Below are 104916 nucleotides of genomic sequence, written 5' to 3'. Positions count from 1 at the left end.
CATGGTAGGAGCACTGCCCCCAGGGAAGGGACAGAAGTGCTGCTCCCAGTGGCAAATCACATTTTGCTGCATTTAACACCAGCACCTTCACACTTGTTTTGGTTGCTTTTAGTTTTGTGGCTGTCCTGAGCATCCTGGCTGCAGCGTTATGACTGAATGCAAATGTCCGGTGATGTGACCCTGCACTGAGGAACTGAGGAACAGAGAGCCTGCAGTTTGCTAGGCACAGGAAAATAGAGAAGTTTTATTAAAAATGAAAATGCACTGTTGGCAATAAAATGGAGTGAAAAGATCCAAGTGGGAACAGCCTGTGCTTCAACAAAACAAAAAAAAGGAAAAATATGGGGGCGATCACAGGCTGCAGGAAATCATAGTGTTAGAAGCATCAAAACTCAGAGATGGGGCTGCAAGTTTTGCATGGGTTTCACATGTGGCTAAGAATGCTGAGGTAACCTTATCAGAAGCATCAGAGAAAGCTAAGACAGCCTACGTAGTGGTGTTGTAAATATTAAATTTAGGTGTGGATGTACTCCAGATGCTAAATTTGGGTAGTGAGGCACTGCAGCAGGTTGCCCAGAGAAGTTTTATAGAAGTGGTCAAAGTCAGGTTGGACAGGTTTTGAGCAACCTGATGTAGCGAGATGTCCCTGCCCATGGCAAGAGTTGGACCAGAGGATCATCCAACACAAACCACTTGGTGCTTCTATGATGCTGCATAGCAAAATGAGGAACAATGTGGGGAAAGTAATTATGGGAGTATTTATTTAGAAAGAGACAAAGAAAGGGCCAAGAAGTGGGAAAGAGGACAGTAAAATATGAAAGCCAAACATGGGTCAGAAAAGGGCTGCTGTCAGGTGTTTCAAATGAGTTTCCATGGCTCAGATGGAACATGGACAGGGGTGACGGAGCTGTCAGACATCAACATGTTGGTGGTGCTTCCTTTGGGCTTGATGACATCCACCCATCACTTCCTAAGGCTTTGCAGCCTGGTCCCAGCATCCATCTCACTCTGGTTTCGATGACCCAGAGGGGCCAGATGGAGCCAGCCACGCTCAGCAGGCCAAGAAGCCTTTCTCTGGAGCTCTGGCTCCAAGCTCCAACCTTACCAAGGCTCTCATCTCTCTGGCCATTAAACGTGGTCCGTAGGTGCTCCTTCAGATCACACTCCCTTTAAAATGAAATTCCTCTTGCAGAAAGCTTGTGGCACATGGGTAATCCTATTCTACATCTGCCTTGGTGGAGTAACAGGTTAGGGGGTGAGAAACCACCTCAGGGAACAAGGATGCTCTCCAGGGGAAGATGAATGAGCTGTAAAAAAGAGATGGAAATGGATCTGCTGACCTTATCTGGAATTTATATTGCTTTCAGAACGGAAATAGGAACCCCTCCTGGAGTGGAGTGGGTTCTTCCTCTTGGGTTGTCCTGGCCACCAATTGCTGCATTTCTTGCAGAGGCACAGCCTGGCTCCTTAGCACAAGGTGCCCTGCTCCCTGCGGGAACGGGATCGGGATGGACATCGCAACGCCGGGGCGGGAGCGGCTGCTGCCGGCAGAAACCTCCCAGGAAGGAGGAGAAGATGCAGCAAAGGCAGAGAGGAGCGGCCAGCGGGGAGACCTGAGCCTGGAGCCCAGCCTCAGCGCTGCCCTACAGAGCAGAGCCACCCAGCTCCTCGCAAGCAGTAACCTAACTTGGAATTAGTATTTTTTAAATACAGCGATTTTGAATCTTTTCTTCTCGACAGATGCTGCTGCACCACCCCGTGGAGCTGCTGGGGATGCTCCTGGCAGGTAAATGGGGGTTTGATGCCACCCAGTGGGCTCCAGTTTGAATCCTTACCTGGGCACACCAGCACAGGTGTAAGCAGTTAGGCAGTTATGCATGGGGATCGCTGGCCTATAAAGGGTCAGGTTTTTTGTTTTTCTTTTTTAAAGTGGGTCTAAATGTTCATCCTGTAAGGGAAGAGTATGTTTGTTCTGTTAGTCAAAGGCAGAGAAGATAGAAGCAGCTCAGGAGAATGGCACTGGGGCTAAAAGTTTTCTGCAGGTAGGTTGATACAGAGACCAATATATGTGACAACACAACATTTATTGCAGTCATAGGAATAATCTTACTGTAGTTTTAGTGTATGTGCTGGCTGGCTTGAAGAGCAAATGGACAAAGGCTTCAGGCTGAGCATTTAAAATGGGAAAAAATACGCAGTTGTCCAGACGTTGTAGTGTTTGTGGATGCTGAGCACCTACTTAATGAGCTTGGGCAGTTGTGAAAAGATGTTTGTGATGGAGTATTTTCTCTTATTTCATGTTGATGATGCTGTGTGAAGAGTGTTCTTCTATAACAAGGGGATTTTCTGTTATAAATTCATTTATCCTCCTTGCACACATGTCTTAGGTGATGGAGGCACAAGAATAAAGCCCCATGGCTGTTTGTAAAGGTTACCAGTATGAGAATTGGATAAACCGTCAGCTGGGCTCGTTTTGTTTGCCTTGTTATGGCTGACTTCTATCCTGTGTTGCAAAACTGTGAAGGGAAATAAAAAGTTTTCTCAGGAAGGATGGTTTTCAGGAGGGTTTGCAGTATAAATGTGTAGCAACAGCTTTCACTGGGGCAGGAACTGAGACATGGTGGAGAGAGAGGAGGAAACACAGCCTTCACTGCCTGCTGGGTCTCTGCTGCTGCTCCTCACCTCAGGCCACCACCAGCAGGATGCTCAGGGTTAGCCTGGCTGTCCTGCTAGGGGAAGAGGGCCTCAAACAGAAATTCTGGAGTTTCCATCAGCAGAGGCGTGGGTGTATTTGTTATGCTGCTAGTGCCAGCAGCGATTCATTAGGTTTGTGCCTGGCTAAAAAATAACCTTTCTTTTACGACTGTTATCATTTCTAGCTAAACAAATACCACTCCTCTCATTTCCTCTTCCTCTAAACTAATTAAACTCATCTTCTTTATTTGTTTGCTTGTAAGGACTCCATTTTACAAGCCAAGATTTTAGCAGTTATTTCTGTCTGGCTTTCCCTGAAAACTCTATTGCATTTGGTCTGGGAGCTGTGACCCCTTGAATTCCTCAGAGCCTCATGAAAAACCCATAAACTGACATGCATTTTGGGGAAGCAGCTCTATCCCTCTCATGATGATTCCTCAGATGGGAGCAAATAGATGCTCTCAGCTCCAAACTAGGAACTGGGAGTGAGATGCTTGGAAAGTGCCTTCTGGGCACAGACTGGTAGGGAAAGCAACCCTTATGCACAGAATTCGAGTAGAAAAGGCCTCAGCCCTGCAGGCAGATTCTCAGACCACCCAATATGAGCTCCAGATAGGATATCACACTGTCTGAAGGAGATGGGTTGTAAGACTTGAAGACCAAGCTGTCTAGATTCTACCTGTGTGTCCTTGGCACAGTGAGTACCATTGCCAAGACTTGCTCCATCTCCCTGGCTTGTCTTCTCTTCATGTTCTTCTATCATCCAGGGATGCTGGTGCCTTTGAAACAGGCTGCAGAAGTGGAGAGAGCCCTGCAGAGAAGAGTGGCCATGGTGGGTTCCTCAGTGCTGCTTGCGGGGCCGCTTAACATCACGCTCATCCACTCCATACGGTGGGAGCACCTCAATGGCACTGCTTCCCACACCATCCTGCAGTATGAGAGGCACAACCTGACCATCCACATGCCATACATTGCACGAGCCCATCTGCATGCGTCCAATGGATCTCTCCTCCTGGAGGACCTCCAGGAAAGCGACAGTGGCATCTACAGAGTGACTGTCAACCAAGCAGAAAGGGAGAGCTTGTCAGTCTTGCTGGATGTTCTGAGTAAGTGGTGGCTATGAGAGAGAGGAGTGGGGTGATGGATGCAGGCAGAATTTTGAACATATATGGATTATCAGCCTAGCAAAAGGGGTATGGGGAAGAGATTTTTGAGCCAAGCCTTACATGCAAGTGATGGGGAGCTTGGACCAGCTGTGGATAGAGACCTTCCCAGAGTTTCTGGGCTCTGGAGGTCTCTGGGAGACCACCACATCTGGTGATGCTTCTTCAGCATCAGGATATGACAAAGGGCTTGACCCCATACTGGAAGGGTCTCTTCCATCCCTTCTTTTCTGCTCTCAGAAAGAGATGGAGAGGCTGGCAGTGTTGTGGCCGGTGTCACCCATGCTGCATCATTTCCAAGGAAAGCTGGCATCACTAATGGAGTGAAGCCCAGCAGGGTGGTCTTCATGGAGAAGTCACCAAAATTGTCCTTCACACACCATGCTGTCTGTGGCTGTTGGCTACTTCCAGGGACAAAATGCTGTTGCTGAGATAAAAGCATGCTTTAAATAGCACACGAGTCTCTTCTTGATGTTGCTCTTGCCAATTCCCTTAATTTGCTCTGGTTATTTTCTTTCTAGTAATGCTGCTGCCATGATGTTACTGCAACATCTCTGCTGCAGAGAAATTTGCTTTCCTTTTCCTCTTTTTTTTCCCTCATGTACTAAATGTGCTCTGTTAACCCAAGTATGATTAAAAAAAAAAAAAATAAATGACTTAACTAAGAGTACCGAATAAATGCCAGAAAGCCCAGCACCCTTGTGCAGTGCAAGACTTTCTAGCAAAAGTCACCTGCAATCACATCCTTGCAGATTAAAGGATGCCTTAATGAACACTACCAGCCTGATCCCCTCTGTGGACGGTCCTGCTCAGGTCTGAGAGAAGTGCTGGTGTTTCTGTTTCCTTTCCAGAGCCTGTGTCTCACCCTCAGCTCTGGAGCAGTGGCCTGGTGGCCAAGGCAAGTGGTGAGGTACTATGTGAGGTAGCAGAGGGCAGGGCAGACGTCTTCACCTGGAAGAAGGATGGGCAGATGCTTCCCCCGGACAGAAGTTACCACCTCTCTGGAAGCCTCAGTGTTTTGCCACTGAGGATGGTAAAGAAATCGGACTGTGGCTCCTATTCCTGCAATGCCAGCAATGGGATAAGTTGGCAGGAGACCTCCCTGAACGTCACTGTTGCAGGTGATCACTAAAATAGTGGCTAAAAATGAGCTTCCCATGGGCTGCCCTGAGGGGCATGGAGAGATGCTGCTCTCCAGAACTCAACACTCTTCCTTTGCTCCACCTGTTGCCAATATCCCTTGGTTACTTCACTTCTTCTTCCTCCATCTCCCAAGGTCTTGCCACCCAGGATGTCCACGTGCTGTCAACCAGAGCTCGCTATTGTAGGATGATAGGAAGCAATTTGCAGTCTTCCGTCCCACCTCTAGCCGGCGCCAAGCCACAGATCTTGGTGCAATGAGCAGAAGAATTTGGCCATTCCTTCTTGGAGAATGTCCCTAAGCCTAGGTCAACATCACAACCCTTGGCTAAAGCAGTGGTGGGCAGGATATGGTCAGAGTGTTGGGCAGAATGCCTGTGGGCAACATTTAATCCCAAATGGGTGTTTCATGGACCAGAGCCTCCAGAAGAAATAAATCCATCAGCTAGTAAAGTGAGAAATCCAACCTACCCATGGTGGAACTCCATGGCCCACTAGAGCCCTCCATGCTGATCCTACTGTGACACTGCTCCCAGCTTCAGGGATTGTTTTCCTTTTTTTTTCCCAGGTCTCTCCCCTCCCTTGCAGGATGTGCTGAGGATTTCAGTGGTTGCTCTGGTCTTTGCTGCTGTCTCAGGATGGGGCATAATTTTTCCTGTCTGCCAGTCTGAAAAGCTAAGAATAAGTGAGTCTGCACTGGGCTGAACACCCAGTTTTGTCTTCCAGTGGTGCTGAGTGAGGAGCGATGCTGTGGGAAGAGATGGTAACCAACTCATGCCCCCTTCCTGATGACTAAACATCTCCCCTTCTCATCTGGAGGCTTATCTTAAGAGTAAACTCTCCTTGGCGGTTGTTTTTTTTTTGTTTTAATGGAGAAAACTGATTTTGTTAAGTTCTCAGGTCAGGTTGAACCCTAGCATATCCTTACATAATTTTTGCTCAGAGCGTTGAGGTGACTGAGAGACACATTAATAGCAAATTGTAGCATCTCCACATATTTTCATTCCAAGACTCCATTTTAATAAAGTATTTTATGTACTCTGTGCCATGGTTGCAGAGCCCTTTATAGCTATCCCTTCTTTTAAGTGGGTCAACCCTACCATACCCTGGACAGGGACACCCCACTGCTACATCCCACCCAAAAGGAGGGCTGGGGACTGGTGTGGGGCAGCCTGGGGGGGCATAGATGTCACCCCACTCTGCTCTGATGTCTAGGGGGAGAGCTGTGGAGGTGGCTCAGTGCCTACACCTGTGGGCTGGTGTGCATCTCCTCCATCCTGACTGGCACTGCTGGGCTCCTCTGGATGAGAGAAGAAGGTAAGAGGCGTTTTAGGGAGTGTTGCAGTGCAGATACCAATTCTTTCCCTCACAAAGGATACAGCATGCAAGAGTGATCATTGGAGTGGGGACCTTATGGGAGATGAACATCCATCTGAGTGTTGGCTGGAGAGGAGAAGGGCCCTTTATAGAGGAAATGGACCCCTCGGGCTCAACGTGTTGTCCTTGGCAAGTGGAGAAACCACCATACGGATTAGACACTCACTTATACTACTAATATGGTTGTTCTTCTTTTTCACAAAGCCTTTTCCCAGTGGATAACTGCAGAAGGGCACTTAGAATGACCAAGGAATAGAGCTGCAAGTTGGGGGGGAGAAGGGGGGTACTGAGAATGGGGGAGGGGAGGTGACTGGAAAGTCCAGTCATGAGAAAGGGACATGATGGAGACTTACAAAATCCTGAAAATGGAAAAAGTGGTGCTCAGCTCTGTGCTGTTCTCTTCCAGGCCCATCCATTGCTGTCATACTGCCACAGATTTTCCTTTTGTATGTGATTGTGATCACCTTCTTAGTGGCCTCCACAGTGACATTCCAGCCTACGAAGCTCATCCGGCTCCAAAGCACAGCAGGTGAGCCGTTCAAGAAAGGCAAGAATGGAGATAAACGCAAATGATAAGGGGGTTTATTTTGCCACGCATCACTCATGTACAAAGTAATGCTGGCAGCCCCTGTCCACCTGTGGGTAGGCCACATTGACATGTCTTTCTTGTCCTTCCCATGGCCAGCACAGCGCACGATGGGCTATGCTGCTCCAGGAGGGGTGCTCCTGGTGGTGCTGACAAGCAGCTTCCACATGAAGAACATCCACCGGCGCCATGGTGAGGAAGTTGTCTGCCTTAGCCCTTCTGCTCTACCATTCAGAGCTGGGACTGCTCCAAAAATCCATCTAATTGCTGTTGTTTTCTTTTTTCTTTTTTTTTTTTTCCCAGAGGTTTGCTTTTCTTTTTTTTTTTTTTCCTAGGTCTATTTAAGCAAGTTTTCATAGTGGCCAACTGCTTTTTTCTTGTCTTTTCCTTCTGACTGTGTTTTCTGCTGCTTTTTCCTTATCTGACCACAGAAGAAGGCTGCGCGGCGTTCATGGACGTCACCACCCTTGTGGTCAGCACAGCAGCAGTGTTGGCCCTGCCGATCCTTGCCATCTTCCTCTGCTGTAAGTGCCCCCTCTTATTTCCCCAAGCCCAGTGTGAATTATTCAAAAGTTGTTTTTCCTCATTCCGAGAAGTCCTCCTAACCTCTCTGGTGACAATATCCCTTCCCTATCCCAGCCCTAGATGCCATCTGCTGAATTCAGTGCCCCATGCTGTGTCTCTCAGGTTGCTTTCAGTGATAAATGTGTTTTTTCACAGATCACACAACACAGGGGTGGCTGCAGGAACGTGACTCCAATTGTGCAGACATGGAGAGGTACAGCCTTCTTTCCCTTTTCCCATGTAAATTCATAAATATAATCTTGCAGTGAAACGAGTGGGATATGGAAACCAACACATGCTTTGTTCCAAAGTTTAGACCCCAAGAAAGGTGCAGACCAGCTCTCACCTCCCTGTCCCTGATTTCACCTTGGGTTTGTGATGGAATGCTCTGGTGGGGTCCACATTCTGTGCAAATCCAACGCACAGCCTTAGTCAGCTTCTTTGTGCCCCAGCTGTAATGACCCTGAGTTGGAGGAAGGAGCGTCACAGCTGTCTGTAGGGTCTTGCTGGGTTTGGAGATGTGCAAGGTTTGGGGCCTCAGGCGTGGGGCAGGGCTGCTCTTGTGGCTCCTCTGATGGTCAGCACATGGAATCACAGAATGGTTTGCATTGGGAGGGACCCTGAGGATCATTTGGTCCAACGCATCTATTAACAGATCAGGTTGCTCAAAGCCACATCCAACCTAACTTTAAGCACCTTCAATGATGGAGCACTTACAACTTCTATTACACAGCACCCTCACTGTGAGACATTTCTTCCCTCCAGGTCCTTTGAGATGTCCCTGCCCATCAGCAAGGATCCTGATTTAACCTGCTAGACACTGGGGATGTTTCCTGTGTGGCTGGCTCAACATGTTAATGGATCTCAGTTTCATAGGTCTGAGCCTATGATATTGGCGATATAAAGCAATGAAATTAATCATTTTTGTCTTTTTCTTTAACACAGCACTAGGGATTTCTAATGCACGTTTTTCCATTTATTTTCCACTTTAGTACCAGGCTCCGAGTTAGAGAAATGCCTTTAAAACTAGTTACAAGCGTGACCCTTGCTACTTTATGACATTAATGAGGCTGTGTATGTTTCTGAGTGTGTGTAGGTAACCAGCCATGTCCACCCCAGCCTTTTCCTGCTGCCACACAAGGCCGTGCTTGATGCTTCCTCTCCACATGCAGATGACATCAGGGTGATTTGCACGTTTGCTCCCTGTGCACTTCCTGAAGACCCGTGCAAATGGCAGCATCCATGCCTGTGGAGACCTGCATGTGCTTTAAAACTATTTGTTCAAATGCAAATCCCTCTGTAGGAGCGCTGTGCCTGTCACTGGCTGTTGACAATGGCTCCTCTGCTCTCTGCTGGGTTTTTCTGCACAGGAAGGAAAAGATGAAGCGTTTTGGAGTGTGGTGTGTAGGCCAAGATATGAGTGTTGCTTGCACAGAGGATTTCCTGCCTCCACAGCAGTGTGGGGAGGACATGCTCTGCTGGACAAGACTGGATCTGTTTCAGGGGTGAGGGTTAAGAATTCACTCCTTTCTGCAGCTTTTAAAATCCTCTCCTTCAGCTCACCCCAAGCAGCAGTAGTTGAGTGCTCGCAGTTCTGCATGTGGGATCCTCGGGGCTGGCCCAAGGGGAAGCAAACACAAATCAAACCCATGACGGGATTTTGCTGCCCTTTGTAAGGGAAGTAATCTCCCTGCAACAGCAAACTCTGACTGGTTACAGATGGCAGTACCTCCTCTGAGGGGCATAGGCCATGTTTGTCTATCTGCCCACCTTCTGTCACGCTTTCCTGTTGCCCTGATACTGTGGGTACGTGAAATTATCTATTGACTTTTTGTCTTTGCTTAGCAGACTGGTTTCTCTGCAATGCCATTAAGCTTAAAAAAAAAAAGTTATTTATTCTAGCAGGCTGAGGTAGGCTGTGGGATGCAATGATCAGACCATGGAGGGAGATGCTTGTCCCAGCACAGAGTGCCTCACTGTGGGACTGTTCCTCCCTAGAGGCAGCTCTTTGTATTTCCCTTTGCTGAGCCCCACGAGGTCCCTCAGCCCACTTAGTTCCACCCTGGATGCCAGTATCATCATTGGTGCCACCCATCCCAGTGTGGTGGCACTGCTGAAGATGCTGAGCCCTGGGACATACTGCCAGCAGGATGCAGTGCTGCTACCCATGACTAAGCTGCTCTGCTGGTTGCCTGCCCAATGCAACACTGACAAGAAGAAGGACAGAGAAGGTAGCAGGCATAGCAGCTTTCAGGATCTCTAGCAGGGACCTCGAAGAGACCTTTTGCCAGCATTGATTTGAAGAAGTAATAGCACAAAATATTCTGTTAATATATCCTTACAAGCATAGCTGCTGAATTGTTGTATAACACAAGTAGTGCTTGCCTGCAACACCACGGTAACCTTTACATGCTATGGGTGATAATTGTGATGTAGCACTGAGAATGGGGAGGCACCTCCTAAGAGTGTTCTGTTTTAACATGATACAAGTTATAACAACATAGTCAAGCTTGCTAATGTTTGTTGATGGATACCCCTGCCCTGCAATCTGTTTAGGTAACAGAAAGAGCTGTGTCTCTGAATCAAGGAGATAAGGAAGTTCTGCTGAGGCTGGGTACCAAGAAAATAGGGGGTCCTGCTTGGAATGGATCACTGAATATGTAACGTGCTCCTGGGAAAACTTCTGCTTAGACAACAGAAGTTACGTATATAAACAGAAGATCTTTTGTGTAAGGTATGCGTGATAGGAGGATTGCCCCATATTTCCCCAGAGCTGCCCGTGAGAATAAATACCTGCTTAAAGGTAATAAAACTTTTGCTGCTAAGTGTCTTTGCATCAATTCCTTCCACTGAGAGTGTCTTATCCTCCGGAGAGGCTGTCATCCGAAATCCAGGAAGAAAGCTCTTTAACTCCAACTACATGGTGTTAGAAAGTGGCATTCCTTTATTCCTCGCGATACGTACCAGATGACTTGAGGAGCACAACCGTGCTCTGTCAGCGCTCAGGTTCTACACTTACACAGTTAAGATAAACATATGAAATACGTTGGCATATATCTTCATTCTTTCTCAAGGACTCCTTAATATATGGTAATATCCCTCTGGGCATGCTCAGTGATACATAGGGTGGTCGAGTGCCCACCTACTTCCCCATTTTTCACCATCAGCCTCAGCACTGAGACTTTCTTGTTAAGCCATAGCGAGCCGCTATGCGGAACCCTAGGCAAGTCTTTGTGCCTGCTGAGGATGAAAACGCTCTGCTACGATTGGAGGCAAGCTATCAGAGAGCTGGCCTGTGGGAACAAGCACCGCCCTAGAACACTGAACAATAACGGCACAGTGAAAGCAGGGAAGTTTCAAGGGGAGCTGCAAGAAGAGGTGAGTGCGTGTATGGCCTGAGCTGGCTGGTGCCGGCAGGGAGGGGCGGAGGGATGGGAAATGGGGAGACAGGGCAGAGCAAAAGGGGTAGGGGCGGAATGAAGGGGATGGAGCCGTGGGGCTGAAGCTATGGGGACGGGGGACCCTGTAATGCTTCCCAAATGGTGTTCCCATTCTCCCCTGTAGGGTATCTGGTTCTGCACCTCTAGCTCAGCTCTTCCCTCTTGTCCAGCCCTATAAACAGCAAATCTACAGCGCTTCTGAAACAGCACTTCTGAAGCGTTTTAGAGCTGACAACCAACCTCTCACTGCCCGCCTGGCACTCCCCCAGCTGCCTGCCCCAACCCCTGATCATTGCTTGGCATCTCCCACACCTCCAGCACTGTGAGGCTCCCTACAACACAGGCGCTCATCGCTGGGCTTTGGGCTGCAATTTTGCACAAAACTCCTTTTTAGGTGGTTCATTTCCCTCCCCCTTCACCCCTTTTGTAGTTACTCTGGCTTCTGTTAGAGCAGAAAATGAAACACTCAAAAATCGGTTTTTGCGGTCTGCAGCAGCTGTGCTGAGCTCCCAGCTGTCCTGCTGCGTGCAGACAGTGAAACTTGTTTTCTTGCTACTATGTAACTGCCAGGAAGTGGTTTTTGATTTTTTTTCACTGTCTTTGACAGTCCTTTTGCTCAGTAAGGCAGAAGTGACTGAGGGAGAAGTTGCTCACAGCTGAGCTTTCTGATTGTTAATGTATTTAACCTTCTGAAGCTGAATAGTTCGTGTTTTTTCTGTTAGGGAAGTCTGCAGATAATAGCTTCTGCAGCACACTGCTACAAAACAGGAAGGAGATGAAATATTTGCCTGCTGTATATCAGCTCCGTCCATATCTGTTCCCAAAGTGCTTCTGCGTGCATTTATTCCCACTGAAGATCAGTGAGTAGTCAGTAAGCTCAGGGGCAGAGTGTGCACAGTGCTTCAGTGTGATGTGCATCACAACCTGATTCTGAGCTACCCTGGGAAAGGTACAAAGGTGTGGGCATGGCAAGGTGTGAGATCTCCTGGGGCAAATCCAGGTGTAACAGCAATAGACAGTCTGTTAGATGTTTACTTATATCCCACTACTGTAGTTAGATTGATCTCTCTATTCCTTACTGGTGATCACAATGATATGGTATGACTTGAAAAGAGAAAGATAAAGACAGAGAGATGTCACTACCCTTGGATCCAGCGATGCCACTTAATTAGGGCATAATTAGTTGCTCTGGTGGTGGGCACACACGTGAACGCCACTCTTCTGCCTCCTGTGTGCTTCCCCCACCCACTGCCCCCACTTCTGTCAGCTGCTGCAAATGTGACAGAGGCCTCTTGTGGTCGGCAGGCCTTCTCTAAAATGTGATCAAGGCTTTACTGCTGCGTAAGTGCAGCTTGAGATTTGGAATAATCTGTTAATGGGTCGGAGGGAATTCTGTGGGTCTCACTCTCTTCCTGCCCTCCTTTGGCACAGGCATCATTTGTGAGATGTCTCCTCCTTAATTAAGTTTGCCTGTTACAAAGCCTGTGCTTTTCCTGTTTATTGGTGTGGCTGCTGTTGCTGCCCCATATAAGGATCATAAAATTGGGAAGTAACCTCTGGAGGTCACCAAGCAGGTTCCCTATAGATTACACAGGAAAGTATCCAGGGTGGTAGTGAAGATCTGCAGAGGAGACTCCACCACCTCCCTTGAGCAGCCTGTCCCAATGTTCTGTCACTTTCATTTAAAAAATTTTTTCCTCATATTCAAGTTCCATTTTGTGCCATTTGTTCCTTGCCCCCTTGTTACACACCACTGAAAAGAGCTTGTTCCCCCCACGCACTTGACAGGAAAGTGCCAGCCAGGGACAGAGTTGATTTGGTTCATAGTGTCTGCTATGCTGCTGTTTTAGTTTTAGGATAAAAACAGCGTTGAAAGCAGGCTGTTGTTTCTATTGCCGTGGAGCAGTGCTGCACACAGCCAAAGACCTTTTCAGTCTTCAGTTTCTGGCTGCCAGTGAAGGGCTGGGGAGGCAGGGAGCTGGGAGGGGAGGGGACCAGGGCAGCTGACCTCAACTTACTGCAGGGGTGTTCCGTAATACATGACATTGTGAAGAAAATATGTGAAAAATAATGAGGAGTTGACTGAGCAGCTGCTGCTCAGTCGTTGTTTTTTTTTTACTTTTTCTTTCTATTCTGGGCTAAACTACAGCACCGCCCTTTAGATACTTCTAAGCTTCGATAAGATCCCCTCTCAGTCTTCTCTTCTTCATGCTGAACAGCCCCAGATCCTTTACTCATATAGGAGATGCTCCAGGCCTCCCATCATCTTTGTGGTCCTCCAGTGGATATAAAAGTTCCCTGTCTTTCTTGAACTGAGGAGCCGAGAACTGAACACAGTGCTCCAGATGTGGCCTTACCAGGGCAGAGCAGAGAGGGAGGATCACTGCCCTTGTCCTACTGGCCACACTCACGTTAATGCACTGCAGGTTATCATTGGCCTCGTCGGCCACAAGAGCACACTGCTGGCTCATGGCTATGCTGTTGGCTACCAGGACACCCAGGTCTTTCTATGCAGAGTTTCTTTCCAGCAGGTCAGCCCAGAACTGGTACTGATCTATTCAGTTATTCCTCCTCAGGTGTAGGACTCAGTTCTTGATCTCATTGGACCTCATCAGGTTCCTCTTCACCCAGCTCTTAGCCTGTCTGGCTTTCACTGAATGGCAGCACAGCCTTCTGCTGTGCCAGCCACTCCTCCTGGCTTTGTATCTTCAGCAAACCAGCTAGGGATACACACCTTCATCCAGTTCATTGATGAAGATGTCAAGCAAGACTAGACCCAGTACCGACCCCTGGGGAACTCCAGTAGTTAAAGGCTAGACTCTGCACTGCTGATCACAACACAGAGTTCTGCCAGTCAGCCAGTTCTCAGTCCACCTTGTCTGCCCATCTATCCCATGCTTCCTCAGCTTACTACAAGGATGTTGTGGGGGACAATAGCTTTGCTGAAGTCAAGGCAGACAACATCCACTGATCTCCCCTCACCTCTCCAGCCAGTCATAACATCACAGAAGGCTATCGTGTTCGTCAAGCAGGATTTCCCCTTGCTGAATCCATGCTAATGCTCCAACTGGCAAAATGGAGATAATTAGCACACCAGTGTTTTCCGCTTGTGCTCCCAGGGCTTTATATTCTTTGATCCTGCCCCTGTTCCAGCTCCCAGTACAACCCATGCCCACATGGAAGAGCAGCAGCAGACAGCTGCTGTCTGGGAAGCCTCCCTGCCTTGTAACAAAATGCTCTTTGTGCGCCTGTCCTCCCTCTCTATGTTCAGCTAAAACTTCTTCCAACCTCTGCCCCCGTGGAAAGTTTTATTTGCTATCAATCCCACGCTGTAGCAAACATTCATGGGAGGAGGTGATTTTCAGTTCCTGGCACCGACTTTCTCACAGACAACAGAACTCCTCAGAGACTGAGATAACAAACTGATATTGACATGAATTCCTTTCCCCGGGGGACCTTATTTATTTCTCCCTATCGCAACCGGAGGAGGTGGAGGACGGATCTGTTTTATAAATTGCAGCAGCAGTTTGCAGAGGAACTTCATCACATGCCTGCTTGCAAACTTACTTCTCAGTGAAGCGATACTGTCTGGGTGCCTGAACAATGCTGACTGTGGCCTGGAACATTTCATTTCTTTTCTGAGTGCTGCAGCTTTGTGCAATTCGTCTGAGCTGGAGGAAGGTCCTCCAACCACCACCCTTCCTCCAGGGGAGCCTTTCTTGCAAACTTGCCTTGTTCTTTACTGGGGGAACCTCAGCACTTCCCTGCGTGCACAGGGAGAGCTGGGACGGACTCTAGGACCCAGATGCCCACTTTGGGAAATAGGGTGTGCCAGCTGGAAATCCTTCATCTCTAAATGGTGCCTCCTCCACAGCCCTTGCTCCCACATCCTTCAAATAGCAGTTTATACCAGTAAAGAATATTTTTCTTGTTTCCCTCTTAAAAGCCTCAAACGTTTCTTGCCTAAACCTCAGACATCATGAGGATGCCGAAGAAAAGACTGGAAAGTGGCTGAATTTTGCATTAGCATTCCCACAGCCCTTTGTCCCATGATGTCCTCCAAGGTCACACGCATTTTGCAGAGGGAAAGCAGACCTCATTTCCTACTTTTGCTCCACTTCAAAGATATTCTTTGAGCCCATGAAGCTCCACCAGCAGCCCTGAGTGTGTGCATTCACATACAAGCCTTGCCACCAGGGCTCTGCAGCCTGCAGCAACCGCTCCGCCTCAGATAATGCAGTGCACAGAAGTTCACATTTTTTCTTCTAAAAGCTCATTTCCTGAAGTCCTTTGATCAGGGCAGAAGCCAGAGAGAAGCCATCAGTCCTTCGGTGGTGAGGAAAGCCAGGACTGGAAGTCTCCATCGCAGGCTTGAACATGATGTACCCTGCCTATATCCTCTTCTCCTTGGCTTTTGGCTACTTTTGGGGTTAGGATGCTGGGTTGGGAATGGGCTCAGAGTGGTCCAGGGCAGCTCCATAATTGAAATAGTTTTTTTTCTTCCTTTCCTTCAGATGCTTCTCTGAACTATTCTGGGGCCCATGGAAGACAAATGGATGTTGCCAGGAGGTAATGACTATCTGAAGTGGGCTCAGCTTTCAGCACAGGGCCTCATCTGTGCATCAGAGCTTCTTTTCCCACTGTCTCAATTCCATTGTTGGAGGGGATGGTTCAACATATATATTCCTGGAGGGAGATTAAGGCAATGAAAGAGCATGTCCATGGTACATGCCCTTCCCGTTGGGTAATTGGCAGTTGATCATCCGACTGTGGCATGGTGGGCAGCTAGGCATGGGCAGTGACTGCATGGTGCTTCTCTCCTCTGAGATGACCCCCATAAGACAGCTTGAATGCCCAAGAGAAGCAACAGCCCAAAAGGTTTTTCCAGGTTGCTCAGTCATGTATGATTCTCTTACTGCTGTGCTCATGGTAACATTGGCCTGAAAAGCTTGTTAAGCAGGTTATATTTTAGATGGGTGCCGCTGAACAAGCTTTGAGCCAAAAATTGTGTCCAGCTTCTTTCACCCAGCCAGACTGTGTCCCTAAACATGTCCCTAAAGCAGACCACCTCTTATGCTCCCATCTGAGACTTTAATTTCAGGGCAGTGAAATCCCTTTGTTGGAAATCTGAGCTCCTCCATCATCATCCTTCTTCCAAAGCTTTGCAAATCCCAGCAGTAAATGCAGTCCCTGTTATCCAGATGCCAGTGCTTGTGTCTGGGCTCTGAAGGCAGCTATGAGCATGGTTGCACCTCATTGCAAAGTGCATTGTGCACAGGCAGATTGTGCTTGAGATCTCCCGTGAAAACAGATCAGCATTGCACATACTGGAGTTTATAGAGTAAAGAAAGTCACCTAAAAATACAGAAAGTCCAGAGAGCAAAAGCTAAAAGAATTACCAGACAGAGCTCAAATAGGCCAGGAGCATTCAATTTGGAAAGAAGTGGCTGGGATGGAAGTGGGATTGAAGTTTTCCAAGTCATTAAGAAGGTGGATAAGGCAGATGCAGTGCCTGCAACCACTCGAGAGCTAAATCATCTTGAGGAGATAAGGGAATGTGTTCAGGCTGAGGAAAAGTGCTTTCGGTATATGCAGGGAACAAGACCATAATGGCCAGCAGCTCTTTAAATGAATACTGAAGGGACAAAGTAGAGCTGCAGCATTGCAAATATGCAGTGCATGGGAAGGGGTGCAAGCAAGACAGCAACAGTATTACTGCTCTTGTGCTGGTGTCAGTGCCATCTGCCAGCAGCGAGAGGTGCTGATGGTGCTTTGCATGGTGTCATTTGCAGGTGGGGACACTATTCCTAGAGAGCCCCACCAAGAGCACATCGCTGCAGCAGGAGCTCAGACCCAATGAAGGCCTGAAGGCACCCGCAGGTCTTGGCCATGTCAAACACACACTGTGAGTATGAGAGAGGAACTCAGCTGTGCATATCCTTGGGCTGGGTGCTGCTGGGCAGCTGTGGAGGTGGAGGGCAAGTCCTGAAGCATTTTCATGCTCCCTTGCACCTCTGTCTTGGTCAAGAAATGAGCATCTCAGCAAGTGCTGCAGTATCATTGTGCCTGGGTACCACTAGGTCCTGTTGCTGGGACAGCATGAGGCCTGGGGGTGAAGCTGTGCTGAGTGTGGTCTCACTGAGCAGTAACCTCCAGTATAGCAAAAATGCTAAGTCACAGGCCTGAACCAGTGATTGAGCACCTGGTGGGAAGGCAGGGCCAACCCAGGGGAGCTCAGGTGCATGCAGTGTACCTGAGTGACTGGAAGGGGTGGAGCCAGGATCCACACCTTCCAAGACCTCATGTAAGGGTTGGCAGTGGATGTGATGGTATTTTGTTGGAGATCCCTGCCTACCTGAACTCCTCTAGGGGTAAGCAGCTTACTTCCTTTATTTCTGTGCTCATGGCTGCTACATTTGATCAAATTCTCGCTCATTGCAGCCTAGGATATTGCTGCTCTGCTGTCATTGTGGTGCTTTCATCATGTTACTCTCAAGGAGTACAGAGTCCTGTTATTCTCCTTCCAAAGGCAAAGACCTGCTTGAGCTTGCTAGGAGCCATTTATATAACAGGTCTACAAAAGTGATGTGTTCTTATCTTAAAAAGGGGGAAGTAAATCAGATGTGGCATCATGGGGGCCAAGAAATCAAAGAGTCTATGAGCCAATTAAGTTGTTCTGTGGCTTTTCTTTTAAATTAACCCACCATGCTCTGGCATCTCTCTTGTTTCCAGACGTGTTGCTGCTTTTCCTGGGATCCTGCCTTGGGGTGGAAATCACAGAAATAAAACTTGCAGCAGAAGGATCCTCTGTCATGATGCATGCACCAGCAATCAGCAATACAAACATCACAGAGTGGGAATACATAGAGGGCAACACACCCAAATTCATCTTGCAGTACTATGCCAACTCACAGTCTGCAGTCGTTTACACAGCATACAGAGACAGAGTGGTTTTCTACCAAACAAATGGCTCGCTTTTCCTGCAGCAGCTGCGGGAGGCAGACAGTGGCCTCTATAAAGCAACAGTTGACCTGATGCAGGACTGGGCTAGGACAACTATCCTGGAAGTAATCAGTAAGTCAAAATAGGTTGAAAGGATGTTTTGCTCTGACAAAGATTTGCCATGAGTATGGCAGATGAGATGCATTTTTCTGGCTTTATCACTGCTTAGAAAGACATGGACAAGAGCCAGGCACCCTCTTCCTTAACATGGACCTCCTTGTTTCATCATTAGCAGCTGAATTAGCAGGAGGTGAATGTCCTAAAATGCCCTCTGACCTTAGAATTACAGATGAGATGATGGGGAAGGGAAGGTGGGTGATAGGAAAAGAGCGAGACTTTTATGTAAAGCAGGGGCTGATTCTCCTGGCTACCTGATGAATGAAAAAAGTGTATGGGCAAAGGAAGGGTGGGGGAGAGAATAAAATGTTCTGTACAATCACTAGAAAAGATTTCCTGGGCTTGGTGACAAATGTTGCCTTGATCTGTTGGACTTCCCCATCACTTGAAGAGGTTACAAAATACATAGAAGATAAAATGTGTTGAATATGGCTCATACAAGGAATGGACTTCAGAGCTACAACAGCACAAAGTAGATAAAATGGAATACGTTTTACCTATGGGCCCTCTGGAAGCAAAGAAAAGAGATCAAAATGTATGTTTTTCTGTTTGCTGTACACCTTTAGCAATTTGCTTGACAACGTTACCATTGTTGTCAGTCTTTAGACAAGAATTAGAGTCACTCAAGTTTGCCATAGACACTCCCTTCTTTGGCTGGTAAGTTGTCGAGAGCTGTGCAGTGCTGGAATATTGCTGCTCGCATCTGTGTGGCTTGATCTGCCAGGAGATCCAGGGCATGAGCCGTTTCAGTAGTAATAATTTCAAGGATGGTTTTTAATCTGAGAATGCAGTTCAGGTTATAAATGGGTTCTTGAGCACCACTGACCATTCATTGGAGTTCTGGGAAGCTGGGCTGTGGTGTTTGATTATACGCTGTGAGGCAGCTGGTTGTCCTTAGTCCAAGTTTGGCTGCTACCACTTGTGGAGATGTCAATGGACTGTCATCATCTGAGAACACTGTATGCTTTGACACCTAATTCACCACCATCTCCCCCAGGACCAAAAAGAATACTGGGGGAATTGTTCCCACATAACATACCCAGGCCAATTTGCAGGTAGTTGCCTGTCAGCATAATGGGCACAAATCCACTAGTGTCCCTTCAGTGCTGCTGAGTATTTTCACATACCCATTCCACAGCAGGATTATTTACATGTTCTTTAGCTTGGAAGTATGTGGTGTTCAGAGGTCCTGCCACATTAGAGTTCCTGACTTTACCAGCATCACTTTCATCCCTGCACCACTCACAACTCCAAGCTCCAGCATGGGGCTTGCAGGTGAATTCACACCTCCAGTTTTGGAAAACAGTGTGCTGTTTATGGAGGACCAAGAATAAGGAAATCCATCCTCGGTTCCCAAATGATTATACCACCCCCATTCATAGTTAGTGTGCTTTCCTATCTCATAACCCATTTTATGATAAACCCAAGTGCAACTGTTAGTCCCAACCTAGATGCCACCTGGCTGAGTTTGATTCAGACAGTAAATAACCCTGGTGGGATACTGGATTGGCCATGAAGATGTGTTCTTCCCAGTGGATGCTGCAATCAATTCTGCTGTAGTTACTTGCCAACCACTTGAGGGCAATAGGGGTGAAACCCAGGACTAGGTTTCACGTTGTGTGGGTCCTCCACAGACCCAGCAGTTGGTGAGGTTAAAAATGCTTGCTGCTTGCTCAGCCAGTTGGCTAAAAGAGTTCTGTATGCCATTCTCTTAATCCCCAGAGTCTTGAAGGGGACAACGGATTGTTCTGGGGGTTGTGACAGTACACCAAAAGAACAAAATTGACATTTTGCTCTACAAACCCAGCCTAAACTTCTGAATATTACAAAGATAGTCATTAAAATATAAATGATTAAAATAACTGCCTTACTGCATTCAGTCACAGTCCGTATTTTGACCTGTAGTTCATTAAGTATTGGGCAACCCCCACCCACAATGTCCACAATTTGTATTCCAGCAGTTGACAGTTAGGGATTACAGTTCCTTCTGATGCTGCCTGGATTGTTTCTCCTTGAGACATAGCCTGCATTTATCCTTGCAGTTGTACATACCTGCAGGTTTCAATGGTTCTGGAAGCCCCCTAATTATAAGGGGGTCATCTTGGGATCAATGGGCATCATAGCGGGTAGTTTGTGGTGCGGCTGAAGCTTTCCATCATAGATCACGTGAAGACAAGCAGCCTTTTTGAACACTTTCTGCTAATTGGTCAACCTTCCCAGTAGTGGCAAGAGGGTCTCCTTTTTCTACTGGGTTAGGACTGCCTGCCCACTAGGCAGCCCTCTGGTAAAGGACCAGGGGGCCTGATTGTTACCAGTAGTCAAAAATGCCTCTTACAGAGGCAATTAAAGGAGTTCTGCCATGTCACTGTTTTCCAGAGCCTGTACCCCAGCCCAAACTCCTGAAGAGCTCAAACCTGAACAGGTCTCTCATCAAGCTGATCTGCCTGCTGCCCAATGGAACCATGGCTGCTGTCTCTTGGAAGAAGGATGGACATTCCCTTACCCCACAAAATTATTATCAGCTCACTCAGAACTCCACTGAGTTGTGGATAAGGAAGGGAGACAAGTCAAACTGCGGCTCCTACTCCTGCAACGTCAGCAATGCCGTAAGCTGGGAAGAGGCAACCTTCAACCTCATGATAGCAGGTAAGCATCAGCCTGTGGTGGGGCCACTGCTTTGCTGCATGTCTCGGAGTTGTCCTCAGTGTTAGTTCCCCTCACTTCACTTTGCAGGTCTCTCGCCTCCTCTCCAAGTTGCACTGAGGATGACAGTGGCTGCACTGGCTCTCACTGTCATCACTGCCATCGGCTTTGTCATCTGGCTCCTGCAGCCGGGGAAGCACAGACTTGGTGAGTGCCCATACTCAAATACCCAAACTGAGCCCTCTCTCCATGCCATGAAGAGGACAGAGGGTGCAGTAAAGCCTTTCTCTACTAACTCACTTTGTTAGTTGGAGGAATCTTGCTCAGTGGTCATGGAGTTCATATACTTCTTCTTATGCATCTGTATACTGCACAGAAATATAGAGTCCTAGCAGCAGTTAATCCCACGTGGCTTTGGGAGAAATCATTCTACCTACGCTATGTATGCAATGCATGCCATGGTATCATGGTAGGAAGCATGCTAGTCTTTCCTCTGCTGTTTCTTGGGCATCCCTGGGCTGAAACAGAACAGGCAGGACACAAAGAGCTTTCCTGCATGAAGGTGCTGAGAGCTGACCCAATACCGTGTGGCACTGGTTTTGGTGACCAAGCTCAATGGCATTTGGGTCAGCACTCTGCATAATGCTGTGCATCCATACCTAAGCCTACAGGTTAATGCAGGCGCTTCAATGGCAATCAATATTTTGGTTATCAGAAAGCAAACCATAAGACCTAGCCAAAAGAAAGACCACCCACAGTCTTTGTAGCCTTCTTCTATCTTCTACCCATCAAGAACAATCCCCAATATAAGCGAGACCGACTGAGGAACAGAGGTGAAGCCCAACCATACATGGGAATATTGTCCTAGACTGACCTGTCTCCCTGTATTAACAATGGAGTTGTGAATTAGGCCCTGTTTTGGGGGTAATCTTTCCTGAGGAGCTCTATGTGCCCAATGCTTGTGGTGAGAGCTTGTGCCACCTGAGTTCTTTGTAAGCTGGATCTCCAGAAGAAATCCAGTACTTGCCACTGTAAGAGGCAAAAACCTGGGCAGAAGTGTATTAAGGTGCCAAACCAGATGAAATTGCTGTTTTGTTCAGCTTGGAGCAACCCCAGACCTGGCTGGAATCTCCCTGTCTCTCCAGAGGTCAAGCAAAGCTTTTGTAAGCCCATCAAAACCCTTTGAAGCCCACCAGGTTTTGTCATCAGGGGTTCAAAACCTTGGGGATTTGATTCTTTCCAAAGAAAATCTGTGCTTGCATTCATTTTCCTTCACAGGCTGCACCTCAGTGGTGAGGTCCTGAGCTCCAATTCAAGTCTGATTGCCTTTTTTAACAGGAAAAGAAGCATGGACATGGCTAGCTCTACCCATCAAGGGGCTGCTGGGCATCTCATGTCTTCTCCTGTTTGTCACCTCTGTCATCTGGATGCAGGAAGAAGGTAAGATTCGCTGAAGCTGTGCATCCTTGTCTGATGTCCTGGTAGCTGACTGGTAGAAATCGGTGTTGAGGTTCACTGCTCAGCCTCAACCAGGAGAAGCTTTCCCATCCCAATTCTTTGTTTAATTCTTTTTCCCACAGGTCCTTCTGCTGCCTTCATCCTACATGGGCTTTGCTTCCTTGCTGCAGTCATGACTGTGGTGCTGATCACCATGATCTCTCAGTGCAGACCAGAAGCACTCCCCCAGCGCCCAGCCCAGACCTGTGAGTTGCGGGTGGAGACACAAACCCCTGGTGCTAAAAGCCCCATAAGAGCCCAGGAGCAGCCTCTGAGGTTATCACTACAGGAGGGATGAATGCTGCTGTGGGGCCCATGCCCTGCTTCCCACTGATGCCCATCTCCTCCCTGTACCAACTCCTCTTCACCATTGCCCTCCCACTCATCAGAAATTCTCCTCTCTCCAGGCCATCATGTCATCCTGTGCAGTACAGCCATGACACTGGCAGTCAACTTGTCATTCTCCTGCCTCTTGCTCCACAACTTCCAGCAGGTCCATGGTAAGGGCTAATTCGGTTTTCACTGCATGTGCCCTTGCTTGCCTTCTTCATGGGGGAGGGCTGGGGTGTCTGTGGGGCTGGGCAGTGGGACTCCATGGGTGGCTTTGCAGGCTGGTGCTTCAGGAAGGGCATCTGCACTCATTGTTGCCAAGGCAAGCCATGTGCTGAGCAGGGAAGGAACAGCAGGGCAAGGTTTGCCCCTGGAGCTCAAATGTGTGAAATGTAAGGATGCTCTTCTCCACCCGCATCTGGACATTCCAGCTCTGGAGCTGGTTAAGTGGGATGGAAGAGAGAACACTGACACTTCTCGCTATCTCCCTGGCAGAGCGTGGCTGCTCAGAACCTGTCAGTGTGATTGCCAGCTGCGTCCTTGCTGTCCTGGCAGCTCTCCTGTTGTTCTCCCTCTGTTGTAAGTACCCAATGGTTCTCTTCCTAAATAGCTGCTTGGTCACAAAGATCCTGGGCTCAGCTCTCACACTCTGGCATCAGCTTCTGTAGAAAAGGGAATCCCACACTTTCCAAGGGTATGCAGAGCATTTCAGAGTCCAGAACAGAGGAAATATTGCACAGCATAAAGCCAATGGGTGGCATGTTAAAGGTGCAGGGCTTGCAGGCAAGGTGAGTGTCCATTTCTGTGCTGCCTTCTTGCTCTCCATCTGAAGCAGAAATCTTGTGTTTCTGAAAATTGAGGGGTTCTGCCAAGTGAAAGCCTCTCATACCCACTACACCCTGCAGCCCCATTTCCTTCCCGTGCCCCATGAAGCACACACAGTGTTGGAAACCGAGCAGCTGATGCCCTCTCCTTCATTTCCAGATTACAAGAAGAAGATGGATGCCAGCAAACAGACCACAAGCACCCAAGTAATTGACTGCCCACCTCGGTGTCTCTTTCCCCTGCTGTTGCTTTCAGAAATCCTCATTATTTAATGAGGAACATGCAGTGCTAAGCAGAAAGCACCCACCTGCCTTCCTGCAGGGTGACATAGACTTGGTCACTACCCTGGGGGAGACACCATGAGCCTGTTCTGCCCATAGTGTAATTGTTCCCATGGGCATGTTGCGAGGAGCTCTCATGCAAACGTGCATGTTAGTTTGGGTACAACATGCTCTTCTCCTCCAGAACACGGAGTTGTGAGTGAGGGAAACCACAGATCCACAGCATCGCCATTACATCTGCATGCCCTCATGCTGCACCCTTCAACACCTAACACCAGGCCTCAGATCCTGCCTCTATGTTTTGGAGATAGCAGGGGACTCTGGGATCTGGGAACCCTTCCCTGTCCTGCAGTTGTCATGGGGCAGCCCTGTCCCACCTTGGGAAGGGATCTCAGTGCCATGGGGGATTAGGGCACACCAAAAGGGATTATGGCCCCCAAAGGGGATTACCACCTATTTTAAGGGGATTATGGTCCACCAAAAGGGATTACAGCACACCAAATGGGATTATGGCCCACAGAAGGGGATTATGGACACCAAAGGCTCACCCCCATGTTTTTGCAGGGGAAAGAAGATCGTGAACGGAACCAAGACAAGGAGAGCAAACATTCCCTTCACCATCCTGGAGATGACATCACACAGGAGCCAGGCTAAAAAAGCCTGCTGTCCAGCAGAGTTTGGAGCAAAAATTCAGCCAAAATGTTAAAAAAAAAAAAAAAAAAAAAAAGTAAAAAAAAAAAGTTACACATTCCAGATTTAGCTGTGGACAGATCTGAGAAGTTCTGTTCAACTGTCCCAGCTGTGATGTATTGCTACTATTTGTCAGATAAGAGCAGTACTGGCCCAGCCAATACCTTCTGGCTTCAAAAGATTCCTGTCTGTTTTGCTTTTAGCTCAGCTTCTGAGAATTTCCACTTCCTGAACTGCTTTCTTGCTGTCTCCTTATATGGTGCCTTATAGCTGTAGCTGCTGCGCTCTCAGGCCTCAAGTCTTTATACGGCTTTTAAAGCATTCCAGACCTCAAGTGCCCTGAGTTGATTTCCATTCCACTGAGCCAGCCTTGTCCCACCTTGTCCTACTGTGTGTTATCAGTGTGCAGTGGGTACTGTGGGCTGACGCCAGGACAAGGCGAGGGCGCAGTGCAGTGCTGACACAAGTTATGCCAAATAACTGTGTGCCTTCTGTTACACTGGCTAAGGATAGTTCTGTGAACAGTGAAAAATACGCAGCTTTGCCTTCAGTTCTGAAAAAGAAATTTGAGAATAGGCTTCAAGATTGCAAAAAAATTTATCAACTTATGTTTGAAACTCCAGTTTCAGTCGACATGAATTCATTAGCTGTTAATTTTCAAATGCAGTGCGTTGAGTTGTGATCAGACATTCGACTCCAAAATCTGATCATGTCTCTTAACCAGATTTTCAGAAGCCTTTTCTTACCAGAGAGAAATACTCCTCAGTTCACAGTCATGTCTTTTTTATGTTACTGCTTGTTGATACTACACACATTTGTGAAAAAATATTGTCAAGAAGAGTCAAGAACTTCCTTGCATGGGAAGAGTAAGATTTAATCTTTGATGAACACTTTGAGAACTCACTAAGAATTGCAACCACTGCCACTGAAGCAACCTGATGCATCAGTTTCACAAAAACAAGGTCATATATCCCACTAATTTTGTGGTTTTATTGATCACTTTTTTAAAAGATGTTTTAATTTTTAATTTTTAAAAAGTAAATTTTGTTACTTATATACAGTAGCTGTAATATTTACTTACTCTGAAAACAATGCCACCTATTTTATGATGTTGGCCTGTGATGTTAGAGGCAGATGTTTGTAGGATAGCAGTAGAAGCTGAACCTTCCCACCAGTATTCTGTTACATGTTGCTGTGTGACAGATGGCAGGAGAGGGCAGTGTGACCAAATGGTGTCTGACACGGAAGGGCATAGGACCAAAGATGTGGAAAAAATGGTAACTATTGACATTCAGCACCTGGTAAACGTTTGTGGAGACCAATCAGTGTATGTGAGCACAGTAAGGAGGTGGGTGGTGCATTGTGACAGTGCAGTGAGTCACCTCCACTGGTGCACATTTTGACGAGCATGGCATGCAGGCTTTTGTTCATTACCAGTAAAAAAGCATAGCTAATGGTGGTAACTATGATGAAAAAGAATGCTTTCTAGCTAGTAATTTTATCTATCAAATATTGCTTTTGTGCTCAGTTTATCAGTTGCAGTTTCCATGAAAATACATGAGAAGTACCTTTGGATACTTTTGGAGTGACCTATGTATACGCAGCTCAAAACAATTCCTCTTCACTCAATGTGGTCAAAGGGTTGGACACCAGCTCGCTGACATGTTCGTTCATGAGTAAAAAGAAGGAAAACCCATTTAGATCACCATTTCCATCGCTTTGCTACAGCTGCCCCGATAACCACATCCCATGTGCATCCTTCTGTCTGCGTTCCCATTGTGCAGAGAGAGGCCCCATGCTTTTGGGACCCAGCTCTGGGGCTGGATCCTAACCCAGCAAGCTCTGCACAAGCTCTGGACTTTTGGAGTCCAGGGGGTGGGAGGGAGCCTTAAACATCCAAGCTACAGCTCAGCGGTGCTCCAGGTCGCCACAAATCCCATCCCCAGGGCAGGGAAAGCCCCGTCAAACGGCCAAGGCAGAAGTTCTTGGAGCCGGGACGCAGACAATGCAATGGCACAACCCTGTGGCAGCGAGGGGAAGAGCATGACAGCATCTTCCCTCTGAGCAAAGAACAGAGAGGCCTCCAAACTCTCTGTATGCAGCACATGGCAGTTACTCACTTGGTGCACTAACAAGTTGATTCGTGTTTGAGAAGATTTTTTTTTATTTATGTCCGACAGGAAAAAGACCTTCTGCTCTATAATGGACCATTTTGGGTAGAGCTGCTGCCTGCCACGCGTCTGAACAACATCCCCACACTGGAAGGTTTATGAACCCACACAAACCTTGCACCCTAATGGCCACCTTCCAGTGCAAAGTTGACATTTCCTATGTCCATATTTGTAAGAAATTGTCCCCCTCCCCCCCAACAGCAATAACAATGATTTTGTTATTTTTCAGCTTTTTCCAAACCCGGAGCAAGCACAAAAGCAGGTTTTATTTTTCTTAGGACTCAGTGAGAGCAGTGATGTGTTGGTGCTTCAGGAACATTCCCACCCAAGAGTGTCTTGACAGAGAACAGTCCTGATCACCTCCACTGTGGTTTTGTTTATGATTTCTGGATTAACTTCCAGAATTTCAGGAAAATGTAATAATCTGCAGTAATCCCAATGTATATAGCTTGATATTTCCTGCAGAATTTGAAGTGGTTGTCACAACTCGAGGAGTCCAACACCAATTTATTTCAACTTGAAACTATGGTGATATTCACTTTCATAGAGAATCAGAACAGTTACGTACCATATTGCTAATCAGTCACTGAAATGTGGGAGTGTTTGTTTGACAAACTCCACGCTAGCATGCTTCTGAACAGGACTCATTTTGCCTTCTTAAGCTCTTTTTTTCCCTAAGAGGTGAAATATTTTCTTTGTCTTGCTAGATCACTTACAGCATTTCTATTTAACACGCCCTTGAGGCAGCCAAGTTGACGGCATTACACACACGCTGTGTGCATGCTGGACTGGATGGAGAGCCTCCAAATCACTCAGAGGTAAGCAAAGATTTCTTTCTTCCCTTCACAAACTATGTGTTCAGCTTCAAAGTTCAAGAGACAAAGATTGTCTAGATCAATTGCGTGCAGGCATGCCTTTTGAGCACAGACCTTATTTTCTTGCTTGCACACCCCTGTCCTGCCGCAGCCTTTTTGCACAGGGGTTATCTCCCAGACACGAAGACCACGGCCAAATAAACACCAAACACAAGCAAACAAACAGCAGCTTCATCGCAATTTTGTTCTTATGCTCCAGCCCTCGCACACCGGAGCCCCGCGAGGAGTGAAGCTGACCCGTCCTGCCGCCGTCCCTCAAGGCGCAAGGCGGCGCGGCAGCACCTTGGACAGAGGCGCAGCGCACGGCCCGGCCGTCCCGCTCGTCTCACAGACAAAAGCGCCTGTGCTACCCGCTGTGCTGCCCGCGGGAAACAACCGCCGTGAGGAACCAAACCTCTCCCCAAGGTCCCGCCGGGCTGGCTCTCGCCTGCCCAGTGCCGCGGCGGGGACGGCCCGCAGACGGCGGCGGAAAGCGGTGGTGCCACGCGATCACCATCGCCGCGCTCCTGAGGGAAAGCACGGCCGCTTCCGGTACGAGGCGGATATGGGCGGAAGTGGCGGCGGCTGCGCCACCCCTTTGCAGAGCGCCGCCTTGCGGAACGGAGGTTAACAGGGTAGGCTGGACCAAGCGCCCCTCGTCCGGGCTGCAGCCCTGCCATTGCCCCTGATCGCTGAGCAGACAAATTGACCGAGTTCTTGTAGAGTGCTGCTTCTCATTCCCAACACCTGCTCCTCTCCTTGTCAGCTCTATGGAGTTAAGATGGCAATTTTGGGCTTATATATTGACAGGTGACTTCGGAGACCAGTGCACACAAGGTTAAAAACTATTATCTGAAAGCGCAAGTGAAGGGCAAAGAAAAATCTACCCTTCAAATCTCTTACAGAAAGAACTCTGCATCACCTGCTTTGAACTACCTCTGAGAATCTTTTATGCCCACCATGTAAATATGGATGGGAAACCCATAATGGCCGTGAGTAAGCAGTAGTGGATTTCTGCTTCCTTACAAAGATGCTAAGTCCTTTCATAAAGAGTATGCATGAAATAACAGATCCTTAGGATTTGGAGTCTAACATCCACTATGTACAGATAAAGTGGCATTGAAGTGAAAATCACATTATGACTTTGTACTTTGCAGAGACATGAACTCTGACTTTAAGAAATAAGCAAATTAAAATATGTTTAGACAAAATGTGGTTATTTATCTTTTTAATTCTGATACCACATTTCCCTATCAAAGAGAAGTTTATCTGGAAATGAATTCATGTGCCTGTGATCTACTGAAAGTGACTTTGATGGACCTTAACTTTATTAGAATCATGGAATCATTATGGTTGGAAAAGCCTTCTGAGATCATCTAGTCCAACTGTGCAGCTACCACCAACACTGCCCACTAAAACGCATCCCTAAGTGCCACATCTACATCTTTCTTTTACACCTCCAGGGGCAGTGACTCCCTGGGCAGTTGCACAGGAATTGGCACAGGTTGCACAGAGAGGTGGTGGGTGCCCCATCCCTGAAGGCACTCATGGTCAGGATGGATGGAGCTCCAAGCACCTGATTAAGCCCAGTTCACTGCGAGGGATTTGGACCAGATGACCTTTTAGGATCTCTTCCAACTCAAATGATTCTATGATTCTGGTGGAACCTGCTCAGCCCCAAGGGGCTTGGTTGTCTTACTTTGCCTCTTGGCAAAGTTTTGGTTGCTCAAGGTGCAGCTGACATGCTGAGGGCTGTTGTTTTCCACAACAGCCTTCATTAAAATTCGTTTTTTCCCTTGATGTTGTCTCCTGCATCAGTGTCCTGCAGTGTGAATTTGGAGCCTGAGGAAAAGTGTGCCGATGTTTTACTGATGCTCGCAGCTCTCCAGCCCCATGGTCAGTCCTGGACGGCAGCTGACCATCTTCCCACGGCCAGAGTCAGAGAATTCTGTCTACGAATGGAGCAGGGCGAGCAATGCGGGCTTCCCCCACACGGTGGCACCCCCAGCCCACCCCTGCCCGGGCGACACCAGAGGGGCTGCCGCACTGTGTCCAACACTGTCCCTTTTCCCTGCTCACCGGTTGCCCAAGATGTGCTGAGGCTGCTGGGTGGGTGTCAGAGAAAGGATGAGGTGTTTGATAATAGTTCTGCTCATCACTAGCTGACTCAGAAGTGTATTTCTCAAAGCTGCCTCCTGCTGCTCCTGTTCCTCACACCTCAGCTCTCACTTGGGCCCCATGCATCTCTGCCATACTGAACTGCTTTTTCCAGACGAGCTCCCCAGAGCACTTCCAAGAAGTTCCACCAGTATCTTTGCAATCCATCTGTGTTCATCTCTTCCAATACACCTATTACACCCACTTCTGCTTCTTCCTGTTCTCCTCCTTGGGTCCCTATACCTTGTGCTGTCACCACAGAATTGTAAAGGCTGGAAAAGACCTCCAAGGTCATTTAGTCCAACCATCCACCTACCACCACTGATTGTAAGGTAAGAGAGGGAGCGTGAGGAATAGCATGGTACAAAAGACTGCTACCATGAGTTTTCATCAGTGGCAACACATTGTGCTGGGCAGCAAACACTTGACCAGGAGGAGGACTGATCCCCACAGTCAAGAGCTTGTTAGTTTGCTACAGCTGCAGCTACTGAGATACAAGGTCAGCTGTGTTGTGAATGGGAGGTGCTCATGCTTGCTTTCACCCTCTTCTTCCTCCTTTTTTTTCTGCCAGTGAGCCCAAGTTGACCATAAAAGCAGCAGTACTGGAGAGGGACAAGAACATAGTGGTGGTTTCACTCTCAGAGTCCTATTCAGCATGACCTTAAGTGTCAGGAAGACATAATGGGGCAGGAGGATAGGAGAAGTGGAGATGAAAAATATTTCTGCAGAGTTGGAATTTGCAAGGTAACAAATACGTGTCTTTGCATCCCTACTAGTTGGGAGGGATTCAGAAAGCGTGGGTCAAAGTGGAATGAGGAGGAGAGATGACATCTCTATAAAGACTGTAGTGGGCTTCTTCCTTGATCTGTGTGACTTTTCACTGCTCCTTCAGGCCTGGAACAACTCATTTGATCTTTCTGATTTATATATTGTTCCTGTGCATGCATGCTCCTTGCATGTCAGCTGGAGGAAATCCTTAAAGGCTAGGGAGAGGGCTGGAGTAACCATGGGCTGCCATCTCCATAGGACACCGTGTCCCTTGCATCCATCACTCTGCTGTGTAGGTGGTGGGATTATAACTGAAGGCTCTGCTGTTGTGAAGGAGTGGAAGCAGCAATTGGATCCAAGTTGCTTGATCAGGCTTCAAAGATGCTCTACAGAAAAGTGCTTTGTCTATACTGTGTCAGGCCTGCACTGTGGGACATTCTTTGCAAAGTGTTGGGTCTGTATTGGGGATAAGAATGGAATACAGCAAGAAACTCAGTGCACATGGTACTCCTGGCAGGGAGAGTGGCAGCTGTGTATGGGATGGGGGGATCAAGTCCAGACTCTCGCCTTTGACTCCTCTCTTTACCTTTCTTCCTTACCACAATGCTAGGGAGAAACATAAAAACCTGTGCATGAATGTGAGCTGGCTTCTCTCATTCACTGCCTCCAACTCAGAGCTCCAACATATTGACTCTGAGTTGGGTCATGTGGATGACATCTTGTAATGGAGAAAATACATATGTCGTTACAGCCATCCCTCTCCTGCAGCTGTGCCTTTTGTACAGTATTATTAACAAATCACTGGTGTCTTCAGTTGTGCTCTGGGCCATCATTTTGGTGAGGCAGCATGGCGAGGTCCTCCTTGCCTTCCCTTTCTCTAACAGGACCAACATGGCTGGCAGGAAAAGCTTGATGAAGGCTGTAGGAAGTATCCCAGGAGAGCACACTGGAACACTGCTGGGGCAGCATGGTGTGAGGTTCAGGATTTGGGACTTTTCAGCCTGGGAAGCAGCCTTGAGGCCACAGCCCAATCAACCCACGCAGCAGCTAAACTGGGTGCCTGCCTTCATTTTCCTCTTGAGCATGTCTGTTTGTTAAATAATGTAGCAACACAAGGTTCCTTGAACTAAATTTATCTTCCCACGTAGCTATGGGAACAGTTGATGGCACAGTGACGTTGGGGCTTGCAGTCAGATCTGCTGCAGGGCTCTGGGCTAGTGTGGCTAAGCTCAGTGTCTTTCCACAGATGCTATCCTGCGTGGGAGCTTCTCCTTTCTTCCAGGCCTGCTTTCTTAGGTGGCATAACCACCCTTTTGACCCAGTGAATTTAGAAAAACACGAGATTTTGCGAGCAGCCAGAGGCCACACATGCCACATGGCTGTAGGGATGCTGTAGCTCCCTGCCCTGCCTCATGGTGCATGGGAAGAAACTAACGAGGGCAATTGCACGTGGTGGATTGCCAATGCTCTTCAAGGCTGCATTTATCTCCTGCTCAGAAGCTTCCTGAATCGAATGTGGTTTCCTACAAGTATAAAACTAAAAGAGTTGAGAACACCCTCTCAAATTCTTGAATTCACCCTCCTTCCTGAAGAACTTTCCCTGGGTGTGGGAGGACAAGGGTGTGTGTGGCCAGCACAGCATTGCTCTTTTGACTTGACTTCAACACTTCATTTATCCTGCAAAGTCACAAGACCGCGTGACAGAAACTGCTGGCTTAGATGGCGTCACCAGTCGTGTCGTCTGTGTTGTCCGAAAGTCAGGGTTGAGCAATGTGGATAGAGCTATGTGGATAGAGAGTGGCTCATCCTGCATGGTAAGGACTTTGCTGTGTCCTTTTCCCCTGTGGCTGGACTTGTGCGCATTACTGCACTGCTCACTTTCACTGTTGCTGGTGCAGATAGAAAGGACGTGTGTATGCAAGTGTGCTTTTTTTCCTGCAGTCTGTAGGTACAGCGCCTGCGTCTACAATTTTTGATCTCCTGTCTTTCTGGCTGAATCCTGGTTTGTTTCCAGTTCATATTTCCAGATCTCAGATCTACTTCTGTGAGCTCTCTTGACATTTTCAGATTGTGCTGCCTACTGTGTTTTCAGGTCAATCCTGTGGGTGGTAACACTGGAGTTTGAAGGTAGCTCTCTTATCTCCCTCCATTCATAGTTTGAAGGTAGCATTTCTTATCTCCACTTATATTTATTTGTTTTTCCCTTTTTTTTTATTTTTTTTTTCCCCCCTTGTTCTATTAAAATCTTGTCAGCTGATCCCCAAACCATAGGGCAGTACCCTCATGGCATTTAATTTTCAACAGAGCTGTCCAGGGCATTGAATCTATACCAGGATATCTCAACGAATCGAACTTTCCTTTCACAGCATTAGAGACATCTGCATGAATTTTGCAGTTCGTGAAATATGATTTCCCATAGCCAGAGCCTTGGGGAGCAACTATGTTTCTGGCCACGCTAACAAGTTCTATCCCATAAGCCAGTCATCCTTTGAATCTTCTGCCCTGGGTATGGCATGAGACAGAGCTTTATTTTCTCCAAAGCTGCTGCTGAAGCAGGCAGTGTCCACATATTCTTTAGGCTTGGTCTCCACGTGCACTAGCCAGTAATCTCAGTGGCTGCTGCTCTTCTTTGCACGTTTTTTATTCCATCCCATTATATCTAGCTCTGGGATCTGAACTTTCTCCCCAATCCTACTTGACCTTATTACTTTGTAAGATTATTTTCAGGCATCTGTGAAGTTTCTTATGTGACGTGCAGCTGCACCTCGTCCCCAGGAAATTGGCTGCGAGAGCCGAGGCAGAGCCCACACAACTCAAAGCTGCTCCTGTTTCATTCCTACCACTCAAGGAATGGGTGTCGTGCATACATGACGTGCAAAAAGCAGATACTGGGTGTTAGCAACAGGAATGAGCTTTTCTGAATGAGGAGGTGGCGAGTAAAGGGCAGCTTTGATGCAAGCATCGATCGGCAGGGATCCGTGAGCCTACAGAAATGTTTAACAGCTTGCGAACAGTTAGCAGGTGTCATACTCTCTTCTCTCTGTGTCTCACATTGCCAGCAAGGCAAAATATGTACTCCCTACAGCAGTATGTGGGTCTTTGGCATTTCTTGATCTAATTTGTTTTTGTCTTTTTTTTTCCCCTCTCAATTTAAAGAAATAACACAGAAAATAGTTTTGTAACGGAGCATTTCCTAAATGAATACAACTTGGCAAACAGTAGAGCTATTTATTTTCTTTAGTAGATAAGCTGCTATCAAAGTACCTGGTTCTGAAACTTGGCACTTCTCTCAGGCATCTTTCAAAGCACAGCGAGTACTGCCTGTGCCAAAAACTTGATGCCACAGTCATCTGGGGGAATTAAGTTGTGTAGTGAAGGTAAATACTTTTTGCAGGCGAGGAGGTCAGTAAAGTATCTTAAAAGATAAGGCCATTTGGCAGAGCTTCCAGCTCCTAGAGCTCTGCAGGTCCTCCCTGTCAGTACCATGCTGTGAAGCTGTAGGGCTGCAGGCAGCCCAGAAAGGTTGGTGGGAAAACCCAGCCTAGCTTGCCTTAGTTTCCAGCCCTGAATGAGGCCCATGCAGGCAGAAGGAGCCAGGGAAGAGCAATGCTCAGTTTCCCCTCAGCCCATACTGCTGTGTGGGGTTCAGCTGCCTTCATTTCACCAGTCAGCTGGGAGTTCCACACCATGCTCTGTAGGCAGCTTCCACCTCTTCTACAGAGACTTCCTATGGGAAATGGTTTCAAACTAAAAGAGGGGAAATTTAGATTGGAAATATGGGAAAACTTTTTTATAGTAAGGGTGGTGAGGCACTGGCATGTGTTGCCCAGAGGGGTGGTGATGCCCCATCCCTGGAGACACTCGAGGTCAGACTGGACAGGGCTCTGAGTACCTGACTGAGCTGTAGGTGCCCCTGCTCAGTGCAAGGGAGTTGACCTACAAGAGGCCCTTCCAATGCAAATGATTTTGTGATTCTATGACTCTGGTGATCTGTGCAGTAACACTAACCTATTTTCACCAGTGGACTTAGAAGCCAGAATCAGCACATGGAGCATGTGTGCGATGCTAATCCCTGCAGCACACTTGGGAGAGGGGCTAATTCAGTTTTTGGGAGCAAGCTGTAACTCACAGCTAGACCCTTGTATGCAAGCATCCTGTGTTGAGGAACTACCAGGTCCCACAGTGTCTGTGCTCCTCACCTTGAAAGCAAGGAGTTAATTGCTTCTGCCACCTGCTGTGTCTTATCAGTGGCTTCCCCTCCAGGGTGGGATACAGTCCTGCTGCCTCTGCTGGCAGATGGAGAGAAGGGCTTTGCAATCTGGCAATACCATTACAATAAGGTGAGTTCAAAATGTTAGATGGCCAATGAGGAAGTCTTTGAAGGCAGGGAAATAGGGCTAATCTGTTATTAATTGCTTTGTTTTCCCCCTGCTATGTCAGATTTGATCCAAATCCAAAGGTGAAGGGCAGTGCTGTTTCCAGTAAAACCATACAGGAATAGCTCAAAGGGTATGGGAGCATCAAGGTTGTGGAGCCTTAGCTCTGTAATGCCAACACACTCCTTAGGTATTTCTATGGCTTATTTCCCCCTAAAAGGAAATGACTAAAAAATTGGGTAATGAAAATACATCTGTTGGAGCAATCTTGGGAGTGTCAGCCAGGTGTAGCTGGTGTTGTGCGACTTTGTTCTGATGACCTGAGGACCATAGAGAGAGGTTTTCTTGAGAAGAAAGTTCCTTGCAGCTGTGCTGTTCTGTGATGTGGGTCTTGTCCTGGTTTTAGCCTTTTTTTTAGCAAGCTGGACATCCCAAAATAGAGGCTATTGCAAGTTCTCTGAAAAAAGGCACCTGCTTCAAGGAAAGATTAGTGCCCTGGGGTGGGAAAAGCTTCATGAAATCACACTCTTTGAAATCCTGAGCAGAGACAAGAGGCAACTCCAGGGCCATTGAAGCCTCCCTGGGCTGTGTGCACCGCTGAGAGTCAGGAGGGGTCAGCTGTGTCTCAGGCTCAGCATCTTCTAAGTACAAACCCAGGTTGCAGCTGCCAAAATGTTGGTGTCCCTGGACTGCAGCTTTCAAGTTTCCCATGTATCCTGAGCTTGGAGACAACAGGCTTGCTAGGGATGACTCTGTGAACTGCTTTACACGACCGCAACTCATTTTATTCATGTAAAGGTGTTTAGGACTATTAAGTCTTGATCCCCTCCTTCCAGCAAACTGCCAGTTAGCCAGAGCTCAGCACTGGGGCTGCCCAGAGTGCAGTACAACTCCTGCTCAACTCACTAGGTATTTCCCAGCTCTCCAAGAGAGGTTTTGTCTGGAGATGTCTGCTTTCACCAAAAATTCTGCAAAGTTCCCTGGCATAGCTTCTGTTTACGTTTCTGTACAAATGTTTCTTGCTGATAAAGCTTGCTTTGCTGGCTCAGTAGATGTAGGCTCTAGTGATACTGTTCTTGCTACTGCAGATTGTAAATGTGCTGGGTTTGCTGAGATTCTTAACTTGGAGCTCCTGTAGTGTAGATTAGACTTAAATTACGGAGAAATGTAATCGTGGCATTAATGAAATGCCTTGAAGATCAGATATCTATGTCATCTTAACGGATTTAATATGTAATTTTCCAAGGTAAATAAGTTTTATAGCTCACCTGATAAATTTCTGAATTGCTGTTCAACCTCAGCCAAGAAGGTTGGGAAGGTGCTTTCTAGCAATCTCCCTAGGTGCACCCAAAGGTCTATTTCCTCTCTGTGTTGCTGCGTCAGGGAATTTGCTCCGCAATATTTCTCGCATGCTTTTCTTTAAAGATCAAAAGATCCTTTAAAGCTCCCTCAAACAGCCTGTTTCCAAAAGAAGTATGCAAAGCCTTGAGGTTGTGGACAAACTTTTCTTTCAAATTAAGGTGTTTTCTGAGGAAGAGCTGGTTGTTTTGATAACCCTCACCTGCACTGTGAAGTGTTCCATTAAAACCAGAAGAGCTGGGCACCAACAGGGTGATCCCCATGGCTTGGGGAAGGCGGGAAGCCTTTGGAAGTGAGGAATGGGTGCCACTGATGCCAGAGGAAGAATTGCGTCCATGCTGTTCTGAGGCTGCAGTATGGCATGGGAAACAGCTGAGGAAGGAGGAAAGCAGAGGAATGCAGAGGCTGCTTCCAAGTGCTTTGGCCCATCAGGATCTTGGCCTGAATTTTCTTTGCCTCCCTCCTCTCCTCTCTGAGCACTTCCCCGGGTTGCACAGGGATGGTCTCTGTTATCATCTGGTCCAATGCTGCTTGAAGAGTCTGCGTGAATTATTTGCTGCTTCAGATCCTCAGTGGGAACGAGATGTGGGATGACAGAGAGCTAACTAACCTCCACGTGCCTGGAGGCATCGTGGGGCTGAGGGCTGCCCCTCTGTCTGTGGGATGCCCAGAGAAGATGGAGGGATTTCCACGCTGACTGGGGCAGGTAGCAGCCGGGCTTGGTGCTGGGCACTCGTCCTTCCTCTTCTGACAGCCTGTTCCAGTGTTTCACCACTCTTTTGGGGAATCTTTTTTTCCAACCTCCCCTAGTGTGACTTGAGGCCATTCCATCTCATCCTATCACTAGTTATGCGGGAGCAGAGACAGACCCCCATCTTGTCACAGCTTCTGTTCAGGGAGTTGTAGAGAGCAGTAAGATCTCCTCTGATCCTCCTCTTCTCCAGAACAAATAATCCCAGTTCCTTCAGCCACTCCACGTAAGACCTGTGCTCCAGATCCTTCACAGTTCCACTGCCCTTCTCTGGACTCACTATAAAGCCTCAGTGTCTTTCTTGTAGTGAGGGTCTGAATCCTGAACACAGCTGAGGTGCAGCCTCACAGAGCTGAGTGCAAGGAGACGATCACCTCCTGCTGACTGCACTATTTCTGGTACAAGCCAGGATGCCCTTGGCCTTTTCGGCTCCTTGGGCACATTGCTAGCTCACATTCAACCCCCCTGATCCAGGGAGGTGGGAAGGGAGTGATGTGACTGAAAGACGTGTTTTATAACTCTCCCTCCAGGTCTCAGCCCACGGCCCAGGTGCAGCTGCAGGTCTGTGTGCTAGGCATTTACGGCACCTCTACCTCCTCTGAAGATAAGGGCATGTTAATCCTTTATTGCCCCCTTTCTTCATTTGAGGCACTGTCTGGAGTAAGAGGGGAAGTTCTCTCCTTACGACAGAGGATTAGTCACCAGCACCCGGGCTCCTTCCATCCTACAAGGTCACCCTGCTCTCTGCGCACCATCCCACCCCTCCTGTTCATGTCCCCTTATATCATCTCACTCTGTGCCCTTCCTGCTCCTGCTGTGCAGGCAAGGAGCTGTGGAGCTGACCCTGCACCCTTGCCTGCCTGGCTCTGCTGCCCAAAGGCATGGCCTCATCCCCACTGCCGTCCTCTTTGGCCCTGGGCTGGGCTGCATCCAGCCTGACCCCAAGGACCCACCTTATCTGACTAATGGGGAACATGGCTATTGCATGAGGCAGAGATAACCACTGCTGCATTCATGCTCCTGCTGTCCTTCATATTCCCTGTTTTCACGCCTGTTCTTAGAAGAGGAAAATCTTTTCCAGCCTGCCTTTCCCTGAAGCCAAGTTTCTCTGGGTGCATTCAGCTTGGATAGAGCCCACAGAAATTGGACAGGGGAAAACTTCCTGGCTCAAGGGATAGCAATCAATTGCATGGGCCAGAGAGAAACCCTTGTTTCTGCTGCAGGGCACTTGGGGCCTGCAGTGGGGCTGCGCCCCAGAAACCTTCCCCAGGGTCAGCACACTCCCAAGCAGTGCCACGGCCCAGTGCTCACATGCCCAAGCTGAAGGCATTCCCATTATTGGTTTTGGCTGCACCATGCTGCTCCGTAGGGAAGGTGTGCAGGAGCCAGAAATCCTCCTTTCTGATTCTCAAATGACAATGTTAATAAGGCCAGCAGTGGTAAAACTCGAGTAGAGTGTTTCCATCGCACACGTGTTTAATTAAGCCAGCATCTGCCCACAGACACAGGCCATGCTGTCAGCCCTGAGTAGGAGTGAGGAGCGAGGGCAGAGCATTCTTCCTCTCCTCCAGCAGGAAGTCTCTTGCCAAATATTTTCTTGCCTCCTCTCTGGAATAGCTGCCAAGGAGCAAAACATTCACAGTGAAAGCCTTGAATGAAAGGCAGTGCCTTTCACTGAGCACGGCAACTCGTGTGGCTGTGGGCTGCAGCACCTGCTTGCTCTGCACAGCAGCCCCCATCACCTCAGCCCTCTCCCAAAGCAGCAGTGAGTAACTCAGCTTTGTCATCTGGCTTTGGAAAAGCAGGTGCAAGGCCTTTGCCTTGAAATCTACTGTGGTCCCTGATAATGAGCATCTTTCTTGGTGAGGAAGGAAGAAAGTGTGACTCACACTGTTATCAGGAGTGTTAGCCCTACAGGTAAATGCAGTTTCACTGACGCAAGGTTAACGGTGACGTCTCGGTGGGGAGCCTGCCTCAGCAGGGAACCTGGTGCCCTCTTTTCTGGGACCTAATCTAAATCCTTTTACAAGGGGCTGGCAGGTGGACCAAACTTCCCTGGGCAAAGGGGTTATCTTGCATCCGGCAGTGGAATGTGGTACCAAGGGACAAAGGAGGTGGCCTGAGGGTTAAAAAGTGCTCGCTCCTTCATGGACACCTTGTACCCTCCCTCTGTCCCCCTTGCCTTGGCACAAGTGGCTTTGCACAGCATCACCTTGCTGGCTGCTGGGGCTGCAGCTGCACAGCACATCCTGCCAGTGCTAAAGGGTTGCAGGGAGCAGGTTTGACCCTGCCCTCCCATCCCAAACCTGCCCCTGCAGGAACCCGCAGGCTTAGACCCACCTGCAAGACCCCTCTGTGTTTCATTTCATCTCCTTTATGGCCAAGAGCAAGGGATGGGGCTCCCTTTGCATCCATCTTTGCAGGATGGATGAAGCAGACAGGTAAGCATGGCCCTGCCAGAGCCTGCCCTGACACTGGTGAGGTGCTGGGGTACTCCTTAGTACCACAGAAAAGCTCAATCACAGCCCATCTAGAAACACAGATTTATTGTGATATCAGCTTGCAATCAATACTCCATCCCCCCACTGTCCCCCCAAAATTCTGGGCTCCTGTGGGTGCCCTAATCCCCTCCTGGTGTCTCCAGAGCCACAGATGAGCAGGTGAGCCCCAGCGGCACAATTTCACTGTCCTTGCTGGGCTGTGGGCTGCAGGATGGAGTTTGGCCATGAGAAGACTGCCGTGCAGGGGCTATGGGTGTGCTTCCAGCTGGCTTGCAGGGGCAGCTCCAGCAGGCTGATGGCAGCAAAGTGGTAACAGAAGCTGGACTCAGGGTCCTTCACAGCTGAGATTTCTGAGCAGTCATATGTCAAGATCCCCGAGCAAAAGATACGAACGTGGGAGACACCGCTGCATCTTCTCCTCTTACTGTGTGCCCTCGGTGCCAGCCCAGGTGTTTTGGGAGTTAGGAAAAGTGCTGACCAGGTGCCCTGCAGCTGCTACACATATCCCGTCAGGTTGTAGGAGCTGAACTCACTCTTGGGCTTCTGCATCTGTTTGATGGAGGGCTGGGGACTCCTGCTTGCCAGCAGCCGGGGCGAGTAGAGGCCAGATGGGTCACGGGGAGGGCAGGAGGCACAGAGGATGAAGCCACCAATGAGGGAGAGCAGAGAGGAGATGATGCCCAGGTATAGAGCTACCCCCAACTCAAATTTGGTGCTGTCGGGGAGCAGGGGGTTGTGGAAATCTCGCAGCACCACATGGATGTTCCACACCAGTGGGATGAAGCAAAGCAGCCCCCCGAGGATGAAGACCACACCACCCGCCACTGCCACTCGGTCCTTGGCTGGGGAGCCCTGACTGAAGACGGTGCACCTCATGCCCACCACAGCCATAAGGCAAGCAAGGGAGGAGACGGCACAGGAGCTCACCATCAGGGCCTGGGCTGCCTGGATGTCAGGAGGCAGGTTGAGCAGGGAGCTGTAGATGTCGCACTGAGTGATGCCCGTGCTATATGTAGCACACTCCATCCATAGCCCCTTGGTGAAGCTCACAGCTGTCACGATGCTCGAGCCAATGTAGGAGCTGATCTTCCAGCTGGGCAGCAGCGTGGTTGTCAGCGTGCCGATGTAGCCCAGGAAGGCCACGATGTAGCCCACCAGCTGGAGTCCCATAGAGACCATGGTTGGGCCGGGTGTCACCTCTCCCGCACGTTTACCTTCCCATGGCCCTGCTAGCGGCTCCTCTCGCTGTGCCGAAGCTTCACCCCGCTCCTGTGGGTGTTGGTTTTGTGAGGGCACGGGCGCGTGGGGGGAGCCGGGGGGAGGAGAGGTTACCTGCAAGAGTGGAAAGCAATCCCTCCCCGATTAACGATTGACTCGAGCCTGCAGAGAATCGCCAAGCACCCTTTCACCTCTGTTATCTTCCCAGGCAGGCTTCAATAGGCAGCACAGCAGAGCCCAGGCAGGCCGCCAAAGCCCCTCCTTGTGCTGTGGGCAGGATGGGGAGCTGGCTGGTCCCCATCAGGTCTCTGCTGGGGCATCTCTTAATGCATGGTGTCTCCTGGTGCAAGCCTCCCCAGCCACCTCTTCCTTCACCCTGTGTCCTGCTTAATGGAAATATTCTTTTGCTGCTGTGCACTCCTCCAGCTGCCTTTGCAAACTCAGCTAATCTTTATCTTTCCCTGTTTCAAGGCAAAAAAGAAGCCAAAACACTGTGGCTGCGTGTTGTTTGTTTGGAACTGTTGGAGGTGCTTTAGAGTGGTGGCCCTGAGGTTTTCTCAGCAGAGGAATGGGGTTCCTAAAGCATCTGCTGCTATCCCCCCACCCCACAGAGAATCCAGCAGGAATGGGGCCAAGGGATGTGTTCTCCTGAGGGTGAATCACAGCTATCAGCCTTCCCATGTGATGATGAAAGGGAGGAATGGCAGGTGACAGCAACACCTACATCCCTAGGAGAGCCCGGAGGTTCACGAAGGACAGCAATGCACTGGGCACAGTGTGTTAATGGTGAGTCCATGCCAGCTCCTGGGAGCATTCTGTCCTGCAGCAGGCAGTGTGTGCTCCCCATGTGGGTGCTAGTGCCATGGGGTTTTTTTCTGCCTCAGCTGGGGGTGGGCAACAGGGATCCGGCAGACACGGGGCGGTTTGTTTTTCCTTCATCTTGTTTCAAAATTCCCCCTGCTGTGGTTCTTGCGAAACAGCAAACCACACAGATACTGCCTGGCCAGTGGCCTCCTGCCCTGGGAAATTTGCCGGCTGAGGGTGCACCCCTCCCAGAGCCTCCATTCCCTTTCCCCGGCCTTGGAACATCAAATGTTTACTATCAAAATTTCCCGACTTTCATCTCCTTTCCCACGTGCAACCCAATATACAGCCACTCAATCTTATGGGTGCTGTTACAGAACTAACACTCAGGTTTTGGGGGCTGGCAAACTGGGGCATGCGAGGGACTGTGTACTTACAGAGATGGCTGGAGATGTGGTGCGGGACCGAGGGCAGCTGCAGTCCTACAGGAAGAGGCTCGTCAGGGCTGGGGATCAGGGACTGCGAATGGTTCACCTCGGCTTTGCAAAATCCATCCACAAATCTCAGCCTGGAGGCTTATTGCAGATCAGAATTAAACCCTTTCGGTGTCAGGAAGGATTGAGGAGCTGGGATGCCTTGTTTTGCTTGTTTTCTATTAATTATCAGGGTAGGTGGTTGCCTAAGTGGCTTGGGATACCAGGCTAGGGCGGGGGCAGTGGTGTGTGGAGGAAAGGCGGTGAGAAGAGATGGGGTGGAGTGAAGGGAGCAGAGCCAAGGATGGAAACTGGCTGCAGAGATGAAGCCAAATTCCTCCCTTGCCTTCCATCTGCACTGGCTCCAGGGGCCCTTTGCTGTCAGTGGTGATGCCCGACTGGCAGGGGTGCAGAGGGGACTTTTCTCCTGTGGGGTTCAACAGCCCCTGAGACCTGTTTTGGCCAGTGCTAGAAGAGAGTGGCTGGAGATCGAGCTGGGCATAGGGCAATGCAGTCTGCAAGTTACCAAGGTGTCCCACAGCACACCAGTACCGCAAGAGACGGACAACCACAGCATTTCCATCTTCTACGCTGAATCCCGTCCCTGCCAAGCTGTGTGCTGGGATCACAGGGCAGCAAAAGACCAGCAGGTTGAACTCTCCAGCCTTGCTTGTCCTCTGCAGGGTTTGTTATTGTAAGACTCCTGGCCCAAATGAGGAGCAAATGGGGACGGTAATGAGGGCTGTTGCTCGTGCCGTGCCCCCTCCCGTTCCCCGGCTGCTGCAGATGGACTGGGGCAGGGAGGGCCCCTGGTGACAAATTGTGCTCAGAGCCAAGCCAATCCTGGCCAATGTTTGGACACTGCTGGCAGAGCTACAGCAGGGACCATTTGCTATTTTCTTTCCTTGTCTCAAACTGAAACTCTCCCAGGATCGGGGGGTGACCTGCCTGCAAGTGGCACCTCGCATCAAGTGCCCAGTCAGGAGCAGCACGAGGGGTGGGATGCATAGAGGTATGACCTTTGCATCCTCCTACTGAGAATCCTTCCTGCACCTCCTGATACTGTCTGCATCCCAGAGAGCCTAGGGAGATCACTGGCAAACACTGCAGCAGTAAATTATGGAATCATAGAATTATTTGGGCTGGAAAAGACCTTCAAAGACCATCTAATCCAATTGCTCTGCTGCGGGCATGGACATCGCTTTAGCAGATCATACTGAACCATTCTGCTGGGAGGGGACAGCCAGCTCTGAGTTATGCTACTGCTTTTGGTTGCCAGCTTCGTGCTGCAGCTGTGCCCAGCCCTGCAAGGCTAAAGCTTGGGGAGAAGCTGCCTTGTGTCTGTGTCCCACTCACCTTGGGACTGGTGACATCACACTGTCACCATCATGCCATCCTCATCCCCTGCCCGTCGTGATGCCCCAGCACTCCTGATCAATTCCCCAAATCCCTTCTCCCTTATGCAAATGGCTACTAAGAACACTTAATCATCCTTGTTAATTGTCTTTGCCCTACCCTGTTTCCCCCCACACCCCCCTGAGCCCTCCTGGGGACTTTCTCACAAATGGTGTCTAACTTTTCCCTTCTGTGTTTTGCTTTTCCACAACACCCTGCTTCCAGTCCCCCCCAGCCCTCTGTTTACACAACTGGGACAAATTTCACACCCTGGGGACTGCTACCCCTGAGCCCCCAGTCCAACACTCTCCTGCCACAAAGAATTTGTGAGTCACTGGTGAGGGCACAGCTATATATAAAGCTATCCTCACAAAGGACCTCCAGCCTTGGAGGGGACACCGTTGCCACCATGGAAGCTGCTGCTTGTTGCCTGCCTCTCCACCAGCTCCCGTTGCCCACAGCTGGTGCTTGCCCAGCCCCGGGGCTGCAGCAGAGGGGAAGGTACTTTGGGTGCAGAATGGGTGGGGGGGCTGGAGTGGGCAGCAATGGCTATGTGGGAAGGCTCCAGGTGAGTTTGGGTGAAGGCCGTGTGCTCCTGGTTTAGGTGCGGACTCCCACGATCCCAGCACTGAAGGTGCAGAGCCTAGGATCTGGGAGCTCCTGCAGGGAAGGGACCACAAGTGGGGTGGTGGATATGCCTGGCACCAGGGCAGGGGTCGTGGATGTACTGGCAAAACTGGGGTGTGTGGCTGGGGTGTGGGTGAGCAAGGCAAGCGGGGAGGAAAATGCAGGGTGCGCACTGTGCTCATCTTTCTGTCCTCCCCGAGACCCAAGCCACTCTGGAGACCATGGCTGCCCCAGGAGGAATTCATGACCAGGCAGCAGAGGGAACAGATGGACACTGTGAGTTTTATTCTTCCTGCTGCGACCCACTTTTTTTTTCCATTGGCAGCGTTGGGGTCACCAGCCTCTGGCCCCAGACTCCTTTATCGCTTGCAAGGGCTGAGCAGAGGGCACAGAGCAGGCACCTGCACCCTGACATCCTCCCCAAAGCCCACGGGAGGGTAGCTGCAATAAGGGGGTGAGCAGGGAGTACTTTGGGTACCCACATTCCCCAGCATCTCCTCTCCACTCCCCAAGCCTACAGCCTGCTGGGGCAGTGCCAACTGCAGCAAACACAGCTGCTCTGTGGGGTCTGAAAGGGATGCCTGTTCCCGGCCTGGCGGGCATTCCTCAGGGGGTTAGCAGGACGCGTGGGCACAATGGGGGAGATTACTCTGGCAAAAAGCCCTCGTGTGGGGTTTAGATGCCAGCTTCCTTTGCGGGAGCGCAGGGAACTGAGTCCATTCAGCAGAGGAGCGGGGAAAATTGGGATGCAATCTGGCCCCACAGACACACTGCTCAGGGGCTGTGAGGTGATGTGTAAACCTCTGATGTTAGGAAGGAGGTCTGTGTCACTGCAACCACGGCAGGAGCAGGGGCACAGGGATATGGGGCAGGTCCCAGCCCGGCTCTGTTCCCACAGGCTCATCCCCTCGATGCTGCAGGAGACCACAGCACTGACAAAGCGCTAGCACTGTTCCGCCATCCGGTCAGGTACGTCCCCGTGCTGGTGCCATGCCCACAGCTAGGACAGGCAGGTTCTCACGGTGATTCTCGCCAACAGGCTCCTGTGGCCCAAATCCAGGTGCTTTGACTATCTGTACAGCGTGGGGGAGAAGCTGCTGGAGAACTTCCCGGTGCAGGCCACGCTGTGCCTCTACGATGACTCAGACAGCGAGGGGGATGAGACCGAAGATGACGATGAAGATGGCGATGAAGGGAACGAAGGCGAGGCCGGAGGCGCTGTGCCCGCGCTAGGGGCAGGCTCCCCGCGGCCGGCCTGAACGCAGCACACGTGGCACGGGGATGGAGGATGACCGAGGCGTAGGGCAGCGCGGGGCCTTGGTGCCGCGGGGCAGCGTGAGCCGGTCCGGCCACTCGAGCAGCCGTGACGCTGTGCGCGGTGCAGAGCCCAGCCCCATGAAGCGGCACAGGGCCCAGCGGCGCCGGCAGTCAGTTTGTGGAGAAATAAAGCGCGTGAAACTCCGACGGCCTCCGCGGTGTGCGGCGCGGGGCGGGGCGGGGCCGCCCGCAGGCGGTGACTGATCCCCGATCGTGGTTCCGCAGCGCCGCCCGCAGCACGAAGCGCTGCGCCGCAGCGGGCGTGGGACTACTACTCCCAGCAGCCTTGGCGGCCGCATCGCACTCTACCATTGGCTGCACGTTCACAGAGTCCGCGTTTGATTGGGGAAGGTTCGTAGGCCCGCCCACTTTTCCGCTCCGCGCTTCTAATTGTAGAGGCGGAGGAGGAGGCGGGGCGTGCTGGCTGAGGGGGGGATGTGATTGGCTGAGAGGTGGGAGGGGGGCGGAGCTTTCCTCTTCCTGCCCGTCGGCGGGAGGGAGCGGCTGCGGCGGGGCGCGAGGCCGCCATGAGGTACGGGCGGGGCGGCGTGAGGCGGGCTGTGGGGCGGCGGGGGAACTCGGGGTGATGTGGGGTACTGGGGCTGAGGGTATGGGGTGGGCTTCGGGCTGGGGCGTTGAGGCTCTGTGTGTGTGGAGAGGGGGGATGCCAGGGCTGGAGGTCGGTGTATGGGCTGGGGGAGCTGCGGGCAGGGCGGGCCTGGCTGGGTGCGGGAGGTGCTGTGGGGTCCGGCTTCCCCGTGGCGCGTTCTGTGGGGCCGCCCGGAGCCGAGGGCGACAAATGGGGCCGGGGTCTGGGCGTGGAGGGAGGGGGCCGGGCGGCGCGGGGCCGGGCCGCGGCATCGCATCGAAGGCTGCCGCGAGGTGAAGCTTCGGGCCCCCGCGGTGTCTGGCGTGCGGAGCGGGCGCAGCCTGGCACCGCGTGGTGGATCCTGGCACAGAGCATCGCTGGGGAGCGGGAGGAATCCCCGCTGGCTGGATCACGGCTGTGGCGCCGGTCGGTCCCTCGTCACACCTGTGCCCTTACCCTGGACTCTGCGGGCTGGGATCGCGCGCCGGGCTTTGCCAGCACGATTTCCTCCTTTGGCATCAGGGAGGGGGGTGGGGGGAGCCCGGGGGAGACACGAATGTGCGACTGCAGCATCCTCGCACTCACGGACGCATCCCTCGCGCCTCCTCGCCGTTGCTGTAGCAACCTCCCGTCGGTGGGGTATTTATAGAGGAGAGCTGAGAAGCGTGGGGCGGACGGGGCTGGGTGGGTGTCTGCCGGGTCAGCCTCCAGCTTCTCTCATACGGTGGGTGGGTGCTCAGGCAGTGCCGTTCGCCGGCTGCCGGCCCTCCCGCTTATCTCACCTGGGGGCGGCCATGGATCTGCGTGTGGAAATTAAAAATAAATACCCGTGTTGCTCACCCTTGTTGCGTGCGCCCGAGCAGGCAGCTCTTGTGCTTGCAGGCTTGTGCAGAGCAGGCTTATTGTTGTGCTGGAATAAACAGTCTCTTGTTTCTGACGCTGGGTGGTGCATTGGCACAGATGTTTGGGGAAAAAAAGTTAAAAGTGATGAAATTGATCATTACTGTACTTTTATGCCTGCGGTGTCAGGCTCCATGAATGTAAAGCGTGCTTCATGGAGCCTGGGATCTTGGCAAGTCTAGTCTTGAATGTGTTTATTTACGCGACTCGAATTCTCGTGTGTATCAGGTAGAGAAGGTGTGATGCTCATTGCCTGTAATAATGAGTGGTACGAAGTTTGTGTACTGTGTGGATGCTGGGGCAAATTTTCTTTGCAGCCTGTTCTTTGATACAGAGGATTTGAGTTTCTTCATTAAAACAGACAGCAACAAAATCAGGTCAGTATCTGCTCGCAGCTGACAGAACCTATAAGGGAATGTGTGGCTCCTGCAGCCTGTGTGCTCCCATCAGACTTGGGAATGTGGTTTGGAGGAGCAAGATCAAGTGTTCCGTTCCTTGTGAAGAGAAACGTGGATGAATGCCCAGCCTGGGGAGTGCGAGATGGCAAATCTGTCACATGTAATTGTTCTGTTGCTTTCCCTCTGTCCTGTTTAAATCCCAGGCTAGGTGTTGCAGAATTTCTCAGTCTGTTTAAAATAAACTGTTCTTTGCTGATGGAAAGCAGCTCCAAGCATCGCCGGTCTCTTACTGCTTTTGGTACAAAAAACACGCGAAGCCTGATTATGGCAGTGAGAGACATTAGCTTTACTGAGGAGGTGTTTGTTGGTTAGATCTGATACCTCCTGATGTAGCAATACACCAGCACTGTTGTGTGCCTGGATTCCAGCCTTTTGAGTGAAATGGGAAGTGTGTTACCTGTGCTGCTGACCCAGCGGATGGCTTTGTGCAGCCACTGACCTCACCCCAGCAGAGAGCTAATTGAAGCGCTTTGGGGATTACTCTGAATATCTGCAGTCCTGGACCTCAGATCAGCTCATTTTAGTTCCTGCTGTTTCTAAACTGCCTTTGCAGCTACATCCACAATACATCCCTGTGGGAGCTGGCTCAGTCTTTTGATGGAGTTGTGGTTTTGTCACAGCAAGGAGTCATGGAAGGTGAGAGATGAGTTTGGCCAGGATGGTCTGATCTGTGGGATCTTAAGCGCAGTGAAAAGACAAAACGTGGAAAATAAATGAGTGGAATTCCTCCTGCAAGCAGATAATAGTTTACTCCTTTACTGAACTTCACTGTTGTGGAGTTTTTTTTGTTTTGTTTTTGAAGTGTGAAAGGTGCTTTTCTAGCAGGAGAGTTGGCATCCTGAATATGCAGGGAGTGCTGCTGCTGCTCTGAGCTTTGCCAAACAACCTTTAGGACATGCATATCCTTTTCTCTCCTGCTAAATACTCAGCTTGATGGTAATGGAGAAAACAATCCAGCCATCCTTACTGCATACTGTGGGTAAGCGTTACAGAAGTGAGAATTTACATGACTGTGCAATGGATGCAAAATGAGTTTATCTGTATCTATCAATCCTGTCTGGGAGGGAAGAGCACCAGTCTGTTCCCAGCAGCTTCCAACTCTCAGGTCGTCCTGTATGCTGATCCTGATCTTCCTAGTTAGCTTGTGTGTTTGCCTCCTGGGGCAGCATAGGTCCTGCAGGCACCTGCCATGGGCAGCTGATGGTAGCAAGCATGCCAGGCAGAGGGAGGCTCTGGTGTCAGGTGTACTCTGTGTCCAGCAGAGCATTGTTGATCACTCACCAATTACATGGTCCTCGGCTGTGCCTTGTTTCCGTGAATGGGAGACTCTCCCTTTTGCTCTTGGTGCTGGGTGTATTGGAGTCTGCTTCTCTCAGAGGAACTGTTGCTTTCTAAGCATTCTTTATTCTGTGAATTCAAAGGTTAGGAGATGAGCTGGTTGCAAGGTTGGGCTGACAGTTTCATGGGTCTACAGATAGCACCCTGCTTTCTGCATCATTCTGAGCTAGGATGGTGGAGGGATCAGGCTTTAGTGTCTGCTGGGCTGCAATTGAAGCTGTTGATGACTCTCCTATTTTCTTCCCTGCAGGTAGGTGGGAGTCCCCTGCAGCCAAGCAAGGCAGCATGGCAAGTAAGTGTTCCCTGTTCCTCTCCAGCACCACTACCACCTCTTCATCTGCAGTGGGGAAGTGTTTTGCAGATGCCTCACAAGCAAGAGGCACCTGTATTTTTTTGGGGAGGCTCAGATGCCATTGACTCTTATCCCTGTACATGGTCTGAGGTCCAGCCTGCCTTGTTCCTCTCTCATCTATGCAAGGTGGGAGGTACTGAAGGGCGAATCTCTCCAGGACTGCCTTTATTTCTGTGAGGCTTGTTGCATGAAGCCTCCCTTGAGGCTTTTTGGACTGACTGACTCCTTTGCAGGCATTGCTGGTCTGCACCAAGATCTCCCAGCCATGGTGCTCCCCAGGAAGGTGGCCCGTGATTCGGGCCGTGCTGTCCTGCAGCCTGGGAGGCCTGGGACACTGCAGCCCTATGTTCCTGGCAGAGACTTGGGCAGTGGTGTAATGTAGCCCCCTGCTGGAGCATGTTGCATCTTGGTGAGTGAGTGCCCAGCACATGTGGCCATTTGGTGCCAGCAGCTGTGAGGACTGGCCTGGCGAAAGCTGGGCTGAGAACAGTAAGGGTGCAGGGTGGTAAACAGCATGTGATCTGTGAAGGGCTGGACTCAACCCTCTGTCCTCACTTATCTGAGCAGCCTGCACAGAGGCTGCATGTAGCGATGCAATGGGAACTCTGAAAGGATGGTGGTTGTGAACAGGAAGATGCTAGAGCTGAAATCTCAGGATCTGCTGAGGAGCCGCCAGAGCCAGCTGTGAAGGTGGAGGCAGAGGGCAAGCTGGACAGAAGAGAACTCCAGGGATGACAGGTATGCCTCCTCTTGTTGTCTGTACTGTGCTGGGTGGGGGAGGGAGCAGAGATCTCCACGCAGGTTCTGCCACAGAATGTACTTTTTATCTTGTGTTATTGAGGAAGGTCCCCAGTTGTTGCCCTGCCTTCTAGCACCTTCTCTCCCTCGCAGATTTTAGCTGCTGACTCAGTAGCACCTGCTTCTTGTGGACGCTGTCCCTTGAGGTGGCAGTGCCCTGTGCCAAGCAGTTTCTGTCATGCTAACCCTGGAGGATGTGACTTGCAGGAGTGGTTTGTGGTGATCAGCACATTTGCCTGCATGTGCTTCCCCAAAACTGCAGCCCTGACTGCTCCTTTCCAGGCACAGCCATGTGTCATTTGGGCAAGGCAGTCCTGGGTAGAGGTACGGCTACCACCAGGGGCCAGCATCTCCTTAGGAAACTTAAAAGGGATGGCAGTGAACTCCTGCTCCCCCAGCCTAAAGCTCTAATCTTTCCTGTGCACTGGTGCTCCAACTGGTGTGGGGAGACTTGGAGAGGCACAAGGAGTCAGTACAGACACTGCTGGGGTTTGAAAAGTCTTCCCTCTGTCCTGTGGTTTGGAGACAGCTGCTGCTCAGTTGTCTGCTGTCCTGTGAGTTGAGGATCCCAAGTCAGAGAGGAGAGTTTACAAGGCTCTTCTATCCTGAAGGCCACTGGTCTTCCTGCCCTGATTCCCATGCATGTGGGAACTGCTTTCCACATAAAAGAGGGGAAGGATCAGTGACTTAGTTTCTGCTCTCCTGTCATTTCTAGGTCCTAAGGGGAGATTCTGTGGGGGAAGAGGCTCATGCCTCCATCACAGCATGTTTTCAACTGAGAAATTGTTTGTGATACCTCTCTGTGTGTCTGTTTTTATTTCCATCATAGTGACCAGTTCAGCAAAGCAGGGTCAAGTGAATGGTATCTGCAGGGATGGAAAACCGTGCAGGCGAGATCTGCAGCTAAGCTTGTTGCTCCAAGGTGGGAAGGAAGATGGAAAGAGTCTCAGGCTCAAGTGCTGAGGAGGGGAGAGTTAATAGCACAGCTTGATCAAGTCAGGAAGCCAAGGAGGTAAGGCCAGATTTCTCCAGTGAAAGCTGGGACATTTGCAGAATGGATGGTGCCTTTGTGAAATTTCATCCGGTTCCGGAAAGGGGCGGGAGAAAGCCAGCCTGCCAGCCTGCTCCATCTTCAGCCAGGACAGCCCTCCTTGACTGGGAAAGCCAAGGCAAGCTGATCCCTGCCCTCCAGCAGTGTGCTTCTGTGCCTCTTGAAGATGCTTTTTCTGGTTATCCTTGTTATTTAAGGGGAGGAAAAAAAAAAAAAGATATGTTTGCATAATAAAGTTGATTCTGAAGGGAAAGTCTCTGACTCACATCATTCATGCTGTTCTTCGTTCACACCTCAGTGGTTTCAGCCTTCTGCAAACTCTCTCACCGAAGCAAGTCATTAATAAATCACTAGGGGGAAATGCACCTACACAGCACATAAAGAGCACAGTATCTCCAAGCACAGAGTCGCATAGCATTGTAGTAGTTTCTTGTTTGTGATCTTTCCCCTGCCTTGACACTTGTGAGTATTCTCAAAAATACCTTGCTATATTATTTTAGAAGCAGGATAAATGGAAGGTAAAGCTGAAGGAAAACATGTTGACCTCCCTGGTGGCAGGCTGCTACTGAATGTTATGTTTGATCATTTACTAAGCATCCTTTTCTATTCTATCTAAGCTGGTCTAATGGGAGACTCTGCCAGTCCCCTTACCTCCTTGTCCTGCATTTGTTCTTATTGCTGCAGTGTGAATTAGTTCATCTGGTTAATCCATTGGAAGACTGAGCCTGAGGGGAAGAGGTAAACAGGCTTCTGTAGATCAGCCAGCTGACCTGATTCATCTTACTCAAAGAATGCAGTGAGATTGGCTGAGTGGGAAGAATCAGTTGGATGTGTTTGGCTGCATACAGAAGGGCTGCCTTGTGAAATGTGTGTGGGATGTTTGTATCCTGGAAGGGTTATGGTCTGTGTGCAGTGTTGCTTTTTGGACAGCATCTCACCTTTCTTGTGCTAACAGGGTCAGTGCCCTTATGCTGGGAGCTCCCTTTTCCTGCAGAAGCCTCTGCCTGACCCTGGGTCCTTTTCTGATGTAGTTGCTATGTAGTAAAGGGGCAGTATTGTGAAGTCCCATCAAGGGCAGGAGGTTAAAAACAAATCTGTTGGAGCTGTCCTATGTGGTCTGACACTGTTGATTTCTGTGTATGTAGCATCCAGTCCTGTTGGAAGAATGCTGCTGGTGCTGCATGTCTCTGGGCAGACCCCAGAAACCCTACTACTGTGTGTACTTCCTCAGCAGGCACACTGCTGCACTAACTGAGCTGTAGCTGTGGGCCGTTTGGTGCTTGGGATACCTGTTCCACCAAAAGCGGGTGGGAAAACCCGGCTGTACAGAGGCCAAGTGTGGGTTTGTCGCTGTTGAGCATCTGTGCTTTGTGTGTTGCAGTGTTCTTGGGGGCCAGGAATGCCCACTCAATCCTGAAGCGCTTTCCCCGAGCCAACGGCTTCCTGGAGGAGATCCGGCAGGGCACCATCGAGCGGGAGTGCATGGAGGAGGTCTGCAGTTATGAGGAGGTCAAGGAAGTGTTCGAGAACAAGGAGAAGACAGTGAGTTTGTCCCACCCTGCTCCTCAGTGGATGCATGAGGCACTTATGCCTTAGTGTGCTATGGGTGGAGAAAAGCACAGTGGGAATGGCCTCTCCTGTTTCCTCTGTCCTCTTCATTCCGTGGGCAGTATGCTGTAGCCTCACTTTTCAGCATGTTTTACTCTTGCAAGGCAGTGTTCTCTCCTTGTCATTGCTGGAACACCCTGCATAGGTTCAGGTTGAACTGGCACTCCCCTGGCATTTATAAGAGATTTATGCTGCTGTCCCCACATCTCCAGGTGGGTTTTGACTTTGGCCACATTTCTCCCTGCTTAATATGGGGACTGGTGGCTGCTGTTGAGGTTTGTTCCCATCATCTTTTTTGCTGGGTCCTGTAGTTGTTTAAGCAGGATCACTCAGCCTTGGTGAGAGTGTTGCAAGGCAGCTGGAAGGGCCTCTTCTGTGGACTTGGGGACAGCAGTATTTATTGCATGTGATGGTTAGGGGCTGCTTGTCCCACGCAGAAGCACGTGGTAGTTCCTTCTGTGTTTCTACTGCAGATGGAGTTCTGGAAGGGCTACACCAACTCTGTGTACTCTGTCAAGGACCCTGGGCACAGCACGGAGCGCTCAGATGCTATGTACGTGGTGGTGCCCCTCTTGGGAGTGGCTCTTCTGATAGTCATCGCCCTCTTCATCATCTGGAGGTGCCAGCTGCAAAAGGCCACCCGTCACCGCCCTTCCTACGCCCAGAACCGCTACCTGGCCAGCCGAACGGGACGCAGCCTCCCCAGGGTCATGGTGTACCGTGAGCGGTCACAGAGCCAAGGGGAAACTCAGTATCAGCGAGAAGCAAGCAACCGAGGGGCTGGAGACAGCAGAGCAGGGGGCACCTCCCAGCAAGAGGGCACTCTCTGTCCACCAGAGCACTCGGTCTCTGTCCTCTCCAGACTGTCCAGTGCCACCCCTCCACCCTCTTACGAGGAAGTTACGGGACACCCAGACAGCAGCAGCGGCGAAGAGACCAGCATCTCCTACAACGACCCTCCACCAAAGTATGAGGAAATTGTGGCTGCTGCTCCCACTGCAGGCAAATAGAGGGTCTGCCTCTCTCTTGCCTCTTCACACACTCATGCTCATGCACCCACACCCCTTGCCATGCCCAGAACCTTGTTCAGGTGGCATTGATATCCCTGTATCACTTGTACAAGCTGGTGCCATCACACAATAGCCTTACCTTCCTTACCAAAAAACAACTGTCCCCAAGCAGGGTGAGGGTGGGATGTGGGGCTCTGGGTTCAACCAGCTATCCCCCTTCCCCTTGCTCCCTGCTCACATAAGTGCTGCAGCAGCCAGAGCAGAGCAGCAGCTTGTTCCTGGCTCAACTGGGGGTCCTCCCTACGGTGCATTGGATTTCTTCACTTCCCCTCAGACATAACACTTCCCATGACTAAAACAGCCTCACTGCCTCTCTAGGACTCTGCTCAGCCTTACCCTGTGTGCATGCTGGCTCATGGACCTTAGGCACGTGTGGGACTGGTGCTGGGATTGGTCTTTTCCATAACCAAGTCAGCAGGGGCTGGTTTGTGATATGCTGAGACCCCAGTCCTCACTGTCTTCTGTTTGATGCTTGGTGCTCTGAAGAGAAGGTGAGGAGGCGGGAGCGGTGCTTGTTTCTGTCCCCATGGTTTGTGACCGGGGAGAAAATTCCTCCTTTGTGTGGATTTGCTGCCTGTGGGAGTGGGGAGCCCAGTCCATCCTGTTGTGCCTGTAGTGATATTTGTTACTGGGAGAAAGAGGAGGGACTGGGCAAGAAGGTGCTTTGTGATCTAGAACCCTTTGGAAAGGGAGAAAGGTTTGTGGTGGTCTTGCACGTGAGGTAAGTTGCTTTGGAACCATGAAGATGGCTTTACGGCTTTAAGCAGTGGGGATGTACCTCCTTTCTGCAGGTGCCTGCCTCACCTGTTTGGTGTCCTCACTAGGTGTGGGATGCAGGCACAGGGAGGCTGCAGATGTGCCAAACCTCCCTTCAGCCTTCCCTTAACCTCTCAGTCCTGGCTCTCTTTCCAAGGCTTTTGTCCTTCAAGCCGCTCTGGTGGGCAGAGCACATGGCCACGGCCATGGTGCAGAGGGCCTGTCGGCAGAGATGGCTGCAAAGGTGAACAATGATTGTGCAACCAACCAGGCTCTGGCAGCTGGGGATGCTGATGGCACAGGAGCAGAGCTGAATCCTGCCCTTGGAGCCAGGGCAGGGTAGAGCACGTGCTCTGCCCTGGGACCAGCGTGTCCCCTTTTCCTAGGCAGCCACTTCTGGGCTCTGTGTGATGGGGCTATCCTTTCCAGTCATGTCTGATGGGCTGTAAGGGGGTTCTTCTCACCAGCCCTCAGTACCAGCCCAGAACCTTGTAGCACTGCCGCCCTGTAGCATTCACCCCAGCACCAGTCTCCACCAGCACCAGAAGGCTGTGGTGTACCTGCAGGCTGCCCACACCCGCTGTCCTTTGTCCCAGTGATGCTCTCAGCCCGGAGCTGAGGCTTGCCCAGCATGGCTGTCCCTGGGGCAGGATACAAGCCCATGGGGTCTGCAGCTGCCGGCACCTCATCTGTCCCCTGCCAGGCCTTCACGCTGCCTTTTGGCCTTAGTAACTGCAGGTGATGGGACAACCTGGCAATGAGTGCCAGGGTCAGAGCTGGGAAAGACTGGAGGGAGTCAGAGGGCATTCTTGGATCCTCTGTCTTTGATGCACGGTCATTACCTTTGCGGTTTGTATTCTGTAAAACTTGGTATATTTCTGTGCAAAAAGGTATTTATTAAAAAACCCTCACTGTCTAAACGGCACAGGGTGGCTTTTTCCCAAACTGCTGGGAGAGGGTTGTAGGATGGGGCATTGCAACCCACATCGCTGGGCATGGTAACAACAGAATGTCCTACGAGCCTGGCTGGTAGGTGAGTATGAGGGATTTCCTGACCGCCGGGAGGGGATTTGGGCGCACAGCTCGTCTCTGCATTCCTCTGCACGCGCCTAAACCTCTTAGATAATCCCCTTTAAATAGCAAGACTAGGGCAGCGCGAGATTTATTTTAAGCCCTTTCAGAACTGGATTTTATGGTAAGGCCTTGGACTCCGTCCCCATTCAGAAGCTTTTAAAACCGTCATTCATCCCAAACGGATGGTTTTATCGCTGCACGCTCCACCGAGAGGCGGAAGAGCTCAGCTCCGGCACGGCGATGCGCGGCCGCTGCTGCCCGGGGGCCGGCGGCAGGAGCAGCGGCTGCGCCTTTAAGCCCGGCGCAGTGCCAGGAGGGGAGGGTTCGCCCCGCTGACATCACCTCCCCGCCGGCCGGGCAGGAAGAGCAGCTGCTTACAGGTTGAGAAGTTGCTTTAAACTGCAAAAAAAAAAAAGTAAGTGCCCACTCCCACCCCGCTCCGCCCTTTCCGCCAGCGGGGATCGGGCGCTGCGATGGGGCGAAGCCCGGCTCCGGGGGAGAGAGGGGGCTTTAGGAGAGCAGAGCAGATCTGCGGTCACGAACCTCAAGCGGGGGGTGCCAGACCGTCTGGGGCGGAGGGATGCCGCTGCCCCTCCTGTCCGCGCCGGGAGAGAGGCGGGCGGTCTGTCCGCAGGGCAGGACGGGGGGGTCCCCTCCGCTTCCCCCATCCTCAAAGCCGCATCCCCCGCGCTGCCAATGCGAGGAGAAGCGCAGCACGGAGGTGGGGAGCGATCGTATTCCATCGGCGTGAGCAGGATTGCTCGGCAGCAGCTAGAGAAACCCCTGCAGAAAGTTAAAAGCGGAAATCCGGCCATTTAAGCTCTTTCTTCTTACGGATTTTGACATCTGTGGGTTTTTGGTGTGTGTGTGTGGCTTAGATTGTCAGAGCTCGCTCCCCTCTCAATCCTTTTCTCCTTGGGAGCTGTGGCAGTTCCATAGGTGATTAGGACGTGAACCTCTTTCCCCTTTCTGGTTTATTGCTCCTCATATGCTGCTTTCTCAGAGAGAAGGATGAGAAGAGAGCGCAGGGTGTTTATTCCTCTAAAACCCCAAAATCGGAGGTGGAACCCAGTGCTTGCCATGGCTGTGGGGCTGCGTGTCTGATACAGCATTCAGGAATGGCGCCTTTCCGGGACAGTCCCAGGACTCGGTATCGGGACCGACCCGGTTTGCAGGCACGGGGATCTCGTTCGTACACACATGGAAGCAGCAAAGTGCCGCAGCTGATGACGCTGGGCAGGCTTCTGTCCCTTTAATTAAAAAGGCTTTTAATGATGGAGGAGGAGAGAACAGAGTGAAGTGATTACTGTTGGCGGGGAGCCGCCCTGGCACGCCTGGAGTTACAGGGCTGCTGTGGGGTGGGATTGGTGCTCTGGAGCTGCATCTCCGGCCATGTGTGCGGCTCCAGGAGTGCTGCTGCTGCTCCCGGGAGGTGGGATGGGGATGGGGATGGGGATGGGGATGGCAGTGGGGAGCCCTGGCTGCTGCCAGCTGGGGGTGGCTGGGCTGGCAATGCAGCGTCAGAACACAGGGTGCTAAAAATAGAGCCCAGCGTGATCAGAGCATGCTGAGCCTCTGCCGTTCTCACCCTCTGAGCTTTGGAGAGGAAAAGGTCCCCTTCCTGCAGTGCTTTGGGCTGTGCTGGGGGATTTTGACTCAGGAGCAAAGGGGGGTTCCTCTCTATTGCGAGGGCAGAAGGGAGGGCCGAGGAGTCTGTAGGGGAATGGGGTTGGCTGGGGTCTGGAAGAACACAGAACGGTACATCAGTAACGTCAAGAGCAATAAATCAGAAAGCAGAGAGTCAGAGGGGCTGGGGACCTGTGTCCCTGCTGTGTTCTTGCCGGAAGAGGCTTCCTTTCCCTGTGGGATGATGGCCAGTTGTCTGACACCACTGCCTGAAACAAAGTCCATCCTGTTCAGCTCCTTGGTGTGGATCCCTCCAGGAGATGGGCACGGATGCAGTACAGCCCTAGAGGACAGTATGGTGAAAGTGTGTGTGGGGACAGTTTAGTTCTTTCATTCCATCCTGCTGGCAGCTGTTCCCACCCCATGCTCTTGCCCCTGCCGGCTGGGCTCCATAGGACTCCCTGTTCTCCAGCACATCTCCTATGGTTCTGTTTGTCGTTGCTTCTGTATGTGTGTAGATGCTTTACAGCACGTGTGTTGTCCCTGTGCAGGTGTCACTCGGCTGCCTGTGCAATCTGGGGAAAACAGACAAGATGTGGCCACTTTTGGAGCAGAAAGTGAACGCAGTCCGCTGTGACCTGCTCTTCACCGAGGACATCAATCGAAGGATGCGGGTCCCCAACAGACTCACCGTGGCAAACAGCTTCAGCCCTGTGGATGAGGAGCCCATGTCTGAAGGTGTATCCCCTTCCTTTCCAATACATATCCCTGTTAGGATTTCACTTGCAGGTAATGTGCTGGGTTTTTTGGGGTGCCTGAAGTTTGGCAGGGCTCTGTAACACTGTAGGGAGAACTGTTTTCTAAAGCACTCAGTCATTTGATTTGCAAGAGAGGAAGGAGTCAGATACTGTAGTCATCTTTCTCCTGGAAAGTAGTGTGGGAAGGTGGAGAGATGCTTAAGAATGAAAGGTGGACAAAGATGGCTAGCAGAAAGCAGGAGGGGCCTTTGATACAAAATGTGAGGAGTGAAATCTGGAGGCATCTCCTTCCACGTCTTCCAGTTTTGGGGATGCTGAGACATATGGCACTGCTCTTTGACAAGCTGTTCCCAAACCTTGTTTTCCTGGAGTGGTACATCCAATTGATTTCCATTCCACACCTCTCCAGGCTCTCTAATTGCTCACATCTGCAGAATGTGGCTTTTGATGTACATCCATTAACAGTGGACACAGGGCTGGCAGCCCTGTATGAGAGAATCTCTCTTCCCTGCTGCCCTGAGAACAACGGGGCACATTCAGGTTGTTTCATTCTTCCCTCTCTCTTTTCTGTGGAAACATCAGATGCAGATCTGAGACCCATCCTGCTGGACCAGCAGAGGAATGTCCCCTGCGCTGAGGTGTGCGTGTCCCCAGACTCCTCGGCTCAGCACTCTGCATCGGGGGAGCTTCCTTTTATGCACATGGCTGGCAGATCAAGTGCCCAGAATCGCAGACGACTGGTACTGTAACGAGGGTGGGTGGGTGTGCATGTGTTGGCAAAGGGAGCACATCCCCTGTGCTTGCTTTGCTCTGGAGGTCCAGGATCATCTTACTGGGCTGGGGCTTGAGAAATGCCCCCACCAGTGAGGGCTTTTCATGGGGCACAGGGCTGGCTCTGCCTAAATTGAGCATGGTGGTGATGGGTTGATGGTTGGACTGGGTGATCTTAGTGGTCTTTTCCAACCTTAATGATTCATTGACTCTAATGCATCTGTGTTTGATGCCAACAGGGCCACCACGGCGGCAGGTCACGGCGGCAGAGCCAGCACAGCAGTGGGTCACGGCGGTCCCCAAGTGACAGCACCCAGCTGGCCTTGCCCAGCCCAGCCCTGCACCATGAGCGGTGAGCATGGACCTGGAATGGTGCAGGGTGGGTAGGGATCGGCATCCAAGGGATCTTTGGAGCTTTGTGTTGGTGCCCCAAGATTGGGGGGGAATCCAAATCAGGGCTAGCTCTAGTCTTGCATGAAGCTAGTTAAGAGGAAAGTGTCCTCTGGTGTCAGTAGGGAGAGGTTTGCTGCCACCTGAGGCACATGGGACAGTGTGTCCCCACTTGGAGCTTGGTGGCAGCACTGTGGGTCCTTGCCTGGCCGTTGGGTTTGCAGCCAGGGTGAGCAAAGAGCACGTGTGCTTTTTGTGAACAGTAGTGTGGTTGACATCATGGTCTTTCTCTCCAGTGGAGAAAATCATTGAGCTTAATTCCAGAGCAGAGCCATCTTCTGCCTAGAAGAAAGCCTGTGCTGGGCTGGCAGAGAGGTGTGGTTGTCACACTGTCATTGCTGCCTTTGGAGGATCTAAGTGACTGAACCTGGGCTGCTGGAGGAACTCCTCTCACCCAGAGACACAGAGGTCTGGGTGTTGATGGCATCACCCTGTGGCTCTCGGAGCTGCAGGAGGAACATGGGGCCTCCTTGATTGTGATTGTGCTGTGCGAGGCCAGGCAGTAACCACTGTGGTTCTGTGTGCATCCCAGGCTGGACACCTGCCCCCCACCTGCTCACAGTGCTCCACTTCCCCTCCTTGCCAGGACGGGCAGGATCTACTCCATGCAGAACATCTTCCAGACCATGTACCTGCTGGGCCAGGTGCTCTTCCACCGTGTCCAGAACTCTCTGCAAGACTTAGTGTCATCCAGGTGACGTTGGCTTATCCTGAGCCACCTCCCTGCTGCTCTACATAGGCCTAGCTTTGCCTTGCCGAGGCAGGAGCCAGCCCTGAGCTTTCTAACCTCACAGGACATGGCTGCTCCAGCCCCTTCTTCTTACCTATCCTGCCAGCTCTGGGTGCCTCCTGCTTGTTTTTGTGCCACCCAAGGGACCTAACATCTCCTGGGACACTGCTGGGTTTCAGCTACTCCTCAGTGCTACTCTTTCTGCATGCCTTGATAGCTTGATGGAGGGAAATGTGGGCAGGGAATCAAAAACCAGCACAGATAGCCCTGTCACCAAGACACCTCTCCCATGTCCTCACAACATGCATGACAATCTCTTGGTTGCTCTTCAGTAACCTTTTCATCTACTATCCTGTGTTGGAAGGGATCCATAAAAATCATCTAATCCAAATTCTGCCTCCACACGGAAGCACCTAAAAATCACAGAATCACCAAGGTTGAATTGTGAGAATACTTCTGATTCTCCTTGGGTGAAACCTCCAGGCAGATGGGGAGGAGGGGGAGGGTCCATCATCATGCCACCCTGGCACATGGTACCTTTCTTCCCGGGCTGGAGCAGGGCTGCAGGCAGCAGTTTCTCTCTGGGCAGTTCCAGGTGATGACCAGCACACTGCTTAAAAGCAGGGACATCTTCAAATGTGGTTTTGTTTTTTTTTAAGCTTCTAAAACTTTGGTTATTGCACACATGGACCTCCTCTGTCTGACGTGGAGGAGTTTTAGCTGTGACACTGTGGAGGAAGGAACTTAGAGAGCAGGGTGAGTCCTGAGCTCTTCCCAGCTCTCCATCTCCCTTAGGAGCCAAGCAACTTGGAAGGCCTTTTCTTGGTACTTTGCATCATTTCAAATGCATGCATTCTTTCATGCTCCCCACAACAATAAAAAAGTGACTGAGCTCACTTGTTTATCCTGAAATTTTAATGAAGAAAGCTCTGGCCTCAGAGAGAGGCTGGATTATTTCCATGGCAGTGACCTCTTGAGAAGTATGAGTCATCAGAGGTAATTTCTGTTCTCTACTCTAAAGGGTGTTCACTTGTGTCAGTGGGAATTTTTCAAGTAAAAGCTGCAGGAAATGTCCAATTTTAATGGCTTTGTACTTGGTAAAATTGGATATTCTTTCTGTTGTGACTTTCATATTTACCACAGCTGCATTACATGGATGCATTGTCTCATGAGTGTCTTTTCAGGCCAATTCCTTGAATGTCATGAGTGAGTTCCTCAGAAGAACTCATTCAACCCGGTTAACCCATTACATGTCAGTGAGGGCCTGTGGCAAAACATGGACTGGTTTGAGTTGGAAAGGACCCTTAAAGGCCATCAGATCCAACTCCCCTGCAATGAGCAGGGGCATCTACAGCTCCACCAGGTGGTCTGAGCCCAGTCCAGCCTGACCTCGAGTGTCTCCAGGGATGGAGCATCCACCATGTTGGTGTGTACAGTAGAACTATGGATTACAGATGAGTTGATGGAGTGCTACCCTATAATGATGGGAACAACAGATGAACATGGCAACTCTAATTTCTCAGCATAGATCTATTGTGGCTTTGTGCTGTGAGCCCTGGAGCAAGGTTATATCTGCAGGAGATGCTCATCCACGGCCTCTGTCCCTTTGTTTTCGGGGAAGGAGGGAAGCGATGCATGGTTGGAATCCTTGTTTATGCTTCTGGTTGCAAATAACATTTGCTGTGAGGGCAAAAAATGCCTTTTGTGAGGGAAGTATTGGAGCAGACCAAATCCTGGTGCCAGCAAACCCAGGCCGGCTGGCACATGGTCAGATATGTCCCCCCCACTAGTAGCTGCTTCCTACCCACTGGGTCATCTCTTGCTGGGTAAATACCATCTCTCCGTTTGGGCACTGGCTGTGGGATTTCTGTTTGCCTGACCTGCTCTAATGATGGTTTATCCAATCCTCAGTGGATTCCTCTGGCTGTAGGAAATGGACTCTGGGTAAATATGTCTTCTGTCTGTTGGGTCTCTAAAGAAACATAAGCATGTGGCTTTCCTGTTGCCTGTTGTAGCTTTTGTTGAGTGCTTTGTTGTGATCACTGCGGGCTGCATGGTGGAGGTTTAAGCATGATGGGGGTACGAAGAAGTTGGTAGATGCTGTGGGAGTGCTGCTTCCTCTCTCCCGACGCTGCATGCTGACAGCACGACCTGGGTGTGCACACATTGCTGCATGGTTGGGCTCCCCATGGCAGTGCCATGTTTACAGGAGGGTAACTGCAGCTCCTGAACAGTGTGCATCTCTGTTTTCCTCCCACAGCTCCCAGGAGGTTGGAGCAGCCCCGGAGGAGGTCATCGCTGCTGAGGCTGCAGCAATGAAAAAGGAGGTGAGAGGAGAGTAGGGGCTGCAGTGGTTCCTGGGAAAGCTGCAGGCGGGTGGCTGAGGGTGCTCCAGGGCTTGTTGCTAGCGCCTGGTTCGCTGGCATTGCCAACTAGCCCTGGGTGGTGCTCCTCATGCTGCTCTCCTTGCAGCTGGCAAGGATCTCGGAGCGGCTGTGTGTGCTGGAGGAGCAGCACAAAGCCTGGCGGAAAGAGGAGCCCCTGGTGTACTCCATGCTGCTCTCTGCCTGCCTCGTCAACACCTGGCTCTGGCTGTGGAGATGACTGTGTGCCTTGGGCTCCCCGACCCACCCTGGGCGAGAGCAGAGAAAGGATTCTTGCTCACGTATTGTGGATGGTAAAACTGTGTGTTTCTTCTGAACTTGACCTGAATTGCAACCGTAAAGCTGGACCTGGCCACAGCAGCTGGAGATGGATGAGAGGGAGTGGTGGGGTGGGACAGGGAGCATGGTCCAGTGTGTATAGACCCAGGGTCGGGCTGTGTTTGGTGTATGGTAGCAACTATGTGGTGTGTTTTATGGGGTCAGTCGTCATGTGAGAAGCTGCTGTGAAAAGCCAAGCCTCATAAGAAATTTGTAATGACACAGGAGGTATTTGTCCTGCACAGATCAATGAGAGAGCTTCTGCCCCTTGGGCTGTGTACTGGAGGAGGCACAAACCCAAATGTTACGTCTCTGTGGGCATCAGGTCCTGTTACAGTCTCTGGCCATGGTTGAGCTGGTCCCCTGCCTGCATCACAGCTTGGACAACTTAGTTCTACCTCCATAAAATTTCTCAGCCAATTCATAGAACCATAGAATGGCTTGGATTGGAGGGGAACTTCCAGCCCACCCAGTCCCAACCGCTGCCATGGGCTCAGGCTGCCCAGGACCCCCATCCCACCTGGCCTTGAGCACCTCCAGGCATGGGACACCCACAGCTCTCTGGGCAGCTGTGTCAGTGACAGTTACTGTGGTCTCTTCTTCAACTTCCACCCCAAAAGCTTGTGCAGAGTGTTTGGGTGCTTTTGAACTGCTGCTAGGTTTTCTTTTCTTCCTTGAGCAACTGTGTGAGTTGTCCTGTGCCAGGGCGACCCCTGCTCCAGGAGAGGGGTGGGCCTGGAGGAGCTGGGGGCTGCCATCTGCAGGAGAGTTGGACTAGATGACCTTTAAAGGTCCCTTCCAACTCAAACAATTCTATGATTCTATGATCTATGGCCTCTGCTGTGGCACCACCTCCTTGGCTGCTGTCGTGCTGGAGGCTCTCAGCAGTGGGTTTGCAAGTGCTCAGATCCCAGGTGGCTGTAAGAGCACTGCTGAGCTCTATAGAGACTCTGGACTTATCCAGGAGCTTGGCTTTTTCCCAGGGAGATGTACATGGGAAACCTCCCCGGGGTAATTGTAAGACCTTGTAATAACAGTGCAGGCACCAGACAGGCCATGGACAGTTGCCCGTTTGGGCAGCAGTGGGTATCTGTGAGATTGCCAGTGCCAGAGGGCAGGATCACTCCCAGTCTGCTGCCAAGTTGTAACTTCAGCGTGGTACAACTGCACAGGTGAGGGGAATCCTTGGCTCAGGTGCCAAAAACCAAGCCCAGTTCAACAGCTCTGCTGTTTCTTTCCTTCCTTGACGTTTAGGAACACTTGGATTCACAGTGAACTGAGATTCTCATAGTGGTTCATCCAACACATCTGCTGAAGTGGTGCCTACAGGCCTGGTGCAGGTGTTGGCAATAGGACCTCTCTGTTCCACCTATAAATGATTGTAGCTGGATCTGCAAATCACCCAGATGTCTCAATGGCTTATTTACAGACATGGATGCTTAGCTGTTCCCTGCCTGCCACTGCATCAAGCCTCTATGGCTGTAAATCTGGCAGCTGGACATCTACTAATAAATAACTGTCCCACAAGTAATTGCAGGTCTGAACCTGTGGCTGATGTCTGGGTTGAGGACAGCACTGGGATTTACTGCAGGTGAGAGCAGGAAGGGGGTCTGTGCTTCAGCAGTGTCTGTGTAAGGGATGGCAGCAGGGCTCCTGGCTTGGCTCAGGGATGTGGACAGGCTAGAAATACATGGAAGTGAGGTGATCAGATGGGATGTGTTCCTGAAGGCTAATTATGGGAAGTTGCATTGGGTAAAAGGTGACTTTTTTGTCTTGATTTCAGCTGGGACAGAGTTGAATTTTTCCTTCATAGTGCCTGGCATGGTGCTGCATTTTGGGTTTGGGCTGATAACACACCGATGTTTGGCTGTTGCTGAGCAGTGCTGCAACCACCAAGGATCCTTCAGTCTTCAGCTTCTGGCACTGTGCTGCCAGTGAGGGGCTGGGGGGTCACAGGGAGATGGGACGGAGTGAGGACAGCTGACCTGAACTGCCCACAGGGTGTTCCATGCCACATGGCATCATGTGGAAAGCCTTGGCAGTGGTGGGGAGCTGGTGGAGCAGCTGCTGCTTGGGGACTGGTGGGCATTGGTAGGTGGGTGGTCAGCAATTGCATTGTGCATCACTTACTTTGTAAATATATGTTATTATCATTACTATTTTCCTTTTCTCTTCCTTTTCTGTCAGTAAATAGCTTTAACCTCCACCTATGACTTCTACTTTGCTTTCTTTCCCCTGATTCTCTCCCCCCCTCTCACTGAGGGGAGGTTTGAGCAAAGGGCTGTGTGGTGCTGAGCTGCTGTCTGGGTCAAATCCCAGTCCTATGCCTCAGGCTCAAGTCCTTCTTTAAATCTAGAAACACTGACCCATGATGTGCATGTTTTAATAAACTCTGTGTGTGCTGGATGTGTCTCCTGTGTCACCGAATCCTGGTTTGGGGTGGCTGAGGTTTTCCCCCTTGGCAGCAGGATGCTGCCCTGCTCTTAGGTGCATCTGCAGCTTTCTTCCTTTGTTGTCCCAGGAAGGTACGTGTGGGAGAGCTGGGTGTCCCCTGGGGAGGCTGCCACAACAACATGCTTAGAAAAAGAGGCAGCTCGTGCAATCTGACACTGGAGGGAGGTGCACCAAAGGGACAGAATCAGCGAGGCTCCTGGAGCTCCCACGTTTTTGGAGGGGGCTGCAGGCAGGGAGCAAAAGGAGAGGTGGGAAGGGAGACGAGCTGCTGCCACTGCTTCTGGCCTGTCACTGGTTCTGTGGCATGGGGACAAGGGAAGGCGGTGTGTCCCTCCAGTGCTGCTAACCAAGGCTGCAGAAGTTCCACATCTATTCAAGCTCACTGCTGCCAAGATTTTCAGTGAGGTGGGGAATGAGGCTTTGAAGAAAGAAAAGGTCAAGTTTTGGTGCTGAATGGACCCTGGATGCTGGTGCTCTCAGATCTTGCATACTTGCACAGTGTGCTTGAATCTGCGCCCATGGAAAGGACTGACCCAGCTTCAGTCGCTGCATGCAGTTGGATGTGAGTAGGAAAGAATGAAAGTCAGCCCATTCCTTATAGTCTTGGGGATGCAAGCACTCTGCCAGCTGATTGTCAGAGTGGCTCTGTGTGCAAAACAACAAGGCAGACACCAGTGACAGGCTCAATTCTTGATCATCATCAAACTCTGCAGCTCTCTTCTCTGGGATTCCTGAGAAGCAAATGCGGCTTCCTGCTGCCTGAGAACAGGTAACTGGATGGAGGGGAGGGAGGGTCGGTGGGGAAGAAGGGGATGTGTGGGAGGGAGCAGTGTCCCTCCTCCCCTTTGATCTCTGGCTACAAAGCTGCTGTGGCTGACTACTCTGACGCACGCTGTGCTGCTTGGGGTGTCAAGGGAGCCCAGGGGCCAGGAGTGTGCAGCAGTGGAGGGACACACACACTGTGCATCACCTGTCGGGGCACTGTGGGGACCCCTCTGCAGCCACGTGGCTGTGGTGTTTGCTGAGTCTCCTATGAGGAGATGCCCCCTGCCGACCCCTGCTAGCTTGCTGGAGGCCTCGAGGGACGTCAGGCTCGTAAGTTGGCAGTGCTGGCATCTTGGTGGTGGCTCTGTCACTGTGGGGAGGTGGCTGGGTTTGTGGGCAGCTCTGCGTGTGTGGTCCCAGACCTCCACAATGTGTGTGCATAATAGTGATGTGGGCAGGGCTGTGCAAGGCATTACCCCTGACCATGCAGTTCATTATCAGTGGGATTTGCTGTGGGAGAGCACTGGTGAGCTGTCCCCAGGAGCCTGCTTTGCCCATGTGCCCATGGCTGCAGGGATGTGGAGGGGCTCAATGGGCGGGCTGCTCAAATGCAAGCTTGTACATGCTAAGCCGATCTTGTGCTGCTGTGTGTACAGCATCTCTGCCTTCGGTGGCTCTCCCATCCCTTGTGGGGACTGTTTTCTCACCCTTGGGCTGTAGGAGAGCTGCAGCTCGTCACCAGGGCACAGTGCTACAGATGCTGTTGCCCTGGCAATGGCTGAGGAGCCCAGGTGGTGGGGAGAACATCTTTCATGGGCAGATGTAGGGCCTCCTGGGGAGAGTACAATGCCTCATAGGGCTCTGCAGTGAGAGCTAAATGGAAAACACGGGGTGGGCACATGCCTTAGGCTTTGCCTCTTTTTCCTCTGGTGCTGTACCATAACTCAGTGCTCACACCATACACTGCCTCCTGCTCCCTGAGCTCCTGCTCTTTGCTCTTCCTAGGTCCCTGGCGCAGCTCGCTGGAAGGATGATGGCAAGGAGTAATGGCCTGCAGCTGCCTGGCCCCTGCCCACCCCTACCAACCAGAGCCAGGACTGATGCACAGAGCACAGGGCTTGGCACGAGCAGGTCAGGATGGCTCGGGAGAGGGTGGCATTGGTGGGGCAGGGCTGAGTCTCAGGGCACAGTGGCACACCCCAGCTGTCCGCTTCCCCTGGTTCACCCAGCAGGAGTGGTGGCATTGAGATGTGCAGTGAAGCCATTGCCCTTCCTTCTCCCCACTGCAGGACCTGCTCGACCCAAGATGAGACCTCGGAGCTGCACAGAGGAACTCCTGCATATGGGGAGGAGCAGCCAGCTGCCCCCCCTTTCCAAGGCAGACGAGCCCTGGCCAGGTAGCGGTTTGGGGGCAGGCTGCAGGGCAGGGTCGGGTCCTATGCATTTCCAGAGCATGGAAGGAAGCTGGAGAGCTGTTGCTTAGGCTCTTGTCTGAACCTTTTGTGCCTGGCTTTGACCTGGCTTTTGTCACAAACGTTTGCTTTCTCCTCGCTGTGTGGGCAGCTCCTGACTTTGCCTCTTTCCCCCATTTAGGATTGTCAGGCTTGTGCTGGTGCTGCGGGACTGGGCCAGCAAGAGCTTGCAGGAGGAGCAGCAGAGGCCAGACCCCTTCCTTGAACGCTTCCAGGGCCCTGAGCTGCAGACAGTGCCTGCTGATGCCAGCAGCGATCCAGAGGATGAGGAGTCCGAGGAGAAAACCAAAAAGTAGGGCCCTTACCTGTGACACAGCCTCCCTGGGCTGAAGATTGGCCACATGCGATGCTGTGTAGGCAGTGATGGGGGAGGGCCAGGTGTCCCACGGGCAGTGGGCTCAGCTCTGCCCAGGGGCAGGGGGTGGCAGCAGCGGGAGGGCTCCGCTGTGCTCTGCTGGCAGCTGAGCCAAGATGGGTCTGCAAAAAGCTGTACTGGCAGCTGTGCATGTGAGGAGCAAGGGACACGGAGAGTCCACGCTGGATGCCAAGGCAAGCACAAACCAGTGGGCTCCTCCAGCCTCATTCATCATTGCAGGAGGAAGGGAGATGGAGGGAGTGCGTTTGCTGCCCGTCTCCCCGCCTCCGAGGTCAGACACCATGACGGCAGCTTTCTGAAAAGGCTCATTCAGACCCAGTGCTTTCATCTCCTCAGCTTGCACTGCCGCTGAAAAGCAATAACCTGGCTTTTCTTCTGCTGGCTAATTAAGGGGCAAAGCTCACGGACTAGTCTGGACCCTACCATTGTACATGGTAATTAAAACACCAAGAAATGATCCTTTTCTATAGGAGGCAGGTATCTGAGCCTTGTATCAGGGCTGTTGCTAGTCACGGAAAAAAAGTGCTCTGCCCTGCGAGGTGAAAAGGAGCTTGTTAATTACTGAAGGGAGAGGAGCTGATGTGTGCTGAGAAGGCTGCTCCGTGCCTACGGCTCCCTGGGAAAAGCTGCACCCTGCAAGGCATCTGCAGGGGATGGGACAGTAGAGCTTAGTGCTGTCACCCTACAGCCTGAAAATCCCTGCTGAAGGGATAGGATAAAGGTCCCTGGGCCGGGGTGTGTGTGTGTGTGTGTGTGTGTGTGCATTTGGTGCTGCCCCACAGACTGCAGAAGGGAGACTACCACAGCTCTCCTGGGGAGGTGGTGGCATTGGTGACTTAAAGCTGAAACTACCACCATGATTATCATTGCTATTGAGGTGATTAGTACTTGTGATACAGTATTGCAGCAGTGCTGGCTGGTTGCAGGTGAGTTGGTGTTTCCCAGATGCCAGTTACCTTATGTCTCAGAGAGCAAGAGGTCCCTTTGTCAGAAAATATTTAAGCTGCACATCAATCCTGTCCTAAGCAAAACACAACTGTTTACTCTTGTAATGTGGGGAGAATCACGTGGTTGTCCAGGATTGCACCCAGAGGGAGAGTGAAGGAGCACTGCTGGCCCTGCTCTGAGCTCCATTCCCACCTGGCACACCACTGATGGAGGCTTCAAGGCACAAGTCTGCTTTTGAAGCTGTCGGAAGCAGCGGGGTGAGCACAGAGAATGTGCTGGCAAGTGGGTTGTTTTTCCTATTGCTGGAGGAGCTTTGCACATTCCAGAGCTGGAAGGGAGGCGAGGATGCAGGGGGAGGTGTTTTGCCCTAGCAGGTGGTGGTGGCTGAGCCTATCAGTCCAGCTGCAGAGTTCCTGTTCCCCAGCTCCTTCAGTGAGATCTGGCCATGGGAGCACATGCATCTTATCTCAGAACCCCAAGATGAGCAGGATCAAATGATTGGGAGCAGTTCAAAGGCTGGACAGAGGGCTGAGCAGGCAGGCAGGCGGTGTGGGATGGCAGCTCTGTGATGCCAGCCGCTGCTCTGGGGCTTGGGCAGCCCCATGGTGCTCCCTCTGGTGTGCAGCAAGCTTTCCTTCCCGCTCTAATTAATCGTCTTCTCTCAGATCTGTCTGGCTCCAATCCATGCCTCATTTAGGAGAGGCAAGGTCATCTCACAGAAGTTTTCTGGTCACCCTCATCTGTACATCTGTTTCTGGCTCTGCCTCTGCGGCTCACGGAGGCCACCTGCTCTGCCTTGCCATGCTGTGGTTTCTCTTCTGCTATGCTAATGAGCTTTACTTTGGGGATAAAGGAAGTTAAACAATGTGGGACATTTTTACTTATCACTCCTGGGACTGGATTTAGCCTACAGACTGGCAGTCAAGCTGCAGCTGTTTGATCCAGGCTAGTGCAAAGGATGAAGGGGATGACGCGGCTGGTTCCTTCCAACCCTATTTTCTATGTTTAGCCCTTTATTCACGCATTGCCAGCTCTGGCCTCTCTCTGCTTCCAGGAAGAAATGGCAGTCCTTTGTGGTGGACCCTGCAGGGGACTGGTATTACCGCTGGCTGGCCGTCATTGCTGTTCCTGTTCTCTACAACTGGTGCTTGCTTGTGGCCAGGTGAGCTGGGATGTTGCAGGGCTCTTGTCTCCTCTAGCCCTCATCTTCACCTCCTTGTTGTGGCTCAGGTGAGGCTCAGACAGCTGGTGCTGATGACTGTGGGGCGGTGGGAAGCTAAAGGAAAGAATCAGCCTATATTCAGTTGGGAGAGAGATCTGTTGGTCTCACCTCCTCATCCTGCAGGGCTTGCTTCAGTGACCTGCAGAAGACTTATGTTGTCCTCTGGCTGGTGCTAGATTACATCTCAGACTGCATCTACACTGGGGACATAGTGATCCGCCTGCACACAGGTGAGCATCCTGCCTTGTGAATGCTTTGCTCTAATATCCTAAAAGTGGAGGGACCTAATCTATAGCTCCATTAAAAGGAGGGTTTTGTCTACCTTAGTTCTCACTAGTATGAAGCAAGTCTCCAGAGAAAGAGTCTAATTTAAAGATCTGAGAAATGAGGTAAGTTTCAGAATGAAAGATTAATCATCCTGGCTTCCAATTTCACCTTTGAATAATTGTACAAAATTACCCTCATTACTATTAGTATTCGGGCAGAGTTGAATGTCCGTATCTCTGATTTTGCACAAGTTCAACTAGTGAATTATCTACACGGAAAAATAGTAATATTTCATGCTCTTGGAATGGAGGAGGTGGCTGTACAGCTTCTGTCTGGAACTGCAATAATTCCTGGTCTGGAGAAGGAAAACCTTTGTGTTCCTACTTCTTCCTGGAACAGAGTGAATTCCTAAGCATTATCTTTACATGGCTTTTCCCAAATGCTTGATAACAAAAGCTTGTAAGCCACCTACTTGGCTTACAGGTGGAACTGGTAATGTTTGGAGGATTGTATATATGCACGCATTTCTATGGCATGCCATGAAATATTTATCAGAAGTGCTTACAAAGCCTGCCGTAGGGTTTAACAAAAGCCAAAATAATTCTCTCATTCCCTTCTCTGTTAGGTTTCTTGGAACAGGGCCTCCTGGTTAAGGACCTGAAGAAATTACGGGATAACTACGTCTACACCTTGCAGTTCAAGCTGGATGTTCTCTCCATCCTGCCCACAGACCTGGTGTACTTTGCTGTGGGATTGCACCGCCCTGAGCTGAGATTCAACAGGCTGCTGCACTTCTCCCGCATGTTTGAGTTCTTTGACAGGACAGAGACCAGAACCAGCTACCCCAACATCTTCCGTATCGGCAACTTGGTTCTTTATATCCTGGTGATCATCCATTGGAATGCATGCATTTACTATGCCATCTCCAAGGCCATAGGCTTTGGAGAAGATACCTGGGTCTATCCCAATGTCACAGACCCTGAATACGGGTATCTCACCCGGGAGTATGTCTACTGTCTCTACTGGTCTACCCTGACTTTGACTACCATTGGAGAGACCCCTCCTCCCGTGCGCGATGAAGAATACCTCTTTGTGATCTTTGATTTCCTCATCGGTGTCCTCATCTTTGCCACCATTGTGGGGAATGTAGGATCCATGATATCCAACATGAATGCCACCAGAGCAGAGTTCCAGGCAAAAATCGATGCCATTAAACACTACATGCAGTTCCGCAAGGTGAGCAAAGACATGGAAACCAAAGTCATCAAGTGGTTTGATTACCTGTGGACCAACAAGAAGGCAGTAGATGAACGGGAAGTTCTCAAGAGTCTTCCTGATAAACTAAGGGCAGAGATTGCCATCAATGTTCACCTGGAGACACTGAAGAAGGTGAGGATTTTCCAGGACTGCGAGGCAGGTCTACTGGTGGAGCTGGTGCTGAAGCTTCGCCCTCAGGTGTTCAGCCCAGGGGATTACATTTGCCGCAAGGGAGATATTGGAAAAGAGATGTACATCATCAAGGAGGGGAAGCTGGCCGTGGTGGCAGATGATGGAATAACGCAATATGCTTTGCTCACTGCAGGCGGCTGCTTTGGTGAGATCAGCATCCTGAACATTAAAGGGAGCAAAATGGGCAACCGGCGCACAGCCAACATCCGTAGCTTGGGCTACTCTGATCTTTTCTGCCTGTCAAAGGAAGATCTAATGGAAGCGGTCACAGAGTATCCTGATGCCAAAAAGGTCTTGGAGGAACGTGGCCGGGAGATCCTTAGCAAGGAAGGCCTGCTGGATGAGTCAGCTGAAGAAGAAAGCATGGAAGGGAAGAGTGTGGAAGAAAAGCTGGAGAGACTGACCTTGAACCTGGACACACTTCACACTCGCCTTGGAAGGCTCCTGACAGAGTACAATGATGCCCAGATGAAGCTCAAGCAGCGCATTAGTGTCCTGGAGTCCCAAATGAGGCAGCAGGATCTGGAAGACTTCTTCTCAGATAGTTCAGACAGTCTATCTGAGGTTGAGGGTGAAGCTATACCTACTGGGTCGCAATGAGAGCGTGCAGATCTCAGCTAGATGATGTCTTGCCTTGTGTTGAGGCAGTTTCTATTTCCCATGGGAGCACCTTCGACTGCCTTGACAGGACTTCTCACATGTTCTTAGCATTGCCACTGAGTGGCAGCTCCTGAGATGGCTCAAAATCAGGCAATTGTCCTAGCTCCTCCTCAATCCTGTCTCATTTCTTGTGAAACCTCTGACTTGGGTCAGTAAGAAGAGGAGGATGACTAATGCCACTACTGATGTTTCCTTCCAGCTTCAGGAAACGGTCTCTGTCGATCACACTTCTTTTTGCCTTAGTAGAAAGTGGGATGTGAACCTTGATGGGGGGATACCTGGAGTACCATCTCAAGTGAGAAAGTCCAACTTGTGCCTCTCATATCTGCAGACAGGGAAGCTTGTCTGGGACACTGTCACCCCATAGGTCATCTCCACCTCTTACTGCAAGGCTGGGCATCCAGCTGGAAGAGCAGGCAGCTGCCCACTGCTCTGTTCTTTCTGCTGTATTCAGTGCTCAGCCATCAGATTGCCCCAGCACAGGCACACGGGTAGCCCAAACATCTCTCTTACCAGGAAACAGCACTTCCTCCTGCTCTCCTGCTGCAGTGGTGGAGGGATTTCCATTTGGACTACAGAGGACTCGGATGATGAGTGCAGGGTGGATGTGAAGACTGCTCCTTACTGAATGACAGTGCCTGTTGCACTGTGAGAGAAACGAAGATAGCAGCTGTCTCTCATGTATTTAATGATGGCTGGATGTGCCAGGAAGGGTATGACTGAAATGACATATTTTTAAGGAACAAAGCAGTGATAGGACCCAACTGTGCCCATATTTGCTTTACTGTGGGTAGCTCAGAAAGAGTGTAGAATGCATTTATTTTCTTAGGCAGGAGGTTTTCTTGTAGTCGGTGGGAGTTTAGGGCCAGCTGCTGTCTGGAGAAATGAATGGCAGTCATGGGGATGAGTGTGCAAGGACAAAAACCTTACCCCATCACAGCCACCAGCAAAGCCTTGAGGGTCCATGGTGCAAGCAGGTGAGAGTGGCCATGTAGTCCCTGCAAGCTCAGCACCATCACTAGAGGCTTCCAAAGAGGAGGAAGCTTGTTAGAGAAGGGAATTATGGGGAAATTCGTGTGCTGGGTCAAATTCAACTCATAGTTTGGCTAAAATAGTGGGATGACAGATGAGGGCATGCCAAAGCACAAAGGCTCATGGTGGAAAATGGAGAACACTTGCTTTGTCCTTTCTTTTCCCTCTCAAATGAGCCTGACTTCCTTTATGTTGGATGATTTTCTGTTTGAAATGAAATGGCCTTGCTTTCTGGGATTTCTGGGAGAGGGAAGATTAAATTACCAAAATTGGAACTCGGAGCACAATAATGGTTTTTTTGGTTGCCTCGATGAAATACGGGGGGGTGCATCTGTCAGACCGAAGCTGACTGTGGTTGGAGATGAACTGTCTTCTGCTCTGACTTCTTTCACAACCAACCCTTCGGCTCCTCCGCTCAGACCGAGTGCCGTGAGCCGCCCCGTGCGAGGAGAGACGGGAGGGAGGCTGCGGCTGCTGCGGTTGGGCCGGGAGAGGGAGCTGTGAGCCGCGGAACCGCCGCACGGCCCCGTACCGATGGGCAGAGCAGCGCCGGGTTTGCTTTTCCCTGCGCCTGGTTTGCAGGGCGATGCGGGCGGCCCGGCGCGGTGCCTGCGCTCCTTCCTGCCCGTCCCCGGAGCGGGGCAGCTCCTGGCTCCGGCTGGGGGAGATGCTCACAGTTTAGGGGATATCTTCGCTTCTTGCTGGAGAAAACGAAAAAAAAAACCGATCTTCCTCTCACCCCCCTTAGTTTTAATCCGATATAATAATCCACTCGGGAAACTTAAGCTGTCAGACAAATTACCCCGGAGGATGGCTTTCCGAATGCAGAGCAGATCCCGTTTGTTTTCTTGGGGCAGCAAGCCAGGAAATCACAGATTGATGAACCGCTTGATGGGCCTGCTAATGAAATTAGCAGTAGCTCCGTGATCTTTCCAGCGAGCCGACAGGCAGATGCTGGAGAGAAGAGCACAGTGGCACAGCTGCACTGCTGGGCTGTCTGCATCCCCAGCAGAGAGGACATGGGGCACAGCAGATGCACCCTGGGGCTGACCATTGCTGGTGGCTGCAGTATGAATGTCTCCCTGTAAGGCTCTCGTGGAGATGCCAAAGGCTGTGTGTGCTGGTTGGCACCCAGGAGGAAAAGCTGAGGGTCCGTTAAACTCTTTTGGCCGTATATTATCTATAGTTTTGTTTCTGTTGGATCTCTCCTACTGGAAAAAAAAAAAAGTTATCCCCTGTACGACAGAGGCTCTTACTCAGCTGTGTGTTGTGAATAGGAGACATCAAATACAAGCAAATATTTTGTGGCTTTAGCTCCAGAGAGGGCAAGGGCAGAGGGGGGGAGGCGTGGGGATTGGCAGGCAGCTCCTTCCAGTGCTGTTGAGCCAGAGGAGCCCCCTGACCTCTGCTGCAGATTTCTGCAAATCTACGGTACCAGAGCTGTAGAAGAAGGGCTGGGTGAACCAACCATAAATGCTGGGTGAATCAACCATAAATGTTTTGCTTGGTGTTGGGCTCTCCTTCTCCTCTCTGAACACTGTTTCTAGGAAAGAAATAATCACCTCCAGTTGATACCTAGAAAATCTCTCCTGTTTGCCTGTGGGAAAGATAAGTACACATCTCACTGGGGGAAATGGAGAGGTCCTGCCAGGACACAACAGAGATGATTCCTGCCCACCTGCTGTTTGTACTTCTGAAGATGCTCATGAAGAGGCACTTTGGTGAACTGAACAGGCTCCAAACTAATCTTTTCTCCTTAGACAACCGGGCTAATAACCTGGCTTTGCTCTTCTACCAGAACGGTAAGTTAGCCAGTGTCAGGTCAGCAAGGTTCATATAGGCCTGGACAAATGGATTTTAGGATTGCAGAGTGGTTCCAGATGGAGCCCTGGATCTGGTATGTAGGCTGAAACCTCAGCCTTGCTCCTCCTCATTGAACAATATCTGCTGAGGTTCAGCTGAGCTGCAGTCTCTTGAAGCTCCGAACTCTGCCAAAGGGTCTGTTGTGGTTGAGCAATGGAAGTGTTGTTTGCAGCCCTGTGTGTCTAAGGACTTGTAAGAGACAGAAACCTTCCTGAGATGTTTCACTGAGTCTTAACTCACTGATACGGGCTCTGCCCTGTGGAGGCAGAGCCTCCCTGCTGAGCACCCGCTGTGCCATACAGCCTGGTTGGTGCTCAGGCTCTCTTTGGTTCTGTGGAGCTCAAGTCCTCTGTCAGCCTTAGTGCAGGGTCTCAGTGTGCCCTGGAGAGAGTATCTCTGGCCCCAGGGGCACATTGCCCAGCTGTGAGGAGCAGAGGTGGAATGGCTGAGTGCTGCAGCCCTCTTGCAGGTGTGGTGTTGGTAAACTTTGCCTTGCTGAAGCACAGAGTGGCCAGTCTGGGTTATCCTGTCCATGATCCACCTCTGACTGTCTTGCTTGCTTTCCTGCTCTTCCCCTGCTTGAAACACCAGGGTGCTGCCTCCTCCTTGGACAAACAAGCAGAAGTACCCATTCTTTCCCAAATGGGAACCATGTGTGTTACCATGACAGCGGCTCAGGGTGAGCAGGAGGTGAAGCCATTCTTGTCTGTCTCTCTTAGAGGGATGGAGGGAAAGACTCAGGATACCTTCCTAGCACCTCTCCTGCCCTGCCCTATGGTGGATCTGCTCAGTGTGTGGAATCATGGGGACCATGTTTTTGGCTCTTCTGCCACACCTTGAGGACAGCTGTTGGTAGCTACATGGGATGGAGGGGTAGGGAGATGGTGACATTTGGTAATGAGCAGAGGAGCATTGGTTTCTCATCTCATGCATGTCTGCAGGTGCTTCTGAGTCTATTCATAGCTCTGTCGCTGGCAGAGAGCTGTCAAGATGCTCTTCACTCTTCTTGTTTTTTAATTACAACTCAAAGTTCTAACTCCTGTTGAGAAGTAAGGATTCAGCAGACACCCTCCTCTGCAGACAGATGTGCTGGCCAGACATGGGCAGTCTCAGCACCTGCCTCATCTAATGAACCAGATGTTTCTATTGAGAGAAACCCAGCCACAGTTGAGCCCCAAGTCCATGGTGATGGCCTCCATCTTCCCTTTCTCCATTCCCATGGGAGCTGCAGACACAGATTTTGGTACTGAAAGCTATGCTCTCGTAGTGGAGAGTGGTTGATGAAGTATAGGATGGATGACCTGTGGACCAGCCAGACTGGAACTGTCTGGATCTGCTGCCCCAAGGTGCCTTCTAGTCCCTCCAGCAGCTTCTCCCCAGTTGATGTACTGTGTGTGCTTGGCTGTGTATAACTGAATCACAAAGGCAGTGTATTTTGTGTGTTTGCACACAGCTTTACAGATGTGAAAGTCAGAGGGGACGGTGAGCAGTGACCTTTAAGCAGGCTGTGCCACTGCAGCAGCTGTGTGCTTCCCCTATTCCAGGATCCTTGTCTGCCTGCCATCGCTCTTAGAAATACCCTGGGCATAGTGAGCTTCAGTTGGTGTTGGCACAGGGCTGCTGTAATGGCAGGCTTGGGAACTTCAGTAGAGAAAAGACCTGGTGTTTTGGAGACAGTGCTCTGTAGGAATGGGACTGCTGGAGGACAAAGGTCTTCCCTATAGCGAGAAGTCCCAGGGAGCAAGATGCACCCATCCGAAAGGCTGCAGTCCTCTTTTCCCCTCTTCTCCTCCAGGTCCCTCATCTCTCCTTCCCTCCTGGCCCTCTCTGCATGTCTTTGAATGCCACATGAATCGATACTTTTAATTAGCTGCTATTCCTCATTTCCGCTTTATTGCTCGGGTAAGCAAATTAAAAGCCAGAATGTTGTAGTGAGCAGCTCCCCAGGGAGGACTGCAGGCAGGCACTGCTGCTTGCCTTGGGTTTGGGGGGGCTGGGGGCTGTGCCAGGGGCTGGAAGGAAAGGCTGGGGACTGACAGAGAGGCTGGACTCTCACTTCCAGTCCTGCAGCATCCTTCTATGGCTGGGAATGACTGCGGAAGGGCTTTGTGGGGTAAAGGCAGTGGGTGAGCCCAGCCCCCAACCCACAAACACCCCTTTGGAAGGGAGCAGCAAGTGTCAGCTCCCACTTTGCCCCGAGGAGAATCTCTGCCAAGGGAATGACGGGAGGACTTCAGCAGTAATTAAAACTTTTAACAACATAACCAAAAACGCAATGAGCCGTTGCTGTTATTAGTCCAGCTAAAATGATAGTAGCACAGAGAGACTGAATTCTGTAATTAACACTTAGCACATGCCATCAGCAGCACTGCCATTCCCAACCGCTGTGCACGGAGAAGTGGCATTGATGTGTTTGCCAGGAGCAGCGTGCTGCACGCCGCGCTCTCAGCTCCTGGTGTTGGGTCTGCTTAGGGCCATGGCCGTGCATTTCCCAACAAGCATTACGTATTCAGCTTCTTCCCTGCTCCGTGAGCTCACAGTGCAGCTGACGTTGCTCCACCTGTATGTGTGCAGAACTTCTGCTCTCTGGAGCTCCATTTGCTCACTGCAGATCTCACTTTTATCTGGGTGGAGCTCCAGTGTAGCTGTATCCCCTCTCCTTGGAGAATGTCTGCTCTGAGATTTCCTACAGCAACCAGCTCCTGTGGCATCTCCCTTGGAGAAAACATAATTGCAAGGCCTCTCTTGTGCAAAGTCCTTCCTTGTGCTGGTGCTCTCGGGTTTCTAATAGTGCAGTGGCCTTCTCCGTTAGGAGAATGAAAGAGCATTGAACGTAGCTGGGAGGCAAAGTGTGGTCTGGCAGTTCTTCTGGCTTGTCAGAGCCTTGGAGTGATGGGCACCAGTGGGCTGCTGTCTGTAAAAGTGACCTTTTGAGAAAGACAAATTGAGAGAAAATGTCTCACAGAAAAAAAAAAAAAAAATCAAGCCAGAAACAAAAACACCCAACCAACAAACCAGCCGCTGTTCGTGGAAATCTCTCTGCCGCAAAGCAGTGGCAAAGGTTCCTGTGAGCTGGCCTTGGCTTGATTGCTTTCTGTCAGACACAAAGGGCACAGCTGCTGTTTCTGTGAGAGCTCAGCCTTACCTGTCCGCATAAAGCAGTTAGCTTTTACTTCTTTTCCCTTCTCCAGTGTTTTTTCTGCTACAGCCTTACATGGACCTTGCATGCTGAAATTTTGAGAGGAAATTCTGGGTGGTGTTTGGGAACCCAATCACCCCAAATTGCTCTGAGCCTGAGCAAGAGATGTCAGTGTTGGTTCCTGGGCCCCGTGCCCCTGTGCCATCCTTGCTCCACGTACCCAGCAGCAGCAGGGAGGTTGAGGAATATAACCTTGGGTGTTGGAGAGGGGAACCCCCCGCTTAGTTCAACATCCCATAGGCTTTACTGTAGTAAATCCCAGTGCCCACGGCTTCTCGGTTTGGGGATGGGCTTTAGGTTGCAGCATCTTGGAGTCAATTAATTGTATTGATGTTGTTAACATTCTCTGTAAATTCACGGAAATTACCAGATGAATATTTGATGAGGCTAATTAAGCCTGAATTACTGCCCCACTCCCCCTTTCTTTTCTGCTGTTCTCTCTGGAATGCGGGTGAGGATTTGATTTCCTGAATTGTCCTGTCCCGAAGCCTTGGTCTTAGACTCATAGAACTGTTTGAGTTGGAAGGAACCCTTGAAGGCTGGTCTGTTTGGTCCAATGCCCCACAATGAGCAGGGATACCTACAGAGTGGCACAATCCCTTCCCTTGCCCGGTGGCAGTGCTGAGCCTGTTGCACCCCAGGATGAAGTTGGCTTTCCCAGCTGGCTGGGCTATGGTTGACTCACGTTCAAATCCTTCTCCTTCCTCCTGTTCTGCTTGCCAAGCATGGCCTGTGTTAATGACTTAACGAGCTGGGATAAGTAACAGGGCTTTGTTCTTAGCCTTGTTTTTTTTTTCCCACTTCACCTTTACAGACAAGAAAGGTGAAGTTAAAACAAAATCAGCTCTGTGGGTACACTTCCCCCCTGACTTTTCCCAGGCTTTTCTCCCTCACATCCACCTCTCCTGCTCCCTGCTGTGCCCTGCCATGCCCTGAACCTGCCAGTGCTGGGAGCTGACTCTGCTGTCAACGATGCCCTTATCTCCAAGGGTATGGCTTGCCTTTCGGATTCAGGATGGCGTTAGGATCAAGGCTCTGACTAATCTCCTCTGATATGGTATGCCATGGCAGGGCAGAGGGTCTGACAGCATGGGCTGCTGCCCAATTTGTGTTCATTCCCAGCCTCCCCCTCCCCCCTCCCCAAACACAGCTATGGAAACACTGCAGGGTCTGCAGAGGGGAGTCCTTCTCTGCACAAAGCAGTTTCATCCCCCGGGCTGCTCAGCTCTGAGCTCATGCCCGACAGGAGCTGCACATTGTAAAACAGGCCAGGTGTGATGCAGTAAGTGGAGTGACAGGCAGAAATAAGCACAAAAGAATTAGATGGATAGATAGAAATGAGGGATCAATAAACCAAGACTAAAGATAGCAAGAGAGATGCTCTGAGTGCTGTTGACAGAGAAATAGATGTTGCAGGCAAAAAGATCCTTGAATCAGAGAAACATCAAATGGGAGAGATGAGGCTTTGAGAAGGGTCACTTTAAATGCACTTTAGTTCCGGGCCAGGATCAGCCAGACAATACCTGGCTAATGCTTCCTCTTTTCTCTCCTTGTTTTAGATCCAAGTGCTAGGAAGGAGCAGCACCACCAGCCCTACTTTCAGCGCCTCATTCAGAACTCCATCTCAGCATCAGCCCATCTCCTCTTCTGCAATAATGCCTGCTTTCACCAGAGCTCAGCCTGGCTTTACCCCTTCCCAAGGTAGGGACGCTGTTCTGGGCCCTCATGGGGCTGCTCGGGGTGACCTCACGGAGCTGGGCTGCATCACATCTCTTGACCTGATCCGTCTGCTGCACAGTCTGGATTTCAGACAGACTTCAGCTGAGGGCTGCCTTTCTCTCAAGCCAGTGGCTGTGGGGAAGGAGCAGTGGCTGTGGGGAAGGAGACAGCAGAGAATAATAGGATGGGGACTCAGGCCTTATTCTGGAGGCTGCAGTGGGATGGAGGGGTGCAGCTGGTGGGAGGGAGTGAAGCCTTCCCAGGTGTGGCTCTCCATCAGGCTGCTTTGTGGCACTCAGCCTGGATTGGGCTGGGATCGGTTGTTTCTTTTTGTGAGTGTGATGGGGAGTCATAGCCACCCCGTATCACCTGTCCTCAGGAGGTCCTGCCCCCCAGGCATTCCCAGCACAGCTCTCTACCTACAGAAATCACAAGTTTGAGGCAGCATGGCACTTTATTACACTGCTTTATTTCTTCTTCCAGAGACTGGGCTGATAAAGGAACAGAAGAGCTCAGCAGCTCCAGAGCATTTATCTATTTTCTTTTCTTTTTATTAATTAGGTGAGCTACTGCCCGTCTCCCTCTTCTCCATAGGCATCTGAGCATGAAGCCGCTAAAGAGACCAGTTCATCCCTCTCTTTGTGCCCATGGGAGTGCCCCTGGGGGACTGGTAGGTGTCTGGTTCAGAGGTAGGGGACTGGGCGAGCCCATTCTGCCAGGAGATGCCCGGTGTGGTCCTTCCCCAGGGAGGAATCTGTGCTCCGGGTGCTTTGCTTTGTCTGTGGGACTGCTCTGCACTGGAGCCATTTATCAGTCCCGATGCATATTTAATGCCAAAGTGGTGAGCAGAAGCAGAGCAGTGTTTGCAGACAGGCGAGCCGGGGAGCTCTGCCATGGCTGTTAACAGTCCTGCATTAATTATGATGGAATAAATAATTCACGGGGCTAATAATAAAGGCTTGTTTTTAATGGCGATGGAAATCCCGCTGCTCCCAGGAGGCGGCGGAGGAAATGCTGTGCACTGAACCCAGTGGGCAGCAGAGCACGAGAGCCCTGTGTGGTGGCATTCTGGGGGGCCCTGCACAACCCTGCGGCATCGTGGCTCTCCATGGCACCTGCCTGAAAAGCTTGCAGGATGAGGGCAGGAGGGATCAGCTTCTGTGGGACTCACAATTGTGCTGGAACAGCAGCCAGCCCTTCCATCTCCCACCTGTCTCATTTTGCCTCGCTGTTAAGCCTTGTGCAGTGGAAGTGCAGATCCCCAGCTCTGTGCCTTGTCCGGATGCAGTGGGCACAGCCTGCATCTCCCCTGTCTTTCCCTCGGGCTGTGTCTCTCCCTTCCTTCTCTCCATTACCCCCTCTTTGGCTCCTTCAAACATTAATATGGATGTTTTCTTGCACCTCCATTGTCCTTCAGCTTAAATAGCTTTTTTCCCCTCCCTAATGTTTACCCTCCAGATATATTTATAGAGAAAAAAATCACATTGCTGCCAGTTTGCTTCATCTGGGCTAAGCGATACCTGTTCCCTCTCCGTGCCATGTGCCCTGGCTCAGCCCACAGCCTTGCTCTGCTCCTCCTTACCGTCCCTTGTTGTGGCCATCCTCCTGGCTGAGCCACCACGGTGGGTGACTGAGCAAACCATATTGCTTTGCCTACCTCAGTTTCCCTATATAGAGAGAATGGTAACATCCCGTGGCAAGGGCTGGCTATAGACAATAGAGGAGTTTTCTCCTTCCCAGTGCTGATCCCTCATGGAGGCTCATTTCAATACTCTGTGTTTACAGCTCAATGGGAGCACAAACCCTGTCCCAGCCCATTGTGGGCAGCTGCAGAATGGCAGGGGCACAGAGCTCTGCATGTACAGAGGAGGTGTTTGCACAGACAAACAGCCACCCTTGGAGTGTTCCCATCCAAAGAGGTGTTTCAGAGGAGACCGGGACAGCCCCAGCACAGGCTGTTGACACAGGAGAATGCAGCAGATTTCACCTAGAAAGGGGCTGTTTGAACAGAACAGCACAGCTCAGAAGTGCTTATGTCTGGAGAGTGGATGTTTACACAGGGGAATAGCGCATCCGCCTTGCTATTAGAGAACAAAACAAATGTTTGCCCAGGTAAGCACAGAGCCCAAGCTCAGGCATTGGGTCTATAGCTTCTATAGCTTCTGAACGAGCACTGCTGCTGCTGGGCTCTCCCACGTCCCTGCTGTGCTGGGGGATGGGGTGCATGGCTCACCCATAGCCAAAGCCACCTCTCTTCTCAGCCAGCTCAAGAACTAAGAACCATTCAGCACACGCTGGTGAAAAATTACATTTAATTTTTTTTTCCTTTCATTAGACATGCTCTCTCCTTATCTTTTTCTTGTTCCAAAAGAAATCAGTGGAGAAAGCCTCTGAGGGATGTCTTCTCCTCTCTATTTTAACGAATTCCCAAACCACCATCTTTGTATCACACTTCCTTGAGTCTTCAGAGAAACTTTTGGGGCAGGCACGGAGGGTGAGTCGCTGGGAGGTGGGCACGTGGGTCTGTGCAGGCACTTTGGGGCCACAGGCAGGACTGGGGTAATGCAGGTGGCGCAGGCTTGTGTTGCAGTAAACATTGGTGGCTGTGGGGATCGGAGGGAAACGAGTGCCAGAGCGGCTGTGCTGAGGGCTGCTGTTGTGGTTTCAATGCTGGAGCTCGTGGGTTGGAGAGGGGGAGGCGAACCAAAATATTTATACCATAAGATGTGCACTTTTTTTGAGCCGAAGCTTGGGCAGCATCCCAGCCCTTCCATATGTGCCTGTAGACACGGCTTTACCTGATGCTTCTCTCTCCCAGTGAGAGTGCAGCTCAGCTGCTCTGTTGCAGAGGCAGAAGCGGGCATCTCCTGTGCTGGATGCTGGCAATGTGAAGGCTCTTCCCCTGCCCCCTTGTGCCCTTGGGTTCAGGAGTGAAATGTCACCCCAGGTGGAGATGTTGGGGTTGAGAGGACTGAAATTTCTCAGGATCCAGCCCCAGGGAGCTGCTGTGGGGCAGGGAAGAGCATGGAGCATTTCTCCTTCCCATGGCTGGGATAAGCAGCACCGTGGGCTGGAAGGGCTGCAGAGTTAACCACAGCTGTGGGAGCTGAACAACACTGGTATGCATTCAAAAGGACCAGAATGATGTCCCTGTCTCTTGAGCCTTTGAGGTGTTCTTCAGCCTATCCTGCATTCAGGCTACAGCAGCCTGGCAGCACTCTGACCCTCCCTGGATGCTGGGAGGGATGCTGAGCATCTCTGCAGTGACACCTGTGCTGTTTGCCTTCCCCTCCCTCACAGTCCGAGCACAACACCCATGGCTCAGCCCCAGACCAGAAGCATCAGCCCCTTCCTATGAAGCAGCTGCTTCTGTGAGGGTCTCGTTTCGCAACTGCTGCAGAACAGCAGCGTTCAGTCTTCTAGTCTGCACACCGGAGATGGCCCCTCTCCTCCTCCCTCTGACAAGATTTAAGATGGTCATGGATAACTGCTTTTCATTATAGTCGTGCTCATAAATCCTTCCTGCATCCTGTTTTGGACAGGCTTCTGCCATCAGCCATTCTCTGCAGTGGCGAGAGCCCCTCTGCTCCCCATTTCCCTGTCCCTGCCCTCACCCCAGTGCCTGCCCCCATTTCCATGTGCAGCCTCTGCTCTCCATCATTTGGCATCTCCCCCCTCTCATTTCCCCAATGACAGGACAAACTCTGCAGGAGCAAAAGCACTTGCTATGCAATTTTCTCTGCCAGTGCTCATGCAGTTTCCCACTGCACCTCCACCCACCCCATATGACCGATGCCCATGAGCTCTCCCCTCCAAGCTCCAATCTCACAAGTCCCATTGCACCAGGGCTGCTCATCAAGGCAAGGCACAGCTCATGCTTCATCAGCCCTGGGGTTTTGAATGATATCTGCTGCTTTCTTCCAATTCCCAGCTCATTTATGTCATGTTTTTGGCTCTGGCTACCCAGTAGTATTGATCAGACTCCTTATGCTATGAGGGCTCTTCCTCTACTTCTTTACAATGCAAGACACATTTCTGTGGTACAAGAGCTACAAACTGGAAAAAGAAAGAAAGAATGAAAAGAAAACATCACATAAAACCAGACCTTATGTCCTACTCCTCTAATTGCCTGTGAGCAGAGATGCAATTAAATATTTGTCAAGGCTTCTTATTTCATGTTAAGAACACTGCTTTTGGCAGCCCTCTGGCCCTAAATGCGTGAACGATGTGATTTGAGTGTGTGGAGGAGCCCACAATGGTTTTCTCATCCCATGGGAGCTTAAAAACCCTGCTCCTTCCTTTTCTCTGGAAGCAGAACGGTGCAGACCAGTGGTGGGAGTTTTACTGCCATGAGGACTGCTGCGCTATTCAAAGAATTGTGAAATCATGGAACAGCTTAGATTGGAAGGGACCTTGAAGATCATCGAGCTCCAGCCCCCTGCTTTGCATAAGAGAAATATATGCTTTTGGTTTGCAGAGGTGGCAGTAGGACCCCTGCAGGTCTTCTAAGAGTAGAAAATCAGTGTTGGTGAAAGGGTTGATGTATTGCAGCTGCTGCTTGATCATCGGGAGGAAACAGAGTGGATAGTAGGGGAGGTGGGACAGCTGAGAGTTAAGGAGAAGGGATTCATAGGAGGAAGTCACTCCGTAGCCACTGCTTTGGGATTTCTGCCCATGGAGCAGGGTCAGAACTGGTGGTGAGTCTGTGGGTACCAATGTCTGAAATGCAGCTGAGCCAGTGGAGGGAGAGGTTGGTGCTTCCAGGAGAAGATCTCCCAGGAGCTGTGGTGGGAAGACCTGCCTTCCTGCTCTGATGGGGAGCGCAGTCTCACCTACTCAGCTTGTAGCTTCTCCCTGCCAAAATGTTTGCATGTGGGGAATGGATACCTGCCAGACAAATTTGAGTGCAGCTCTCTGTAATGGCCAAACAGCCACAGGAGATGGAGTGGGGCTTGCTCACCATCTGTCTGAGCTTGTAGCAGGGCTGTGATGCTGGGTCTGGAGGCAGCTGAGCCTGGGGGTGATGCTGCAGGGCTAAGTCCCCAGGAGCTGGGGTTTCTGTGTGTGTGTGATGCAGCAGCAGCAGCAGCAGCAGCAGCAGCAGCACAGGTGAAAGCACCACGCTGGGCACTGCTTCTTGCCAGTGCCAATCTGGGCATGGAGCTGCTTGGGCTGCCAAAGTGAGAATGGAGAGGGGTCCTGTGTTCAGTGGATGCCAGTTTGGAAGGAAAGCACAGCTCCTGGGCCAGTTTTCTGCTCCATTTGGTTTCCCTGTGGCTTGATGGGGATGTTAAATGGCAGGCGCTATGTGCCAAGCTTAGGCATCTCATCCCTATGTGGAAGAGCTGATGAAGAGCTGTTCTCAGGCATGGATGCAGATATAATCATTATTGGAGCTGACTGTAGTTGTGGGGGAGATGGCAGTGAGGAACAGCCAGCATTCATTGCAGGAGCTCACAGCCCAGCCGTGGGGTGTCTGGGCAGGAGATGGAGGGCTTGATTTGTGGGCTGCGGCACGCGGGGGAGAAAATTCTTTTGCAGATAGACTGTGCCTTGCTGAGCCCCAGGTGGGTCATACCCTCAGCTGTACATCCTGGGGTGGCAGAGAAGGGAACTGTGCACCTCTGCTGTGCTCACAATCCATCCCCAGGCTGTGCCTGCTCACAGCAGGCGCACTTCAAACACGGTCCGCTTCCCCTGTGCTTGTCTGCTCATTGAGTGGATTTCCAATAACATCACTGCAGGTCTTGAGCAAAGTTTTCAAAGTTAATCCCCCTGCACATAATCACCAGAGAAAGCCTTGTTTTAGCAAGGCACTGCCTTACGCTTGTTAGGAGGTGAACGGCAGCAGCTGTCACTGAATAATCGTTCTCATTAACTCATCTCTGTACCTTCTTTTGCTTGATGAAACCCTCTCTCCAAATCACAGCCTTGAGGGCTGCTCAAAAACAAAGCAGACAAACAAAGCTAGCTAGCAAAGCAAATGAGGACAAATAGGAAGACTAAACATTCTTCTACTTTCTCTTTCTTTTTGTCCCGTAGAAAACGTGGAGGGAAAATGTGCCCTGGATTCTAGTTCCTGCCCTACATAAGGCAGCCCACCAGGGGTACCATGTGGAGGCATGGCCCAGGTAACCACCTCTCCTATTTGGTAGCACTGGATCCAAGGACCAGAGGTAATGGCTTTGTTGCACCAGGGGAGGTTCAGGTTGGATACTAGGAAAAAGCCCTTCTTGGAGGGATATTGGAACAGGCTGCTCAGGGAGGTGGTAGAGTCACTGTCCCTTGGAGGTGTTCAAGAGACATCTGGATATGGTATTTGTGGACATGGGTTAGTGGAGATGGGGTGATGGTTGGATGTTGTGATCTAGTGGTGCTTTCCAATCTTAATGATACTATAATAATGGAGAGAGCAAAGAGGCTTGGGTGCTGGATAGATACCTGTGTGAGCAGTGCTGTGGGAGCAGAAGGGTTCTCTGCTGTCCCAAATTACAGGTGGTTTCTGGGCATTTACATCACTCTGGAGACTGTTCTCTCTGCCTCAGCCTTTTAGGGAAGCAGGATACTTGGGAGCCCACTGTGAGATGAAGAGCTCTCTGCCTCATCCTGCTCTTCTCCCTGCCTCTCTCTGGGACACTGAGCATTTCTGGCTTCTCTTTGACCAATGGTCTCCTGCTGACAAGGAGCATACGGCCAGGGAGAGTGCAGAGGGAAAAGTCATAGATTATCCTTAATTGAATAGAACAGATGGAGCTGACCTTCAGGGAACAAAGCCATGAATCTTCAGACAATAGAGTGAGTGCCACATGGATTTACTGTCCTCTGGCTTCAAAGGCCTGACCTCCACCACCCCTCTCCACCGCTGCAGGAGAGGAAGGACAAGGAGGATCTGCCTGGGGATGCCCTGATTTACATGAATCTCCTGGCACACAGGAGCTTTTACGCGTGTTTTCCTTGCGAGCTCAGGCTCCCAAATGCCTTGATGTCTTTGAAACAGGGTGCTGTGCTTCTGCCTTTCCCAGGGTTCAGTCAGCCCTTGAGGTGGCTGGGATTGGTGGGCAAGGCTGGCTGCTGGGCTCAAGGGCTTGTGCTGTGTGGGGAGGGATGAGGGATCGAATGTGACGGAAGGGTCTTTCTGTGCAGTTTCCTCTTCTGCAGTGCCAGTAGTCACCAAGAATGTGTTGTTGATGCAGGAGGATTCGTATCAGATGCTCGGTCACTCTGAATCAGCATGGCTGTGTTGATTTGTACCAGCTGCAGCCTGGCCCCCCCTGCAGACATTTGGTTGTGCTCAGTGCTTAGGAACCAAGAGTAGGCACAAGTAGGAAGGAGGGGGAAGGAAAAAGAAAAAAAAAAGCTTTGCTGCCTAAGAGCAGCTCTGTGAATATCAGACAGCTCCTCATGGGCAAAGCCAGAGGTATGGCTGCGGTCTGTTGGGCTACTTCAGCTTTTCAGAGGAAGAACAAGGGTGTTTGTCTTTCTTAGGGCATGGGAATGGCATTATTGCATCCTACAGGAGATGCTGGGACCAGGGGAGCTGTATGTGGGTGTGGATTTGGTGGGCATCTCCTCTCTGCTCTTCCTCGGGGCACAAATGGATCCTGCGAAGGAAGAGAGAGAAACTCCCCGTGCTGCCAAAACCCATCTCCTGCAGGAGGAAGGCGAGGCCCCCAGAGGGCAGCACTGCTGGATTGGTTGTAGGCAAGGGGGGAATGCCTGGCAGCTCCGCGGTTTTCCATCTGCGTAATGGAGTGTTTGGGAGGGAGAGGAGATGGAGAGTGACAGGCCGACCCTCTGGGTGGTGAGTGCGCATAGAAGGTACTGAACGCAAAGAGCCGAGGGAACGAGGGCTGCTCGGCCGAGCTGAGGGGCTTCTGAAGGCAGGAGCTCTGTCCCAACCCTCTCCTGCCTTGGACTGCTCCATGACGTGCCTCAGGACTCGACGTTTGCCCTATGCTACCTCTGCAGTACAGAGAAAGTTTAGCAGTGAGAAGAGTGATGAGCTCATGTGGGGATGAGCTCTGTGTCCTGGAGCTCCAGCTCTGCCCAGAGACCTGCACCAGAGCTGCTGGGGCTGGCCATTTGAGTACCTTTCTATCACATTTATAATCTTTACATGCTAATCTTGCACCACCCAGTGCTTGGAGGAACTGTGGTCAGCAAAGTGCTGCAGAACCTTCTGGCATTTGGACACAGGGTGCTTCACGCTTAGGCACTAACCAACTCCTTCCTCCTGCTGTCACGTCCCTCAGGTCCTGTTTACACTTCCAGGCACAGCTCTGCCTTTGCAAAGTGATTTAATGCTACAGCACCTGGGGCACTGCAAAGCAGCTCCAGGGCCAGGGCAGAGCGGACCTGGCTGATAGAGCTGCTCTATGGCACGCAGGGAGACAGCTTTGTGGTGTTTACTCTTTTTGTGTCCTAGGCATCCGGCACAGCCATATGTATGTGTATGTGCCAACCGCAACCTGCAAGTGGAGCTGCCAAAGGTCCTCTGCTCCTGAAGGCTTTGTTCCATCATGAGGATGGTTGTGAATAGAGAGTAACAGGTGCTGAGAGCTCTCCCAGCAGTGATCTGACATCCCAGAACCTCGAGCCTTGTTGTTGTGCTGGGGGATCTCCCCACATCTCACTGATCTTCTGGCTTCAGAATGCATCCTCTCTGGCTGTGTCTGAAATCCAGCTCTCTGCCACAGAGAATCCCTTCCCATCAGCCCCATCGTGTGACACAGAGTGGTGCATGGAGGATGCTCACAAGGGGAAGTTCCTTCTGAGAGAAGGAAGAGTGTCATCTTCAAAAGAAATGTCCAAGAGAAAGAAGCTGGGGATCCTTCTGCAGGTTGCTCCTCTGAGTAATTTGGATGCTTGTGTATTTCTTCATGGGCTTATTTCTTCATCTGGTTTATTTCTTCATCTGGTTACACTTTAGGTCTACTCTCATTGTTAGTGCTGTTATGATTCATAGAATTGTTTGAGTTGGAAGGGACCCTTAAAGGCCATCACTCCAACCCCCCTGCAACGAGCAGGGGCACCTACAGCTCCATCAGGTGCTCAGAGTCCCATCCTGCCTGACCTTGATTTTTCTCCAGGGATGGGGCACCACCACCTCTCTGGGCAACCTGTGCCAGTGCCTCACCACCCTGATTGTAAAAGCTTTTTCCTTTATAACAAGTCTAAATCTCTTTTAGTTTGAAACCGTTTTCCCTCCCCGCTAAAGAGTTTGTCCCCTTCTTTCTTACAGCCTTCCTTTAGTTGCTAAAAGGTTGCTATTAGGATTAAATCTGCTTTTTCCACCCAGGTCTTGCTGAAGGAACAGATGTGATCTCACACGAGTGTAATCTTGCCAGCAAATAAGGTATTGCTATTCTCATTCCTGTTTGCTTTTTGCCTGCTATCTTGGCACTGTACAAACTTGTAACTCAGAGTTCCCTGAAGAGTTAAAGCAAGCATGACAAATGAAGGCTTGGGAGTGAGGATGCAGCATGCTTGAGTGAGGTTTTTGTGTGTGGTGGCATGTGTGTAAGTTCAGTGGAAAATGATGAACAATTGGGAGTAATACTACATTTTCAATTATGTCATATTTCTCAAAACATACATATAAAATAATAAACTCATAGCGGTCTCAGCTGAAATGATTGGCCTTAGAAGAAGTTATTAATTCTTAATCACTTGCATCATGTAATGAGCCTTGTGACCGCTTGTTCTGTTTGAGGGAGATGAGAGAGCAGGCAGCGAGGCAGTACGAAAGCATGTCCCCAGCAGAGGATACCGAGAGCTGCTGTGCCAGGCTGAATTTGGGAGGATAAAGCTTCACGACAGAGCTAAAAGAGAAATGCTGATAGGGAAGCACTGATAAACTGAGCTATTCTGGGTGCAATGGGACATACCCATGGGATCGTATCCTGGCTCTGAGGTTGCTCTGTGGTGGGAATGTGCAAGTGAGCTCCTTCTCCAGTCCAGTTTGAGTGACTTGGCAATGAGGTGTGATGGTGGCTTGCAGAAGCCGCAGAGGTGAGCAGAGTTCAGTGTGGAACTGAAGGGGGCTGTGCACTGGGGGCTGCCGTGGGGAGCTGGCTCCAGGGCTGGTGGGCAGCACAGCTTGTGTTTTCTTCACCCACACGTGGGGACACGTGGGTACTTGCTGAGATGCAGGAGGAGATGGAGGAGCAGAGGAAGGTAAGGGGAGTGGAGGTGGAGCAGTTTTCCAGTTTGGAATATCATTTTAAAGTTTAAAAAAAGAAAACTAAAATTCCCCTGTTGGGAAACCCCTTGGAGAATATTGGAAAATGAGGCCAAGCAGAGTTTCTTTGGATCCTGTGGAATTTAACACAGATTTGTCATCTAGCTGTCAAACCCACTGGAAATGTCTCACTCTCTATTAATAGTTTCATAGATTTTAGAGATTTTCTGGCTCAAAGGACCATTCTGTTCATCTCTTCTGACTTCTTGCATAAAGTGGGCTGCTCCTGTATCAAGCTCATCCATCCCAGCCAAACACAAGCGTATCTTTCAGAAGGATCTCCACTGAGACTTAAATGCTTCCAGGCACGGCGAATCCAATTCTTGCAGAGGCTAATTGCTCTCACAATTAACCATGTCTTTCTGAACGCATCCAGCCTTCCAGCTGCAGCCTTTGATCTTGCAGGCAGGGATTCAGCTGGGTTAAACAGCCCTTAATCGTGAGGTTCCCTGTCTGGGGATTTGTTCACAGAATCACAGAATGGTTGGGTTGGAAGGAGCCTTAGAGTCCACCCAGCCCCAACCCCTGCCATGAGCTGGTTGCTTCTCTCCAGCTCCCCTGTTTGCTGGTGACCTAAAGCCTCTGCCCTTTCCTCTCCCTCTGCAGCTGGGGAGGTGTGGGAGCTGTTACAAGAGCTGGCATGGTGCTGAGCTCTCCTCCCCACTGCTTTCCAGAGTACCACCTCCAGAGACTTGTGCCAGACCTCATAATTAAGAGCCCGTAAAACCTTCCCCTTGCTGCCATGGCTTCTCCACGTGGCATACTGCAGCTGCGTCCCAAGAAACTGATTTAGAAGTGTTATTGGGGCTGGGACGTTTTTATGAGGTGCTGCTTTCACACTCCATCGCTCGAGAAGCCCAGACTGCCTTAATTAAAGACCTGGAGGGACACAACTCCTGGACAGGCAGACAGGGGTGCCTCTGCAGCACTGTCATCCAGCTCCCTAAGGGGCCTGGGTGCTCCTAAGGACCGCTGCCCCAGGACCTCAACTTCCCCCTCTGCCCCAAGCAGCCCAAGGACAGGGTCAGTGCCTGTGGGGGGAGAAGGACAAATCTGTAGTGCAGGATTAGTTTTCAGGGCTCGTCTTCTTAAAGCACCTGCAGCATCGTGCTGCTCGTGCCTGGGGATAATCCATCATGAGACGAATCTCCTTCCTGTGCTGGGCTGTACGTTACAGTGATTGTCCTTGGAGCCTGGGTCGTTTGGATGCGTGACTCCAGCTGAAGTGAGACCCAATGGGAAATGAATGTAGCTACGGGCTGGCGTGGAACTGCTCAGCCTCTTGGTTTAATGTAGCAGCTATATTTTCCCCAAATTAAAATGTATTCCAATATCAGCTGTACCTCTCTTTGTCTCTTCTGTCAACTGAATGCTCTGGTGCATAAAAATCTGCGCATGGGCTGCACTTAATAAGTGCTAACAATCGTGTGCTAATTCTGTTAAATTTCTTGAGACTAACAGCTAAGATAACATGTTCAGTGCTTAGATGATGGCAGAAATTCATATTTTTTCAAAAAAAAGAAACAAATCTAATCCATCCTTTCCGATGGAGAACTTCATGAATTGCACCATCTCAAAATGCTCTTTAGTCATTAAAGCTAATTACTGGAGCTGGTTACATCCAAATTTACATTTGCAACCGCAAGAGCAAGAAATCGAGATATTCCAATAACTGTGAATGTGCCAATGCTGTTAACTCTTCTTCTCCCCACAGAAGCAGTGTGAGCTGGAAGGACAGACCTGAGCAGCCCTGTGTGTGGGAGGTGCCCTGCTTGCTAATTGCCAAGCAGGTATGAGCTGCCGGCTTGGCTTCGGTAATGAGCATCTTCTTTTAGTTTATTAAGAGTGGGTTAGAGGTGATGTGATAATGGTCCAGAATTACCTACATCCAGGGGGGGCTTCTGGGAGACTCTTTAATCTCTTAGACAAGAGCACGGTGAGACTGGAGAGTTAGCCAGAAGAAAGGTTAAAGGTATACATGCAACGTGAGTTTAATTATCCAGAGGAGCAGCTCTCTGAGGGTGACGTCTGCTGTTTTCAACTTATTTTGCAGAAGTGATGCAGCTCAAGCAGCTCTGGCATTGCTGCCGGTGGGCACCTCTGAGCCCATCTCAGTTCCCGAGCCTCCCATGGGGCAGTGTGTTGTATATCTGTCCCAAGGCTTTGCACAATTGCTTTATTTTCAGCTTGGTGCATGGCTCATAAGGGTTCCTGGGAATTTATGGTAGCCTGGGAAGAGCTGGTGAGTCAGGAGGCAGCCAGTCATTAATTCCCAGTAATGCCTTGGACTGAGTTCATTACTGTTATCAGAAGATGAAATGATGTGGAAAGTAGATTTATTTATTTTTCCGAGACTGATGGAAGACACTGCTCTGGGGAAAAGCAGTGCCAAGATATTGGCAAGCGAGGAGCCCGAATCCTCTTGCAGCAGTTTGTTCGGCGCAGAACTGTTTGCTGTGTTGAAACAAGAGGTTGTATCAAGGTCACCTCAATGAGATTCAGCTTTGCAGCCTCTATGAAAGCAGAGCTCAGTGTCCTCGTAGATCTTTTTTACTCCCCTCTGTACGTAACAGGCAGGTCTAGCAAGCTCCTGCAGAAGAAATAAAAGGTCTGCAGGACGGGACTGTTATATGGCCAGCTCTAAAGGCCCGCTCTGCATCACATACCGTCTGTGCGCCATCACACTGGGCTCAGGAAGTCGATCTTGGCTTTAACTTCATTCCTTTCAACAACTTAAAGCAGGCAGAGTGTGTCCTGGTTGCCCTGCCAGTCCCTGCTGACGCCATGGAGTGGGAAGCAGGATGCAACCGAGTCCCTGGAGCGCAGCGGTGCTGGCCCAAATGCTGACAGGGATGGGGATGAATGCAAACCCCGCCAGCGCTGGAGGAGGGACGGGAGCACGGATCCAGGCTGGAGGCTGGGCAAATAGAGACACTGATCGTCAGAGGGTTCTACATGGATAACAGAGAACATCATAATAAATGGCCATGAATATTTCATGGCAGGGGTGGCACTGATACGATGTATCATAGAGGAGCAATGGGGTTTTTCAGCATTCAGATGCAAATGGAGAATGTGCTCTATTTTTTAAAGGTTTCTCCCCAGACATGCTATGTTTTCTGAAAATCAGATTGACTGGGAGAGTTTGATATGAGAAACAACTTGAGGGCTCTGGTTGGTTAAAAATGAGACAAAAATAGTGCAAGCAGTATCAGAAGCTTGTTGGTGCCAGAGATTAAAAACCCAGTAGATCGGGTAGCCCATCTCCCTTAATCAAGGGACACCATGTGGGAGTCACCAAAGGGAAATCTGCCACATCACTGTCCTTGAAGCTGCAAATTGAAGCTGAATTCTCCTTCTTCCTAGTTGCAGCCTCTCCACACTGGGACTTTGAGACATGGGATGATAGTGGTGCAGTGCTGGTACCTGGGAGAGGACATGAGAGCCACGAGGGACCCATGAGAGAGGGTCCAGGTCCTCCTTTGCCACTGACTGCTTTCTGGTACGTGTTGAAGCTTGCTTGGGATCAGCCTGGGGCAGGCAGCAAAGGAACCGCCCTTCTGGAGGAGACTAGTTGTAACGCACATATTGGGTTTGCTTTGGTGGAACAAATTCATCTGTGGGGATGCTCAGTCCAGCTCTTCTTTGCCATGATGATGGTACACAAGGGGTGCTCTGTCTGGGGGTGGTCACCCTGTGCTGGAAGAGCCTGCAGGAGCCAGACCCACATTCCATACTGCAGCCAAAGGAGGCTTATTTCTTGGTGTTGGCTTCCTTCTGGCATATGTTTTGCATGAGCACAAGCGTGTTTCAGGGCAAGTGTTTGCTAATATATAATTTATTGCTAGCCTTATGTCTGTGTGCCATCCCATACACAGGAGTGCACACACAGATGAGTACAGGCAAGTGCTCACAGCTGCCAAGGATGAGGCTTTGTCCCCATCCAGCAGCAATGGGGAGGACTGACCTTACTGATGTATATTTTCCTTTCCCTTACTGATGTATATCGTATAGCACTGACCCACTCTACAAACATCTTCTGCATGTTTGTCCTCGTGGAGACTCTGTCTACCTTGCTTGTAATTAATGCCCTCAGGTCCCCAGACTCTAACAGAACACAGTGTGCATTGTACGTTCACAAGTTTTCTTGCTGAAAAAACGGTTTCTATCACCTTGTCTGCTACCTCTTTCCCTCTAATGTATTTTTTGACACAGGTGGCAAAGCTGTGGTTTAAGATGAGAGATGGGGCAAGAGGAAGGATGTCTTTGTGGCTGTGCGATGGAGCAGGTGTGAAGGAGGTGAGTTGCAGTCTGTCTCCTGTACCCCCTCCATCCTTCTGTATGCTATTACGAATATCCCACCACTGTTTCTCCTGTGTTTGTAAATTGCCAGTGAACCCACAGTGATTCGCTTGAGTTTCTCATTTGGCTCCTGTAAAGAACGTCTTCTCCTCCCCATTTTCATTTCACTCCTGGTCAGGACACAGCACCCCAGGCATCAACGCACCAGCGCACAAACAGGTTGCCATCAGCAGAGCAAATTGGCAGGGCAAACCTCAGCTGATGTGTTCATCCAGATGGCATCTAAGCATAGCAGGGCCCAGCAAACTCCAAGTACTGTTCCAGAGGAAAAAAAAGGGGAAAAAATGAAAGAAAAAGCATAGATTAAATGCACTTGTTTCTTTAAATCTGAGCCTGAATGGTGCTGTGAGCTAATTCTTTGCAAGCTGGGTGTTGTCAGTTGATGAAAACTCTTCCATAAAGGTGTTAAGCTCACTTGCTGGATCAGAAATATTTCTTCTTCTTGGAGAGTGCTGATGGTGTGCCTCGATCAGCCAAAATGGGGCTGATTTTAATGTGCTTTACTATAAAGCAGTCATTACATCTCTCTTTAGGATTCAAATGAACATTTCTTCCATATTTCAGCTGTGCTGAACTGGCTTTGCAAAGACCCCTGCAGGCATTTGCTCAGGAACTGGTGAAATTACCCTGCCTAATGGCCTCCAGAAGTGAATGTACCCAAGCAGAAAGTGTGCCACATAGATCCCAGGAGCTGTGCGGAGTGAACGGCAAGTTGGTTTCTGTGCCAGTCTCAAGGTAGCAGCTGAAGCATAAACTGGGGAGAGAAAATGTCTTAATATGCTCACGCTCTTTATTGCTTTGTTTTTGGGCCTTTGTTGTTCATTTATTTGTTGGTGCCCCTCCTAGAAAATGTATGGATGGGAGAAGGAGCATCTGTCCATTTGTTCCATCTCCTGTGTTAGCACCTGGGGTTAGCAGGGCTGGGGCTGCCATCAGCATGATGCTGTGGGACCCAGGGCTGTGGCAGGTAGTAAAGCAGCCGTGAGAGCAGGGGACAGCCTTCTGCTGCCTCTGTTGAGATTAAACCCACAGATGTTGGCCACGAACGCCTGTCAGCTGGACTGGCACTTTCTGGCTGAACCTCTCCTCCTGTTCCACTGCAGGGAGAAGAGCTGTCTGTGGGCTGAGCACAAACTCAGATTTCCTTTGTCCGAGTGTAGCAAGAAAAACAACCTGCATCAGCTCCCAAATAGCAAAGCTCCAGGTAGTATTTTCTGCAAAATTTGGATCAAATCAGACAACAGATTTCTGAGTTAAGTCTCTCCAGGCACAGAGTTATAGTTAGGAACACTTGGGAGCATTTACATGTTCTGCTTTGTCACTCAGAAAACAATGGGGAAGAGAAGGAGAAAGACTGGTAACCAACCAACATCTTGTCACCAACTGCACAACAGCTTCAGGGGACTCTGCACTGCAAACAGGGGGTCTGAAGGCCTATGAAGAGCAGCATTGTGGTTCTCATGTTTCCTCCAGTGCAAGAGCTTCTGCTGGGAGCTCTGGAAAGTTAACTGGGGTCTTTTAGGTTCGGCAGGCGCTACTGTGCATGGGAGAGAAGGAAGTGGGATGAAGTGCCATAGAACAAGGTTGGACTGATTGGGAGCTCCATCACCAAATGTCTGCATCTTCTCCCTGCATTGGTTTAGTCAAATAACTTTGAGTTACTGTGGACCACTGGGATTTGCTCTCCGTATGTTTACAGTGGGTAGCTGTAAAAGGAGACATCACTTTCACTTGTCCTGTTTTAAACACGAATGAAGCACTTCTCTTCTAAAAGCGTTTTAAGGTGGATTAATTAGCAAGCAGGAGAACAAACACAAGTTTGGAGCTTTGTGAATCTGTTTATTCCCCTAGGACCCTCCCTCTCTCCCATCCCATTTCTCCTGCTTCCCTTGCGTTTTATGACCCTGAGCTGGTGAATCACATCCAGGCCAGTGCTTGCACCACACGTAGGCAGTGGTGTGATCTTGTGCGATAAATGTGTGTGATGGAGGCGCCTTCAGCCCTGCTGCGTCGTGCCGGGCTGGGAGCGCTCAGCTCATGGGTTTGTTATTTCTCTTGGCGAGCTGCGCTCAGAGCTGACGAACTGACTTTGTGGCCCTGAATTACTGCACCAAACGTGTGCATGAGGACCTGTGTTTCAGCAGTGACTGATATGAACAGGTCTGCCTGCAGCTAAAAATAGAAAGCGCGGGGCAGCTTCCTGGCAGAGCTGTAGTGACTTCTAATAGGAGATGGCTCGGCAGCAGTTCCCATGGCAAAGCTCCCTCCGAGGCTCTGGGAAGGCTGCCGTGCGCGCTTGAGCCAGTATTAAACAACAGAGATTTCTGCTGGCAACTGTCTCGCGAGGCACAGAGGCCAATATTGAGTTCTGAAGTTTCCTTTTTCCCAGCACAGGGGTGCCTTGGCCTGGGGAAACGCTGCTTGGCTCTGTATTGCTCCGTGCTTTAGTTTCCCCTCTGTGAGGCAATCTGGGTGCTGTGTGGATGTGTTCTAATTGTGCAGTGGAGACCTCATCCTGCTCCTAAAGAGCCCATCCAGCTCTGCAGCATCCTCCTTCGCTTTCATTCCTCCGTGCAATGCTTTGCTCTTTCCCCTGCTCTCAAACCTTTGGGAAAGATGCACTTTCTCAGCACCCCTTTCTTTTCTGCCCCAACTGTTGCTCCCTGGTGCTGCTTTGCAATGAAGTGTTTCCTCCCTTGCAAGGCTGGACATGCCTGTCAGAGCTCTGTAAATATGCAGCATGCTGAGGTTATTTCTCTGCTCATTAGGGCTTATTTGCTGTGAAAATAGGCTCCCTCCCCACTCCCCAAGAGTACTTGTGCCATCAGTCACGACAGTGGTCCATCTAAGCAATGCTCATTGCAGCGAGTGGCTCATTGTCCCCTGTGCTGGAGCTTATGGTCTCCTGCCTTAACGCTGCCCCATGCAAAGGTTTTTTGCATGAAGAGCAGCTGTGAGAAGGCTCAGTGGTTCCCCCAAGTGTGGTATCCTCGAGGAAGCTCACTGGGCAACTGCATGGCAAGAAGAGGAAGCGAGAAGGCAAAGACAGCTCTCTGTGTAGCCCTGCCCATTGCAGAAGTGCAGCTGCTTCTGGGGCAGAGGGTAGCAGAAAGATGACATGAAACTGGGGAAGGCAGAGTTCTTGGTCACTGCCTCATGTTTGTGCCAAACCAAAGTACTGTGATCCTTTCATGCCTGCAGGATCATCCTACTCCTGCATCAACCAAAGCAATTCTGTAGGGTAGGAGTCTGTTTCCCTGGAGCCAAAGGGAGGTGTCAGGTGGAAGGTTCCCTTGAATTTGCCGATACTGCAAGAGGGGAGTGCAAGCCTGTTGCTGATCTGGGCTCTGTGACCCTTGTCCCAGCACCTCCTTGGGGACAAGGCAGGAAGACAGGGTGGTAATCTTATCTTCAAGGCAGAGTACAGAAGGAAAAAGCATCCAGGTTTGGGTCAGATGAGCTGTTCAGGACACAGGTTGTCATGACTTGCTAGGTAAAACATCCCCCACCAAGTAATTCTTGGCTGGCTGCAGTTGTGCTTGGGGCTTTTTGGATGGCAAAGTTGCCACAGAGGGTTATTGTGAGCTTGACAGTTAGGATCAGTTTGACTTTGGATGGAAAAGTCATCCTTCTCATTTAATTTTTTTAGATGTATGATTTCCCTCCTCCTTGCATTGAGCTTGGATGCACAAGGTGTCCTGGGGCTGGCTTATGGTTCAGGCATCATCACGTTTGCAGGATGGAAGTGAGCAGCTCCAGGGCATGGTGGGTGCCAGAAGCTGCAGCGGGAGGAAAGGGCTGCTCAGGAGGGAATGAGGAGGCTGGGGGTGTGCTGTGGTTAAAGACAGTCCTTTACTTGGCATGGGAACACTCCAGAACTTAGCTCTCCTGTCCTTGGAAGGCTTCTGGCGAGCCCCACAACAGTCACTCTCCAATGCAAGCAGAGACCTCCCTGGGTAAGCACAAAATCCTCCTGTAGGAAGGCTGTCACTTGGTGTTGTGTTTATGGTCCATCATTTGATGCTGTCTCTGCTGCACACATCTGAAAGGCGGGATAGAGCAGTGCTTGTGGCTGCCCATGAGCCCTGGTCACTTGCAGATCCACCCCCGAGCAGTCTTGCTTCCCAGAGCCCCTGCCGTGGGGGCTGGCTGATGAATAAAGGCACAACCCTGCCCTGGCAGAGCGGACCATCCCCCATCTGCTGCCTTGAAGGCTTGGCAGCATCCATAGGGTATGTTTTGATGTTGCTAGAGATCAGACGTTACTCTAGCTACTGAAGGAGCCTTCCTCGATCTGCTGTGATAACGGCTTTAGGAGCGTGGTTCCAATCACTGAGATGAAGGTGTGCTGGGGGATTTTAAGTTGTCTTTCCTCCAGTTCTGTTCTGTTTTTCTTCTTGCTGAGATCTTGTATCCTCTTGTTTCAGGGAGCTTTCCAGCCTGCCATTAGTAGGATGGGATGGAGTAGATTTTTGTCCCAGCACCAATAATGTTAGCTTAAGATTGAGATTCCCAATGCTAAGCAAGTGCAGGATTCATCTCAGTGTCTTCAAGTCCAGGAATGATAGAAGGGGTGGGCTGCACAGTGGAGAACCACTTACAGAGATAAGACAGTGGAGCTGCAGATTCTTTTGGTGTTGTGACTTGCAGCTGAGTTAGCATGCATTCCTGGGGTGCAGAGCAATCTGGTTCACTGTGAGACTCTTGTGGGACCTGGAGAAAATCACTTGTGTCTGAATTTTGCATCTGCAAAGGGTATTCTGAGCAGCTGACTGCCATGTGTCTGCACCGCTCTGTTCATGGCAGAAACAAGCAAGACATGCTGGCTGCTGCTACTGCTGCTGGGAAAGGGGCTGGCAGATGCAGAATGGTGTTAACCCCAGCCCATGGGCTATGTATGAGAACCAGTGGATGAGACTGCCTGCAGAAGCAGGGATGGGAGCTGGCTCACTGGATTTTCACCTACCTTCTCATAAACTAGAGGATCAAGCTGTTGCCTTGCGTTGCCTTGCCTTGCGTTGCCTTGCCTTCCCTTTCTTTCCCTAGTATATTTTCTTACGGGCTGTTCTTAAGCTTCTCAGCTATGCCAGGTAATCCAGTGGCCATTTGTAGAAAAGAATCAAACTCTACATGGGTGTGCTGTCATCTGCTAGGAAGATGAGGGCAGATGCAGGATATCTTTGCTGCTTTAGCACTATTGTATCTCCAGTGTGTATCCCAAACTTATGGGAACTGGTTTCAGAAGAACAAAGTTGAACCTATTAAAATGGATAGACTTTGAGTCCTTCAGACCTTTTGGTGGCTTTCATTCCTGCCTGTATGGTCAGTTTAAAGGGCTGCTCTGCTGAAACATAAAAGTTCTAACTGAGGGATGGCCATGAAGTGTTTGTGGATGAAACTAGATGTTAAATAGCTGCTTTATAGCTGAGCTGAGCTCAGCTCAGCAGTGTTACTGCTACACGTAGATCGGTATTGAACTGGGCAGAGCCCTGGCTGTTTGCAGAGAAGTGGAGAGTTGATCCTACCAGCTGAATACGTGGTCCACTGCATCCACTCTCCTAGTGTGGAGAAAAATAGCTGAATGAATGGAGATGTGCAGGTGATCTGCAGTTCAGGGACTTGCTTTTCTGTCTTGTGTGTTTTTTTGGCATGTTTTGTTTTGTTTTTTATTGAGCTCTGAAGGGATTTGGATGGTTGACTCTCCCCATACTGCTGGCCTTGGCAAGAAGGCTTTAGCTTCTCAGCACTGAGTAAGATAACTGCAAGCTCAAGTGTCTCAGCCAGCTTCGATGCAGAGCTGATTTATTGCTCAATAGAGCCATTGAGGAGCTGGAAATTGGATGTGATTTGTACTCAGGGCCAGCTCTGGCTTGCAGGGATGAATTCTGTTCAGAGAGTCACCTGTGACTCCTGCCTTCTGTGCCCTTCACTTCCAGAGCGAAGATAATACCAAAGCTTTCACAGTGACTTCCCCTTCTCATGGTGGGCACAGCTGTGTGGGGTTCCCACTGCTGCCCCCTCGTCTCCTGCCCACACAGGATTAGGCAGCCCAGGTATAATCTGTTCATCCCTACTGAACTGCTGAGGGATCCTGCAAAGACTGCTTTTAGGCAAGGAAAGCTCTTTGCTAATTCACAACACTAGGAAAAAAATGATTTAAAAAAAAAAAAAAGAAGAAGAAGAAAGAAAAGAAACCAAAAGAAAAAAGAAGCGAGGGAGAATAATTGGCCGATTCCTGGCATCCTCGATGGCTGCTCTTAAGCAATTATGGGGACTCAGCAACACCCGTATCACAGCACGTTCTCAGAGATTAACCGTCTGCTCAGCTGGCAATTAAAGCTGGTTAAATGGGAAGCTGCCACTTAGTTTCGACTTTGTAGCGGCTGTTTTCACTTCTCCAAGTCAGGCTCCAGGCTCTGAAGGGAGGGGTGTGAATACGTGTGGGGAAGATTAAGTGTGAGCAGCCTTTCTTATGTTGGGAGAGAAAAGCTTATGGATGTGATGGCTGGTAGGGAACTGAAACAGTGCTCTTGTTTCTTTGTTAACCCTCTGCCCACTTTGCATTAGCTTGGGAAGAATGGACTGCTCCACACTCTCATATTGCTTCCTGCCCTAACTTTCCCTTCATCTTTGTCTGCAGCCTTGGGAAATGACTTACCTTGCTCAAGCCTCATCACATGAAATGGTTGAGCTGAGTTGTGGGTTCATCTCTGCACAGGCTCCAGATTTCCTCACAGGGGTTGGAAGAGACCTCTGGGTATCATCAAGTCCAACCTGATGCTAAAGCAGGCTCCCTATAGTAGGTTGCATCCTGCTCAGGTCACCAGAGGTCACAGACATGATGCTGTGGTACCAAGGAGACTTGCAATGTTCCTGCCTCTGGTGCTGTAGGGTGGCAAGTGCTCATCCCCAGGGCTTTGTGAGGATTAGGGTTTTCACTGAGGTAGCACCAAGCTCCTGCCTACCTCCTTTTGTGGGGCTGAAGGTCTCAGATAATGACACCATAGGGGAAGGACTGGAGGAAGGAGGCCACAGGTTGCTGCTGATCCACCTCAGCCTTGTTTCATACTGCTGGTAGGCAGAGGCTTGGTACAGAGTGGGCATACAGCTCCTTTCTGTCCCGCAGAGAAGCTCCCCTGCTCATGGTGAACACCGTGCAGCCACCTGCTTTGTCTGGCTACAGGTCCTGCTGATGCAAAGAGCTTCAAAGGTTGCCAGCCCTGGCCAGGCCCTGGCCACCAGTCCCACTCAGCAGCGAGGAGCCCCTCCTGTGGGCTCAGAAAGAGCCTCACACTGTTCGAATTAGCCTCAGCTTTTTTCTTGCCGATTTATATTTTGAGCTTTCTAGGCCAGCTGTCCTCCTTTATTATCTTCTCAGTACCTATTTATCTCATCTGCCCCCTCTTCTCCCCGCTTTCCTCCCTCTGATTGCCTGGCCGTAGCTCAGCTCTTGCCCGCCAGCGAAAACAAGCCTCAGCGGCAGAGCGTGACGGAGCCCGCTGGAGACACATTGGGCCCGACAGCCAGGGCCGAGTCAGCAAAGCTGGGCCCTACTCATGCTCCTCGGCACCCAGCCAGTGTGTGAGAAGAAGCTGCTGAGGTTGAGGGGCAGATCCCTGTGCTGCTGGCCCTACTGGACATCATCAGGCTGCAGATCGTCCTCCTGGAAGTCTTCCGTTATGGCCCATGTGGGCCTCCAGACTTGGCTTTGGTGCTGACAGTGATGAGTGGGATGAGCTTGGAGTTTGTGTCTGCGTTCAGATGAAGTAGTCTTGATTGTCAGACCCAGAGGGACTGTGGATGTAAGGCAGAGCCCAGAGGCTTATCATCTGGCCAGTAAAAAAACCATTAAAAACATCACCTACATATGCAGCTGCCATCACAGCCTGTGCAGCTGTGCCCCTTGCTTCCACATCTGCCATTATGAACTTTGACCATTATACACAGCCATGAGCTAAACTGCAGGAGCCCTAAAGTTAAAGGAGTCCCATGGAAGAAGATGTACTAAACTCTGCCCCAGAATATGTTGTGGAATAGAAATATTCCTTCCTTCCTTCCTGTCCGACATGCCAGCTCTGTCCCACGGCAGAACTCTCATCTGTAATCAAAGAGACTGATCAGAAATAGTCCTGTGCTTCAGAGATGTGCTTCTACTGAGACTGGAGAGGAAACGAAGCCTTCATTGCCCACAGCTGTAGGATACATCTGCTGATGCCTGGTCCTTTCCAAAGACATCCAGTACCTGTGTCAGAGCTGCGCTGTTGGGAAGCTTTGGGCTTGTGTATGCATTACCTGAAAAAAAGAGAAACCACAGCACTATGGGATCCCATGGGAGGGCCAGAGGGCTGACTCAGGTGAGACCTTGTACTACAGCTGATTTACAAGCTCCAACCCTCAGGATTGAGGCTGTGTGAACACATAAAACATGACTGTGCCTCTGGATGTGCAGAACATCGTCAACGCCTCTGGCAGGGGGAATGAGAATGAAACAGATCAAATTGAACTTTCCTGGTCACACTCCTTCATTTCTTTCTGGCGCTTTCAGACTTCATTGGGAACCTCCAGACAACTTGGGTAAAAGTAAAAGAAAGCAAGTAGCCAAATTCCTTTTGACTCCTGGAAGTAATAGGAAGGTGGCTAAGCCTTCAATATGCTTTTCAGCTCAGCAGACAGATCTCGTCCAGCTCTGGAGCACACAAAGCAAACAACACGTGTGGAGATCCAGCCAGGGTGAGTGTCTGTGTGTTGCCCAGTGCTGTGTGGCTTCTCCCACTGGGCTGTACTGCTCTCTTCATCTTGATGGATGTGAACCAAAACTCAACACAATCAAGGTGAATATGACTATAAGCACATATAGCAGGGTGCTTCTTGGCAGTGACACCAATCAAACTCAGCTTTGTGAAAGTCATTATCAGCATCCTTAGCTAAAACTGTGCAACTGTGGCATGCCTTTACACTGGGCGAGCTATCTGTTGCTCTTGTGAGATGCAGACATCTTTTTGCAGGCCACTTGCGCATGATGAACATTTAAGTTATATATTTTTAAGACATCAACTTACACAGAGGGAGGGCAGATTTTTTTTTAGCAAGAGATTGCAGAGGCTGTGGGTATGTGAATGTCTTGGTGCCACTGGGCCATAGATTCATATAATTGTCTTAGTTGGAAGGGACCTTTAAAGGTTGTCTATTCCAGCCCCCTGCAGTGAACACCTACAACTTGATCAGGTGCTCAGTGACCCATCCAGCCTGATCCTGAATGTCTCCAGGGATGGGCCATCCAGCAGCTTTCTCGGGAATCAGTTCTTATGCTTCACTGCCCTTATTCTAAAAACTTTTTCCTCATATCAAGTCTAAATGTCCCCTCATTTAGTTTGAAACCCTTTTCCCTCATCCTATCACGATAGATCCTGCTGAAGAGTCTGTCTCCTTTCTTACAGCCTGCTTTTACATACTTTCTGCTGGTTTGGGGCTGCATGGAATGTTAGTCTCTAGAAGAATTAGAGAGAACATGGAAAGGAGAGCCCTGAGTTTGGATTAAAGATGTCTGAAAGTCTCTTGCATTAGCATGCTCTTGTCTCTCAGAGAGATTAGGAGTGCAGCATCTCTCACCATGCTGTTAATCTGGTCTCCATGGAGACAAGATGATGTTAGTGGTGACGCACTGCCCTAAATGGCTGCTCAGCAGCTCTGTTAGAGGGGGGAGTCTTGCTTTAGTTTTTCACTCAAATCTGATTAGTTTGTGCCCTATCAGTCCTGGATGGCTACTGCCAGGGGGATTTTTTCTGCCTGTTCTTTGCTGGTGGCACCTGCACCAGACTCCTGTGCTGCAGGTATTTTCCTGTCGAGTTCACAGAATCAGGTCTTCACACCTTGCTCAGACAGCCCATAAAAAACTGCAGTTATTCACACAATCCCAGTGTAACTGGTGATCTTGAAAGGTACAAGCTGTGGCTCTCCAGAGCTGTAAGTCTCCCACCTTCCTACACTTCCCAAGGTGACAGAGGTGACTCCTTATCCTGCGACCATATTCAGATCTACTGGGTCTGCTGCAGTGACAGCTCTTGAATTAGTTTTGCAGTGCAGTCTGTGGACAAAGCACTGAGCCAGAAGTCAGGGCACTTGCCTTGTCTGAGTGCAAATCCAGCCTTGCAGTGCCCAGCCAACAGCAATCACTGAAGTGTTCTCGATTTGCCTGTTCTGGGGATGGGAAATTCCCATTGCAGAGATTCACCCCAAATGCTGACCAGCCTGGTCTCTAGGTTGAAACTGAAATGGTGGCTGGCTTGTAAACGTTCCCTGCATCTTCCTAAATCCCTTTTCATCCTGAGCCATGGAAGGAGCGTGGGAGAGTGTGAGTAGGCAGAGAGAGAGGGATGGGAGGGCTGTGTGAATTTGGGTATGCACATCAGCAATCAAACATTGTGCAAAATTGCTGTGAAAGCAAGCGAAAAAGATAAGTTTCATGTCATAGTCTTCAGATGATGAGCTACTGCTGCTAATGTTTTTGTGCTAGTGGAGTTACACTGGGACTTGGTTACTGAGATGAGCAAGGTTTCACCTCACATCTCTCTGTCATAACCCTTTCCTGTTTCTTCTCTCTACTGCTTCACAGTTGTGTTTCCTTAGAACAAGTCCATGTTTGTTTGCTTGTTGTGTTTTTTTTTCTATAAAACATGCTATTTTTTCAGCACTTCATAAAGTTCACAGGAAACACGTGTATCCCAAATAGCCACCTCA

General features: G+C 50.5%; 7 protein-coding genes and 1 long non-coding RNA gene across 35 annotated transcripts; 7 read left to right on the top strand and 1 right to left on the bottom strand.

Annotated features, from left to right (window-relative positions):
* The first annotated feature begins 1937 nt into the window (after window positions 1–1937).
* Window positions 1938–10085, top strand: LOC125699789 (uncharacterized). 2 transcript variants are annotated; one of them, XM_048959686.1, is made up of 10 exons: window positions 1938–2042; window positions 3462–3800; window positions 4709–4978; window positions 5566–5682; window positions 6213–6314; window positions 6781–6903; window positions 7060–7152; window positions 7392–7484; window positions 7681–7738; window positions 8621–10085. In XM_048959686.1, exons 2-10 carry the CDS (start codon window positions 3464–3466, stop codon window positions 8622–8624), a joined length of 1197 nt encoding a protein of 398 aa, XP_048815643.1. In that variant the 5' UTR covers window positions 1938–2042; window positions 3462–3463; the 3' UTR covers window positions 8625–10085. The 2 variants fall into 2 exon arrangements, with proteins under 2 accessions (XP_048815643.1, XP_048815642.1); XM_048959685.1 differs by having other exon boundaries at window positions 8290–10085.
* Window positions 10086–10759: 674 nt separating this feature from the next.
* LOC125699785 (hepatocyte cell adhesion molecule-like) lies at window positions 10760–26045 on the top strand. Of its 4 annotated transcripts, XM_048959676.1 has the most exons (13): window positions 10764–10902; window positions 15479–15533; window positions 16757–16869; window positions 17697–18038; window positions 20460–20729; window positions 20817–20933; window positions 22065–22166; window positions 22307–22429; window positions 22631–22723; window positions 22834–22945; window positions 23049–23132; window positions 23538–23584; window positions 24224–24359. In XM_048959676.1, exons 3-13 carry the CDS (start codon window positions 16854–16856, stop codon window positions 24238–24240), a joined length of 1323 nt encoding a protein of 440 aa, XP_048815633.1. In that variant the 5' UTR covers window positions 10764–10902; window positions 15479–15533; window positions 16757–16853; the 3' UTR covers window positions 24241–24359. The 4 variants fall into 4 exon arrangements, with proteins under 4 accessions (XP_048815632.1, XP_048815633.1, XP_048815634.1 ...); XM_048959675.1 differs by lacking the exon at window positions 23538–23584 and having other exon boundaries at window positions 10760–10902; window positions 24224–26045; XM_048959677.1 differs by lacking the exon at window positions 22834–22945 and having other exon boundaries at window positions 10770–10902; window positions 24224–25924.
* A 13062-nt stretch (window positions 26046–39107) lies between these two features.
* On the bottom strand, window positions 39108–42566 carry CLDN2 (claudin 2). 2 transcript variants are annotated; one of them, XM_048959713.1, is made up of 2 exons: window positions 41746–42566; window positions 39108–40965 (listed from the first exon to the last, which is right to left on the bottom strand). In XM_048959713.1, the coding sequence occupies exon 2, from the start codon at window positions 40463–40465 to the stop codon at window positions 39782–39784; it is 684 nt and encodes a 227-aa protein (XP_048815670.1). In that variant the 5' UTR covers window positions 40466–40965; window positions 41746–42566; the 3' UTR covers window positions 39108–39781. The 2 variants fall into 2 exon arrangements, with proteins under 2 accessions (XP_048815670.1, XP_048815671.1); XM_048959714.1 differs by having other exon boundaries at window positions 39108–40618.
* On the top strand, window positions 40973–45235 carry LOC125699800 (protein ripply1-like). Of its 2 annotated transcripts, XM_048959722.1 has the most exons (4): window positions 40973–41290; window positions 44004–44079; window positions 44702–44772; window positions 44843–45235. In XM_048959722.1, exons 2-4 carry the CDS (start codon window positions 44047–44049, stop codon window positions 45060–45062), a joined length of 324 nt encoding a protein of 107 aa, XP_048815679.1. In that variant the 5' UTR covers window positions 40973–41290; window positions 44004–44046; the 3' UTR covers window positions 45063–45235. The 2 variants fall into 2 exon arrangements, with proteins under 2 accessions (XP_048815679.1, XP_048815678.1); XM_048959721.1 differs by lacking the exon at window positions 40973–41290 and having other exon boundaries at window positions 42935–44079.
* A 348-nt stretch (window positions 45236–45583) lies between these two features.
* On the top strand, window positions 45584–54942 carry PRRG3 (proline rich and Gla domain 3). Of its 14 annotated transcripts, none has more exons than XM_048959700.1 (6): window positions 45584–45652; window positions 48656–48697; window positions 49325–49495; window positions 50385–50567; window positions 51988–52148; window positions 52688–54942. In XM_048959700.1, the coding sequence occupies exons 5-6, from the start codon at window positions 52089–52091 to the stop codon at window positions 53222–53224; spliced, it is 597 nt and encodes a 198-aa protein (XP_048815657.1). In that variant the 5' UTR covers window positions 45584–45652; window positions 48656–48697; window positions 49325–49495; window positions 50385–50567; window positions 51988–52088; the 3' UTR covers window positions 53225–54942. The 14 variants fall into 14 exon arrangements, 8 of the variants coding, with proteins under 8 accessions (XP_048815657.1, XP_048815659.1, XP_048815658.1 ...); XM_048959702.1 differs by having other exon boundaries at window positions 48991–49495; XM_048959703.1 differs by having other exon boundaries at window positions 45595–45652; window positions 49388–49495.
* A 306-nt stretch (window positions 54943–55248) lies between these two features.
* On the top strand, window positions 55249–64546 carry LOC125699791 (mitochondrial fission factor homolog B-like). 7 transcript variants are annotated; one of them, XM_048959694.1, is made up of 7 exons: window positions 55249–55529; window positions 57292–57529; window positions 58081–58238; window positions 58509–58621; window positions 59252–59413; window positions 61710–61776; window positions 61922–64546. In XM_048959694.1, the coding sequence occupies exons 2-7, from the start codon at window positions 57334–57336 to the stop codon at window positions 62051–62053; spliced, it is 828 nt and encodes a 275-aa protein (XP_048815651.1). In that variant the 5' UTR covers window positions 55249–55529; window positions 57292–57333; the 3' UTR covers window positions 62054–64546. The 7 variants fall into 7 exon arrangements, with proteins under 7 accessions (XP_048815651.1, XP_048815649.1, XP_048815648.1 ...); XM_048959692.1 differs by lacking the exon at window positions 55249–55529 and adding an exon at window positions 55552–55835 and having other exon boundaries at window positions 57292–57478; XM_048959691.1 differs by lacking the exon at window positions 55249–55529 and adding an exon at window positions 55552–55835.
* Window positions 64547–64793: 247 nt separating this feature from the next.
* On the top strand, window positions 64794–73041 carry LOC125699783 (cyclic nucleotide-gated olfactory channel-like). Of its 3 annotated transcripts, XM_048959669.1 has the most exons (7): window positions 64794–65374; window positions 66376–66501; window positions 66660–66767; window positions 66964–67134; window positions 69221–69328; window positions 69512–69618; window positions 70281–73041. In XM_048959669.1, exons 2-7 carry the CDS (start codon window positions 66401–66403, stop codon window positions 71702–71704), a joined length of 2019 nt encoding a protein of 672 aa, XP_048815626.1. In that variant the 5' UTR covers window positions 64794–65374; window positions 66376–66400; the 3' UTR covers window positions 71705–73041. The 3 variants fall into 3 exon arrangements, with proteins under 3 accessions (XP_048815626.1, XP_048815628.1, XP_048815629.1); XM_048959671.1 differs by lacking the exon at window positions 69512–69618; XM_048959672.1 differs by lacking the exons at window positions 64794–65374; window positions 66376–66501; window positions 66660–66767 and having other exon boundaries at window positions 67051–67134; window positions 69221–69396.
* An 11169-nt stretch (window positions 73042–84210) lies between these two features.
* On the top strand, window positions 84211–88924 carry LOC125699801 (uncharacterized). The gene is made up of 3 exons (XR_007379707.1): window positions 84211–84274; window positions 85620–85753; window positions 88876–88924. It is a non-coding gene; the product is annotated as an uncharacterized LOC125699801 (long non-coding RNA).
* Window positions 88925–104916: the final 15992 nt, after the last annotated feature.

This window comes from Lagopus muta, chromosome 13 (assembly GCF_023343835.1).
Source record: "Lagopus muta isolate bLagMut1 chromosome 13, bLagMut1 primary, whole genome shotgun sequence".
Taxonomy (NCBI): domain Eukaryota; kingdom Metazoa; phylum Chordata; class Aves; order Galliformes; family Phasianidae; genus Lagopus; species Lagopus muta.
The sequence above is the reverse complement of the archived record's forward strand: the minus strand, read 5'-3'. Positions and strand labels throughout refer to the sequence as shown.

What these genes read in the sequence shown, in the direction of transcription:
- LOC125699789 (XM_048959685.1), top strand. Translation starts at nt 3,464, where the DNA reads ATGCTGGTGCCTTTGAAACAGGCTGCAGAAGTGGAGAGAGCCCTGCAG. An exon ending in CCTGAACGTCACTGTTGCAG is followed by an intron (nt 4,979 to 5,565) that starts GTGATCACTAAA and finishes TTTTTTTCCCAG; the next exon opens with GTCTCTCCCCTCCCTTGCAG. An exon ending in CCTTGCCATCTTCCTCTGCT is followed by an intron (nt 7,485 to 7,680) that starts GTAAGTGCCCCC and finishes GTTTTTTCACAG; the next exon opens with ATCACACAACACAGGGGTGG.
- LOC125699785 (XM_048959675.1), top strand. An exon ending in CTTCAACCTCATGATAGCAG is followed by an intron (nt 20,730 to 20,816) that starts GTAAGCATCAGC and finishes TTCACTTTGCAG; the next exon opens with GTCTCTCGCCTCCTCTCCAA. An exon ending in CATCTGGATGCAGGAAGAAG is followed by an intron (nt 22,167 to 22,306) that starts GTAAGATTCGCT and finishes TTTTTCCCACAG; the next exon opens with GTCCTTCTGCTGCCTTCATC.
- CLDN2 (XM_048959713.1), bottom strand. Translation starts at nt 40,465, where the DNA reads ATGGTCTCTATGGGACTCCAGCTGGTGGGCTACATCGTGGCCTTCCTG.
- LOC125699800 (XM_048959722.1), top strand. Translation starts at nt 44,047, where the DNA reads ATGACCAGGCAGCAGAGGGAACAGATGGACACT. An exon ending in AGAGGGAACAGATGGACACT is followed by an intron (nt 44,080 to 44,701) that starts GTGAGTTTTATT and finishes CTGTTCCCACAG; the next exon opens with GCTCATCCCCTCGATGCTGC. An exon ending in CTGTTCCGCCATCCGGTCAG is followed by an intron (nt 44,773 to 44,842) that starts GTACGTCCCCGT and finishes TCTCGCCAACAG; the next exon opens with GCTCCTGTGGCCCAAATCCA.
- PRRG3 (XM_048959698.1), top strand. Translation starts at nt 48,577, where the DNA reads ATGGTGGAGGGATCAGGCTTTAGTGTCTGCTGGGCTGCAATTGAAGCT. An exon ending in CAAGCAAGGCAGCATGGCAA is followed by an intron (nt 48,698 to 51,987) that starts GTAAGTGTTCCC and finishes TGTGTGTTGCAG; the next exon opens with TGTTCTTGGGGGCCAGGAAT. An exon ending in TCGAGAACAAGGAGAAGACA is followed by an intron (nt 52,149 to 52,687) that starts GTGAGTTTGTCC and finishes TTTCTACTGCAG; the next exon opens with ATGGAGTTCTGGAAGGGCTA.
- LOC125699791 (XM_048959690.1), top strand. Translation starts at nt 57,693, where the DNA reads ATGCTTAAGAATGAAAGGTGGACAAAGATGGCTAGCAGAAAGCAGGAG. An exon ending in CCAGCCCTGCACCATGAGCG is followed by an intron (nt 58,622 to 59,251) that starts GTGAGCATGGAC and finishes TGTGCATCCCAG; the next exon opens with GCTGGACACCTGCCCCCCAC. An exon ending in CAAGACTTAGTGTCATCCAG is followed by an intron (nt 59,414 to 61,709) that starts GTGACGTTGGCT and finishes TTCCTCCCACAG; the next exon opens with CTCCCAGGAGGTTGGAGCAG.
- LOC125699783 (XM_048959669.1), top strand. Translation starts at nt 66,401, where the DNA reads ATGATGGCAAGGAGTAATGGCCTGCAGCTGCCTGGCCCCTGCCCACCC. An exon ending in TCCGAGGAGAAAACCAAAAA is followed by an intron (nt 67,135 to 69,220) that starts GTAGGGCCCTTA and finishes CTCTGCTTCCAG; the next exon opens with GAAGAAATGGCAGTCCTTTG. An exon ending in AGTGATCCGCCTGCACACAG is followed by an intron (nt 69,619 to 70,280) that starts GTGAGCATCCTG and finishes CTTCTCTGTTAG; the next exon opens with GTTTCTTGGAACAGGGCCTC.